Source organism: Myodes glareolus, chromosome 7, assembly GCF_982192425.1.
Source record: "Myodes glareolus chromosome 7, mMyoGla1.1, whole genome shotgun sequence".
Lineage (NCBI taxonomy): Eukaryota > Metazoa > Chordata > Mammalia > Rodentia > Cricetidae > Myodes > Myodes glareolus.
This window is the reverse complement of record NC_142032.1, coordinates 77513360-77655447: the sequence shown is the minus strand read 5'-3', so window position 1 is coordinate 77655447 and position 142088 is coordinate 77513360. Positions and strand designations below refer to the sequence as shown.

Genomic DNA, 142088 nt, shown 5'->3' with positions numbered 1-142088 from the left:
AGACATGCAGGCAGGCAAGACACCGATGCACATAAAATAAAAAGAAAGAAATCATTTAAAAAAAGATACATAGGGTTATTCCAATATTTTTTTTTTTTATATCTGTTGAGGTTTGGTTTGTTACCGAGTGTGTGGTCATGACAACTCTTATAAGGAAAGCGTTTGACTGCGGCTGGTTTACAGATTTAGAGGTTTAGAACATTATTGTCATGCTGGGAAACACGGCAGCATGCAGACAGACATGGTGCTGGAGAAGGAGCTGAGATTTTACATCTGGATTTGCAGGAAACAAGAAGAGAGAAACACTGGGCCTGGCTTGAGCATTTGAAACTCCAAAGCCCACCCCCCATTGATACATTCCCTCCAGCAAGACCATACCTCTTTATTTTGAGTGAGGTAACCCAGACACAGAAAGACAATTATCACATGTACTCCCTCATAGGTGGTTTTTAAACATAAAACAAAGAAAGCCAGCCTACAAACCACAATCCCAGAGAACTTAGACAACAATGTGGATACTAAGAGACTTACATAGATATAATCTACATGGGAAGTAGAAAGTATAAAAAGACAGGATCTCCTGAGTAAATTTGGAGCGTGGGGACCTTGGGGGAGGGTTGAAGAGGAGAGGGGAGAGGCAGGGAGGGGAGCAGAGAAAAATGTAGAGCTCAATAAATATCAATTAAAAAAAAAAGAAAAAAAGACCACACCTCTTAATGCCACTTCCTAAGCATTCAAATATGAGTCTATGGGGGCCATTCTTATTCAGACCACCGCAGGTCCATAGGGGAATTCAAGCATTTCAGTATAACCCAGCACATAAACATTTTATTATGACCGTGGATCCTTGTGTCTAGAACTAGGCCTGAGATACCTTGGGCCTTCTCTGAAGATTCAGTTGGAGATAACAGCCCATATGGGATTGAACTCACTGTTCAGTCACTAGTCTGGTGATCAACAATGGCTCAGTTGGGTCTTCAGCTAGACTGTGGCCTTCTCATGCTGTCTCTGGGTGTGCCATTTTGAACTTTTTTGGTATCCCAACAGCTAAGTTTCAAGGACTACTGAGTGTAAGATAATTTCCTTCTCTACAGTGCTGGGAAGCAAATTCAGGGGCTTTTATAGTGTGGTGTTAATCTCAGTGGCAAGAGTAAGACCACTCCCACAGTTTAAAGCCAAATTTGAAGCGAGCTTTAACTGAATGCTGGCCAGGTAGCTGAGCTCTGGCCAGGTCCATAACCCGCTTCCTGGGAAATGATCCAGAATCAAGAATGGCAAGGGCTTAAGGAGGAAAACCCATAATTCATTGCATTTCCCATCAGGGCCAATCAGAGGCAAGCATACATCCTGACAATATTTCCGGCCTACGTAGCTCCTGCCCCCATGTAATCCAGTGCAGACGGGTCAAACAAACTTGTTCAGGGGAGTGAAAACAGCTTGTCATTGCCCATAAGCAACAGCTCCAGCATTCCAGGAACGGTCTGTCCTTGGACTAGGGCTTGCAGAGCAGAGGCATTTTTGTTTCATGGATCTCTTAAGCATAGTAATGAAAACGTAAAATGTAACTTTGGCCCTCACAGTGACACAGCACAGTCCTCTGCCAAGCCAGCTGCCATCTTCCTAAGATGGCCAGGTCTGCTTGCCTAAGACATCACAGGCAGGCTTTTTTTTGACTATTGCAGTTCTCTTCTAGCAGGAGGGAGGGAATGGTCATGGGAGCCTCACCTGAGTATCCAGCCAGTCTTTCTTCCTAGTTGTACCTGTCCCCGGGGGTCTCAGGGAGGAGCTAGAGTATACAGGCCGGGAAAGACTAGAGGAAAGGGGCTCCATCTGTGTGACAATGGAGAAATCATCATCCATGCCGACTACAGACCTTCCAGAAGAGGCTGCTATAGGGTCCATACTCCTGCCTATAACCCTTCTCCCAGCACTCTGTAGAAATCTAATAAACTCACTGATTCCCCAGAGGGAACTTTGGTTGGTGGATTGAATGTTGTTTTGTTATTGGGACAATAGAAGAGTGTGTGTGTGTGTGTGGGGGGGGTTGTTCATATTTGCTCCTCCCCACCATGGAGAAAACTCTCCCAAGACACATCCTGGGGCAATGACCTCTGAGCCACATCCCAATCCTTGGAGCTTCACTACTGTTGCGTGTATATGCAGGTATGTATACATGTCTGTGTGTGTGTGTGTTTGTATGGAGGTCAGAGGTTGGTGTCTGGCGTCTTGCTCAACTGTTCTCTGCTTTATATTATTATTATTATTATTATTATTATTATCATCCCTACTGTTTTGAGCTACAGTTAACCCTGGCTGGCCTGTAACTCACAGATACCCACTTACCTCTACCTCTTCAGTGCTGGACTTAAAGGCATGTACCACCTTTTCTACCTTAATTTTTCTTTTCTTTTTTCCCCCAAGACAGGGTTCTTATGTGTAACAGCCTGTCTGTCCTGGAACTCTCTGTAAACCAGACTGGCCTCAAAGTCACAGAGATCCACCTGCTTCTGTCTCCTGAGTGCTGGGATCAATGGTGTGTGTCACCCACCTGGTTTCTTCACCTTAAATTTTGAAACAAGGTCTGTGTAGCCCAGGCTGCCCTTGAATTCCTGAATCTCCTGTTTCTACCTCCTACGTGCTGGGAATACGTCATGACAAGAAATGACACGGGACATTAGGGATGAGAGCTGGCACTTAACTTTATTTGGGCAGAGGGTTACATTTATGAGATTCTGCATAAATATGACCTTGAGGTAGGGGTCCATCTTCTCCACTTCCAACTGTCTGCCTGTGTGCAGCTCCTACGGATGCCTGGGCACTTGCTGGAGGCTGATTCGTGAGTGGCTGCCTAGCAACCTTCACCCAGAGGGAATAAAGTCGGTCTTATTTGCCTGCAGCTCCTTGAAATCTTTCAGTCTCTCAAACTCCTGGAACCCCCCCCTCCTTCCCTGGCATCAGAGCTTGGACGGCATAGGGGGCCCATTAGGAAAAGCTGTTCCTCCTGCCTGTGTGCAAATCTAACATTCCAGACTACCAGATGGGCAGGCCAGGGCTGTGGCTCCACCTTGAGCCATTCCAATGAGGTAGGAGGAATAATTATCCCTCTAATGATATAATGTAGCTTTTCTTCCCAGAATTCCCACCCCAAGGGAAGCTTCTTACAAAGCTAAGCAACATCAGGAATGGGATGTTCTTTTAAATTTCTCAGAAAAATGTCACTTTTCCTTTTCTCCCTTCTATCTCTTTCGCTAAGAGGTAGATTTTCTTCTTTTTAATCATTCCTGTGTGTGTGCAGGTATTGTCTTATCACGCGGGGCCTTAAAGGCTGGAAGATGGCACTGGAGCCGCTCCAGTTGGAGTGACAGATTGTGAGCACCAGGCGGTGCTGGGAACCTGCTCTGGCCCCTATAAGAGCAGTGTGCACTTTTGGGCTGAGCCATTCTCTTAGTCCCTCTGCCTCTGCTCTCAGCCTGCTCTCCCTACAACTTGGGCTTCTCTCCTCCCCACTCTGCAGCTACTTGGCTTCTGGGCCTCACCTCCATGCCTAACTCAAAGAATTGGTTCTCTCTCTTCCTCTTTTCCACCTCCCTCCCTCAAGCAGTTGGCCAAGAGATTTGATTTTTACAGTGTCTGCCCTGGGGCTTTTCTTTTAGTCGCTAATAAAATTGTCCTAGAGCTTCCTTTTGAGCTTGTTCTTAAATTCCTTTTATTAATGAGACTAAGAACTCCAAGAGGGAAACCCCAGTTTTCCTGGTAATAAGAGGCAGCACTGGTGGGACTCCCCAAAATTTCCAGTAACAATGGGAGTTAAAGGCCAGCCTGGGCTACCTGAGATCCTGTCTCAAACAAAACAAAACAGAAACAAAAAAGGAAGCGACGGTCTATAAACCTGACTTGGTGGCACAAATCTGCAATTCCAGCGGAGGCACGGAGAGTTAAGGGCTAACCTGGGCTACATGGTAATACCCTGGAGAAAGGGGATGGTGGAGAAGAGATAGAAAGAGGAAGAGGAAAAAGAAGGACGGCACAGAGCTCCTGAAGCCCTTGAGCTGTCTGCCGGGCCAGAGGAACAGAAGATAGTGTTCTTTTCTCGCCTTTTTCAGGCATAGCTGCATTTATGCTCTTAAGATGACGTCTGAGAATGGGACAGGCAACCAACCCAAATTAGAGGTTTTAGCTCTTGCCTCCCCGCAACATCCCTGTACCTCCCCCGCCCCAGGGAAAGGGACCGGAAGTTGAGTTAATCTTTAAAGGCAAAAAAGCTGATCTGTGAGGTGGAACTGACTTTAAACACCTAAAAGGAGACACCCAGCAAGGTGACCTGTGGGAGGGCTCAGGAAGGTGACATTCAGAAGGGTCTTTACCTCCTCATCAGCTCCCCTGTGCTCTGGCTCTTTCGGAGTGGTGACCTTTGTCTAAACTACTCCACAGAAGCAGGTGTGTCCCTGAGTTTTGTGAACTCTTTTGGCAAAGGACTGAGCCCAAGGAGAAGGCTCTGGGAAGCCTGAATTTGTGTGACCGCTGTTACTGCGAGGTGGCAGGCCCTGATGGCACAGGGACTAAAAATGAGGGCATGCTGTGTACCATACACAAGGTGACGAGGCCCCTGAGGGAACTTCAGCGCTGGAGTAGAAGGAACTGGCACAGACCAAAAGAGGTGGACAAGCTGCTCACTTAGCAAAGACAATAACAGACTTCGACTTTCTTGACTGAACTAAAGCAGCCGTCCACTGGTCAGGGGCTCAGTTTTGAAAGTAAAGGTATTTTTCCTTCCTCTGCACAATCATTCTGACCTTGGGGCAGGCTAGTGGCAGTTTACCCCAGAACTGTTGAGTTCCTTTTGTTGTTAATGTCATTATTATTATTATTAATTATTATTATTTTGAGGTAGGGCTTCATGAATTCCTGGCTGGCCTTGAACTCACTATGTAGCTAGATGACCCTGAACTTCTGACTCTCGAGTTTCCATCTCTGGTTTCTGAGATGCTCAGAATAGAGCCCAGGCCCTTGAGCACACTAGGCAAACCCTCTACCAGCCGAGCGACATCAGCTCCCTTCTTTGACTGTTTAATAGAGCTTCCCTGTATAGTCCTGGCTGGTCTTAAACTTAAAGCAATCTTTCTGCCACTGTCTCTTGGGTGGTGAGAATACATTCATGCACCACCATGGCTAGCATTCACTTCGGTCTCATAATATTTATTCAGGCTGGCCTTAGACTTGACTATATAGCCAAGACTGGCTTTGAGTTCTTGATCCTCTGGTCTCTACCTCCCCAGGGCTGAGATCACAGGCCACCATACCTGGCTTGACGTCAGCCTCTTCCATGAACATTTCGTCCTCGGGGTTTGGCTTGGGGCTAAGGGGAAGGCTGAGGGACTGTACATTCTTCCGCTGCACAGCTGCTGAGAAAGCTCAGGAGTAGGGAAGAAGAAATGATTTAATGGGAAATAGGCCAAGTTCACCTATGTTATAATTGGTCTTGGACTAAACAGTTCTCCTGTAAGCAACATGTTTCTATGCAGAGCAGAGGGGACCCTAAAGTGTGAGGCAGAGAAAGGGACAAGAACAATGTTAAGAAGAGAATTGCCACACTGCTTATCTCATTTGTGAGGTCCATCTGTAGCCTCGAGTGATCCCGACGCTACCAGCAAAAACAGCCTTCAAGTTTCCATAAGAAACCCAAGCCACTGTGGTCCTAGCCCGCAGGTCAGAGACGCCAAAGCTAACAGGAGTCAGTAATGTGTTGCCTAGTGCTGTGACCGCCAACATTAGTGACTTTTAGGTCAACTAAGAGAACACAAAGGCTGGGAGTAGAGCTCAGTCGTGTGACCCATAGCATGTGCCAAAGGCCTGGGTTCAAGTCCCACTACCACAGACACGCATGTGTACGTGCATGTGTACATGCATACACACACACACCACACACATCCACTCACAGAAGTTTTGTGGGTTTTGTTCTGACGGACTGTTCAAAATCTGAGTTGATTTTGGGGGGTTTACCAAGGGCATTTTATGGGACAAAGTTTTTCCTCACTAACAATTCCCCTCTTGTCTCTGTCATCTGCACAGCTATCTCTAACTCTAATTTTAGCTTGGACATATTACAAGGGGCTTCTCTACTCCACAAGAACGCTGCCCTGATGGCCCAGTCTAAGGTCTTGTGACAAAGCTGTTGGAGAGTACAAAGAGGAAGGCAGATCACACGCCACGCTCTCATTGCTCTGGGCTCCAAGCTCACTTGCCTTGTGCCCTCTTGTGGTAGCCCCGGACCCGTCTCCATGGGTCAGAAGTGCAGAAGGCCTAGGCTTCAGCTTGATTTCTATGGTGATGGCAGTCCTCTAGGACTGGGTCTCTATCCTGTGGAGTCTGCACTAAATTCATATAATAACAACATCAGATTAAATCACAGGCCCACAGATGTCCCCAGAGAAGCGCAGAATCAAGTGGTGTCATATTCCACTGCAAGGCTATTCTCCCAGTCCTTGTTTCCTCTTAGTTGACCTAAAAAATCACTAATTTTGGAGGTCACACAACTAAAAATACATTACTGACGATATAGAGAAAACCAGTGAATGGCAGCAGGGGCACCCTCCACTTCATTTAATGGGTGCAGATGCTCCCCAATACATGGCGGGTACATGCCTTCATGAGCCCTCTGTAAGCTGGAGATATAAATAGGAAATGCAGACATTGGGGGTATTATTGTTTGCCTGCAGCATTAGCACATGGGAACTTGAAGCTGGGGATCCCAAGTTCCTGGCCAGCCTGGGCTACCCTGTAGAACCTTGTGCACTGGTTACTTTATTGTCACCTGGGAAGAGTGAACTCAGAGATCAGATTGGCTTAGGGACATGTCTGAGGGTCACTTTCTTGATTGCTAATTGATGTGGGGGTAGGAGGGTCCAGCTTACCGTGAGTGCATCCCTAGGCAACTGGGTACAGGCTATCTCAGGTGACTTCGGGACTGAAGGACTGAGCTCGGTGGCTGAAAGCACACACTACTATTGCGGATGACCCAGGGCCCATACCAGGCTGCTCATGACCCCCTTTAATCCCAGCTGCAGGGGTCCAGCTTCATCACCTGCACCGATGTGCACACTGCCATATTCACATATCCATTTTTTTTATTTTTAATGATTTATTTAACTTTTTTTATGTGCATTGGTGTGAAGGTGTCAGATCTTGTAGAACTGCATTTTCAGACAGTTGCGAGCTGCCATGTGGGTGCTGGGAATTGAACCCGGGTCCTCTGGAAGAGCAGTCAGTGCTCTTAATTGCTGAGCCATCTCTCCAGCCCCACATATCCACGTTTAAAAAAGAATTTTAGACAAAGAAGAAAGTAAGCTGGCTGGGCATGAGCCAGAGGGGAAAAGAAGTAAACCCCACCCCTCCATGGTTCCTGCCGGTTCCTGCTTGGGTTCCTGAGCTGGCTGACTTCCCTCAGTGGTGGACTGTGACCCGCTTGTGTTCCTGAGCTGGCTGACTTCCCTCAGTGGTGAACTGTGACCCACAAGATGAAGAACCCGCCCTATGTTGCTCGTGGTCGTAGAGCTCCTAACAACAACAGAAGAAAACTGTAAATAATGAATCGGTTAATATTTTTAAAAGAACTAGAGAGTTGGCTCAGTAGTTAAGAACATTTGCTGCTCTTCCAGAGGACCCTGGTTCAAGTCCCCGCATCCACCAGGCAGCTCAAAATCATCTATAACTGCAGTTCCAGGTGATCTTCTGGCCTCAGTGGGCACTGCATACACGTGTGCCCAAACATACATGTAGGCAGAGATCCATCCACGTAAACATAAAAACAAACACTTAAAAATATATAATAAAATAAGTCCAGTGAGATGGTCCCAAAGGTGAAAACACTTACTGCCAAGCCCAAGGAGCTGAGCTGAATTGATTTCTGTCTCCCACAGTTTGCCCTCTGACTTGCACATGCATATTGTAATACACATAACTTCTCCACACATCAGATAGATAGATAGATAGATAGATAGATAGATAGATAGATAGATAGATGATGGATGGATGGATGGATGGATGGATGGACGGACGGACAGACAGATAGATGGATTAAAGTAATTTTTAAAAGTTTAAAATGCGGAGTTAGGGATGTGACTCAGTTGGCAGCATGTTTGCACAGCATGCATGAAGCCCTAGGTTTGATCTCTTTGTCTAATAAAATGGGGATCAGTGATGTGCCTTTTGGGGTGTAAGGGAGACAGGGTTTCTCTACATAGCCCTGGTTGTCCTAGAACTTACTATATAGACCAAGCCAATCTTGAACTCACAGAGCTCTGCCCGTCCCTGCTTCCCGGGTGCTGGGATTAAAGGTGTGTGCCCCATGCTGGGCCAGTGGTGTTCACTTGTAATGCCAGCATTCAAAAGGTGGAAGATCAGAAGTCCAAGCTCGGCACAGCAAGATGGCTCAGTAAGCAAAAGGCATCTGCCAGGCAATCTTGGCAACCCTAGCTGGTCCCCAGATCCGTCATATAGGTCAAATGAGAGAAGTGACTCCACAAAGTTGTCCTCTGACCACACACATGTGGCACCCAGGCCTCCCCTCCCCTAATACTAATAATAAAGTAGTTCAAGGTCATTCTCAACTAAATAGCAAGTTCATAGCCTGGGCTACAAGAAACTGTCTTGAAACAAAACAAAGAAGTCTTTATTTTGAATGTGTGTGACTTTTACACTACTGTAAAGTGGATGGAAAATTGGTTGAGGCCAGGTATGCCTTTTTTTTTTTTAAGACAGGATCTCACCACGTAGCTCTGACTATAGTGGAACTCATTATGCAGACCAAACTGACCTTGAACTCAGAGATCCACCTACCTCTGCTTCCTGAGTGCAGGAATGCCACCACGTCCCACAAGTGGCCAGGCACATCTTTAATACCAGGGACCATGCAATGAGACCTTCTACTGTGAGTTGGAGGCCACCCATCCATGACGACACCACGCATGTTTGTCATGTGTTGTCAGCACTCCACACCCAGAGTGCACGAACGTGACTTTCAGTCATTGCAGGAAAACATAAGCTCTCTCTCTCTCTCTCTCTCTCTCTCTCTCTCTCTCTCTCTCTCTTCAAAGGCAGAGTCTCACACTGTGGAGCCCTGGCTAGCTGGAACTCAACTCAAGATCTGCCTGCTTCTTCCTCCTGAGTGCTGGGATTAAAGACAGGAACCACCATGCCCAGTTTAGATAAACTTCTTAAAGAAGATAATTTTGAAGTTACGTTTTATTTGTGTGTTTTGTGTTTTGAGACTGCAATCCTCTTGCCTCAGTCTCCCAAGGGTTGGGATCACAATTTTAAGCCACCATACTTGGCCAGAGTTAATTTGTGCTTATGATTCTTCACTATGGTTCCTATTTAGGATGCTTACAGTTTCCTTTTTAAATGCATTTGAGTAAAAAAGGTAAAGGGGTGATTTTTTTCGATGCTAAGTAAATATAATACAGCACGAGTGTCCCGTGGGGCGGAACTGGAAGGAACAGTGTGAGAGATGACACTGGGGAAGCCCTGAGGCACCCAACATAGTGGTGGCTACAGCTATGACTCTGACTAGCATTATCTTCAAGAAGTACTAGTTGAAAATTAACTTTGAGTCATCCTGAAATTTAAATATATATATGTATATATGAATGCATGTATATATATATAAAATGTATTGTGAACTGACTTTTGAGAAAGGGTTGGTTATAGAAAAACTAAAAGGGAAAAATTAGTGAGTTTCTCAATTCTCTGCAAGGGGCTGGGAATCCTTTCAGTTATAGAAATCTCAGAGAAGTTTCTGGAAGGCCCTGAAGGGAAAGAGGTCAGTGATTTCTCTAGTTCTAATGAGGAATCCCCAAAATTGGGGGAATAGACATTATATGCAACCAGAAGAAGGGGTAAAAAGAAGGGGTGGGGAAGAGGGACACTCTACTCAGGGTCCTCCCTGATCTAGGATATCTGAGGTTTCAAGAACTGCCGTAACAGTTCCTCGGACAGCCTTGAAAGGCCTCCCAGACAGACACTGTGCCAGGGCAAGGGAGGCAGAGGGCTCCCAGCCAGAGCCAAGAGCAAGGGAGATGTGTGTGTCTCCCGAGAAGCAGGCACTAAAAGGCCCCAAAGCTAGGACTGGCTGGGAACAAGGCATTTCTGACCTTCATTTTCTCCTTGACAGAATGGACATTGCTCTCACCTTTTGATGGGTGAGGAGACCTATCCTTAAATCTACAATCTAGGGTCTCTCGTTGTCAGGACTCTGTTTCTTTTTCTTGTATTTATTTATTATGTATACAGTGTTCTGCCTGCATGACAGATGAGGACACTAGATCTCATTACAGATGGTTGTGAGCCACCATGTGGTTGATGGGAATTGAACTCAGGACCTCTGGAAGAGCAACCAGTGCTATTGACCTCTGAGCCATCTCTCCAACCCCGACTCTGTGTTTCTTAAGCATACCATAAAAAGGAAAAAGGTCAAGGGTTAGAAGTCGGATAGACGTGAGCTCATAGTCTCATGCCCCACCAGTTGAAGTTGCTTGACTCTTAAGTGAATTATGAAGTACAGTATAATGTAGTATGCACTTCCAAAGCGAAGTTGGAATTCTCTGAGCCTTGGATTTCCGTTTGGAAATATGCTCTGGTAACATGCTCTACTATAAGGATTATGTGGAGGACTCCTGTAAAGTCCAGTCCAGTGCAGACTGCCTTCTCAGCATGCAGCCCTGCCTTTGATGTCCAGAAGAAAATAAACCCCACAAACAAACAAATGAGCAAGACCTGTTCCAGGGCAGCAGCCTGAAACATGGGAGCTGTTGCTATAGTTTCTGAAGCCGACATCCAGATAGACATATGCTGCTGCCAGCATGCTGCCCAGAAGGGCTGCCATGAACTGTGCTCTTCTGGAGCTGCGGTAGCACCATTGGCTCGTCCTGGTGAAATGACAGGCAGCTAGCAAGTGATAAAATAGTGAGAGATCTGGGCTAGGCATGGTGGCACATGCTTTTCATCCCAGCACTGGACAGAGCCAGGGACAGGTAGATCTCTATGAATTCAAGGCCTGACTGGGCTACATAATTCCAGCACAGTCAAGACTATTAAAAAAAAAACAAAAACCAGGTTGTCACGATGGAGCCCTGGTTGGTCTGGAACCCACAAGCTCTGCCTGTCTCTGTCTTCTGAGTGCTGGGAATAAAGATGTATGCCACCACACCCAGCAAGCCCAGAAGGTTTTGTTTTTAGTTTTTTAATGTTCCCAGCTACAGATTCCAGGAGAGACTGTGTTGTTGGACTCAGAAGGTGACTGAATATGGTTCCTGAGAATTAGAACTGGGTCCCAGCCTGCTATCATGTCATTGAGTCAGCAGGTACCCTAGCCCCTGGCCCTACCTAACTGCAATGGCTTCCAAGCTCCACAAGTAGGCTTTCTGTGGAGGAGTCAAAGGCCAGGCCAGGGCTGGAGCTAGGGCTCTTTCCTCCCACTTCAGCTGGAACTGGGTGTAAGCTATGCTTCTTACTCATCCCTTTCAGTATTCTTCCTCTTCTTCCTCTAACAAACTCCTCCTTCACCCAAGCTCGGGTTAGCGCATGGCTGGGCAGCTGAGTACGGCCTTCCTGGCTTCTCTTCAAGTTGGGATCCACGTGTGACTAAATTATGAGCTCACTGGATGTCCCACTTTCAAATGGTGCCCTTAAAAATGAATAGGGAGAGTGGGAGTCATGGTATACGTGGCATCCCAGCACTCGGGGAGTCGAGGCTGGAGGACCGCTCGAGTCCAGGAGATTGAGATCAGCCTGAGAAACAGAGATCCTCTGACTCAGAAAGCAGAAAAAAAGAAAGTGCTGTGTGGCTTTTTCTAATCTCTTTCCTGCCTGCCTTTCCATAGGCTGAGGTGCAGATGTGAGCTCAGGGGCTGGAGCGGCTATGATTTGGGACTTCAGAGTAGAAATGGCAGAACAGTAAGCTAAAAGCAGCAGGCCCTGATCAACAGAGCTGCCATCTGCAATTTAGGAAGCTATCATGTGTGAGAGAAGAACTTTCTGCCTTGTTTATCCGAGCGTCACTGCAGCTGCCCAAACTCAGGCCTCCCTCAACTACACCCTCGGTTCCGACCATCTTCTCCTTTGCTCCACTCTCTCCTGGAACTCTGGTCCCAAGGCTCCCAAGAACCACCTCCCCAGTTAACCCAGCACCCTGTCCTGGAATTTCTTACTTGGGTTTGAGCCCTTGGTCGCTGAAAACAAATCCTCCCCATGGTTTTTTGTTTGTTTATTTTCATTTTTTGGTTTGTTTTGGAGACAAGCTCTCTTTGTGTAGCCCTGTTTGTCCTGGGACTCTCTCTGTAGACCAGGCTGGCCTCGAATGGAGAGATTCATCTCCTTCTGCCTCCCCCACGTTGGGATTAAAGGTGTGCCACCAGCACCCAGCCGGTCCTCCCATGTTTTAAACTCCGGTTGTTTATTTTTTCATTTTGCAAATGGTATTAATAGTAACATTCTCTTTAAAAAGCAGTTTTATATAAATATGGCCTCATCCTGTTCAGGAATGTGAAAGGGCTGACTACAGTTCGTCTCTGGGGTAGCACTGCAAAGAAATAAAGCAATTTCCCCAGAAGAGACCACAGAAATAGGCACCCAAAAACATCTGCATACATTACAGAAGGGCAACCACATCAGGAACCTGCTTGCAGTCTCCAGTCCTGCATAGTGTGGAATCTGCCATTCTAATAATACTCCCGAGAGAGACGCTCCACGGGCACAGTCAGACACAACAAGGACAGTCCGAAACACGGGCACAGTCAGACACAACAAGGACAGTCCGAAACATGGGCACAGTCAGACACAACAAGGACAGTCCGAAACACGGGCACAGTCAGACACAACAAGGACAGTCCGAAACACAGGAAGGCTGTCACTGCTGCACTGTTTATTGTTGCTGCCTCTGGGGGCATCTGGTTTCTCTCATTTCTTTTTAGGGGTGCTAGCTCCCCCAAACTTCCCCTGCTTTTTACTCCTATCTTGCTCTTTTGCTGGGTCTGGAAGGTCTCTTTTTGGTGGCCTCTCTCCAGAACCTCACTTAGGTGGGAAGGAGTCAAGCAGGCCTCAGTCCTGCCAGTGTCTCCAAATTTCTCCAAGGTCCTGTATCCATTGCTGGGTGTAGTTGTCCTGTATCCATTGCTGGGTGTAATGTCCACGGTCTGGCCTCATCTGTGAGGAGGGAAAGCAGGTGGTGGAAGGGGCAGAGACCTAGGTTTGAATTCTGGCTTTCCTACTCTGTAACCCCAGAGAAGTACTTGACTCTGTCGAGCTTCAGTTTCCCTTTCTGTAAGCCAAATTTCCTTACAATTAGAAAGGCCCTATGGGAAATTTTCCCCAACACTGGTCACTAGGGAACTCAAATATGGGTCTCGTTTTATTCTCACTGTAGATGACACACTATCATTCTTTTTCACTTATTAGTATGTGAATGTGCACGCATATGTGTGCGCACACGTGTATTCTCATGCACTTGGGGCACTGTGAGCATGTGGAGGTCAGGATGTTGAGGGCGTGGTCCTTGTACTCAGAGAGAAGCACTAAGAGAACCACAAATGTCAATCATGCCGGGGTGTCTCCTCGATGGAGAAGATAAAATCAAATTTCTGCATCCCATCCGGAAAGCTGAGAGTGGATTTTGTTAATGACCTGGTGATCCTTTTGCTACCCGTGGAGGCAGACCAACCGCACCCTCCTTTTGCTATAGAGGCAGACCTCACCTCCCTAGAATGATTATTTTGGACTCTTTCCTCCCTGGTCCATCCCATCCTTACAGGAGAAGTCACATGTACTTTATGGCCTCTGATCGCTATCAGTCAAAGACCACACTAGATTCTAGGCCTTTTAGCTACAGAACCCACCCTCGTAGCCACGTGTACTTTGTAGAGGGTCTCTATGTAGTCACACCTTATGCTTTATTGTGTACCTGGACCTGGACTGGTTATTGCCTGGAAACCTTTTCCCAAGCTGTTTTAAATATGCTGACAGGGAACCCGCCTGGCATTAGGCTGATGAAGTCAGTCTGTACTGGGTTCTCATTCTCATCTCTTCTCGGCTTCACTTCCCTGTACGGCACCTGCAGGGTCCCCCTAAGAGGACAACTTCCAGTTGATTCTCTCCCCTTTCATCATGTGGGTTCCGGATATCGAGCACAGGGGGCCAGGCTGGGCTGCAAGTTGAGCCATCTCACCAACCCAGGGGCTACTCTTGGTTCCCCACTTCCCACTCAGTTACACACTTCGGCCTGTCGCCTTAAGCAAATCTGGCTCTCTGGCTGTCGACTCCTCACCTCCAGCACTGCCTCAGCGCCAGGCCTTTTTCCTTTCAGAATTCTGGAACTTGGTCAGCAGCTTCCTCTCGTGTCCGCCAGGGCTCGGGCGGTTGGTGTGGGCAGCAGCTTCTCTCTTGGTACGACCTTTCCGAGCTCCCCCGACTGGTAGAGCAGGAGGTGGATGGGACATGGGCAGAGGAGAAGTGTAAGGGTCAGAGAACAAAGGACCAGAGCATAGGGGTAGGAAGGGCAGACCAGCCAGAGGGCGGTGGTCACCATGTAAGTTTGGGGCGTCTACGCCTGCTAATGGTTTCCTCACACGCAGAATGGAAGATGCCCGGATGTGAGTTCTCGGGGCTGAGGAAGACAGAACTCAGTAGATGAGGCTAGAATGGGGTTACTTTGGGGTAGGGAATAGGTTAGTTAGTGGGGGCAATCTGGGAAAGAAACTCCAAATCCGAGGAGGAGGACGAGAAGTCAGAGAGCTTCCGGGTGGCCTTACCGACGTAAGAGTGGATTAGGCTGTAATGGTCGCACTCGTCCAGGATGTCATCTTCCTCCTCTGGGTCTCGGGGTGGCCGGGAAGGGCTGGCTGTCGGTGGCAAGGTGGCCGCCATGCCTGGTCTGCTTTCTCCGAAGTCTTGCCTGTGCTGTGTTTTCCAGCTGTCTGCCCTCTCTCAGTTCCTTCGCCCTCACTTATGAAGTTGCCTCCTCCTCAGACCACAGACTGGCTCCCGCCCTCCAAGTCCTGTCTGATGCAATCTGGCCCTTTCCCAGAACTGGGCCCATAGACACCAATCCTGGGCAGAGACACTCCTTCCCCCCTCCTCCTCCCTCACAGGGCTCACCCAGGCCCAGCTGTGTTTTTCCACAGGGAAGACTCCTGCCTTTGCGGGAGGAGGGCGCAGATAGGATCTGGGCACAAACAGTCTTTGGGGTGTTAGCCAGGGAGAGCGGAAGGCTCAGATGGACCACTTCACATCATTTCACCCTCAGACACAAGCCCTGCCAGGGCCTGGGTCATGGCCACACATTGCCCCTCATGCACACCACTAGTTTGGTGGCAGCCTGCAAATTTAAAAAGGAGAGAGGAGGGACCACTGCCATGCTTCACACCAGGTCAGCAGTTCCTATCCTGTCACACCCAAGGCTTCTATTGTTATGGAAAGTCCCTGTACTTCAATAGAGTCCCTAGGGATGTCCCCCTCATCCGAGGAGATGGAAGCTAGTTAGCTGGTAGAGACAACAAATACCCCGGGTTCAACACTCTGACCCCGATCCACCTACCTTGGCTCTTCTTTCTGAAAGCGTCCTGCTATCTAGCCCAATCTGACCCTTGAACTTGCAATTCTCCTGCCTCAGCATCCCAAATACTGAGATTACAAACTCAACAAGTCAATCAAGATCCAGTGTCTGCTGTGTGACCTTGGACATGTCCCTTGCCCTCCCTGATTGCTTCAGTTTTCGCCTGTTAGCAGAGGGTAACCCTGTCAAGCTTGGTTGGCGAGAGGCACCAGCGGCACAATGTCTGGAAAGGTCCCTGCGACAGCTGTGAACAGCGTAAGTGTCAGTCACAATTTCCCATGGTTTCCCGGACAGTGCCCTCAATGTGACCAAAAGAAGAATGGAAGAAGAGGAATTCAGATAAAATAACATATTGTGGGCTGGCAAGACAACTCAGTAGGTGAGGCACTGACGACAAACAGGATGGCCTGAGTCCAGGAGTTCTCGGTGTCAGGAGCAAACAAACCCCCACAGATTGTCCCCTGACCTTCACACACCTGTACACATACATACACAATATATAAATGTGGCTTTTCAGTTTTAAATAAAATAATATCCTGGTATGGAAGGCATAATGAAATAAACAGGCATTTGGGCCTCCCTCCCTTTATTTTAGGCAGTCTACTTAGCTGTGGCTGGTTTAGAACTTGTTCTGTAGGCCAGCCTGGTGTTGAACTTACTGGTCTCTGCCTCCTGAGTGTTGGGGTCAAAGATGTGCATCACCAAATCCAGCCAGTATGAATTTAAGTATGAGTTAAATATTAATTTTTTTTCAGTCCACACTGGCCTTCACTGTGTTAGGATTACACACAGGCAGGTGCCAACATGCCAAACTTAGAACGTTGTTTGTCATTTTAAAGACCAGATCTCATGATGCTGCTCAGGTGGAAGTCAATGTCCTGGGTTGAAATGATCCTCTTGCACCAGCTTTCTGGGCAGCAGTGACTAATAGTGTACACACACCAGCACGCCAGGTCTTAAGAATGAACTCGACAGGAATTAGTATTAATTTTAAGTTCAAATAAGAAATATGGCTGGGTGGTGGTGGCACACACCTTTATTCCCAGCACTTGGGAGGCAGAGGCAGGTGGATTTCTGTGAGTTTGAGGCCAGCCTGGTCTACAAGAGCTAGTTCCAGGATAGGCTCCAAAAACTACAGAGAAACCCTGTCTAGAAAAACCCAAAAAAAAAAAATAAATAAAAATATGTGAAGCCAGGCAGTGGTGGCACACACCTTTAATCCCAGCACTTAGGAAACAGAGGCAGGCAGATCTCTGAGTTCAAGGCCAGTCTGGTCTACAGAGTGAGTTCCAGGATAGTCAGCCAGATATACACAGAGAAAGCCTGTCTTAAAAACCAAAAGAAGAAAAGGAATATTGAAATGAAGTTTTTAACTTTTTTTTTATTGAAAAAAGTAAATTTCAGATTGAAAAGATGACCCCGCAGTTAAGAACATTGACTGCTCTTCCAGAGGACTCAGGTTCAATTCCCAGTATCTACGTGGCAACTCACAACTGTCTGTGACTCCAGTTCCAGTATCTCTGACACCCTCACGTAGACAGAACATGCAGGCAAGACACCAATGCATATAAAAAATTAAAAAAACGTTTTCATACAATGTATTCTCATTAAGGTTTCCTTCCCCAACTCCCAGATCCTCCCCACCCACAAAACTCTTCACTCTCTCTCTCTTTAGGGAACAACAACCAGGTAACAGAACAATAATAGTAATAATAACAATGATATGAGAAACACGATGCAAACGTTTAGAAGGAGGACACGACTGCCCCTAGGTAATGGTAGGGTTTATTGTAGATACGAGGAAGACAGCTAGAGAGGGAGACAGCCAGAGGCATCTGGAAGGGTCCAGAGTGAATGTGGCCTGCAGACTGAAAGGGGCCTTGTGGGAGAAATGGGGAGAGGGAGGGAGGAAGTGAAGAGAGACAGGAGAGTTGGGCTAAGGGAGGAGCCTCAGACCAAGTGGCCAAGAGGCAAAAAGAGTACCTGGGAACCCGAGATCAAGCAGTAAAGAGGCAAAGGGACCAGTGTAGCCAGAATGGCTGGGTTATATAGGAATTAGAGAAACCGGGGGAAGGAAAGCCAGACCGGGGCTGGAGAAGTTAGGGTAGGGCACAGGGTGTGCCAGCCAGGTACTGGCAATGCTGAAAAGACTGGGCATGGCATCTGCTTTGATATGTGTGGTGTGTGTGTGTGTGGGGGGGTGAGACCTAACAAAATACACATAAAAAATTCATAAAAACACAAATCAGAAACTGTAATATGCAAGCAAAAGGCCAGTGAGACAAAAGAAAAATGTCCAAACAAAACAATATGAGACAAAAAGTGTACAAAAATACCCTGTGTTGGCCATCCACTGCTGGACATGCCCCCCACCCCCTTAACTGTGGTTAACAGAACCAGTGAGGCCATATTGGAGAAGACTAATTTTCCTTTGCGGGCAGATGTCAGTTTGGTTAGGGGTGGGAACCTATGCCCACTTTCCTCTCTCAGAGCTGGGATCCCATCTGGTTTGAACCTGGGCAGGCCCCTAGGCATGCTGCCAGTCTCTGAGTTCATATGTGGATCAGTTCATATGTGTCCAAAAGACATTGTTTCCTTGGTGTCTTCCACGCCCTCTGGCTCGTACAATCTTTCCACCTCCTCTTCCGTATGGTTCCCCAGCCCTGAGGGGAAGGGAATTTCCTTGATGGAAGGAGCTGAACCCTGTGAGTCATATGTTAGCCCAGAAAGGGTGCCCACATCAGTTCTCTCTGTGTTCCCGTCTCAGGGCAGGAGCTGGCCAGACAAAACATTCCACGTCTCAAAACAAAACAAAACTGGATTCCAATGAAACCAAACCCTCTTAGACCAGACAGACACCATTGTTCTGCCGGATCCCACAGGCTGTGAGCCTCCTAGTTGAGCTTCCATCTCGGTATTACCTGAATCCTTCCCACAAGCCTGCTACAGGACCAGTTTCTGCTGGCTGCTCCCTCACCCGGACAACAAAACCCAGTTTCTGTTCTCCGGATTCCAATGCCGTGTGCGTGGACTGAAGAGACGGTATGAGGATGAGAGCACGGGCACAAGTGAGAAGACCTGAGTCAGGGTCCCAGCACCCTGGTAAAAGTCAGGCTTGGTAGTGTGTTTACCTGTGACCACAGCACTGTGGAGAGTCAATGATGGAGATCGTAAGACTGCTGGGGTTCACTGCTTGCCAGCCTAGCTCCAAGCTCAGTGACAGACCCTGTTTCAAGGGAATAAGGCGTCCTCTGTCACCTCTCTGTCCTCTCTCTCTCTCTCTCTCTTTCTCTCTCTCTCTCTCTCTCTCTCTCTCTCTCTCTCACACACACACACACACACACACACACACACACACACACTCACACACATACACTCTCTCTCACACACACAGCGGTGCGAACTTACACCACAGTCACGCATAAATATATACATAATCACACGGATGGATGGATAGATAGACAGGTAGATGGATGGATGGATGGATGGAGAGAGAAAGAGAGAAAGAGAGGAAAGATAGAGTAAAACAAAGCATAAACCTAGGATATAAAAGTAAGAACAGACTGGGTGGTGGTGGCCCATGCCTTTTATCCCAGCACTCGGGAGGCAGGTGGATCTCTGTGAGTTTGAGTCCAGCCTGGTCTACAGAGTGAGTTCCAGGACAGTCAGGGTTACACACAGAGAAACCCTGTCTAGAAAAACAAAACAAAGCAAAACAAAAAGTAAGAACAGAAGGTTGCTTGAGCCAGAGAAGCACAGGTCTAGTTACAGACCTCAGGATGAGAGGAAGAGAATGATGTTAGGTAGCCTGGCCCCGGTAGGATGATGAGAAATTTGTTACTCGGGAGACGAGGGCAGGAGGATGGCAAGTTCAGGGCCTGTTTAAGCTACGGAGTGAGTTCAAGTCTAGCCTGGGAAACTTGGTGAGACTGTCTCAAGATGAAAAGTCAAAAGAAGACGAGGAATGGAATTCAAGAGCAGAGAATTTGTCTAGCATGTTTAAGGCTCTGGGTCCAATTCCCAGCGTGGAAACCAACAAAAGAAACACAAGTAAAGAAAACATTGAACAAAGCTGCTGGGCGTGATGGTGGGAAACCCCAGCATTTGGAGGCTGGAACAGCAGGATTTCAAAGTCAAGGCTCTGAGAAACTTGATTTTTTTTTCTATGTAAGGTGGCTAGCCTGCCAAGGCGCAGTATTCCATAGATTCCCCCAACACACACACACACACGTTGCAAAACATTTGTGAAAATCTTTTAATCTTTCTGATGTAACTCCTTCTGCAAAGGTCCCCTGTATCCCAGATAACACAGAGCATTCCTCCACGCTTTTATTCCATCTGTGCTTGATCGTAAATTAGCCAGTAGTGATCAGGAGGGTAAGTTCCTACCAATTCCTACCAATGGGATGAAACTAAATCACCCCTTGTGTTAGAATAAAACATATGTGAATGTGTCCCACTGTGCTTGCTAGCCTGGTTCAGAGCATGACATATTCTTTCTATCAAAGGAAATTACCTTGCTAGTTTATGTTTGCTTTGTTTGTGTATCTCTTCGTGTGACACTGGGATTATTCTTTTCCAACAATGCCAACCTGTGCTTCACAGTGATACCATCTCCCCTAAATCAACATTAAAACAAAGCACACAATAGGCAAAGAAACAACTGGAGCTAACGCATCAAGACCAAGGTGCAGAAAATGGTGTTCTTTGGACCTGCGGGGCTTTATCACCATGACAGCAAAATAATTCCTCTACTGTGACATGGGTTAGAGTCAGGTTGTAGGGAAAGATATTGTAAATAAGATTACTAGTATCCTGAATGTCCAGCAAGACAGCAGTAAGGGCAGGACGTGGGACACACAGACACACATCTGTCCTGCCTTTCTTTTCCTTCCCTTTTATTGAACCCAGATCCTTGCACGGAGTTCTACCAACTGAGATATACCCCGAGCCCTTACTTTTCTTCTGTGTCTCTTCCCCTCCTCATACCATCCTACCATGCCCTCCGGAGAGCTAAGAAGTCCTGTGAGGGGCATTCCTAGCCCTGTTGAGAGGCAGATGTTACATTCCTTCACATCTGCCACCAGCCTGTTGGTGACTTGTCAGTGTTCTTGGGCTCCTGGGCAGTTGGTGAAGGATGTGTACTGTCACCTGAAGAGCCATCCTCCTGCAGTGCAGAATTTTCCAAAGACGCACAAAGTTCTCCCTGCCTCGTCACCACACACCGTGATAGCTGTCAGTGTCTTAGCTTCAGTTTGCCCCTGTGTAAATCCAGGATGATGAGAACACCTGCAAGTGGAGGACAGGGCTTAGCCCAGGGTCAACATGTGACATCCTGTTATTTCCTTATTCCCCAAAGAAGGAAGCTGGAGGCTCTAGGAGTGTCTGTTTCAAGGGCACAGTGCTGTGACTGATTAAGGCCTCCGACCTAGCACAGACCCCAGCAGGGCGAACAGTGGCACGGGTTTGCACTGTGTGTGTGTGCAGCCACTGCCAGTTCCTTCCCTCCGCACGCTCTTCCTTCCCAGGCATTTGTGTCTTCTCTGGACCAGGTCTTGTACCGAGCGGGTGGAGAACCTCATGTGCCTTTTGAAAGCTCTGTGCCTTGGGGAGATGGCTCTTCAGCACAGCAGTGTGCATCCGTGTCCTGAGTACCACACATATACCAGTCACGATGACGCGCCTGTAACCAGAGCTCACAGGAGGCTGAAGCAGGAGGGTCTCAAGTTCAAGACCAGTCAGGGTCACACAGCAAGGCCCTGTCAAAAATAAAAAATAAATAACAGACCAAAGCAAGCCCAAAGGACAGGAGCACTACACACACCAACGGCTACCATTCATGTTGTCACCCTGACCTGAGCACTACACACACACCAATGGCTACCATTCATGTTGTCACCCTCAGCACCACACACACCAACGGCTACCATTCATGTTGTCACCCTGACCTGAGCACTACACACACACCAATGGCTACCATTCATGTTGTCACCCTCAGCAGCACACACACCAACGGCTACCATTCATGTCACCCTGACCTGAGCACTACACACACACCAATGGCTACCATTCATGCTGTCACCCTGCTCTATTTTACTCTCTTCCCAGCATCCACTTAACGTTTGATGTGGGAGTCCACTCTGTGTGCTGTGATTACCATTAATGAATAAAAAGACTGCATGGCCCATTAGCTCTAGCTTCTTATTGGCTAACTCTTACATATTAATTTAACCTATCTCCATTAATCTGTGTATCAGCAGGTGACAGTGGCTTACCGGCAAAATTTCGGCATGTCTGACTCTGGCTGTGGCTCCATGGCGTCCCTCTGAATCTCCCTTCTTCCTCCCAGCATTCAGCCTAGCTTTCCCTGCCTACCTAAGTGGTGCTCTGCTATAGGTCCAAAGCAGTTTCTTTATTCATTAATGGTAATCACAGCACACAGAGGGAACTCCACATTAACAAAAGTATCTTGCCAAGCATGGTGGCACACACCTTTAATCCCAACACTCAGGAGGCAGAGGACTGCAGATCTTTGAGTTCAAGGCCTGGTCTACAGAGCTAGTTTCAGGACAGCCAGGGCCACACAGAGAAAAACAAAATAAAGTATCTTTCCACTTCTTTAATTTTTCATCATTTGTCTCTACTAGAATCAAACTATTGATTATTTAATCAGTGTTTAAAGCAGAAGGCTCTGACCGCAGCTGCCTGTATCTAACATTTAGGCTGGGCAGTGGTGGCAAAGGTCTTTAATCCCCAGCACTCAGGAAGCAGAGGCAGGTGGATCTCTGTGAGTTCTAGGAGAGCCTGGTCTACAAAGAGAGTTCCAGGCCAGTCAGAACTACACAGAATAACCCTGCCTTGAAGAACCAAAAACAAAATTTTGTTCCACCCCTTATTGAGCTGTAGGATGTCAGATAAGCTATTTAACCTCTCTCTGTCTTTGTTTACTCATTTGTAGACCATACTGGGGTCTTTGTGAGCATTAAAAGGACAATTCTTGGGGTTCATGATCTAGCTCACCAGGTAAAAGTATTTGCTGTCAGGCATGAGAACCTGAATTCAATTCCCAAGACCCACATGGTGGAAGGAGAGAACCAACTCCCATAGATCATCCTCTGAGCTAATACAAGTTCTGGGGAGTACTTGTGTGCTTCTCTCTGTTTCTCTGTCTCCCTCTCTCTCACACACACACACACACACACACACACACACACACACACACACTTCAAAGGGAGCAGAATTCTTAGCCTGGTGCTGTGGTGCATGCCTGTAATCCCAGCTGTTTGGGAAACTGAGGAAGGTAGATCACAAGTTTGAGGCCAGCCGAGAAGACATAGCAAGATGTCATCTCCTCCTTTCCAAATTATTCTTTCTCTCTCTTTTGTTTTGAGACAGGGTCAGGGTCTCACTTTGCAGCCCTGGCTGGCCTGGAATTCACTGTGTAGACCAAGCTGGTGTCAGACCTGAGAAAAACCATTTCCATGACTGTCTGATTAGAGCAAACTTTATTCAGAGGGCCACGTGGGACTGGTCAGAAGGCTGCCTCACCTAGTTGGGGTTTCAGAGAGCAGCCTCTCACTGACTTTTGGGGTCCCTTTTATGGGGAACAGTTAGGACTGATAGGAAACAGATGTTGAGATAATGGGCCGTTAGCACCTGGATAAAGAGTGAGAGATTCAGGCTCAAGGCTGCCTGTAGGGTAGATAAGCGTTATAGTGAATAGCTGTTGGGATAATTGGCTGTTAGAAAGGAGGCAATAAAAATAAGGTGCAAGAATCCTTGTTGAGGAAGGGTGGTCAGCAAGGTGTCTAGGAAGACACATTTTTGTAAGGCAAAAGGGCGATCATACATCACAGGTTCGGGAGTTAGCCAGGCAAATGGGGTGGGTGGGCATGCATCATGGGGTCATGAGGTTTGCAGAACACATTAGACTAAAGAAACAGAAACCTACACTCGGGAGGCAGAGACAGATGAGTCTCTGTGAGTTTGAAGCCAACCTGGCCTACAAAACTAGTTCCAGGACAGCCAGGGCTACACAAAGAAACCCTGTCTCGGAAAAACAAAACAAAACACACACACACAACTTTTTCTTGTGAGATATAGAGATTTAGTAATATACATATATATTTATATATATGTTTGTATATGTATATATGTTTATATATATGTTTATACATACATATGTTTATATATGTATATGTTTATATATATAAAACAATGTGGTTCCTGTTTAGTTTCACACTGGTCTTAGTCACAGGGATCCTCGCCTCCTGAGTGAAGGGTTAATGACCCAAAACAAAGAGCCTCAGGTGAGCTGAGAAACTGCACTGAGCACCCTGACAGGTTCAGCCACTTGACCAGAAAGTCGTGGCTCCTAAGAACCTCAGCCGGTATTTACAACCTTGAGATTGCAAGAAACCAAGCCACAGAGGGAGTTTTCCAACCCCACAGGTTCCCTTTTCTGCCCCATAATCCCTCAAGCCTCCTGCACCTCAGAGTCTCTTTTCGGTGGAGAGATTGTCTGCCTCTGTGAGGTTCGTCTCCCCCTTCCTTTTAATTTTTACATCACCTCATCAATCCTGATCTAACAATGAGTATTGGCATTAAAGGGGTTCACCCCAGACTTTGCTTTAATGGGGATGGGGGTTTGGGTAAGACAGGTTTTCTCTGCACAGCTCTGGAACTCACTGCGAAGAGCAGGCTGGCCTTGTGCTCACAGAGATCCAGTTCTACCTCCATAGTGCTGGGGCTTACTGTGTAGCACAGGTTAACCCAGAACTCATGGTCCTGCTGCCTCCTCAGTGCTAGGGTTCCAGGTGTCACTGCAACCAGCTAAGACTCCATCTTAATTAAAAATAGGAAGGCCCTTATTAGCACAGTGCCTTGAAGATCGTAGTTACTCTCTAGGGCGGGCATCTTGCCCATCCTCCTCACCTCGAACACCCAGTTCAGCAAATGACAACCCAAATAAATACACAAACTTTGATGCGCTCAGCCAATATTGTGTATCCAGTTCCTGGATGCTCTGCCCTGAAGCATCAGAGCCATCTAGCCTGACCTCACAGAGGACCACAAAGGACCTCTTAAACACTGGGGAAAGCTGAGTGAAGGAACAGGAACCTGAGAAGAGGACTTATGGAAAAATCTAGAACTCCACTCCCATCAGAGGGCCCTCAAAAGTGACTCTTTGGAAAATCGAGAGATAAGTTTACACCTCCTGTGGCCTCCAGGAATGTATATAGTCAGCCACGAGGAATTCTTTTGTTCTGTTAGGGGGAAATTGCTCTTTAGCCTTCATTATGCCTTTGTAACTTTCCAGGAGGTTGCCAGGAACACCTAGTATAACCCAGTAATTACAGCTTGTGCCTGGTCCATAGGACCCTCACACCTAGGGCTGCATTGGGAGTTTCTCTTGGTTCTGTGATCTCATTTTGAGTATTAACGAATGCTGGCTTTCACTTAGGGAATTCTGGTAAGATCCTGGAATGCGCACACCTCCCTCATACTCTGGCACTACCTGCAGAGTTTCTCCTACAGCAAGTAAAGAAGTTAGTAAAGAGGTGGGGGCAGGGCTGGAGATGCAGTTTACTTGGATTGCCCAGCATTCCTGAAACTCTGAGTTCTATGCATCCCCCCACCGACACCCCACAGTTCATAAGCTGGGTATGGTGATACACACCTGTAACCCCAGATCAGAAGTTCAAGCGTACCCTAGCTATTTTCACTAAAAGTCCTTCCTAAGAGATGGAAACAGAAAGTCTGCTCCTCCTAAGTTCCCAACAGCTAATTAAGGCATGAATCTGCCAAAGTTTACCCCAGGAAACCACTGAGCTTTGTGGCTAGGTGTTCCTTCCCCTACAGTGCCCAGCAGAGACGAGTTTTCCCTCCTTGATGCTCCCCAGCCTTTCCACTCTCGACTCTTCCCAGGCCTTGTGCATTTCAGTTGCATACAACAGCTGACAGGGTCACCTGAATGCACGGGTCAGGGTCTCATGACCCTCCTCACCCCTCCATGAGGAGGCATAAACAGTCAAGAAGCCCCTCTAGGATAATTCTTTTACAAGTGGGTGCAGTAGAACTCCCCAAGATGGCGCAGTTGCTTGGCTGGGAGGACAGTCACTCACAACAGTTACATAATAAGTTCCAGTCCAGCCTGGGCTACGTGACAAACAAACCTGTTCCAAACAAACAAAACGGGTAAGACCATTTGCATGACATTTGTTGTAATAAAGGCTTTGAGTTATACATGATTTTAGCATAATGTGGGTGTCATACATTTTTCCTGGTAACTAAAAAAGATAATGGACAAATAAAACAACACAATAGAAGACTGTAGAATAAAAAATTCGACTCTTGGATATAACCCCAGATACTAGCAATCACAACTCCCTTTTCAGCTTTTTAAGAAAGATTTACTTATTGTATTTTAAGTGTTTGAATGTTTTGTTTGAATGTAGTCTGTGTCTTGTGCACCCTGATTGTGGGCAGTTGTGAGCCACCACGTCGGTGCTAGAATCAAACCTGGATCCTCTGTAAGAATAAGAGTTCTTAGCGACTGAGCCATCTCTCCAGTCCTCAAGGCCTCATTTGACAGATTAAACAAATCAAATCCCATTTAACAGAAGAAGAAAGTAAGGACCAGGGCTGCGGGTGGAGTTCAGGGCTAGAGTATGTCCTTAGCCTGTGAGAAGACCAGGGGTCAATGCCTAGACCTGCAAGACAAGACGACAGAAAAAGAAAGAAAGAAGAGAGACAGGCATTCTGTATCACAGGAATGTTTAGGCATGGGTTGTATGCAAGACCCTTGCTTGCTGCTGTGGATACGAAACAACAACCAAAAATGTGCAACACTCAGTACCTTGTACTCGAGGAGCCCTAGACTGAATGAAACTGTGCCCAATGAGGATGATCAGACAGCATAGTGAGTAATGGGAGAAAAACAGGCTGGTTGAAGGCCACGAGAAAAGGATAGTTGGAAATCAACTGGACTAGGACATCCCAGACATGTGTCCCAGGAAGTAAAGGAGGTGAATTTAGCTGATCAAAGGAGTCCTGGCATAGGAAACTCCAGTCCTGGACTCCGAGGAAAGAACCTGGTCCCAGTTCGGGAATGCTCTAATATGGTTACTTGGCCTGCCAAGTTCACCATAGTGGCACTCCCCTGTAATCCCCGTACTCAGGAAGCTGGGGCAAGAAGATCCTGAATTCAAGGTCAGTCTGGGCAACCTAGCAAGATCTTGTCTCAGAATAAATAGATAGACAGACAGGTAGATAGGTAGATAACACAAAACCAAAACAGACTGAGCGTGGTGACACACGCCGTGTCACGTGGTGACACACGCCGTGTCACGTGGTGGCACACGCCGTGTCACGTGGTGGCACACGCCGTGTCACGTGGTGACACACTCTACTCAGGAGGTAGAGTCAGGCAAATCTCTGTGAGTTTGAGGCCAGCCAGGGATACTTTTTAAAAAACAAAAAAACAAGTAAAAACAAATAAAAACCAGGCCAGCACGTTGGCTCAGCAGGTAAGTGGTGGCCACAAAGTCCAACAACCTGAGTTCTACCCTCAGGACACATAGTAAGGGGAGGGCAAGGACCAGGTTGTCTTCTGTCTTCCACATGTTGTGTGCTGTGACGTGAGGGTTCCCCCACTTCACATACCCTCACAAAATAAATAAACCAGTAACCACTACCATACAAAAGCACCACCTCTGTCTGCCTGCAGACAAGGGTGTGGTGATCAGGACAGCCATCAGTGCGTGTGGTTTGTACTAACACAGGGGTAGGTATGAAGATTCCAAACCCCTCATTTTAAATGTCCTTTTTTTTTTTTTTTAGAGAGGTAGTTATTTAATAGTATAGACTTACTTGAGCTAAAAGTTTTTGTATTCATCAGGTGTGTTAGCTCTAGAAGGGAACGCTGTGGCTAGGTGGTGGAACACTGTGGTCAGGTGGTGGAAACAGCCATCCCGTGACAGCCAATAAAGAGGCTGCTGTTTACAGAGAACTTAACTTTGTTTGATTTTGAAACAGGATATTTCTAGGTTGCCCAGGTTGGCCTTGAGTCTCCAGACTCAGGTGATTCTCTTGGCTCAGCCTCCACGGTAACTGGCTTTGCAGGCACGTGTCACCACACATCCGGCAAGAGTTTAAGTCTGATCTATATCAGTCTGCGGCCTCTGTCAGTTCTCAACAGCATCACTATGAGATATGCTCTTCACCAGGGCAAACAGCACCCTTAGACCTTAATGTATTATTGTATTTTGTATATATCTGCGCAGTCATAAAAAATAGGTTGGGCGGTGGTGGCACATGCTTTTAATCCCAGCACTTGGGAGGCAGAGGCAGAGGCAGAGGCAGAGGCAGGTGGAGTTTGAGGCCAACCTGGTCTACAAGGTCTGGTCACACCCACCACTGACATCTCATCCTGTCAGGAGATCGGACAAGGTGTTGGACTATGTGAGATCTCTTTCAGGGAGACAACTCACCCCTCTAGCTGGGCTCCTTTCTTTTTCCCAGCATGATATTACTGGAGGAAATTTCCATGTCTTCAGGGTCCATTGTTTCAATAGTCTAAGAGAGGGTTTGAGAGATACAAGAGTCTGCTAGGTGTATCTTGTCTGCCAGGACAGTTACATAAACACTGAGACCAAAATGGTGGAAGAGGCTTCCTGCTGTCCACAGAGCCCTGTAGTTCTCCTACACGTTGCTCTCTGGCTCCCTTCCCAGGAATCGTGAGGTGGGGCTCCCTTCTAGGGCCTTCACGAGACCTCCCCAATAAACTACCGTTCTAATGAGGGTCCTCGTAGGACTCTTAGATGCCTGTAATTTTCACAGCTTCCTCCCCCCAACCCCCCCACCCGCTGCTCTAAACCACCCATGGGCCCTTCATGAGGTCCACCCTGTAATGCTTCAAATAAAATGCTGCAGTCCCCCCCCCTCCCAGGAGCGCAGCAGAAATGCTGCAGGTCCCTGAATGGCAGCAGTGGGCAGCAGGCCATGAGATCATGCTGCAGGTCCCTGAGCAGCAGCAGGCAGCGGGCGGGCAGTGGGTCCCCAGACCATGATGGGCCACGAAGGCAGCTGGGTCCCAGGCAAGAAGTCACGTGGTGGGTAAGAGACTGAGCCATGCAGAGTGAAGTTGGATATTTATTTAGTGGGTTATGAAAGGAAGGGGAGGGAAGAAAGAGAGGCACAGAGAGAGAGAGAGAGAGACAGAGAGACAGAGAGGGGGGAGCAGAGAAGGGGGAAAGGGGAGAAGTTGGGAGAAGAGAGAGACAGAAGTTGCTTCTTTGAGAGAGATGGAAAGGGAGGGACTCAAGCTGGAAGCTATAGATCAGCTTGCCTGGGTGGTTGGGGTGGGCGTAGCTTGTCTCTTAAAGAGACAGGACAGACCATTACATTCCCATCTCTTTTATAATAAAAAGGTGGGAGGTTAGGCACAACAGGTTAAAGGAATTGGGGTGGCAGATTATCAAGACTGCTTTCTACTTATTTGTGGGCTTTGTCTTGTGGGGGAACCTGAGAAAGCTGGGTGATGGTCACATCCTGGGGTAGCTGGTCTCTTTGTTCCTGTCCAGAGTTTGTGGTATGGAACTATCTGGTGTCTCTTATACCTGTTTAAGGTATTGGCAGAACAGAGGACAAAGTTAAGTTTAGGAAAATTTTTCTTTTTCTTTTCTTCTTCTTCTTCTTCTTCTTTTTTTTTTTTTTGAGACAGGGTTTCTCTGTAGCTTTGGAGCCTGTCCTGGAACTAGCTCTTGTAGGCCAGGTTGGCCTCAAACTCACAGAGATCCGCTTGCCTCTGCCTCCTTGAGTGCTGGGATTAAAGGCATGTGCCACTACCGCCTGGCTTGCAGGTACGTTCTTGAGTTTCTACCCCAAGTTACATTTTCTGGTCAATTAGGTGGGTTTTATAGAGTCAGAAGATGCAGTTTTGGGTTATGTTTAGATTTTAGATTACACTTTCTGGGCTGAGAAATACAGCTCTTACGTAGGCAGAGTTTTTTGTAAGGATTGCTGGCTCCCCAAAGAACAATATGGAGACTTATTAATTATGGATGCTCAGCCAATAGCTTAGGCTTATTACTAGCTAGCTCTTACAACTTAAATTAACCCATATTTCTTATCTGCGTTCTATCACATGGCTCAGTACCGTTCTTTAACACGGCATGTTCATCTTTTCTCAGAGTCTCCTCTTGACTCCACCTGCTGTGAAATAATCCTTCTGCACACTGTGAATATGTATTACGCTTAGGGGTTAATAAATAAGCTGATTGGCCTATAGTAAGGCAGGAGAAAGTTAGGTGGGACAATCAACTGAGGATACTGGGATAAAGAAGGGCAGAATCAGGGAAGGATGCCAGCTAGCTGCCGAGGAAGCAGGGTATGTAGAAAATGAGGTAACAAGCCATGAGCCACGTGGCAAAGGATAGATAAGAGATACAGGTTAGTTTCAGTGTAAGAGTTAGCTAGCAGCAAGCCCTAACTATCGGCAAAACATTTGTAAGTAATATTAAGCCTTTAAGTGATTATTTGGGAACTGGTGGGCAGGAGAGAAACATCCGATTACACCATCCTTCTTTCTCCCAGCATTCCCTCACTCTGACTCTCCGGCCTAACCTCTTTCTGCCTAGCTGTTGGCCAGTTAGCTCTTTATTAAACCAACGAGAGCAACACATCTTCACAGTGTACGAAAGGATTATTCTACACACACACCCTTTCTCTGAGAAAGGATCTCTCCATTATGTAGCCATGGTTATCCTGAGACTCACTATGTAGACCAGGCTGGCCCCAAATTCACAGAACTCTGCTCTCCTTTGTTTGTAGAGTGCTAAATTTAAATGCATGTACTGCCATGCCAGCCTGAAGCTGCCTTCCAAACAGCTATCCTTCCCTTTTGGCCTTCTGCATGCTGAAATTACAGTCCCGGGCCACCATGCCCCATCTTGGAGGGGATTTAAATGCTCAGTTCCGGAACAAGAGGCATGTGGGTAGCATGGCATTGTAATTTTTGGTAAAGGTTTCTTGGCAAGGATAACAATCCAAGTTTAATTACTAACTGCCCCGTTAACAAGGTGAGCCAGCAACATTGCCAGGCTGCAATTCTGGAGGCTAGGGCTGTCCAGGGCAGCCCTGAGGAACCTGCCCCCTCACCCAGGAGTCCAGCCACACTGCCCTCAGAGGGTGATCCTGAGCCCAGCATCACCCAACACTTCCAGCACGCTTCCACAGATGGCCTGTCTGTTTTTGACACAATCTTGATTTGTAGCACAGGCTGTCTCAAACTCTGATCTTCCTGTCTTAGCCTCCAGTGTGCTGGAAGTGATCACAGGCCTGTGCCACCATACCTGGCTTTGTAATGTTTTGTGTTGTTTTGGCAAGAAAATTTATTTTATTTACTGAGCGCGAAAAGGAGACACAGTGAACCACACACCAAACTCTCTACCGTGGGTGTCGCTTAGACTGGGGTTGTGGAGAAGTTTATTTTTCCATTGTATGTTGTGGATTTCAGACTTTGTCACAGTGTATAAATTATAAGTAGACGTAAAGCAATTGCCGTGAGTTCCTGTGTTTCACTCCTTTCTTCCGTCCTTGGATTCCATGCATAATCTGCCACCTTCTGGTTATAATGTGGCCTTTGTGTGCACGCCAGGATCAAAACTCATTAAGTTAAAATCAGTCTCCTCTACCTGCCTGCCAAGGGAGGGCCATATTTGGAGAGAAAGCCTTTTGTTTCCATCAAATGAGTGTTGGGTGGATATGATCAGGGAGAAACTGAGAGAGACGCCTTCAGCAGCCAAGGAGAAGAAAGGGGGGGGCAGGGGGACGCTGTGAGCTATGCTTTTGGGGTGGGACTCAGCAACAGAAAGAGCCCTGTAAAGGGTGACTTGGGAAGCTGGGCCCTGGAACTTCTCAGTGTCGTTCAGTAAAGATCTCTAATTCCCCCACCCCCACAGTGCTAAGGACTGAACACAGGTCATTACATTCTGCTTCTGAGCCTCAACCCTTTGAGTCAGAATGCTGCTGTGGAGCTCGCGCTAACCTGGAATTTTCTATGTAACCGGAATTGGTCACAAACTCACAGTCCTTGTGACTTTGCTTCCCAGGTGCTGGATCACAGCCTGGGCTGCCATGCCTGCCTTCCCTCTGATGTTTCTCCTTGGAGAAGAATTTGAAACTAATATTCTGTGACCATGAGATTAAAGGTGAGAGCACGGGGACCCCGATTTCCTCCCACGCTGAGTCTTTTCTGGGAGAAGAGAATATTCTGGTCAGCAGTCCTCTTCTCCCCAGATGACTCGTGGACTCTTTGGGGGCTGCATCGCTGGGAATCTACCTGAGAAATCGGTGATAGAATCCGATTGCTGGCCCTCCAGAGGTGAGGACCAAAGTCTGTGGCGGTCTCCCCACCAAAAAACTGCCTGCCACAGTCTTCTCAGACAAGAATTGGCACCTTTATTTGCTCTTTTATTTAAGAAAAAAAAATTTTTTTCAAGGCTAAGCAATGGTGGCACACACCTTTAATCCCAGAACCTGGGGGATTGGGGGTAAAGGCAGGCGGATCTCTGTGAGTTTGAGGCCAGCCTGGTCTACAGAGCTATTACACAGAGAAACTCTGTTTCAAAAAACCAAAACCAACCAACCAAACAAACAAACAAAAATCAACCCAACAACAACAACAAAAAAAAACCCAAATTTTTTGACACAGTGTTTTACTATGTACACCAAGCTGGCCTCCAACTCAAAGACTCGCCTGCTTCTGGCCCCCTAGTGCCTGGCTTACTTAAGAAATACTTACATTAAATGCCAACCTGAGAACACAGAAAGGAACCTAGCCTTCATGGAGTTTAATATCCAAGGAATAAAAAGACAGGGCACACATGAATCAAATGCCAATGCCATACCTGTTGGATTGAGGACGTAGTTTAGTGGTAGAGAATTTGCCTAGTGCGCCCAAGGCCCTGGGTTTGATTCCCAGAAGTACATGCATACCACCACCACCACCACCACTTCCTCCATCACCTAAACTTGTGACTTTTGGGTTACTCTCACAGTGGCAGAGATCTACACAATGTCGTGAGAGACTGGAAGAGAGGGTGACCCAGGCAAGAAGATTCACAGTGACTACAAGTCATGGAGGTAAAGAAGGGAGAGAAAGGGCTGGAAAGACGCCTCAGCAATTAAAAGTATTGGCTGTTTTTCCAAAGGACCTGGATTGGGTTCCCATGGGTTCCCAGCACCCATGTGGTGTTTCAAGACTCTCTGTAATTCCAGTTCCAGAGGCTCCAAAGCCCTCTTCTGGCCTCTGTGGACGCTACACAACTCTGTACAAGTGTGCATACAAACACTCGTGTACTTAAAATAAAAATAAATAAATCTTAGAAAAAGTAGGAGGGAAAGAGGGAGAAGGGGAGGAGCATAGAAGAGGAGGGAGGGAGAGGAATGTTCTTTGAGCCTTTACGGTGACCCTGAGGGAAGGGAGCAATGGATGATTCCCAAGCAGGAAATAGGTATACCAGGACTTGCACACGTTTGCATTGTAGAAAGACTAATCTGGTCTGAGCAGACTCTCAAGAGACTATTTAAGAGGGTATTCTCTCTTAATAGTGAATATACATTCTTTTGTGTGTGTGTGTGTGTGTGTGTGTGTGTGTGTGTGTGTGTGTTTTGTTTTTGTTTTTTGAGACAGGGTTTCTCTGTAGCTTTGGAGTCTGTCCTGGAACTAGCTCTTGTAGACCAGGCTGGCCTTGAACTCACAAAGGTCCGCCTGCCTCTGCCTCCCAAGTGCTGGAATTAAAGGCGTGCATCACTACTGCCCACAGCCTGGCTTGAATATACATTCTTGAGAAACCTTCACACAAGCCACAAGGGAACAGGCATGAGGTGGTATATCATGACAGTGTATGTGATTGCCAATGATTGGATGCAACTAGAGATCCATCATCAGGGGTCCAAACAACTTCAAAATGTTGGATGTTTAAACTAAGCTCGGTGACACAGGCCTATAGCACCTGCATTCAGGAGGCTGAAGCAGAAAGAGTGCGAATTCAAAGCCAGCCTTTACGACATAGCTCATCTGCCTCAAACATAAGGAAGAGACTGATGACACACTTGTTCTAAGTCACAAAGTAGACCTGGGGGCTGGAGAGATGCCTCAGTGCTTAAGAGTGCTGGCTGTTCTTCAGACAGCCCAGGTTTGGTTCCAGTACCCAGATGGTGGTTCACAGTCATATGTAACTCCAATTCCATAGGATCAGACAGCTTCTTCTGACCTCTGTAGGCACCATACATGACATACAAAAAGGCAAAATACCTATACATATAAAATAAAATTTTTAAGTTAAAATTTAAAATGCAGACACAACGACAAGTCTTAGAAACAAAACAAATGGAAAAACAAATAAGGAGGCCAGGTGCAGCGAAGCACTAAAGAGGCACTCAGAGGCAAAGGTGGATCTCTGTGAGTCTGAAGTCAGCCTGGTCTACATATCTGACTCCAGGATAGTCTGGACTACATAGAGAGACCATGTAACAGACACACAAACAGGCTAATGCAGGGGTATGGCTCCTCCATACCCTACCCCAAGGTCCCAGCTATTCAGGAGCCTGAAGCAGGAGGATGGTTCTAGTCCTGGAGCTCAGTGCCTGCCTTACTGAATCAGAAACAGATTCTCACTTGTATCAGTGAGATGGCGCTGAAGGTAGAAGCACTTGTTGCCAAGCCTGCTGACCTAGATTCAATCCCAGCACCCTCCTGTGATCTCAGCACAGCTGTCTGGCTGTGACTGACACATGCCCACACAGGGCCCTAATAAAATACAATGTAGCTTAAACATGCACAAAGAGAAAACAGTAACTGGGATTAGAACAATAGGAAGCTTTTTTGTTTATTTTTAGACTGGGTCTCTTGTAGCCCAGACTGTTCTGGAATTCCCTATGTTGCTGAAAGGGTCCTTAAATTTCTGATCTTCATGCATCCCCTACCCAAGCACCAGACTACAGACCTGTTCCATCACACCCTATTTACCCATCTGGGAATCAAACCTGAAGTCTTGCACCTGCTATGCAGGTACTCTACCAACTGAACGACAGCCCTTGTCTGCACGTGTTAGGAGGCCTTTTTGAAACAAGGTTTCGCTATGTAGCCCCGGCTCGTACAGAACTTTGGAATTCACTATGTACTAAGGCTAGCCTTAAATTGGGGGTTTGTAGTTGTAGGTTTTGGGAGGGGTGGGGGGGTTCTTTTTTTCTTTTTTTGGTTTTTTGAGACAGGGTTTCTCTGTGTAACCCTGGCTGCTCTGGAATTCATTCTGTACACCAGGCTGGCCTCTGGAATTCAGAGATCCACTTGCCTTTGCCTCCCAAATGTAGAGATTAAAAGCATGCATTATCACCTCTCAGCTCAAACTGGGGATCTTAAATGAGTTTTGTGTTATATTTTTGTTTGGTGTATATTGTGCATGTAAGCATTCGAGTGCCACAGTCTGTGTGGTGGATGCCTTCTTCTTCTTCTCTTCCTCCTTCTCCTCCTCCTTCCCCTCTCCCTCCCCCTCCTCCTCCTCCTTCTCCTTCTTCTTCTAGACAAGGTTTCTCTGTAACCTTGGTGCCTGTCCTGGAACTAGCTCTTGTAGTGCGGGCTGGCCTCGAACTCACAGATATCCGCCTGCCTCTGCCTCCCGAGTGCTGGGAATAAAGACGTGCGCCACCACTGCCCGACGATGCCATCTTCTTTTAATTAAAAAAAAAAACAAAAAACTTTTTTTTTTTTTAAAGACAGGGTCTTAACTAAGTGGTCTTGACTGGCTTCGACCTGCTTGCCTCTGCCTTCCAAGTTGAGGGATTAAAGGCGTGTGCCACCATTCCTGGCCATAATTAAAATTTTATTACATTTATTTATTTATTTATTTATTTATTTATTTATTTATTTATTGTGCGTGTATATATGCATGAATGCATGCATGCATAAATGCACTTCTGCCATGATGTGAGTATGGAGGTCAGAGGACAGCTTGGGGGACTTGGCCCCTCCTTCCACCAGAGGGTTCTAGAAATTGAACTGTTGTCAGGCTTAGTGACAAGTGCCTTTACCCGCTGAGCCATCTTGGCATTGCTCAGAAGCTTGACTCAGACTCCTTAGTGTTGGGATTAGAGGCATTTGCTACCACATCAGGCTAAAACAATAGGGAAACTCTCCAGACTATTTCTGTTGTTTAAGGAGGAGGTGGGCCAGCCTTTGGTAAGTTCCTTGTTCCTCTAAGCCTTGGGAACCTGAACCTCGTTTCACCCTACAGGTAAAATGGAATCTGAAGTCAAAATGGCAGTACTTAGGACAAGGCATTTTTGCCTTCTCCCTTCAGCACAATAAGGCGTATGGAAAGCAATAAAAAAAAAAAAAACCAAAAAAAACTAACACATGTAGAAAATCAGGAGTTAAAGACAAAATTTAAAAGCCAACTGTAATAGTTAATGCTGTCAGCCTGATAGGATCTAGAATCACTTAAGAGATGGGCCTCTGGACACGTCTATGGGAAGACCCATCTTGATCTTGGGCAGAACTGTGGGCAGGATCTTGAACTCCATAGTAAGTTCTGGGTAGGGATCCCAGACTGAGCACTGGCAAGCATCACTGCTCCATTGTTTGTTTTTGTTTTTCTAGACAGGGTTTCACTGTGTAGCCTGGCTGTCCCAGAACTATAGTGTGAACCAGGCTGGCCTTGAAATCAGATATTCACTTGCCTCTGCCTCCTGAGGAGCTGGCATTAAAAGCATGTGCCACCACACCTGGCTGCATCTTTGCTTTTTTTTTTTTTTTTTTTTTAATGTACATCAGTGTTTTGCCTGAGCTGCCATGTGGGTGCTGGGATTTGAACCTGGGTTCTCTGGGAGAGCAGTCAATGCTCTTAACTGAAGAACCAAACTTCCTCCATTTTGTTCTCCACCTCCATCTTGTGTCTTGCATAAACTATTTCCCGTAAAACATGTTAGTCCGCAGAAATGGCTAGCGGCAAAAGTAACAGGGTAGCCATCTGGAAAGTACGAAAACCACAGAATGTCCCCACCCAAAGGCCAGCCGATAAGAAAACTTGACAAGCAACAGGCAAAGTTCGAAAGTAAAATTTCTGAAAAGTCCCTAGACACGAGCCAATCAGGACTGAACCCGACACCCCAAACCTGGCTAATGTAACTTTTCTGTTTTTTGCCTCTAAATAATGCCTGCTCTCTAGAAGGGCAAGCTCCTCTTGCTGCTGCTGCACTGATAAGGTCCAGGCCTGCTTGTAATATGCACCCAATGAACCTTGCTTTGCATTTTGATGAGTCAGTTTCCCTAGTGGCCTTTTGGGGTCCCCACAGACTGGGCATAACATTATCCTCTGAGCTGTCTCTCCAGCTCCAGTCATGGTGGTACACGCCGGTAGGATTTGCTGAAGGCAGAGGCAGGAGGATCGCTAGGTCGAGGCCAGCCTGAGCATCTCTGCTTCTTCACTATAGATTTCTGTGACTTCCCAACTTGATGGACTGCATCCTGAATTGTAAGCAAAGGTTAATGACTCAAATGCCTCAGGGGAGCTGAGAACTTCTTGGCAGGAAAGTTGATAGGCTAATAACATCTGCAAGCAGTTGGGAGCCAGTGAACTCCTAAGAAGGTCAACACACTGACCTTGAGACTTTGTGGGGGGGGATTTGAATATGAAATCTTCTACTACACAAGTTCTAAATGCCCCAACCCACTGAACTTCTGTACAGTCTCCACTTCCAAGACAGGTGGCTGTCCTTCATTGTCCTCATTAAAGACAATCTTCTGTTGAGGTAGGTCTCTTGCTTTTATTTTCCACGTTACCTTGATCAATCCTGATCAAACACTAAACCCAAACAAACCTTTCTGTTGTGGAATAATCTTTTTTGTGCACTGTGAAGATGTGTCTTTGCCAAGGTACCCTCTGATTGGATTAATAAAGAGCTGAATGGTCAATAGCTAGACAGGAAGAGGTTAGGTGGGACTTCCGGGCAGAAAGAAAAGAAGAGGAAATGAATCTAGGTGGGGGAGTCGCCAGAGGAGATGAAGCGGACACACAGGAGGAGAGGTGAAAACCATGAGTCATGTAACAGTACAAAAATTAATAAAAATGGGTTAATTTAAGTTATAAGAGGTAGTATAAACAAGCCCAAGTTAAGTTAATAATGTCTCTGTGACATTTTTTTGTGAGCTGGCAATCCAAAGAAAAATCGGTCTACATCTTTCTTCCTTACATTGCCTTTTTACAGGTATTTGAGCAACAGGAAAAGTAATGGAGAGCACAATTGTGAACCCTAAATGTCTTACAGCGAGCCATTATGTCCATATTTGACTTTCAGAAGGGATAGTTGCTGTGACCTTAACAAACAGAAAATTTGTAGCAGGGCCTGGTGCAGTAAATCTGCAATCCCGGCAGCTGGGAGGCAGAGGCAGCAGAATCAGGGGTGCAAACCCCATCTGCCTCTAAAAACAAAACAGGGAGGTGACAGAGACAGGTGGATCTCTGTGACTTTGAGGTCAGCCTGGTCTACAGATCATGTTCTAGGCCAATTAAGGCTACAAAGTGAAATACTGTCTATATCAACAACAAAAACTAAACAATAAAAAATTGTAGAGTTCTTTTGTTTGTTTGAGACAATGTATCCTGTTTTTCTATGTAATCCCACATGTCCTGGAGTTCCCTGCAGAGGAAGAGGTTAGCCTCAGACTCACAGAGATTCTCCTGCCTCTGCCTCCCAAATGATGGGGGGGTTCACTACCACACCTTATTGGGAAATTCTTCATGATATAATTTTTCCAAAATTAAGGATGCATAACTGAGCCAGAATGGGTGGCAGAGCTCAGGGTTGGTGCTGGAGAGATGGCTCAGCAGTTAAGAGCACTTGTTGCTCTTGCAAAGAACCCCAGTTCAGTTTCCAGCACCCATGAGGTGGCTGACAGCTGTCTGCAACTCTAGTTTGAGAGGATCTAATACCCTCTTCTGGCCTCCTCTAGTACTACATGGAATGCATACATATATTTGAACAAAACAATGATATATAGAAAATAAAAACAAATCTTTTTTATTACATGGGAGTTTTATTGAGATAAAGGGAGTGGGGGGAGGGAAGAGAGAACGAGAGAGAGAGATACAGAGAAAAAGAAGAAGAGGAAGAAGAGGCAAGGACCAGCCTGCCTCTTCAGAAGAGGAGTGGGAAAAGAGAAAAACAAGTCTTTTAGAAACAAAATAGAAAGTAGTTTTTTTAATTTGTGTTTTTAATGGTTTTTTAAAGATTCATTTTGCGCATGAATATTTTGCCTGCATGTATGTATGTATGTGCACTGCATGTGTGTACAGTTTCCACAGAGGTCAGCCGAGAGTGGCCGATTCCCAGAACTGGAACTATGAATGTGAGCCAACATGTGTTTGCCAGGAGTGGTAGTGAGCGCCACAAGAAGTGCTCTTGTGGCTAAGCATTCTCTGAGCCCTGGTTTGGAGACAGGGTTTTGTTACCTAACCATAGCTAGCCTAAACTCACCATGTAAACCAGGCAAGCCTTGAAGTTGTAGGCAATCCTTCTGAATTGTTTCTGCCTGTGGCATACGAGGGTTATAGGAGGGCACTGCCGTGTCTAGTGTTCTTGTTTGCTTTTGCTGCTGTGATAAAACATTTTAAAGAAAAACAACTTAGAGGGAGAAAGGGTTTATTTGTCTCTTTAATGTGACAGTATGTTTTTTCCCCTGAGACTGGGTTTCTCTGTTTAACCCTGGCTGTCCCAGAACCGGCTCTATAGACCAGGCTGGGGCCTCTGCCTCCTGAATGCTAGGAATAAAGGTGTGAGTCACCACTGCCTGGCTTGTTTGCTTTCTTTCTTTCTTTCTCTCTCTCTCTTTCTTTCTTTCTTTCTTTCTTTCTTTCTTTCTTTCTTTCTCTTTTAATTTCTTTTTCTTTTTTGAGACGAGGTCTCACTGTCTAGTCCAACTAGCCTCTAATTCACAGACATCCACCTGTCTCTGCCTTCCATTTGCTGTCAGTTAGTTTTATTATATTGGCCGAGACCAGCTTCCCAGGGAGTGGTGACACCTATAGTGGGCTGGGCCCTCCTACATAGATTAGCAATCAAGACAATTTCTCAAAGACACGGCCAAGCAATTTCTGACTGGGGAATCCCTCAGCTGAGACGACCTTCTCATGTGACTCCAGGCAGTCAAGCTGATTGTTAAAACTAACCAGGACACCTGACTAGACACAGGTTCAACAAAAGAAAATATTCTTTTTTAAAACTTTAAAAATTATGTGTCTCTGTGGGGGTGAAGACGCAGGGCGATCGGTAATGAAAAGTCCCCAAACTATCTTACAAAAGATACAGCTTTAATAAAACAGAAGGAAAAACTTACACAGAGTCCCACCCGTCTGGAACGCTGGATCCAGGCCAAGTCAAGGGGGGGGCTTTCACCAGGTTTATAGGTAAACTTTTGCCTTAGGGCAACACACCCCACAAACAGGATGTGATTGGCTGAACTCCCCTATCATGGGGGTATGTGTACATGAGTGCAGGTGCAGAGGAAGACAGAGCAGCAGATACCCTTGGGGCTGGCATTGCAGGCCGTTATAAGCCATCAGTGTGGACACAGGGAGCTGAACGTGGGTTCTTTGCAAAAGCATATGTGTTCTTAATTGCTGGGCATTTCCCCAGCCTCATAATTTTTCTTGATTTTCTTTGTTAGTCTGGGGACTGGAATAGCTTCAGTGTTTAATGTCCCTAATAGAAAAAAATCTGAGAGCTTTCTGTGTGCTGGGTACAGTGCTGCATACTGGGGATGCCTAAATGAACAAAACTGATGATCTTGTCCTTACAAAGTCTGAAAGTCTATCAGAGAATAACAGTACGTAATTAGAGACTTTAAAAGACTTATTTCTATCAGAGAATAACACTACATAATACTTTAAAGGACTTATTTCATCTGAACGGTGGTGGAACAGGCCTTTAATCTGAGTACTCGACTTGGGAGGTAGAGCCAGGACGATCTCAGTGAGTTCGAGGCCAGCCTGGTTTCTAGAGCAAGTTCCAGGACAGCCAGGACTATTTCACAGAGAAACCTTGTCTCGAAAAATGAAACGAAACTGCCAGAGTCCAGCTCCAGCAGGGTTCAGGTCCCAAAGAGGTGACGTGGAGCTGGCGAGGGAAGGAGACTGGCAGGATCTGAGGGTGAGTCACGATGGCTGCCGGTTTACTGAAAATGGGCTACACTTTCTATCCTCTCCAGTTACATTATAGTTTGAGCACAGCCAACGCTGAAAGCCAGCGATGGTTCTGGGGTGAAAGAGGTCATCAAGGCCATTGCAGCAAACAAGACGCTAAACGCCTATTGGCCTCATCCCATCAGGGTTTTTCCTGAAGCAAAAAGCAGTGAGTTTAGCAAGAATCTAAATGACTTTTGTCCTCTAAGTTTCAGTAACCCCACCAGACACCCTATCACACTTCCTCCTGCACAGTCTCAGCCTTTGTGATCAGGAGATGTCAGACATGTAGGCTTGAGAAACAAACCTGTAAGAGCAACCTTTATTCCTCAAGCGACACGATGCAGCATTTGTACCGTGTAGCACAGCAAGCATTGAGCTGTGTCCTAATTGCATTCCTTTGTGCCTTAGTCTTATAATATGGCTTGGTTTCCCTCATAAGCTCCCAAAAGGGAAGGTCCTGACACACTACTCTTTCTTCACTATACTATACCATTCTGATTCCTTCAATGTGCGCTCCTATATATGGCAGAGGGGAATCAAGCCAGTCTAATTTTGTAACAAAATCTTTTCTCCATGGGGTGTACCGAATCTTGCCATACATTCAGTAAGCCACTAATAGTGGGCACTATCCTATACTTATTAACCGAACCCTTGCCCTAAACAGCCTCAGGCTCTGTATCTGCATCCACTGTTCCTCTCGATTGTGTGTTTCTCATCTCTGGGACCAGGTATGCCCAGTTAATAAATCTTTAACTTCTCTATTCTTGTTGTAATCAGGGGGCAAAATGGGTAGTCTTGTGTGGGAAGTAGGCAGAGTTATCATGCTATATAGTTCCATGGTGGCAGTGATTTGTCTGTTTAAAGAGACTACCATTGTCTGCATTCATACCCTTCACCAAAGCTCACACAAAGTTTCCCAAAGGAACGGGCATAAGGAAACTCCCATAACACATAGTGAGAATCATTAAAAATGAAAGTAAATGAGCTGGATAGATGGCTTAGTGGTAAAGAGCTCTGGTCACTCTTTCAGAGGACCCAGGTTCAATTCCCAGCACCCACAGGGCAGCTCACAGTTGTCTGTAACTCCAGTTCCAGGGGATCTGACAGCCTCACATATGCAGGCAAAGCACCAATGAACATTAAAAAAAAATCTAGAAAGTAAAAGGGTGCTGGAAAGCTATGGTTTGCAATGTCGAAATGCTAGAACTTCGTCAAGGAGCAGTGGTTGCCATGAAGTCCACAAGACAAAATAAAACAAAACAGCTTTAGCCTGGCAATGGCCATGCACACCTTTAATCCCAGCACCTAGGAGGCAGAGGCAGGCAGATCTCTGAGTTTGAGAGCAACCCTGCACTACACAGTGAGTTCCAGGATAGCCAGGGACATACAGAGTAACTTTGCCTCAAACCAAAGCAAATTTATTCTCTCTCTCTCTCTCTCTCTCTCTCTCTCTCTCTCTCTCTCTCTGTGTGTGTGTGTGTGTGTGTGTGCAAATCCCTTGGAGACCAGAAGAGGGCATCAGACCCCTTGGAACTGGTTGGAACTGGAATTACAGGCAGTTGTGAGTTACCCGAAGTGGGTGCTGGAATTTTTCTTTCTTTCTTTTTTTTTTGAAATAATCTTATTTTACGTACCATTCCCAGTTCTCTCTCTTTCTCTTTCTCCTGCTACCTCCACCTTCTCCCCACTCCGCCCCCTTCCATGTCTCAGAGAGGGGAGGCCTCTCACGGTGAGTCAACAATGTCACATCACTTGAGGCAGGACCAAGGTCCTCGCCACTTGTATCTAAACTGAGCAAGGTATCCCTCCATAGGGAATGGACTCCAAAGAGCCAGTTCATGCACTAGGTATAAAATATTGGTTCCACTGCTAGTGGCCCCACAAACTGCCCAAGTCACACAACTGTCACCCACATTCAGAGGACCTAGTTCAGTCCTATGCCAGTTCCCCAGCTGTCAGCTCAGAGTCGGTGAGCTCCCACTTGCTCAGGTCAATTGTTTCTGCGGGTTTCCCATCGTGGCCTTGGCCCCTTTGCTTATATTATCATTCCTCCCTCTCTATGGTTGGACTCCAGGAGTTGGCCACAGCTCTTAGCTGTGAATCTCTGCATCTGCTTCCATCAAATACTGATGAAGGTTCTATGATGACAATTAATGTAGTCATCAATGTGATTACAGGGGAAAGGCAGTTAAGGTACCCTCTCTACTATTGCATGGTAGCAATACCACTCTTGGGCATGTACCCAAAGGGTGGTCAATCATACCCAAGGACATTTGAACAACCATGTTCATAGCAGCATTATTTGTAATAGTCAGAACCTGGAAACAACCTAGATGTGCCTCAACCGAAGAATGGATAAACTAAATGCCGCATATTTACACAACGGAGTATTATTCAGTGCAAAATATAACATCTTGAAATTTGCAGGCAATTGGATGGAACTAGGAAAAAAACCATCCTGAGTGAGGTAACCCAGACACAGAAAGACAAACACTGTGGTATGTACTTATATGTTAATTTTGGACATAAAGGAAAGGATAACCAGCCTATAGGCTACAACCTCAGAGAGGACAGGAAACAAGAAGAACCCAAAGAGAAACATACATGGACCCCTCTGGGAAGGAGAAGTAGACAAGGTCTCCTTAGTAAATTGGCAGCATGGGTGGAGGGGAGAGGGTAGAAGGAGAACGGTAAGGGGAGAAGGGGAGCAGGGTGCTAAAATTCTAATTCTGGTCCTCATGATTGAGCAGTGAGTGCACTTAACCACCAAACCATCTTGACTTTTTAGGGGTTATGTACAAAATACAAAATACTAGGAAAGGTACTTGGAGTGGGTGCAGTCCTGAGGATTGAAACCAGGACCATGCTAAGGCCACGAGATAGGCTTCCAAAGAATACTTTTATTTTTTATTTTATTTTATTTTGTTTTTTGAGACAGGGTTTATCAGTAGCTTTGGAGCCTAGCTCTTGTAGACCAGGCCGGCCTTGAACTCACAGAGATCCGCTTGCAACTGTCTCCTGAGTGCTGGGATTAAAGGCGAGTGCCATCACCACCCAGCCCCAAAAGAATACCTTTATAGCTAAATATTTCATGACCACATTCTTTATTTCCTGGGAAGATTCTGTAAAAATGTAACTCCTGAACCTAGACTGCTTATTTGCAATTTAAAAATATTTTTGGATAAATTTTAGATTCACAACAAAATTTAGCTTAAAGTTCAGAGTCCTCATTTGCCTCCTGGGGGGCTCTTCTTTCCCTCTTCCTAACAATTTGATATTTTTGTTTTCTTCTGGTGCTGAGGGTCTGGTTCTGTCACCTCCCACATGCTAGGCAAGGTTCCATACATGCTTTTCGGTTCTCTTGATTTATGTGAAAGCCTTCAGGGGAGTATCAAAGACACGGAAAACAAACAAGCACTGTGATTTATTAAATCATGATTAAATAGTTTAGGGCACAGGTGTCAAAATAAAAACTACATTTCCCAGAGTGCAATGTATCACGTCACAGAGAAGTATCGGGCATGCGCAAAGGAGTCCTCCGCGCTCGACCGCGCTCATAAGAGAAACAGCGTGTGTGGTTCTTGACGTGCCGCGAACCTTCGAACACAAGTGCCATAGTACCCTGTGAGGAAGCGTTCCAGCGGCCCTCCTGTTCCCGCCATCGCAGTCACCACCGCGACGTGCTGTTTCGCCCCAGACTCGGTAGGTGGGACGGGACCATGGCAAGACACTTCCGAGCAGCGCGGGAACGAAGGGCCAGCGTTCCTGCCTGGCGCCCGGCTCGCCGAGGCGGCTTCGGAGCTGACGCGCAAGCGCTCTGGACGGGGAAGGGGGCGGGGTTGTGGGGGGGGCCTGCTCCCCGGCTCCCTGGGTCTGCGCGTGCGCCCTGTGTCCCCGGTGAAGTGGGACGGCGCTGGAGCTGACTAGCCTTGGGGCGGGCACCTGATGAGGTCCTCGGCCTGAGAGTGTCGCCCACCCACCCACCCCCGACACCGGCACTTTTTACTGCTCGCTCAAAAGCTCGTTGGTTTTTGAGACGCTCTCACTCAGCCCGGCCTTGACCTCGCGATCGTGCGCCCCCAGCTCCAAGTGCTGAGATTATGGACTTGAGCCACATATTCCCTAAATGTGCACATTTACACAACAGTAACTTAGCCACCCTCCTGCTCACTCACCTGTCAGCTCACTCGTGCAGCCTAGGGCGGCGGCTTCTACTCATTAGCTTCTTCTTCCAAGTCTCTATTCGGCTCTCTCCAGAGAAGCCCTGCCTCATGTCATTCCAGAGAAACAGCTCTAACAAGGCCACCTTGACATCTGGGTTGCCTAGCTCAGTGATGAAGACTTGGTAACACCTTCTTGCCCCATTTCTTTAGCTTTAATGGTTGTACCATCGAAATATGTAAACCGGACATCTTGCCTTTCTTTCTGTTCACACCCCGGGCTTTATCTATTTCACACTTTAAGTATAAAGGACATTTATTTTGGTGCTAACTCTCGTTCCTATCTTTGTTTGTTTTTGTTTTTCGATACAGGGTTCCTATATAACAGCCCTCTCGGTCCTGGAACTCGCTTTGTAGGCTGGCCTCGAACTCACAGAGATCTGCCTGCCTCTCCTCCCAAGCGCTGGGATTAAAGGCATGCACCACCATTGCTCGGCTTTCATTTCTACCTTTTAAAAGTCTTTAGTGTGTGTGTGAAGGCAGTCATGTTCATGCCATGGCATTGTGTGGAGCTCAAAGGAAGCGTGGTTCTCTCCTTCCACCATGTGGAACTCAGGTTGCCAGGCTTGGTACAAGCACCTGCGTCTGCTGGGCTATCTCACTGGCCCCTTTCCTCAGTATTCTGTTGTGTTCGAATCCTCTGGGAAAGCCCAAAGACTTAGACTCAATTCAAATTTAGATTAAATGAGTTTATTCCTACTACTGGCAGAAGGACAACAACCTTAGAACCACGTGCCAGAGGGGCTAAAGGGTTTATAAAGGTGGATGGATATGAAAGGTGTACATTATAGTCATCTATGTAATCCATAACTGGGCAAGAAAATTTGCAACCTTCAGTTGTTTCCCTTTCCCGTTGTATGGTAATAAAAAGACCACTTCATCCCAATCCCAGAGCAATAAGCAAGTTTACCCAAGCAGAAGGCAGGAGCACCATTATCTTATTCTTATCTCACCAGCAGGCCTCTGGGATCTCACAGGCATCACAGAAAAAGGTAAAGGGCCCGTAAGGGATGCCTAGCACCATATTCACTTTCTTTGGCTGTCACAGGGACGCTGTGTGTAAATTATTAGAGGTCTGGGTGCTCTGGGGGTAGTGGCAGTAGTTGACTGGGGTAGAGCAGGCAAAAACACATTGCCTTCAGGTTAGTGCTGGCTGTCACATCCCCCAACAATTCTACCTTGAATTCAAGATTTAGGTTTATTTGTGCATTTTTATTATTAATTAAAATATTTTTGAAAGGTTTTTATGGCTCGATAAACATCTCCACCGACGCAATAATCCAAATCAGACCAAATCAAACCGAATTAGAAAAAGCCGAGGTTTAATGGATACCAGCGCTCCCCAGTGGCCTTCCAGCCCCCCAGGGATGGAGACAGGAAGGAAGACCAGAACAGAGAGGGGAAAGGAGAACTGGAAAGACCACGTTCATTCTCTGGGGGGCAGTTTAAGTAACCTGTGGGAGTGGTCTTGACCCTCTCTGGGGAGGCTTTTCTTGGAGGTGGAGTCTGGACTGAGGTAACTCCCAGAGGAGGGGCCTGGAATGGTAAGCTCCACCCAAACATTCCAGACTCCCCAGCTCATGGATGCCAGGGGCTGGGTGAAGCCTCCAACCAAACAATTTTATGTATTTTTTAATTTATTATTTTGAGGCTGGTCTCCCTATGCAGCTCTACCTGTCCATGAACTCATTATATAGACCAGGCTGGCCTGTAACTCACAGAGATCTGCTCGCCTCTGCCTTCCCAGTGCTGGGGTTAAAGTCATGGGCTGCTACTATGCCTGGCAACACTTTATTTTTTTATATACTTATTTATTTATTTATTGTGTATTCAGTGTTCTGCCGGCATGTATCCCTGCAGGCCAGAAGAGGGCACCAAATCTCATTACAGATGGTTGTGAGCACGTGTGGTTGCTGGGAATTGAACTCGGGACCTTTGGAAGAGCAGGCAAAGCTCTTAACCACTGAGCCATCTCTCCAGCCCAACACTTTATTTTTTAAAGATTATTTTTATTTTATGGATTTGAGTATTTTGCCTGCTGTATGTTTATATATCACATGCAGAGACCACATGAGGTTATTGGAGCTCCTGAAACTGGAATGTGGTTATTAGGAATTGAACCTGCGTCTCTAGATGAACAACCAGTGCTTTTGACCATTGAGCCATGCTCTAGCTCATCATCATCATCATCATCATTTTGAGACGGGGTCTTTGAACTCATGATGATCCCCCTGTCTTGGTCTCATGAGGGCTGCAGATTGTTCTGTTTAGCTCTAGCATCTTCTCTCCTCTTGAATGTCTAATAGACGTTTTAAATGTGGCCCAAACTGAAATTTTAGTTTTATCCTCACGTGCTCATACTTTTCACTAGCGTTCCCGTTCCTCCAGATACTCAGGCTAGGAACTTGGGAGATGTTTGTGGTTTCCCCACTCTTCCCATCATTGTGTTAGAACATAGTTATTCTTGAGGCTTTGGGGGTAGAATTTCTCAGCGCCTAATTGTATGCTGTCATTTTGTACTCTGACTTCTCCGTTTGCATAGTTTCCTTTCTGTTGCAGTGATAAGCACCCTGACAAAAACGGGCTTGGAAGAGAAGGGTTTGTTTGGCTGACCACTCTGGATTGTAGGCCATCACTGTGGGGCAGCAGATAGTCCCAGCTGCAGTCAAGAGCAGAGAGGTGAACTCAGAGTGTCTGCTCGTATTCAGGCCTCTCTCTTCACTTACGCAGTCCAGGACCTAAACCCAGGGAACGATGCCACCAAGAAAGGGTGGTTTTCCCATCTCAGTTAACACAATCGAGATAATCTCTCACAGGCAACCTGATCTAGACATTGAGAATCTTTTCCCAAGTGACTTAGATGTCAAGTTAATACTAATAATCATTCCATGTTTATCTTCTCTTGTGCTGATTTCACCATAAGAATAAATTCACGGAGCAAATGCTCACATAGTGATGGAAATGCCTTCTAAGAAATGCACTGTTAGCTGATTTTGTCCTATGACCATTACAGAATGTTCTTAGACAACCCTAGATTGTGTAGCTTACTACATACCTGTTATTCCTAGGCTACACTTATACATAGTGTGTTACTATAGCAAATAATATAGGTAATTTTCATAAAATGAAAAGTATTTGTGTTTCTACACAGAAAAGGTTCAATAAAAATACTAGGTGAGGACCAGTAAAATGACTCAGATGGTGAAGGCTCTTGTCACTAAGCCTGACAGCCTGCGTTGACCCACATGGTAGGAAGAAAACCAGTACACACTGTGGCACGTGTTCCCACACACAATAAATAAATATTTGATAAAAAGTAGTGAGGCGATGGAAGTTTTGAGCTTATAATCTTATAAATATTTTTAAGCATTATCTTTTTTGTTTGTTTTTTGGAATAGGGTTTCTATGTGTAAGAGCCTTGGCTGTCCTAGAACTCCCTCTGTAGACCAGGCTGGCCTCTAACTCACGGATATCCTCCTGCCTCTGCCTCCTGAGTGCTAGGATTAAAGGCGTCTGCCCCCATACCTGGCAAATATAATAAATATTATAATCTTATATTAAGATTATATTAGTAATACTAGATATTCAAGAGGAGATATAATGCTAGAGCTGACTATACAAACCTGCATTATAATCTTATGAGACCGCTGTCGCAAGTTTGGTTTGTTGTTGGGTGCTGGCATTGTTTGACATGTGACTGTATTTGTTTAATATCCATTCTGCATTGCTTTTCTTTGCCTACTACGTATCCTTCATGTCTTCTGTGGAGTTATGAAGGGGCAGCACTTCTACATATGTGGGAAATACAGAGTCTTTTGGAAGATGTTGGTGTTTACCAGCTTTTTCTGGAGATGGAGAACTTGAATAGCTTAGCTTCAAACCGTTGCAGTGTTCTAAGCTGAACGACTGCTCTAAAGGGTGTTCAGGACTCAGCTCTGTGCAGCCATCTGGTCTGAAAGCACTGTGTGCCAAGGCCTATGCGGATCAGAAAGACAACTAGAGTAGCACTCCTGTATTCTCAAAGTTTGTGATCTGGTAGGAGAGCTGTCAGTGAAACAGCTCGTCATACGCATGAATGACAAGTACAAGAATAGAAGTTTGTTCAGGAGGCTGAGGAATTTAGTGCCAAATTGGGCACAGTGAGACCCTACCTCAGAAACAAGTAAACTGGGCATGGTGGCACACACTTTTAATCCCAGCACTTTCAGGGCAAATCTCTGGGAGTTCCAAGTTAGCCAGATCTGCATAGTAAGTTCCAGAACTAAGCAACAATAATAAAAACAACAAAACAAGAATAACATTTATATGCAGGCCTTAGGAACTTTGCAGAAGTTTTGATTGGCCATGGCCATGACCTGGGGTAAATAGAAGAGCTTGTGGCTGTCTGTGAGCAGTGTTGTTTGTAGTGGTATAGTATTTGTATTTTAACGAATAAATCTTGCCTGAAGACCAGAGGCAAAGCTAAAACCACTAGAGGCCTGGTAATAGTGACACAAACAATTAATCCCAGGATTTGGGAGACAGAGGCAGATGGATCTCTGTGAGTTCAAGGCCACTGTGGGCTATACAAGATCAATACAGAAACAAATAGAGGTAGGTGGTGGTGGCCTGCACCTTTAATCCCAGTACTAGGGAGTCATAATCCTTTAATCTCAGCACTAGAGGGAATATAAAACGGGAGGAGAGAGACTTAGTCTGCTTAGTCTACAGTTGCCCACCCTTGGTAGAGTATGACTTCTCTAATGGCTTGGCTGCCTTGCTTTTCTGGTTTTGAGCTTGAACCCCAATTTCTGTCTCTGGGTTTTTATTGTTCACGCTACAATTGTTCTTTCCTACTTTCTTATATAAACATCATGTTCTTGGTGTGAAAATAATTGATAAACTCTACGTGTAGAAGGTTTTTTGTTCTTATTAGATTTTGGTTTTTCAGGACAGGGTTTCTCTGCATAGCCCTGTTTGTCCTGGAACTCATTCTGTAGACCAAGCTGGCTTTGAACTTGGAGGTCCACCTACCTGTGCCTCCCGAGTGCTAGGATTAAAAGCATTCACTACCACACCATCATTGCCCTGCTAAAAGTTCATTTTGACAACTGTAATTAAACCCTGAAAGGTGAATAAATTAGAGTGACCTAAAAAGGAAGAAAAGGATACTTTAGAGGTGCTTCAGACAGACAGAAGAAATAGGGGAAAATGTGTGCTTGTTTGGTAGAGAGGGCCTGGATTCACTGTGGTTGTGTCCTCGGATAGTGTGGGTTCAGTAGGAGAGGTCAGATGAATCTGTAGTTTTAGTACCAACTTTCTGAAGCTAAAAGTGGAGACAGAGGACCCTCCCCCCCTATTTCTAGATGTCTGTATTAAAATTCTTACAAAGGTTTTAAATTGGATCATCTTTGTTTAAAAAAAAATACCAAATTGGTTTCATTAAAATTTGTGACCACAACCTATCAAGTAGAAGGTAGTTTGGTGAGCATTTACCATTGTGAGTTAGATGTGGATGATCATAAGGGTTGCTTGTACATTCAGGCTTAGGTTGTAGTTTAAAAAAAAAAAGGTTTTGAACCCTATCTTTGCCACTTCCTACTTGTGGACCTTGGTAATTTATTTCTTCAGATCCAGTTTCCCACAGGTAGTAAATGAACAGTCCTTTGCAGGGTTATCAGGGAAATGCCCTACAGGAAAGTAGTTGGCACGTGGTACTGCTTATAGTAAGGAACTGCTGTTATTTCCCTGTTAGGTTTTATAGAGAACCAGTAGATGCAGCTTAGAGATACATGAAAGAGTGTGTTAGCCTGGTTGAGTCAACTGAGAAGTCTGGTGGTCTGCCATCTACAAGCTGGAGGCCCAAGAAAACCCCAGTGGATCCAGTCTAAGCCCAAAGCCTGACAACTGCAGTTTGGATAATCACCACTTCTGGGAACATCCTCACAAGCACCCCCAGAAATAATGTTATTAACTGTAGTATGTCAGCGTAATTAACCATTATGTTTTCTTATCTGGAACTCAAACCAAGGCCTTGGACAGGACCTCTTCCCCCACCCCCACTCCCACCCCAAGACAGGGTTTCTCTATGTAGCTCTGACTATCCTGTAACTCTGTAGACCAGGCTGATCTTAAGCTCACAGAGATCCTGCTTCTGATTACCTAATGCTGGATTTAAAGGCACCTGCTGCCACCACCCAGCAGCCCTGTGTTCTTTTCAGGGCTACATTGACCATGGGCATGCTAGTGGTGTCCTCTATAACCAGAGTGACAGATGATCAAGTAGCAGTTTACAGGAGAAAAAAATGTTTCTTCCATGATTTCCTTTCCTGTGGAAAATGCTGAATTGCAGCAAAACTTGAACTTAGAGGAAGAGCTGGAATCTGCAGCCTGGTAACCAAACCCCAGTTTTACTGGTGTTCTTGAGTTACTGCCATAACTTCTCACTTTCAGCAGCAGGGAACTGTGCCTTCCCAGGGTCTTCCCCCTTAACTCACCCTTCCACCCTGAACCTTCTTTCTGGTATGTCTTGGGGCATTTTCCTCTCTTCTTTTTTCTCACTCAGCAGGTAGCCTTTTCCCCACTAGTTCCTAAGGCTTTTGCAGCAGCCTGGAGGTTGGTTGTTCTTACATTTATCCCAGTCATCTCTATTATAAGCTCCTGATTCACTACATCCTATGATTCTAGATAATACAAGAATTTTTTTTTTTTAAACCAGAGTCTTACCAACCATTTTTACAACCTACTCTCTCCTGAATGACCTGGAACTCGCTTTGTAGACCAGGCTGGCCTCAAACACAGAAATCTGCCTATCTCTTCCTCCAGAGTACTGGAATTAAAGGAACTGCCACCATGCCTAGCATAACTGGACTTTTTTTCTTCCAAGATTTATTTATATGTATAAGTGTTTTCCCTTAATGTATGTAAGTGCATCGTGTAGATATCTGGTACCCTTGGAGTCCAGAAGAGGATGTCTGATCTCTTGGAATTAGTGTTACAGTTGTGAGCCATCATGTGGGTACTGGAACTGACCCAGTTCCTCTGCAAAAGCAGCAAATGCTCTTAACTGCTGAGCTATCTCTCTAGCTCCATACTAGACTTTTTATACTTTTTGAAATTTGGATTTTGGAAATGGTCTGATTTGGACAGGGTCTCATTATTTAATAGCCCCAGTTAAGTCTTGTGCTCGAGTCACTCAGGCCCCGCCTCTGGTGTGTTGGAATTATGCTCACACCATCATGGCTCGTTATTCTTTCTTTCTCTTTTTTGGGGGTAGGGGACATTGCAGGGTTCCACTATGCTCTGACTATTCTGTGGCTCAGTATGTAAATCAGGTTGGACTTGAACTCACAGAAATCTACTTATTCTTGCATCCAAAGTGCTAGGTTAAGGTGTTTGCCACTATACCCAGCTCTTTTTCTTCTTTATATGAAAATGAATAGTTCTGTGGTGCTGCAGATTCTGTGGTGTTGTTGGGGCTAGAGAAGTGGATCAGCAGTTAGAAACACTTGTTCTTATAGAGGACTGGGGTTCTGTTCCCAGAACTCACATGGCAGCTAACTGCTGTCTTTAATTCCCATTCTAGGGACTCTGACACCTCATCTGACCACTGAAGGCTCCTTCATGCTTGTGGCACACATACATATACTCAAGCACACTTAAATTAACATTAAAAAATAATGTGCTGGGCATTGTCGCACACGCCTTTAATCCCAGCACTCAGTAGGCAGAGGCAGGTGGACCTCTGTAACTGGAGGCTGTGCTTTTGTTTCCTGGCTGCCCAGTCCTGAGTAATAATCACACAGAAGCTTTTATTATTAAATACAAACTGTTTGGCCTATTATCTCAGGTGTATTATTAACTAGCTCTTAAAACTTAAATTAGCCCATTTCTGTTATTCTGTATTTTACCATGAGACTCGTGACTTGTTACCTCACATCTTCTCCAGCAACTGCTTGTGTCTCTCTCGACTCTGCCTTCTTTCTCTTTCTGACTCTGAATTTCTCACCTAGCTATATTCTACCCTGCCATAAGCCAAAGCAGTTTCTTTATTAACCAATGGTAATAAAACTTATTCACAGAATACAGAGGGATAATCCAAAGGGTTCAATAATTCCATTCCTGTGAATAAGCCTAGAAAATGAAAATATATGTCAACACGAAAACTTGTGTAAGCTGTGTCGTGTGCACACCATAATACTGACTCCATGGGTGCTGAGCTAGATGGTTACTTCATCTCAAAGGTTTTAAGGCCCACAAACATAATAAAGATCTTATTTGAGAAAACAGGCTAGTGAGTGTCACATCTGTAATCCCAGCACTTGGAAGGCTGAGGCAGAGCTGTGCATTTAAGTCCATTCTGACTTCGTAGTGTGGCAGATGTTTTGGGGTCCCTTAAGTCTTGTCTTCTTGAAGGATGAATTCAATCTCTGTCCTTACTTGAGCAAACTAACACATCTTTTGGCACATGGTATGCACATTGATCTAGCAAATGCCTTTTTCTCAGTCCTGTCCATAAGCAATTTACTTTCAGTTGGCAAGGCCAGCAGTATATCTCAGCACTTTTACCTCAGAGATTTATTTCCAGCCCTATTATCATAACTTAGAGGGGCTCTTGCTCATCTGTTCCTTCTCCAACTTATTACATTGATGTACTATATTGATGATATTTGCTGATTAGAACAGGCAATAGCAACCGCTTAGGACTCATTGGTAACCCATATGTGCAATCAGAGGATGGGAAATAAATCTAATCAAAATTCAAGGGCCTTCCACCTTAGTGAAATTCTTAGGAGTCCAATGGTGTGAGGCATGCAGAGACATTCCTTCCCAGGTGAAGGGTAAGTTATTGCACTTGGCCCCTCCTGTCACCAGGGAAACAGCACAGTGTTTAGTGGGCTGTTTAGATTCTGGAGACAGCACATTCCCCACTTGAGTGTGTGACTTTGGCCCATATACCAAGTGACTTGGAAAGCTGCTAGCTTTGAGTGGGGCCTGGAACATTCAATCAAAAGGCAGTTTAAGCAGAAGTTTATTTAGCAAAGGAGAACTTTGTTGTGTGATGTTTTATTCTTTTTGATTTTTGAGGGGCCTACCACCTGGCTCCCAAATAAATCACACATGGAGGCTTATTCTTAGTTATGAATGCCCGGCCTTTGCTTGGCTTGTTTCTAGCCAGCTCTTCTTAGCTTGTATTATCCTGTCTACCTTTTGGCTCTGGACTTTTCTCGTTCTCTTAATTTCTGTAAATCTTACTCTTACTCCATGATTGCTGTGTGGCTGGGTGGTTGGCCCCTGAAGTCCTCCTCCCCTTGTTCTCTCATTGCTTGCTCCTTTCTCTATTTGTACTCTGCCTGCCAGCCCCGCCTATTCTTGCTCCTGCTATTGGCTGTTGAGCTCTTTATTAGACCATCAGGTGTTTTAGACAAGCACAGTAATACAGCTTCACAGAGTTAAACAAATGCATCATAAACAAAAACAATACATCTTAAAATAATTTTCTACAACAGAACTTAGTAAACTAAACAGCACCCCAAAGAGAGATTGAAGTGGACGCTAAGGCAGGAAACAGACTAATGGATTTGTTCTGGAGATTTTAAAGGGTTTTATGTGTTAGAGAATCCAGGCCCTTTGACTCTAAGCAGAAAATGCAATTAAGCGTTGTCCTGCCCAGTCTTTGTTCCTACCAGGAGCAGGGCAGAAGCAGCCCAGCTTCCTAAGGCCCAGGTGTGAGGCAACTTGAATTATAATTGCTTATTGATCAGCTCTATCCTTGCTATTTCCTACCCTGTAGGAAACTTTTAATTTAGCTTCCTTGGTGCTTCTAGCCTAACATTCCTTTTAATTCTAAGGTTTGTTTTTACCGTATCAGTAACAAAACTGTATTTTCTTTTCTACACAAGTTTTCATAGATTCATTATTTACAGTAGCCAAAAAGTGAGCACAAATCAAATGTCCATCAGTTGACAAACTGATAGAATGTTGTATATCAAATAATAGAATATTATTCAGGAGTACAAAGAGGTTAAGTATAATGTAGGTGTGTAGGGTCTGAGGAAATGCTGAAGGAAGACCCCCAAACTCATAGTATGTAAGAACAAAGAGTGTCTATTAATATTGCAGCATGCATGTAGGGTCCTTCACTTGTACAAAATGGCATAACCCTGAGAGGAGCATGCAGGTTTCTTTTAAGCACAGCTAACAGAGTTTCAGGAGCGGCTAAGTCATTCCAATTGACTTAATTGGTTAAGCACGCAGCAGTTACATTAGTATACTTTTATTTGGCTGAGGTTTAGTTTTATCATTTTTGGACATACTTGCACAAGCTTGAGCAAGTTCGGGTGTGACTCAGAAGGGCCTACAGGATTTGTCCTGAGGCCTCATCCTTGAATGCAAGGGCATTATGGACAAATGACCCTTTGTGGAGAGACAACTGTCCTGCCCTTCTCAGAGAACTGAAACCTAAACTCAGTTGTGAGACTGGCAGAGCTTAATGTCTTCATTTCCCCTTAAGCTTGGCTCCATCTTGAATCCTTAAGATGGGTCAAGAGTTTGATACTGGGATTTTAGCATCATCAGCTTAATGGTACTCAGACAGGAATTATAATTTAGTTAAGACATCAATGATATAAAAGCCATTAGCAATTAGCAGAAGTAGAAGGGCCAAAAGCCTGTGATGGTTGGCTTAGTTTCTTTTGTAGAAGGAACCTGGAAATGAGAATGGGGACCAGTTATTTTATCTTAGTTCCCATTTTTGTATTTTTTTAGTACAGCTAAATTATAATCCTGAATGATTTACATAGAAATAATTTTTTAAAGTCGTGTAATACCTCTTTGGTTCTGTATAAAGAAATCCAAGTGCCTAAACATATTGTACAACTATTTTAGTTAATGAATCTACTAGTTGACAGATCTGGACTGTAAGTGGGTGTTCTGTCCTGACCACCCAAATAACTGACTCAGAAGTTGAATATGAATTATAAATGCTCAGTTAATAGCTCAGGCTTACTGCTAACTAGCTCTTATATTTTAAGTTAACCCATATTCCTTATTTACACTTTACCATGTGGTGGTACCTTTATTAACATGGCACATTCATCTTCTGCATCTGGTTGGTATCTCCTGACTCTGCCCTTCTCCTTCCCAGCATCCTTAGTTTGTTTGCCCTACCTATACATCCTACATGGCTACTGGCCAGTCATTATTTTATAAAACCAGTTGAGTGACAAGTCTTTACAGTGTACAAGAGGATTATTCCAATTTCAAAGCCAGCTTTAATTGAACTTGTATTTTTTAAAAAAAGAACATTATATGCATTATATGTCTGTAGAGAACAGTAGAAACAAACATTTGGGAAGATTTGTGAAATTTTATCCCATTGGAAATGTGATATACCAATAGGCTAATTTACTGTTTTTCTTGGGACATTATCTCTAGATGATTTGTCTTTTTTTTTCAGGTGTCTCACTTGTCAGTGGTTTTCAGATTCCTTAAATGGATGCCTTCATTCTCCTGAAAAGACAAAAACAAAACCCTGCCAAAACCCCAACTTTGGAGCATTTCCTTTTTGTCAAGTTATATCTGATCAAATGAAAAGCATTTGTTAGTCTTATAAATTAGTTTATATTGAATGATCACACTGTTTGATGAACTATCACTTCTTGTAATCAAGAGGTCTCTCTTGTTTGAATCTAATCTTTATAATATTTGCTTTATAGTTTCTTCTGAAATTTTTGTTTTATCTTCTAAAGTTGTTCTATCAGTATCATTCTTTTACAGTAGACATTAGGTCCTTTAATTGCTCTGGGGAGAAGCTTCCCCCATGATGACAGGGAATGATTGAACCGAATTTGACATGGGGGCCCCCAAGGCGTTTCCCAGTGGCAAAGGGTTATCTCTTATTGATCTACATTGATCCAGTGTTGAATTTTGCTGTACCTTCTGCATACTCAGAAGGCAAGAGCCTTCTGTTTTGATTATTCCTAGAAGAAACATTGTTTCTAGGAAAGCCCTGCCTTCAACCCCTTTTCAAGTGACCTTGTTTACCACAAGTAAAACACCTGACATCATGAGTTTTCTTAAAGTTTCTAGAAATCACCTGTCCTATCTAATTATCGTCATGGTTATTATATTCAGTATTACTGTATCTTGGATCTAGTCCTTTATGGGTGCTGATCTTGCCTTTAAAGCCTAATTATCCTTTTGCATTGTGAATTACCATTTTCAAAAGCCCAAGATTCATTTAATGTTTGTCTAGCAGCTGGATTTGGTATCATCATGTTTACAGCTGACATCAGTCTTTGTAAAAAAAAAAATCAGTGAAGGTTTCTCTTAGGCCCTGTATAACTATAGTAAATGACTCAGTTCTCTTTCTGACTTCTTCATTTCTGTCTCAAACATTCAAAACTGCTGCACAGCATAGAGCCAAGGTGTGATCATCATATAGAGCCTGTCTTTGTGCATCAGCATAATCATCCTCTCCAAGAAGTTGGTCTTGGGAAACTTCAAAGCCTCTAGCCCTACTTTGTTGTTCAATGGTTCTAGCCTCAACCTTCCACCAGCTCCTCCACTGCAATTGAGGACCAGATTCCAATAGTGCTGTAACCAAGTCTTTCTGGTCTTGTGGGATAATTCTATTACTAATTGACCATTAATTTAACATCTGATTCACAAAAGGTGAATGCATACCATCTGAGACTATTGCTTCTTTAAATCTCCTCAAATCTAGCATTTCCACAGGAATCCCGTCAGCTCTTACATAGCTTTGGGGATATCTGTCATTTGGCAGTTGTTCCTGTAAGGTTACTAGATAAATTAGGGTTGGTTGTTTGATAGCCTTGGGCTGTTGCTCTCTAATTTTATAATGTAATGCTGAGGTTGGTTCTCCTTTAATTTCTCTGTCTTTGTCTGATTATCTCTACTATCTGTTTTAGTAAGCTTTTCTAAGGCCTGTAACTTATCAGTCAAAATGGCATTATTTCTCTAGTAACTATTTCTAAGGCCTGTATCTTGGCACTCATCAACCCGCTTGGCACTCATATCAACTAACCTTGTTTTAGGGATAAAACAAGAATTATCAAACCAATAATATATAATTGATATTGTATAAATCCCAGCTAAGTTAATTATCCCCTCATTAATTGTTCCATTTTTAAACCATCCATTGTGGAATCATACAGAGACCTAACTCCCTCCATAATAATAGTGTTTTCCATTTTTAAAAATAATTTATTTGTTTTTATTTTATGTGCATTGGTGTTTTGCTTGTGTGTCTGTCTGTGTGAGGACGACAGATCTTGGACAGTTGTGAGCTGCCATGTGGATGTTGGGTATCAAACCTGGGTCCTTTGGAAAAGCAGTCAGTGCTCTTAACTGCTGAGCCATCTTTCCAGCCCCATGTTTTCCATTTTTCTAATGTGTGGAATAAACAATTTTTTTAACTAATTCCCCCCTTTAAGAATTTCCACTTGTTCCACGAGATCTGCTAGTGATTGCAGTGCGGTGTGAGGCTGGCTGCTGCTGCACAGCACGTCTGAGTAGAGAGCACAGTCGTGCACAGCCTGGCTGAGGACAGCTGCAGCTGCTCACATGTAGCTGCGAGCTCTGCCTGGTGCCAGATGAAATGTCAATCTAATTAATTTATCAATAAAAAATCGGGAGTCAGCCGGGTGGTGGTGGTGTACACCTTTAATTCCAATACTCAGGGAGGCAAAGGCAAGCAAATCTCTGTGAGTTCAAGGCCAGCCTGGTCTACAGAGTGAGTTCCAGGACAGGCTCTAAAGCTACACAGAAATTCTGTCAAAAGGGGGGGGTTGCTGGAGAGATGGCTCAGAGGTTAAGAGCATTGCCTATTCTTCCAAAGGTCCTGAGTTCAATTCCCAGCAACCACATGGTGGCTCATGGCCATCTGTAATGAGATCTTGTGCCCTCTTCTGGCCAGCAAGCATACAGACAGACAGAACACTGTTTATTTATTACATAATAAATAAATAAATTTTTTTTTAAAAAAAAAAAAGGAAAGAAAATCAGGAGTCACGTATTAGGGTAAAAACCTGAAAGTTCAGAGAAGCAGGTGAGCCACCACAGTCACTTCTGATTCTGCCATACCTCCATCCGAAAGGGGGCCGAGATCTTCTCGCAGCCCCACCTTATAACTTCCTGTTTCTTCTCTGTACAGTTCTCCACACCTCTGTGATTAACTAGTGATTAGTTCTGCCCTCTGACCCTAAGCAAACTTTATTAGAACACAAACAAAATATCACACAACACTGGGCCCATTTTTCTGGTATGTCAATGGGAATTATAGATAGCCATTTTGTCCCCAATGTCAGGAAGTTTCCTTTTGACTTAGCATTTCAGTTTATTAAGGGCAGGGGTCAAAGGATAACAACGTATTTTTTTTTTTTTCTGTAACTACTTCCAGCTGAAACTGGTGTGTTGTCATCAGGGCCCAGGGAGGCTGGAAGGCTAGTCAAAAGCTGGGCAATAGAGCATTCAGCAGAAGCATGTGGTTATCTAGCTCAGCTGTAGAGACAGGAAACAATCACATTGCCTGGGTGGGTCCACCTCAGCTTTCAGACGTCCAGGGCTCGTTGTCATTTGGAGCAGATTGTAGTCAGCAGTCGGTGTTTGGTATGTTTGCCAGCCGAGTGGAGACTTGCTGAGACAAATATAGACTAGGGACAGAAGTTAATTTTTGAACTTAAAGGAAATATGTTTATAGGCTTAATTAAGGAAGTCTACAAGAGCCCGAAATAAAGGATAACAAATATTTATTTGGGAGAAAACGCGTAATAAAAGTAGAGAGCCACCGCAGTTCTGTGCTCTGTGAGCACTGGGAGCTGCAAACAGAACTTAGAGCACGAGCCAAGAGTGAGCACACTTTCTGTCTGCACTGTCAGTCCACACATAGTACCTCAGACCTTGCCCTCATGGGCTGGTACCCAAAGGCTATTGGCTGAGTGAATTCCCACAACACTTCCTCTTTTGTCTGAAAAAGAGGATTCTAAACGTAATCCAAAACTATGTACAATAAGAACAAATATCAAGTATTGTTCAGGAGAAAAAAGGCAAAGACATACAAAAAAATAGAACTACAACCAGCATGAACAACATCAAACAAAAAAACACATGCTAAATGTCCAGTTTAAGGTAGTTAGCAAATAACAGAGATTATTTCAATAGTTGTCCTATCCTGAAGAGTCTAATACTAAAAATGTCTTAACTTAAGTTATGAGAGGAATGTAGCTATGGCCATCTAGTTTTCAACCCCATTAAGGACCTGAGAAGGAAATTAATATTACCTGAGTAAGCAGAAAGTGCAAGCAAGTGACTTCCAAAAAGTGCAAGAAATGACAGAGACAGCTGGCTAACTGAACAATCACCCAAAGCCTCTTTTGCAATGACAAACCGTTTTCAGAGGCAGGAAAATTTGAAACACTATCTTACCCTGACTTGGCGAGGTTCAGCAGTCACTTTGCTTATATCTTGCTTGTCTAGTCTGAACACTGTGCATATTGTCAGTAGTCGAGGCAAGGGCAGTTCTTTGTGCAAAGGCCAGTTTTGCCAAGAAGACAAGCTCTAACTGGAGTGTCTTTGATGCTCAGCATTCTCTTGGGAATAGATCGTGCTGCCAGGAACATTGTGTCTCACATCAACAGGAACCTGTGTTATTTAAATGCCATATTCTACAGTTCTCTGAAGTGTTTGAAGATTACCTATCTATGTGGAGTACATCTTTGTGTATCTAGAGAACCTGACAAACATAACTAAAAATATGACAAACATGAGTGACTATTAACCTGTAATTTTTTTTTTTTTTTGAGGCAGAGTTTCTCTGTAGCTTTGGAGCCTGTCCTGGAACTAGCTCTTGTAGACCAGGCTGGCCTCGAACTCACAGAGATCCATCTGCCTCTGTCTCCCAAGTGCTGGGATTAAAGGTGTGCGCCATCACTGCCCAGCTAACCTGTAATTTTTAATACCTATATAGCGTAAAGACTAAATCTTCACATTATAAAAAATAAATGTGTAGCAGTAAGGACAAATGACCTCGAATTGTAACAATATATAAATTTCTTGATGAGAGGTAGAAAGTATAGTGCAATATGATAAAAATATGCTAAAATTGCATCAATATACAAAATATCTTAAACAGAGGTAGAAACATACATACCAACAGTATGACAGAATATCTTTACATTTGTGTACAAATACTGTAAACAGAAATAGGAGCATACTCAATATAACATATAATTTGAATTTGTATCAACATACAAATTATCTTAGATAGGAATACACAGATAATTTTGCATATGTATCAATATACAAGAGTCTATACTAATGTAAATTGTCTATAACAAATAGTTCACAAGTACATACACTGATCTACCTATTATCCCATCCCATCCATTCCCCCCCTTTTTTTTCCAAAAAAAAAAAAAAGATTCCTGATCCTTCTTCATATTCTACTCCCAACCCTATACAACTTAGAACCAACCCCTAACAGATGACAATTATCTATAACCCTGAGATGACAAGATCTGTTGGGAGAGGGAGCGCTGTTTTCTAGAATTACTTTTAGCTGTTAAGGGGTGATGATATATCTACAGGATCCTGTAAAAACTAAAATGATGGTTAAGTCTCAAGAGTGGTGTCTGTAGTATTTGTAGGCAGTCTCTGAGTTGGGGGTAGAGTTTTACTGAAGTTCTTATTTGAAGTTCTGGCCAGAGTATTAAAAGAAGGTGTACCATCTCGGCTAGCCAAGTTGGAATCATCTTGAGCAGTTTGTAGCCCCAAACCAATCTTTGAGTAGTGTTTATTGGCTCAATGACATCATATGAGCCAGGTGGAATAATTATTATGAGGCCCCATCTTCTTTCTTGAGATTTTAGAGATTATTATAGGAAAAATTATTGTCTACTTTAGAGAACTTAGACATTATTAATATCAAAACAGAAAGTTTGAATTTTGATAAACATTTATCCAAGGAAAGATACCAGAGACAAAAATAGGTATGGGGAGTAGAATTTTTGAAAGCTGAGTTTTGATAACTTTAGTCACGAGATTTTTATTTTCCTTCTGTCTCACACCAGACAACTCTTCTGATGTAAAACAGAAACTCTGAATTTTTCTTTTAACAATATGTTTAGATTTAGAGAAGGAGAGAACCAAGTCCAACTTCGAATTTTAAGTGAGTCATGACTACCACTATACTGAGAAGTAAGGAGATAAGTATGTTTAGGCAGTGAGATTTTACCCTGCAGAGAATATTGGTATCATAAGTCAGATTCTTCTTTACTTGGTGATTCTTTCTGGATAGCTATCTTTTCTTCTTTAGGTGTCTAGATGTCCAAGGTCTCTTGACTTCTTGAAGATGGGTATTTTCTATTTTCCTGCAAAGGCAAGAACAGAATCCTGCCCCAACCCGTGTGAGGTTTCCTTACAGCTTGTAGGATTGTCACCTCAGTGGATGAGCTGTCATTTCTCTTTACCAAGAGAGTTCTCCTTTTCCAACCAAATCTTGGTTAATTTTGATGGTATCATAGCTTTTCTTCTGTGGAAACGAGCAAAACTCCTTCCCTAATGTAGCACATCTCCTGGTTTCCATTCTGAAGTCAACATATCCTTGAAGTACACTGGCTGATTTAATTCAGAAGTTTTTTTCTATTGTCCAGTGTCTCTCTGCGGCTGTTGTTCCTTTCTCATTAGCATTAAGAAAATTCAGGTTTAATAAGGCATTATGTAGTCTATCTTTGGGGGTCTTGGTTCCCCCCACCTGTTTATTAAGCATTTCTTTTAAGGTGTGATTAGATCTCAATGTCCGCTTGTCCTGTAGGATTATGTGGTATACCTGTAATATGCTTTATGATACAGTATTCAAAAAACTGTTTCATCTTGCCAGAGATACATGCTGGAGCACTGTCAGTTTTAATTTGTGCAGGTATACCCATGATCGCCATAACGTCTAACAGGTGTGTAATTGCATCAGCCCTTTTAGAAATCAAATCAGTTGCCCATTAAAATCCTGAAAACGTGCCTATTGTATGATGTACATATTTTAATCTTCCAAATTCTGAAAAATGAAATACATCTATTTGCCAAATTTCATTTCTTGCATACTTTTAGGGATGTTTCCTGCAGGTAAAAGAGTTTGGTTATAGAAGGAGCAAGTAGGACAATTTTTTATGATTTCCTTAACTTGATGCCACAAGAAATCCTTTTTTAAAACTTTACTATTGACATGATATTTTTTATGAAATTCTGAGACCTCCAATACACTTCCTATCGATAACAGATCAATTCTATCATTACTTTCTGCTAGAAGCCCTTGCAGACCCGTATGGAATCTTTTTATTCTTAGATATTATTTGGAAGGTGTGAAGATTGCCTTCTAGGAAGGATGTTCTATCTGCTAGCTTGTCATGACTCTTTGACAAATTATGACTGTCAATTTCATTAGTATAAGTCCTTTCAGCTAATCTCTCAGTACTATTCTGTAAGGTTTCATAACCCATTGACATGGGGTGAGTTTTGCCTGTCAAATTATGACTACCATTTTCAATGGTATGAATCCTTTCAGCTCACCTCTCATTACCAGTCTATAAAGTCTGCATCACTTCCTTAAGTTTATCATTGTTTGCTCTGTTATCAAGCCATTTCTTTAAGGATATAATATGAAGTATCAAACTAATAGCAGCTATCGCTAAAAAATGTATATGTCCCAGGTACGTCGTATACCACTTCTAGTATTCCATCCATAGTAGAAACTGTAATGTTTTTAAATTCCTTAATGGTGATAGTATCCGCAATTATCTTGGACGTGGTTTACAAATTGAAAAAAATAATTAATCTAATATTAAGTTATCATATAACTTATCCCTGTTGAAATCCTCAGAAAACTGCCGTAGGTGTAATAATCTTGATTGACCGGTAGGTTTAGCTGGTGTTCGATCGGCTGGTTCAGTTGGCTGCTGAGAGTCTAAGGTGTAATAACGATGTTGGCCAGCAGGTGTCGCAGTTGCACTGCCAAAAGTTCCAGCCTAAAACCCAAACTGAACAGATTTTTGTTAAAGACAAAGGGGAAAAAAGCAGCACCCACCGTGCGCTGAAGGACTGCCAGACGCTGTTCAGGACAGCCATGTAGTGGGAGTGGGAGTGGAGCCCTGAGCTGTGCAGGTGCGGACAGCCAGCGGAGCCGAGCAGAGCTGTGGGGTGATGAGTGGATGGAGGGGAGGAATCTAAGCCAGGCACAGGAAGCTGGAAGCACTAGTTTTTCTCCCAAACCTAGGTGGCTAAGTTTGGATTGTGGGCATGCTGAGCACAGAAATGCAGGCTTGATTAAGGAAATCCACAAGAGCCCGAAATAAAGGATAACAAATATTTATTTAAGGAAACTCACGATAAAGGTAGAGAGTCACTGTGATAGTCTACTCTGTGGGCATTGGAAGCTGCGAATAAAACTCAGAGCACCAGCCAAGAGAGTGAGCAAGCTTCATGTCTGCACTATCAGTTCACACGTACGTAGTACCTCAGACCTCGCCCTCATGGACTGGTACCCAAATTGGCTGAGTGAATTCCCACAACAGATGTTGTTACATTTGGAACTTTCAGGCCCATAGTCCTAGTAAGATAGAATTAGGGTCCCCTGAAGGAACAGCCAGTGCTCTTAACTGCTGAGTCGTCTCTCTAGCCCTAACATGGATTCCTGGTCTCTGTGTTCTGTTTCATTAGTCTAGATGTTTTCCCTAGTACTACTATGCCATCTCAATTACCATTTGGGTACCTGTCCTGGGCTTTTTTTTTTATGGTTTTTGTTTGTTTTTTTTTTTATCAACTTGATACAAGCTAGAGTCATCTGGGAAGAAGAAAACTCAATTGAGAATATACTTCCATAATATTAGCCTGTGGGCAAACCTGTAGGGCATTTTCTTAATTAGTGATTAATGTAGGAGGACCCAGCCTATTGTGGGTAGTGCCAGGCCTAGGCAGATAGCCCTGGAATGTATAAAGAAGCAGGCCGAGCAAGCCATGGGAACTAAGCTAGTAAGAGGCCTCCATGGCCTCTGCTTCAGTTCCTGCCTTTAATTAAGTTCCTGGTCTGACTTCTCTTCATGGTGGACTGTAAGCTGAAATAAACCTTTTCTTCCTTAAGTTGTTTTTGTTTGTTTGTTTTTTTGTTTTGTTTTGGAATTTTGAGACAGGGTTTCTCTGTGTAGTTTTGGAGCCTGTCCTAGAACTCACTCTCACAGAGATCCACCTTCCTCTGCCTCCTAAATTGGGCTGGGATTAAAGGTGTGTTTTGCCAACCCCTGGCTCCTAAGTTGTTTTTGATGAGCCTATTTTTTAGCACAGCAATAGAAACCCTAACTAATGGGGTTGGAGAGATGGTGCGGCAATTAAGAGCACCTGCTGCTCTTCTGGAGTTCCTGAGTTCAATTCCCAACAGCCACATGGTGGCTCACAACCGTCTGTAGTGGGAACTGATGCCCTCTTCTGGTATGCAGGTGTACATGCATACATACATGCAGATAGAGCACTCATGCTTAGAAGGAAGGAAAAAAGGAAAGAAGGAGGGAGGGAAGGAGATAAAAAAGGAACCGTAACTAAGACAAATTGGTATTAGGAGTGGAGTATTGCTGTGAAAGACCTAAGTATATGTTTTCAGGAGGACTGTAGACTTAGGTACTTTGGGCTGGAAAAGCCACTGGGTGCTTATAGCTAATGGGCTGTTGTGTGGAGCTTGGGAGATAAGGAGAACTGGAGAAGTGCAAGTGATGGAGGCCTGGCTTGTGCCGTGTGACAGTCCTTCAAAGACGTTCAGGATAGTTTGTGCAATATATTTGAATTAAGACTCTAAGGTCAGCTGGAGCTGAAGAATCAACTGTGGTAATAAGAGCCCAGCCTGCTAAATGGGGACAATCAGTGCTGGTTAGCTGGAGTTGAGAAGTAAACAATGATTAATAAGAGATTAGCGTCAGAAACTGTGGTCCAGAGACAGCCACGGTTGCATCTCAAGCGATAATGTGTAAGAGTCTTCCCAGCGTGGCTGGGAAGCCATGTGGAAGCCATTTATGTTAGCCATGTGGCTAACATAAATAAGGATAATGGGGTAATATATGTTATAAGAGTTAACAAAAAGCCTGACCTAATGAGCCAATCAGCATTATAACTTATAGAGATCTCTATATGGTTGATTTTCCTTGGGGTATGCCAGCTCTGGGGTACCGGACGGGACGGAAACCCCAACAAGCTGGCCCACATACTACATAGCGTTTCTGGTTTTGGTAGCATGAGAGCTTCAGGATTTGAAGGGATCCTGGAGAGCAGCTGAGTGCAGCCTTAGTTGTAGTGGAAACTCTGGGATTGAAGGGGTCTTGGAGAGCGGCTGAGGCTTCGCACTGTGTGGCAGGGGCAGGGATCCTGAAGAGAGCCCAGGAGAGGCTATTGGTGAAGGTGTAGCCCAGCTGCAGTGGAGACACCAGCATATTTGGAGGTGCCATGATCGTGGGATGATTGGCAAAGACAGCAGCAGCTATGGGGCTGTCTGAGCCTTTGAAACAACTTGTGTTCTGTGAATGGCAGGACTGGAGGTCCTGATTGGAGCTGATTGGAACCCTGCTGGGACAGATACAGCATAGGGACAGAAGTTAAAGTTTCGGGGAAATTTTTATCTTGGGTGTACATTTGTAACTTCCAGGCCCACAGTCCTGGTAGTTGCGGGTGTAGAAGTAGTCCCAAGACAGGAGTGGAGCATGGGATGAGGGGACCAGAAAACTGCAGCCTTGGGAGGAGGAACGGGTTTGTTAAACTGATAAAGCCACAGTTAGCCGTCAGCATCGTCATATCTGAGAAGTTAGAGCAAGAAGTTAATTCAAATGGCTTCTATATCAATTGAAAGACTTACTAGCTACCTGAATGATTAACCTATGCTCCTCTGGTGATCTCAATGGCTTTGTTGGGGTCAGAAGTAGTTGGTGTTCAGCTGTCACACAGGACAACATTACATTTTCAGCCTTCAGCTGCCAGACCCAGAAGGTCTCGGATTTTCCTGTGGAGGAGGGACTTGGAAAAACTTTACTTTACTTTAGCAAGGCAGAATAGAGTTCCCAACCCGACAGTGTTCAGTCTGTGCAGAGTCCTGGCGGTGGGTGAGGCCTAGAGTTAGTGCTGCCACAGTCTGGGTGGAGTCCTATCTCCTTTGGAGACCAAAGGTTCCACTGCTAGGAACTAGCATTTCTTTGTGTCACAGGAAGCTTTTTTAATTAAACAGTTGAAATACCATATTCAGCAGATCTCTGAAGAGTTAGAGGCCCATTATCTATTAACACATGTCGTACAGCTCATGAGTTTCCTCTTGTTTCTCGTGCCATCTTTTAAGAGCTTTCTTATTTTTCATATGCCATCTGTTCTGACCTTAGATGTCAACACACTATCTTGTCCACATCAAATGAAGCAATCTCAGCTGTGGAAATCATGCAGGTTAATCTACAAAAAACTATATAATTGCACGAACCCATAAAGCACTATAATTGCATTGTATTTTTACAATGTATTTTATTCGAATAGGCTTCATCTTCAAGTTCCTGGCACTTTTAGAAATGTCCTCTCTCAGGAAAAGGAGGGAAAACAAACAAACAAACAAACAAACAAACCGATGCCCTTCCACAAGTATTTAATGATAACTCATCAGAAATTCCTAGTGAGATCGAAGATGCGGATGACAGGGAAATTATTAGACCTGTAAGGAAGCACAAAGTAGAAGTGCTTCCAAGAGATTTCGACACTGACCAAGCTCTGATAATTATTGGTCTGAAATTGACACAATATCATGCTTACAGATGTTTGAAGGGTCACTACATTTGTGGCTCTGTACCCTCTGTGACTAATCTCTTTTCTGATGATGAATTTAATCTCTTTTTTGGTGATGAATTGTTTGAGATGTGCAAAGAGCTGTCCAAACATCATGATTAAAGTGCAGTGAAATCAAGAATACTACAGAAGTACATCAAGAATTCCTTGACCTAATTATTCTGGTAGGTCAAACAAGAAAAGATAGCTTGAAAGACTATTGGTGAACAGATCCTTTGATATGTACCCCTATATTTCCACAGTGAGTTGCAATAGATTTGAGCAAATATCATTCTGGCATCTCAATGATAAAGCCAAAATAGAAAGTCACTTGGGGAGACTTACAAGATTCAACCTTTACTGGATTATTTCCTGCATAAATTTTGAACAATATACAAACCAAAGCAATGGTTGTCTTTGAATGAGGGAATGATTCTATGAAGAGAAAGTTTAAAGTTCTCCACATGCAACCCAGCAAAAATAATAAAATGCGGTTTACTAATTGGGATGGTGTGTGAGAGTGACCCTGGATGTGTCTGCAGTCTGGGGATGACGGTGTAGAAGAGTGACCCCGGGTGTGTCTGCAGTCTGGGGATGATGGTGTGTGAGAGTGACCCCGGGTGTGTCTGCAGTCTGGGGATGACGGTGTGTGAGAGTGACCCCGGGTGTGTCTGCCATGTGGAGATCTGTAACATGATGGGCCGGTTTATTGGAGTTTCTGTCTCGCCCTATACCCCACAGCCAGCAAGCCCCAAAGAAAATCACACAGAGATCTCCATAAGATTATAAACTGATTGGCCCATTAGCTCAGGCTTCTTGCTAAGTTTTATAACTTATGTTAGCCATTTATTCTAGTCTATGTTAGCCACATGACTCAGTATCTTTTTCAGCAGGGCAGGTCATATCCTGCTTCTTCAGTAGTCTGGGCAGGAGTACGGGGAATGGGCTTCCTCCTTCCTAGCATTCTCCTGTTCTCATTGCCCTGCCTCTACTTCCTGTCTGGTTGATCCACCTATACTTCCTGCCTGCATTTCCAATCAGCATAAATTCCAATCGGCATTTATCAAAATATGATTGACAACTCTCCCGCACCAGAGATCTGCACTGCTGAAGGAAAAGAATGACAAGAAACTGCTTTGAGTCCTTGGACCCCATCTTGGCATAGGGCACCATATTTACCAGAATAATTCTTACAATGCTGCATCTACTGCTGAATTACAGCTACAGAACAAAACTAGAGTCTCTGGGACTATTAGTCTCCCTAATAGAGGCTTACCACCATATTTGAAAATGAAAACATGAAGAAAGGTGACATAGTATTTTCCAGAAAAGGTGATATTCTTCTCTTAGCATGGAAAGACAAGTGTATTGTCCAGATAATATCAGTGATCCATGACACTTCTATTCCACAACAGGAAGAGGAAAAAAAATAGGAGAGAATATTCCTGCATCAAGGAACACATGCCCACACGAAAGGCATTGACCGTGCAGATCATTTCCTTTCATGCTGTTCCATTCTAAAGAAAACAACGAAATGGGGGGGGGGTGCTGTACTTATAAACTGCGAACTTTTCAGTTCATTTAGAGTGTATAGTGTCCTCAATCCACAAACAAAAATGAAGTATAAGCAGTTTCTATTATCCGTGGTGAGAGACTGGGTAACAGATGACAGGCTCTCCGAAACCAGATACAGCCCTTCCTCTGGGGGTGCAAAGAGAGCACCTCGAAAAGATCCACCCAAAAGGTGGTCAGGTGATATGAAATAGCATGAACCTACATGTATTCCAGTCAGTGGAAAGCAAACATTTCCTGTGAGAGCCTGCAAAGGTTGTGCCAACCGTGGTTGTCCTAGGATGTATAAGGAAGCAGCTGGCAATCTCGTAACCATCATTGGTTCACGGCCTCTGTGTTAGTTCCTGCCCTGTCTGCCCTTCATCATGGTGTGTAAGCTGAAATAAAGCTTCTCCTCCCCAGATTGCTTCTGATGCTTTTGTGGTGTTTTATCACAGCGGGGGGAACCCTTACTAAGGTAGTTCCACACCACCTCTGATGATTGGTTTTGTGCTAGACTTTGTAATTATGAAACATTGGTCCTTCAAATTTGCTTAAATTTTCAAGATGATTTTACATCCTGTGAGTTTTTCGTGTGAATTTTAGGATGTTTGTTAATTGCTGAAAAGCCGGATGGATTTTGATTAAGATTGCATTGAGTCCTGTAGATCAGCAGGGGAGTGTTGCTGTCGGAACAATATTCTGTCTTCTCATCCATGAAAATGAAATCTAATAGTCCTCCTCCTCCCCATTTATATATGAGTGTATGTAACATGTGTGAGTGGTGAATGCATACCACGGTGTGCATGTAGAAGACAGAGGACAGTCTTTGCGTGTTTACCTTTCCACTTTAAGACAGGGTCTCCTTGTGGTGATATAAAGCAAGTGGTGCTGGCCCATTCTGTGCTATGGATGAGGTTCCCCTGTCCAATCTTTCCCTTCCTGTAGGTGTGCTAGAATTTCAGGCACTTCTACTACTGCCTCCAGCTTTTCCATGAGTTCTGGGGATGTAAACTCAAGTCAGTACACCTGTGCAGCAAGTAGTTTTCCCCCTGAGCTGTCTCCCCCGTCCTTACTTAGTTCTTTTGATTTATTGTTAGTTTCGGTGGCACAAGGGATCAAGCCTTGCCAGGAATGTTGGCACATAATCTCAGTACTCAGGAGGCAGAGCAGGAAGATCACAAGTTCAAGAACATTGTAGACCACATCATGAGTTCTAGTTGAATCTAGCTACATAGCATAACCCTGTCTCAAAAAGGGGAGAGAGACTGGAGCAATGTCTCAGCAGAAGAACACTCATTGCTTTTACAGAGGACCCACTTTCATTTCCCAGTACCTACATGATGGCTAACAACCATTTGTAACTCCAGTTCTAAGAGATCCAGTGCTCTCTTTCTGGCATCTGTCTTAATCAGGCACACACATGGTTCATAGATGGGCAAACACCATATACATAAAATAAGATAATTTTTAATTAAAAACAAAGAAACACAGGAACCCAGGACTTTGAACATGCCTGACAAGCACTGTACCACAGAATTATATCTAGTCCTGAATAGCCATATTTGTTTTACAATTGCAGAGTGGCATTCAGATAATAAACCAATTTAATGTAAATTGTATCACAGTTGAAGATAACTGTCTCCTCAGGGTAGTGATGGTACACACTTTTAATCCTGGCTTCTGGAGGCAGAGGCAGGCAGATCTCTGTGAGTTCTTGGACAGCCAGAGCTACACAGTGAAATCCTGTCTTGAAAATCAAAACAAACAAACAAACAAACAAACAAAAGAACTGTCCCTATATAAAGCTGAGCAACTGATGTATACCAAGAAGAACTTGCTTCAATTCCTATGCCAGTTCACAGTCTTACCAGGAAAGATGAATGGCTCTTGAAAATACCTCCAGGACAGTGTTATCTAAAGCCAACATACATGCTAATTCCCCAAAAGAGACTCTACACACCCTTCCATCCTAATTGTTGTGGGGGTTTTAATTTTTAACTTTTTGAGACAGGGTCTCATATAGCCCAGCTAGCCTTACACTCTTGATGTTCTTGCCTCTGCCTCCCAAGTACTTGGATTGCAGGTATGTGTCACCATACCCTGCTTTGTAGTTTTGTTTTCTTTGAGAATGGGTTGTGTCCAGGAATATTAAATGAGTTACAGACCAAAAAAATCCAGTTTACCTTTGTCTCCATATTCCTTTGTGTCATCCTCTTTTTCTTGATCTTTTTAGCCTTGAGAACTATTTTTCTTTGAAAATTTTAGAGATTTATTTATTTATTTTTATGTGTATGAGCATTTTTCCTGTATGTAAGTGGACAATATACATACCTGATGCCCTCAGAGGTCAGAAGAGGTCATCAAGTGTAAGCATTGCAGCTCGTAAGGAAAGAGATCCTGCCATCTGAAGCCAGGGAATACTGAGTGTTACAACTCGAGTGAAGAGTGCTCTGGCGTCTGGGAGCCAGGGAATAGCACAGACCACAGTAAGTGTAGCAGCTTACAGCCCTGCTCTAGGGAATGTATGTAACAATGTAACAAGTCTGTTCCTGCAGGAGAGGGCTTCCCCAGCAAAGTTGTTACAGCTCAGCTCTGGTGCTTCAGAAAGGAACAACTCTGCTCTGCTAGGAAAGGCTCCCCCAGCCAAAGTGTTACAGCCCCACTCTTCTCCGTCTATGGCTTCCCCAGCAAAGCTGAAGTTGTAACAACTTGGAGCTACTTGTTCAAGAGATTTCTTGGGAGGGAAGAACCAGGAGAGTGGCTGCCTCTGCCAGGGTGGAGCCGCCAACTGACAGGTGTAAGGCTTCTTAGGGGCGGAGTTTTCCCAGGGATAAGAGGAATTGGTTAGATTTTCCTGCTCAGGGATTGGTTAGTTTAGTTGGTCAGGGACAGAGAGAGCTGATTTCAGAACCAAACTGTGTTTGGCCTTTTTAAGTTTTTTGGCTCTAGTTTTGGGGCCAGGGCATATTTCTTTCACTGGCTCTATTCAAGGGCCGCAGTGTGTTTCTTTGATCCTAGTTTTAGAGTCAATTTATTTCTTTGGTTCTGGGTTCAAGGTTAAAGTATCAAATTATTTCTTTCACTGGCTCTGGTTTCGAGGCCAATTTCTTTGGTTGGCCCTTTCCCCTACAATCAGATCCCCTGCAACTGGACTTAGAGATGGTTGAGTCACCATGTAAATGGTGGTAACCAAACCTAGGTCTTCTGCAAGGACAGCCAGTGCTCATCTCTCCAGCACCCTACACACACACACACACACACACACACACACACACACATCTTTTTTACATAAGGTTTTCCTATATATAGCCCAGTAGGCAGCAGTGTGCCTCTATTATTCTTTGAGCTCAACATCTCTTTTTTCAAAAGGTTGCTTGTCACCTACAGTGGGTTGTTCCGCTGCTCACTCTCTGTAACCCCACCAATGCCTAGGAAGATGTTCTTCTGTGTGTTTTTCACAGACTCACAAGGGGGCTCCTCTGATACCAGGTCATTTCTTGTGGTAAACCTTGTCTTTTGTCTCTATCCCACATGGCCTTCTACCGTTCTGGGCCCTTCTTAGAAAATGCTTAGACATGCCTGGTTATATTCCACTGGGTGCCTTTATGCAAAGAATGGACATGAGACGTTTGTCCCTTGCCTCCTTAGGATCTCCATTGTGCATCCCTTTGCTCATCAGGATTGTGTCACGTTAAAGCCTTTTTCACCCTCAGGATTGGCTGTAGGGCCTGTGCACACTAGACAAGCACTCCAGCACTGAGCTACCAGTACTTGTTTTGTTTCTTTTTTTGAAATAATTTTTTTTTTTTATGTAGCTTAGTCTGGCCTGGAACATGGAATTTTCCCTGTCCTTCCTGAGTAGGTAGAATTGCAGGTACCTACCACCATGCCTGGCACCAGAACAACCCTTCTAAGAAAACAGTATTCTACAAAATTCCAGCACCCATCCAAAAAAAAATTTTATTTTAGATATATCTATCTTCAACTAGTCATAACTTTCTTTTTACCTTTTATTGTCATTTTTATTTTTTCTAATTACTTTTTGTTATGCAAAAACATTTTATTATAATATATTTAAGTTACTTTGGGAAAGATTTTTTTTTTAGTAATTTCTCTTTCTAGTAAGAAAGTAATGTCCATTTGACTTGGAAATCATCTTCATATAATGTCTTATTTAAAGTAGAGTGTGGTGGTGCTTGTCCATCACTCTGAAGGCAAAGGCGAAAGCTTTCGAGTTTAAGGCCAGCAGTCACTTGCTACATCACTCCAGTCTCTGCCTCTGTGGTTATCGTCCTTTTGTGTGTGTTTGTCTCTTATAAGGACACAGTCACTCCAGGTTAAGGTCTTGTCTTACTTCTGACTTCCATCTGCAAAGACCCTGTTTTCAAATACATCCTTAACATGCGCCAAAGATTAGGACTTCACGTTTCAGAAATACAGCCCAACCCACAGCAGACAGTGACGGCTTTCCCTCCTTTCTTCCCTCTGACCAGATGTCCCTCACAGGCCCATTCCATGGCCCTCGTTTCTGCTGATTCCCGAATTGCAGAGCTTCTCACAGAGCTCCATCAGCTGATCAAGCAAACCCAGGTAAGAGCGAAGTAAAACACGGGCTATGGCGCGAAGCTGTGTAGAGGTGAGGTCATGTTCAGAGAGACCACTGTGAGCTAAGATGCTGGAAAAGAGGCGGCAGGAGGGAATCTTGTGTCTGACTGCCATTCCTTTTGGGTTTTCTGTCAAGTACATGATCTCAGGGTTCTTTTTGTTTAACAGCGGTCTGAAAGACAGATCACATCCAACACAAAGCTCCCACTGAAGGCATACAATTTAGTGATTGTTTTAGAAATTTAGTTGTACAGTCGTCACCACGGTCAGTTCTAGACCTGTACCCATTAGCCATCATTCCTCTTCCTCCATCCCCAAACTCCAAAAAATCACAGATGTTCTTATGAGGCAAGACAGTCGAAGGACTTAGAGTTAGCTTCCAGGATCTGGTCAAAGGCCAAAGCACTTTAAAATGTGTGGGGTTGAGACAACCCAGGCCTGCTGAGTTAACCCTCTGCTGCCCATGGCCACATATTTCTGGGCTGCAGATAGGTTGAAAACAAAACCAGTCACCTTGCCTCAGTCCAGATGTGTTACATCCTGGAGTCTGCCACCTTCCTTTAGGTAATTCTTATTAGTGTTGACACAGCATAGATCGCTCTGTTAGCTGGTTCAGGAGCAGCCCTAGTGTTTCACTGCATTACAAGTGCCCTGGAGGTCCGTGAGACTCACCTAAGTATGCCCATGGGCTGCAGCAGTGAGGGCTTGTCTTGCGTCTTCTCTGGCCTCTATCTGTTCAAAGTACCTAACCTGCTCTGCTGAATCAGTGTTTAAACCCTTTCTTTCCCCATGATGGATGATTTTAGAATTACCTGGCATTTTTGCTGGTCCTGCCTGACTCTAGAGGCCCTCACCATTTCTACATTTCCATTCTTGGCCTTTTTCCTGTAAGAGACCTTAGGTTGATCATCTTAATTCTAATTAACAAATAGTTTTCCTCTGAATGCAACTCCTCATTCGTCAGGAATCTGTCTCATCCCACAAGGCACAGGCCACCATCTGCCGATCCCCGAGCCTTTCTGTCTGTGGGCCAGCGTTTACTTGGCCACTCGTGTTGCAGATGTATAATGATGGCCTAGATGCAGTGAAGTTTCATACCAGAAAATGTGCAGTGCCCCATTCTAGAACTAAGAGGTGACAGTCACATGCACATTTGCTCGTTCTGCGTGTAGTACCTAGGAACTGGATCTGGCAGATGACAGACTTGTTTTTATTTTATGATGATGATGAGTGCCTGCTTGCTTGGTGCCCTAGAGGCCAGAAGAGTTTGTCAGATCCCCTGGAACTCTAGTTACAGACAACTGTGGGCTGCCATATGGGTGCTAGGACTAGAACCTGGGTCTTCTGGAATAGCAGCCAGTGCGCTAACTGCTGAGCCATATCTTCATCCCCATAGTGCTGTGAATCTCATTTCTCCTGCGTATTAAAATAGCTTTTCTTTCATTTACAAATAAAGCATGGTGTGTGTTTGTGTCTGTGGCATGCGGAGGCATGTTGAACGTGCCATTGCTCTATTTTGTCCATTATTGCCTTTTCAGACATCTGCTCAGTGAAGTGTGTGTGTGTGTGTGTGTGTGTGTGTGTGTGTGTGTGTGTGTTGTGTGTGTGTGAGTTTTGTTTTGTTTTATTTTGTTTTTGAGATAGGATCTCTCTATGTAGTCTTGGCTGGCCTGGAACTTCCTATGTAAAGTAGGCTGACCTAGAACTCATAGAGGCCTATTTGCCTCTGCCTCCTGAGTGCTGGGTTTAAAGTCATATGCCACCATGTCTGGCTTATTGATGTTTATAGCCACACACTGGCTATTCTGCTGGACCATGTGGTCCAGTGAGCCAAGAGGGAGCAATTCCCAGAAACTCCTCTCTAGAACATTCTCTTTGTAGTTAGTATACCCTGAAAAATAAGAATCATAAAACATTGGCGCATATTTGCTAAGTGAAAGATCACAGTAAGTTATATGCTTTATACTTCATTCCAGCTGTTTAACAAAGTCCAGAAAAGACAAAGCTAGAGACAGTACAAGGGTGTTATTGTCAGAGCCTTGGGAGACTTGGGGTGGGCTGAAAGGATCGGAGCAGCATAGGGTGTGTTTAGATAGAACTCTTGGGAATGATACTGTAAGGATAGGTGTGTAATGAATCATCTGTCAAAAGGCACAGACGGGGAGGTATAACATAGAGGGAGCCTTTTGTTAGGGCGAGGGTCTACCTCATGGCCTCTTGACCTCATCCTTACAGGAAGAGCGTTCGAGGAGTGAACACAACTTGGTGAACATCCAGAAAACCCACGAGCGGATGCAGACTGAGAACAAGAGTGAGTAACTGAGGGCAGGAGAGAAAGGAGGTGGGAAGGGCTGAGATCAGGAACATGGCCTTACTGTGTCTTCAGAGGGATTTTTGCTTGTATCTGCATGTTCCAGTTGTTCTTTGGCTGAATGACCTAAAGTGGCAGGGACTTGCACCAAAAGACCTCAGAGTCTCTCAGCTCAGCACTAGAAAAGCAGCCTTGAATTCACCTTACCTTAGAGTTCATGGGCACGGGGATTTTCTGAAGCAGAGTCACCCATGGCTTCTGAATATTCTCCAAGGCAGGTCACCCCCTGTGCCTGGTGCTTTCTAACTCAGAATAGCTTTGGACAGTTCTTGCTTCTCCTTGGTTCTCTGCGCCTGCCATGCTATTGACAGGTGGCAGGTTAGAAAGTGCTTTCCGAGAATGGTGGTGGCATCTTTACCATATGGAAATGTGACCCTGATGAACAGACAGGGAGTACTTTCTTAACTACTCCCTGTAAATGCACATGTATATGTATGTGTGCAGAAGAAGCCAACTTCATGTTTTGTTCCTTGGACACCAATTCTTTTCTTTTCTTTTCTTTTTTTTTTTTTTTTAAGATGTTCCACTATATATAACAGCCCTGGCTGTTATGGAACTCAGTGTTTAAGCCAGGCTGCTCATGCCTGATTTTTTTTTTTATTTAAAAAAAAAAAAACGAAACACTTGGGTTCTGGTGATAGAGTTTGGTTTCTAAGTACTTTCCAAGGCAAGTACTTTCCCTTCTGAGCCATCTTACTAACCCCTTGGGAGCGTGTTTGAACTCATAAAACTAAGAACCCAGGCCCTGGCCTTGAGCCTCTTCAGGCTGATTCTGGTGTCCTGGACTCAGGGTTGCGTGTTGCCACCTCCTTTTGCTCACGCCCCCTCATGCTTGTGTTTATAGTTTCCCCTTATTACCGGACAAAGCTGCGTGGTCTCTACACAACCGCCAAGGCCGATGCAGAGGCTGAGTGCAAGTGAGTACTGTACAGAGCTGCCCGGGCTCTGCCTCCCTCTCCCACTGCTTGGCCCTTCCCAAGCCCTTCCCTTCTTGCATATTGCTCTATAGATGGCAGTAAAGCAGTGTCATACCCTGCTGACCGTTTCCTAGTGTGTGAACTGAAGTCGATTCAGCCAAAACTCCCTTGCCTTGTCGTTAAAATATAGGTAATAACTCTACTGGATTGTGAACATACCGTGAGTTATGAGGAGAGAAGGCCAGATTCTATAACCCTGACCTCCCCTGCCATGGGAATATGCTGACTGTTGCAGCCTGTGATGGGAACAGGGACCACTGTATGGCAATGCTGTGCCTGTGATGGGAACAGGGACCACTGTGTGGCACTGCTGAGCCCCTGTTACCATTCTAAGTACTTTGTTAGTTTTTTTCTTTTTTTGAAATGGAGTTGCACAGTGTTGCTCTGCTTCCCATGTAACTCACTACATAGACCAGGCTGGCCTCCAGCTCACAGAGATTGGCCTGCCTTTGCCTCCCTAGTACTGGGATTAAAGATGTGTTCCACCATACCTGGCCCAAATACTTCGTCTGTGTTAATTTACTTCACTTGATCCTCAAAGCAGTCCTTTGATGTAGTTTTTAGGATTGTCCCAATTTACTGTTAAGGAAACAGACTCATAGAGGGAAAATAAAATCTGCCAAAACTCGTACAGCTAGTAAATGGGGAAGTCTGGTTCCTAAGGCAGAAGTCCAGTTAGTACTCTGCTAGGTGCTGACAGAGCTCTGCTTATTTTAAATGAACACATCTCACAGGGTTCTGACAGAAGTCACAGTTAATGTGCCATTATGTGTAGCCAGATCTCTTCACTTTTTAATGCAAGTTATAGGCAGAAAGTTAGTCATCCTAATCAGTTTTAGTTTGCTCTTTTTAGTAATGGCTGCGTGTTTAGGCCCCTAAGGAGCCAGCTGTAGGGTAAGGACAAGAGTAGCCTGTGTGGCTCAGAAGCAGGGGAGGGGAGTTCACAAGGGCTCGAGTACCACAGGCCTCACCCTAGAGGCCTTGGGGAACAATAAATCCTCAGAGTTGTAGTGAAAAAGAAGAGTTGGAGAAAGATTCAAAGCCACCTAGAGACCAAGGCCACAGTGCTGGTGGAACTGCGGGAGCAGTGGGAGAACAGAGAGCAGAGCCAGGGCAAGAGCAGCCATGTTTCGGGATCTGTTTAGGGAAAGAGATTCTGCCAAAGAAGGGAGGTTCAAGATGGCAAAGTTTCTAGTTGGATGGAGGGCTCTGGCATGGCTCCCCATGTGAGGTTGGGGCACAGTGGTGGTGCACTCCTTTAATCCCAGCGCTCAGGAGGCGGAGGCAGGCGGATCTCTGTGAGTCTGAGGCCAGCCTGGTCTACAGAGTGAGTTCCAGAACAAGCTCCAAAGCTACAGAGAAACCCTGTCTCGAAAACCAAAAAAGAAAATGGGGGAAAACCCAGAAGGCTCTGTGTGTTTATTTTTCTTATTTTTTCCTTTTGTAGTGTTAGGGATGAGACCCAGAGCCTTGTGTGTGATAGGCAAGCTCAGTACCACTGAGTTACACCCCAAATCTTCATTTGAGAGTAAAAAGCAAACTGCCCTTTCTGTCCTAACCGCTGGCAGAGGGAAGACTCTAAAGAGTTCGGTACAGAATGGCTCTAGGACAACCTACCCAGCATTCGACACTTAGAAGCCTGTTAGGCAAACATGGCCTGCTCTGAAGTCCTTTGCTAATTCAGATTTTTGTCACCCTGTAAACACCCAACCAGACCTTCCCAACACAGCAGCTGGGAGAGAGAAAGCAAGCAAGAGAGATGAAGCTACTCCATCTAGGTCAGACAAACCCATGCCTCTGGGTGTTACTGAACTCATCTGGATGATAAGTAATAAACACCATAGTGGTTCTTATATATCGCATAAATTAGGATAGCGGCTCAGATATAAAACTGTGACCCAGAGAGCTTATTCACATTTCATCATGGAAGAGGCCCTGTTCTAGTGCAGATCTCCACTGTGCAAATGTCTCCAGTTTTCTGTAATCTGGGTCAGTTTTTAATCTCTCTTTGGTTTGTGACTTGACCTTTTGAAGGCTGTAGGTTAGTTATTCTATAGTAGGACCTCTCCTGGGTGTATTTAGTTCCTCCTGGCTTCTAGATTCAGGTTTGAGACTTGGGGCATTGGTAACACCGTGGTAGCCTTCTATTGGAAGGCCCAAGATACTGTGTCTCATGACTTGATGTGATATCTCCCAGGTTCTGTTTTCTGCTGTGTAATTAGCAAATGTCTTATGGGGAGATGCTTTGTGACTGTTTGAAAATCCCATTTCACGTCACCAGTTAGCTTGAGTATCCCTTTATGTTTTTCTTCTGAAGCCTTGGACTGGGTTCTTGTTGGGTTTTGTTGTTGCTGTTTCTTTTGATGCAGACTGCAATTTTGGATGTAGTACATAAAACTCTGAACTCCAACCAGGCCCAGCAGCAATGTCAGCCTTTCACAGTACCTTTGGCCTCCTGACTATCATTCTTTGTCTGCTTTCTGGGTGCCTCCCTGTCTGAGTCCCAGCACTCCCAAGCTAAAGCGTTTCTGCAGGTTTGCTATGGAAACAGGATAGAATGACCCCCAGTGGAGTTGTTTCTGCTGATTAAGGGTGAAGCCTTCTCTGGGAGACTTGGAGAACCTGTATAGTGATATCCAGTGCTGGCCTGCTTGCCAGCTCGAACCATCTGTAAATTGACTTCTGGAGGTTCAGGCTACAGGATTACACAGGAGTGGGAATGGCTTGAGTCTTACAGGAGCAAGTTCCTATAACCTGGGGCTCTTCTGAGCGTGCCTGGTGTCTCTAGGTTCTGCTTCTCCTTCTGCTACCTGGAACAGCCCTGGAGCTTCACAGTTATTTACCCTACTGTAATAAAACTCCCAGAAGAAAGACTTAAGGACAGAATGGTTTACTTTAGCTTCCTGCTTTGAGAGGGTTGTCTGTCATGGAAGGAAAGGATGGCAGCAGGAGCATGAGGCTGCTGGTTACACTGCATTGTACTGAGAAAGCAGAGGGCTCAGGCCAGAGACAGAAGGTCTGCCCTTCACCAGCCACTTCCCTTAGCAAGGCCCCACCTCCTAAAGGATCCACAACTCTACAAAAAGCTACGCCAACTAAGGACCACCTGCTCAAACACATGAGTCTATAAGGGACGTGGCATGCTCAAATCTGAACTTCCATTCCTGTCACCTCAGGACTGGGTCAGAACTTTGGTGGGGTTTCTACAGAGTTGGACAAGGCCGTATCAGTAACCTCTCAGAGCCCTGCTTTCTCAAGAGGTTGTCCTGACACTTTCTGCTACATTGCTCCTTATGCTTTTAGTTGAAAAACAGAGTCGAGGATGTCAGTCAGTGGTAGAGCAGTTGCTTAGCTTTCGCGTGGCCCTGGGTTCCATCCTTAGCACTGAAAAAAATTGACAATCATTGGTTAGTTAACTTTCTGAGCCCTGTCATTGGTGAATCCCACTGTGAGTATCACAGCATTGTCACAAAGTTAGATGCATTGACACTCACTGTGGCTTCTTGCACAATAAAGACATCCGTGAACATGAAACGTATGATGTCGCTGCCAGTGTCACATGTATTTTGTCAAAAGTATAATTTAGTAAATTTTTATTTGTTTTGTTTTGGTTTGGTTTTTTGAGACAGAGTTTCTCTGTGTAGCCTTGACTATTCTGGAACTCTGTAGACCAGGCTGATCTCGAACTGGAGATCCACCTCCTTCTGCTTTCCAAGTGCTGGGATTAAAGGCGTGTACCACAACTACCCAGCTAAATTTTGCTTGTTTGTTTGTGGTTTTTTTTGTATTTCTGTATTTTATGTATATGAGTGTTTTATCTGCATATACATCTGCATGAGCCACCATGTGGGTGCTGGGAACTGAACTCAGATCTCTAGAAGAGCTATAGAAGTGCTCTTAACCACTAAGTCAACTCGCCAGCCTCAGTAATTTCTAAATCAGTGGCATAGTCATTACTATAATCAAGTGTGATTGAGTGTAAATGATTGTATGTGCCCTGCTTGTATGTGACTGTCAGTGCAGAGAATGTAATATGTTGCCCTATGACATTAAGCTGGCACTGGTGCCAAGAGGTGTTAATTATCTTGTGGGGCCACTGTCATAGGATTGGGACATATACAGACCTGTTAACTCAGATTTCTGGGGTAGTATCTATTTCTATTTAGGGTCTGTAGTTTATTTTATTCTTTGTTTTTATTAGTATTTTGTGTGTACATGTGGTATGTATATGCTATGCAGTATGTACATATATCGCATGTGAATGGGCATGTATGTGGGTGAAAGTGCATGTGTAGGCTACTCGTTGATTTTGGACATCTTACTTTATTATTGCCCCCCTTAATTTTTGAGACAGGGTCCCTCACTGAATCAGAAACTGATGAATTTGGCCAGGCTGTTTGGCCAGTGAGCTCCCGGGATCTTACTGTCTCCACAGTAACCCAGCACTGGGATTGCAGGCGCCATGTCTGGCTCTCAGATGGGTGCTAGGAGTCTAACTCAGACCCAAAGTTTGCAAAACAGGTCCTTAATTCACTGGGCCGTCTCTAGAGCCTCTCCTTTTGTGTTTGAAGCAAGGTCTCACTCTAGCCCAGGCAGACCTGGCGCTCATTGTGTAGCTAAGATAGCATCAAACTCACTACAGGATTGTTGCAGCCTCCTATGTGCTAAGATTACAGGTGTCAGCCACCACACCCAACGGATCTGGAGTTTTCAGCATAGACTTGGTCCGGGGTGCCCAAATTGCCAAGAAGCCTATGCTGAGTGCCTCACCCAGCACCCTTTTCTCCCTTCCCTGCCTAGCATCCTCCGCAAAGCGCTGGATAAGATAGCTGAGATCAAGTCTCTGTTGGAAGAGAGGCGGATTGGTGAGTGGGAAAAAATGCAGGGCATTTCTTAACCAGGCAAGGTAGAGGGTTGGGGAAAGCAGTTATGACCCTGACAGGCGGGGAGCATGGGACATAAGTTGGTAGAGTCACCCGACAGCTATCTGAGACAGACTCAGAGGCAGAGAGTTTGCCTAGGTCTCTGCCCAGACCCAGGTAATTGTGCCCCACCCCTCACACTGCCCTTGCTCACTTTAGCCGGGGCTGGTCATCTCTCTCCTTTCTACCACTGCTCCCTCTGTGGCATGCTTTGGTGAACACATTTGAAGCTGGCTTAGTCCCCGGCCTTATAGGTCTCCTTGGGTGCCATTGCTTTGGTTTCTTGGCTTCTGTCTTGCCCCAGACGCAACTCTTTTACCCCTAGTGTGATCATGGTACCATTTTTGTCTGTTTTCAATTGAAGAGTGTGATGAGCCATGGCTGATGAGGCCAAGAATTCACACTAGATAATTTGTGCAGCGTTTGCTGAAATTGCAAACACTAGTAGAAAGGAGATCACCTAAGTATCTCACTCCAGGAATTTTCATTGACCCAGCACGTTTACATATCCAGTACCCTGGTGAGGAAACAGAATATAGCCTGCATCCTAGGAACCTCCTTTTTAGTTCCTCTCCATGATGGTAGCCACTGTCCTGACATCTCACCCATCTGAGAGTTAGGCCTGGCTGTTCCCAACCTTAGATATCTGTTAAGAAGGGGCGTGGATGGTTTGGGGATCCTGGTATAAAGTGCTCCAGCTCAGAGCAGTCGCTGGGGTGTGACTGGGTCAGGCACCATTCACAAGGCCTCAGGGCTTCCCTTGCTTCCCACAGCGGCCAAGATCGCAGGTCTCTACAATGACTCGGAGCCCCCACGGAAGACCATGCGCAGAGGGGTCCTGATGACACTGCTGCAGCAGTCAGCCATGACCCTGCCCCTCTGGATCGGGAAGCCTGGTGACAAGTGAGGGCAGGAACTAGCCAGAGAGGGCTGGTGTCAGGGGGCCAGACTAACAGGCTTTCTCTCACAGGCCCCCACCCCTCTGTGGAGCCATTCCAGCCTCAGGGGACTATGTGGCCAAACCTGGAGACAAGGTGGCTGCTAGAGTGAAGGCTGTGGACGGGGACGAGCAGTGGATCCTGGCTGAAGTAGTCAGTTACAGCCACGCTACCAACAAGTGAGTGTGTGCCCGGCTGCGTGCTCACCACGCCAGCTTCTGCAGCCCAGGGGGCACTGGCTGGTGCTCCCTCCAGCTTCTGAGTCTCTTCCTCCTCTCTGCTGCTTCCTCCTGGATGCAGACTGTGTCCTTTGTTCCAGCACTGTTTCCCTTTGGTTTGCCCACAGGTATGAGGTAGACGACATTGATGAAGAAGGCAAAGAGTGAGTGTCCAGGTGGGGCGCAGTAGAATCACCAGGCTTCTGGGAGAAGCCTCCCTGGTCACGGCCTGTATTTTCCCCCAGGAGACACACCCTGAGTCGGCGGCGCATCATCCCACTGCCCCAGTGGAAAGCTAACCCTGAGACAGACCCTGAGGCCTTGTTTCAGAAGGAGCAGCTGGTTCTGGCCCTATATCCCCAGACCACCTGCTTCTACCGTGCACTGATCCACACCCCCCCACAGCGGGTAAGGAGCCACCGTGGAAGGCCTTTGACACCAGAACCTTAAGGGTTGGTCCCATCTTTCTTCAGGATGCCTGCTTGCTGCCTTGTAGTCTTTATCTCCTGAACTTCCTGGTAACACCAGGAAGAGAGTAGAGAGGAAGGCGGAGAGGCGGGGAGATGCAGCTGGGGCTCTGGGCAAGGAGAGGCTGCCCTGGCCTAGAAGTATCTTGACCAGCCCTTCCTGTGTGTGCCCTACAGCCTCAGGATGACTACTCAGTCCTGTTTGAAGACACCTCCTATGCAGATGGCTACTCCCCTCCTCTCAATGTGGCCCAGAGGTACGTGGTGGCTTGTAAGGAGCCCAAGAAAAAGTGAAGCTGGATGGCAGGCTTGAGTCTCATGGGAAAAGGCAACAAAGGAGTTCCTGTAATCAAATAAATACTCTTCCCTCTCACCATGTCTCTTGGGCCTCACTGCTTCAGACCCTCTTGCCCTCCTCTATCAGACACATGGGATTGATGGCCGCAGGAGGGAGAAGGCCCAGTCAGCTCCCAGTGGCATTTATTCTTTCAGGTAAAATACAGTTTTTGTCTTCTTCTCTTGCGTGTTTGGGTTCCTTTCAGTGCGCGGATGGATTGCTTTCCTGACACATGTTGATAAAACGCTCGTCATTCATATACGTCCCCAGTCCTAGTCATTCTATTAGCTCAGATTTCCTGTAGGCATACAACATGGATGCATCATATTTCTTTCTTGAGGTTATAATGGGTTATGTCAGCTTACACTCATTCCCAGTATAGCCATATCCACTTACAGATTGCAACGGAATTTGAGATTGCAGCCTCTCATCATCTTAGCGTAGTGGGCATCAAAGCGCTCATTCTGAGCTACAGTAAAGGTGTTTTTCCAGTCCCCAGTGGTACCTGAAGAGGGAGAGAGGAAGAGAGACTGAAGAGTCACAGCCACAGGACCCATGGGACTGCAGGTTTTATTGGCTGCGTCTGACCTCCCTTCCCCAAATCCTCCAAATGTCCATCCAGGCTACTACCTACCTTTCCTCATGAAAGGAGAAACATCATGGTCCATGACTGCAGAGGGGAGAGTGGTGTAGTTAGTCATGGGGTTCTCCTTCATTTTCTTGAAGGAGGTGTGGTGAACAATGAGATCCACGGTCTCTTCAGGCAAAGAGCGCCCCAAAAACTCTAGGACCTTCTTGATCTCCCTTTTTGGATTCTGAAGCATAGAGATGATCTCTGGGTGTTCATTGGAATAAGGTTGGGAGATCACCCACAGGGAGTGGGCCACATCTACCAAGGAATTCTCAGCCCTCACCCCTTGACTGTGAGCCTCTTGCCCTGATGCAGAGTAGGCAGCTTCCTACCCTGCCATCTTGGCACGATCTCTGTGGGTTCCCTCTGGAAGAGGACAGGGACAGACTTTGATCTCTGGTGTCCAGACTTGGCACATGGAGCAGGGAGAAGCAAGAGCAGCAAACCACCAGATCAATAATGGCACATGACTGACACCTGCTCCAAGATAAGGGCTGTGCAGCGCCCTCTGATGAGCTGTGCTGAGGTCCTAGCCAGGAGGTAGGATGGGAGGTGCTGGTCTGGGGTGGGGCTGGGTTAGGGATGGGGCTCGGGGCCAGGACAGGGCCGGTGAGCGATGTTCCTGCCTGTGACACAGAAGGAAGTGGCAGCAGGCAGTCTCACCTCCTTCAGGTCTTCATAGAAGAGATAGAGAACAGGGTGAGAGCGTGTCAGCTCCCACCACTCCTTCACGTGCTGGTACCACGACCCATAAGACACTGGGGAAGGGAATGGGACACAGATATGCCTTGTCAGCTCCAGCTGTGCCCTCAACTCCAGCCCCCTCCATGCTGCAGACTCAGGTTCACCTTTCCCCTCCATGAAGTTCTCCAGGAAGCTGTCCCAGGTGCCTGGATCAGGGTGCACCTTGGCCATGTTGTAGAAGTTATAATAGGAGACGGCCACGTCCTTTGCATTTCTGGCAATGTAGATCACCTGCAGGGGGCAGACAGTCCCTAGTTCTGGTTCCTCCTGCTTTCCTATTACCCTGCACAGGATCCAGTGAGATGCTGTGCTTTCTAGCACTTGGGAACTCTCAGCATTTCTTTTGGGGATGGCAGAAAAGAAAATAGGACTAGAAGCTGACTTGTTGAGATATGGTAGGGGTACCATTGACCTAAGATTACACCTTTGATGCCAAAGTCCTGGCTATTCTGTGAACTACATCTTATCTGACTCCATTATTGTCAGCACATCCACATAGTAGGTTAGAGTTCCACAAGCCCCTTCATCTATGTCCCGTGAGTACCTGGACTTTGCATCTCTAGTTTACACTGAAGAAGTCCATTTTCCTTGTTATCTGAACCCTGCCAGAGTGACAGCCAGAGATCTTCCGTACAAGATGAAACAGGGCTTAAGTAGCCCCATGAGTTCCAGCAGAGCAAACCAAAGCTAGAATGACCCCAGGGGCCCCTTGTGTCCTCGCACCTTACCTCCCCTTTCCTCCCTCCTTCTGTCCCTTCCTTTCTTTTTCCCTGTGTTTTTGTAAGAGGGTCAGATACAGCTCAGACTGGTCTTGAACTTGCCGTGTAGCAAACACTGGCCCTAAACTCCTGGTCCTTCTGCCTCTACTTCCCAAATGCTGGAAGGTGCTACCATAACTGGGGTTTTGTTGTTTGTGTTTTACCTTGGTCTTCTGATCCAGCAGACTCTGGGGGAGCAAGGACAGGGGCAGATGTGTCTTAAGGAGCCGTGGGCCTGGTGTCTCTGCCAAAGATTCAAGACCTGCAGTTGATCAGAGAAGTTTGTTAAGCTGAGGCTTGTTCCTACCTCTCTCCACTTCTGTCTAGCACCCTGATGCTCTTACCTGAGGGAATTCCCGGGCATCCAAACTCAAGGAAGGGCACCCGGGCATAGATAGGGGCCCGGAGACACTTTTCTAGCTCGCCTCCCTGGTAGATCATATCCAGGATCTCACTCATCCAGGTAGTACCTGGAAAGAAGGGAATACAGAGTCTGGACCTGCTTGCCAAAATGAGGTCTATAGGACATTAGGGGATCCCCTGCTTACCAGACTTTGGGTATGTGCTGATAAGCAAGTCATCAGACCAGGGAGTGAAGTTCTGCAATGGCCCAAGTGCCTCCGCAAAGTATTTGATGAGTGGAATACCCTTCACGTACACCAGTGGTGGACGGGTGATATCCTCAATCAACTCCATGTTGCATCAACTGCATTGAGAACAGTGAAACTCACTTTTTTCTAACAAGTTCACAATACTGCAGGTTCTTGATATAAGACTGGGATCCTGGTCGGGAGGTGGTGGTGCATGCCTTTAATCCCAGCACTCAGGAGGCAAAGGCCAGCGGATCTCTGTGAGTTCAAGGCCAGCCTGGTCTACAAGAGCTAGTTCCAGGACGGGCTCCAAAGCTACAGAGAAACCCTATCTCAAATCCCCGCCCCCTAAAAAGATTGCGATCCTGTCACTGGGTGGTGGTGGCGTACACCTTTAATCCCTGCACTCAGAAGGCAGAGGCAGGTGGTTCTCTGAGTTTGAGGCTAGCCTGGTCTACAGAGTGAGTTCCAGGACAGGTTCCAACACATCCCAGAGAAACCCTGTCTTGAAAAAAAAAATAAGATTGAGCTCCTGAGGCTCAGAAGTCAGCTCACCGAGCGGGCAGGGAAACCTGGGATCACAGGCAAGTATAAGTCCAGAGAAAGTCACTTCTGTGGCTACGTCACTGCTCACCTGCAAACCTTCTGTGTCCCTGGGTCCTAAGCATAGTCCAGACATTAAAGCACTCTGAGGTAGAACCAAAACAGTGCTTCGCATTTTTGGATAGATACCAGCATGTACTGTGGACACTTGGGGAACCAATCTGTGTCTCTTACACTTTCTGGTGCAGCTGGATGGTCAGCCTATGGGGTATGGTGCCTCTCCCCACTTTTCCTCCTTCAGAAACGCCCCAAACCATCTAAATCTGATACCCTATTTTGCTTTGAGACAAGCATAACCAGTTTAGCTACTAAGCTTGTTGCAGGCTGGGGAGAGATTTTCTATGTAAAAGGATTCTAAAACCAGCCAGGGAAGAGAGGGGAATCTCAGACAAGCTACATTTGCCCTTCTGAGGTGGGGTATGCGTGGGGAATGTAGAGCGGTTAGAGGCCCAGGCAGGGTCAAATAGACTAATGAAGATGGAGCAACTAGTTGGCCCTTGAATATTGGAACCTGTTGCTGGGCAGGACTATGAGGGCCACCCCACCCTGCCACTCACCTGGTTCTGAGCTCTGAGCCTCACCTCCCCGGTGCACAGTGGTAGGGTAGGGATCTCTGTGTGTGTGTTGCAATGTGGGGAATGCACAATTGGTCTTTGAGCTGAATATTTTGTAGGACCCAAGTGGGAGGGAGTGGAAGCAGTGCTAGGACTGGCTGTCCTCCCACAAAACGGGCAGAGGGGGGTGGAGATGGGGCGGAACCCTGTAACCCCCACTGTGGACTGTGGGTTTAGCCTGGAGAAACAAGAGAGGAAAAAACAAACCAGAAGGTTGAAAGGAAAGTTAGTGTTATTTTGCATTGTTTCTGGCTCCTTCCTCTTTAAACTTCAGGGTAGATCAACAGACAATTGACACAGTCTAACAAAGGAAGAGAGGTGGCAAGATGAGGGCAAAGCTATTCACATTCCTGCTGGTTCCAAGCCAATCTTGAGGACATCTTCGATTCAGATCTGAGCAACCACAGCAATACCATAGTTGTAGGTGTGCTTAGGGAAATTCCAGAATGATTAGAGGGAGCAGGGTCAGTGACCTGGAGGTGCAGCAAAGTAGGGAAAGCTGTTGAGAGGAAAGATCTGGAATCTAAAGACCTTGCACGTGCCCTGTCTCATGGCTGCTGAGCTAGCTCACCCAGTACTTACTAATGGCTGGTGAAGAACAGTCCCCAGAAGGGTTATCCTCTGAACTTGCAAACAGCTCTGCAGACAGAAAAAGGTTGCAGCTGGGAGAGTTATAAGGCGCCAGGAACTGGAAGAACCTCACCCTCTTGATCTTTGTCTTCTGTTGGGATGAAGATGCAGCAGCAAGCTGCACTGGAGCTGCACAGGCTCTCTGCATCACAGGTTTACATCTGCTGACCGTTGCAGAGTTGCAGTCTCAGAGGAGAGCTGTGGCAAGCAGGCAACAGGACCCTCCAGGAACGACTTAATTTCCATTTCTTTCTGGGCAGTGGTGGCACAGGCCTTTAATCATAGCACTTGGGAGGCAGAAGCAGGTGGATCTCTGTAGGTTCGAGGTCAGCCTGGTCTACAGAGTGAGTTACTGGACAGGCTCAAAAAGCTACAAAGAGCCAGGCCATGGTGGTGCAGGCCTTTAATCCCAGCACTCGGGAGGCAGAGGCAGGTGAATCCCTGTGAGTTTGAGGCCATCCTGGTCTACAAGAGCTAGTTCCAGGACAGCTAGGACTGTTACACAGGGAAACCCTGCCTCAAAAAACAAAAAACAAAACAAACAAACAAAAAAAGCTACAGAGAAAGCCTATTTTAAAAAAACAAAAAACAAAAAAAAGAGTTCCATTTCCCTAGGGAAAAGTATAAACTGATGACATGACAAGAATAAATTGGTGACATGTCTGCTCCAAGGTGTGAAGGGGGGAAGGTTTTATTGTAGATGAGGGAAAGTAGAGCAGAGGCGTGTGCAAGAGTCCAGAGAGAAAGAAGGAAGCTGACCATGGCCAGCAGACTTGACATGGCCTTGGGGATGGGGGTAGGGCAGCAGGAGAGGACAGAGAGCGTGCATAGCGGAAACAGCAAGGTTATGAGGACAACATGAAGCTGAGGGGGAGCTGGTGAGCTTGGGAAGTTTAGGGTAGGGGTTGGGGTGAGAAGACTCAGGGTGCCAACAGGGACTCTGAAAAGTGTACTGCATACTTGTACTTGTGTACAGGCCATGCTGCGGTGTGCTATTGGTGGCCATCTATCCCTTCTGCCAATGATAAGGAAACAGCTCCTTTGGTAGAAGGGAACCGTTTCTCAGGTTCCTGAGAAATTCGGCTTTGGATCAAACTTTGGACCTGACAGAGACATGATCTCACACTGTAGCTTATGCGGACCAGGAATTCACAGTGAATACAGGATGACCTTGAACTTGTGGCAGTTCTCCTGCCCCAGCCTCCCAATGCTAGGATTCCAGGTGTGAGCCACCACACCAGTCTCATCAGGGAAGGTCTGTGCTTAGAATGAAGAAGGATAACTGTCAGAGCTCTGAGAACACAAGAGACTCGTGTCCCGGGAGAGAGACCAGCGCCTGTGCGCCCTCCTAGCTTCTGGACCCTCCCGTCTCTAGACAAGCTGTAGAGCATTTCTCAGTTTTGAGAAAACTGTAGATTCATTTCTTTATATATTATCTCTTTTTTTTTCTTGTGGGTTGGCATTTGGATCTATTGTCAGACCTTAGAGGCATGGGATCCACTAACAGGAACCTATAGAGAGGGGTCCCCTAACAGAACTTGGCACCTATAGAGGGGGGGATCCACTCTCAGAACCTGGCATCTATAGAGGGGGGGAATCTACTCTCACAACCTGGCATCTGTCTGGAGAGGGTCACTTAACAGAATATAGCATCTATGGAGGGACAGTGTTTAGTTACAACTCGAGCCTTAGCAGTCCCAACATTTTGCTGGGAGGTTACTGACTCTGGAAAGTTTCTTTGCCAGTGTTTTTGCTGCCAGTGCTCAGGGAGGAATAGAAGATTGACGATCCAAAAGGAGGTCTGTGTAGGGCCCGGGTCTACCCTTGCTCCTGGGGTACGCAAACTGAGGGGGTAACACAGAATCGGGTGTTACAGGTCTGGGCCAGCAAGATGGCTCAGAGGATAAGGTGCTTGCTGCCAAGCCTGATGATCTGAGTTCAATCCCCAGGAACTTTACAGTGAAAGGAGAGAACTAACTCTTACAAGTTGTCTTCTGACCTCCACATGACATAAATGTATATGTGAATACACATACACACACAACATGTGTGTTGTGTTTGTATTTTTTATTGTTGTTTTTGTTTGAATTTAGTCTCTCCTAACCCAGAACAAGCTTAAACCTTAAATCGAGCTGTAGCATTTTGTATGCTAGTACTCTTGTGTGACAAGGCAAAGCTGAGGAGCCCACCCTGGCGGTGTGCGTACTTAGAGGTGTGTACCCTGGTTTCGTCCACCCTGGCAGTCTGCATACTTAGAAGTGTGTACCCTGGTTCCGTCCATCCTGGCGGTGTGCGTACTTAGAGGTGTGTGCCCTGGTTCCGTCCACCCTGGCAGTGTGCATACTTAGAGGTGTGTACCCTGGGTCTGTCTTGGAGGAGGTATATTGCTTGGGACTAAGATACTTTGGGGGCCTAAAAACAGTAAATACACAAGTCAATTGTCAAAGGGTTTTCTGTAAAAGACTAGTCTCAACGAAATCTGTACGTTCCAAGGTAGGAACATGAGGATTAGAATTATTAAGCAAAAGAACAGAGATATAAGATAAATAAAAGACAGAAACACAGAACAGCGTTGGGACATTCAGTGAATTCTGAACCCGCCTTGTTTATCTTCCACATGCTTATATACTTCACTCCAAAGTTGGGGGGGGGGGGGATGCAGCAAACTTCATTAACATAATATAAAGAATTCTCCAACCTTTGTTCCAGGTGGACCTGATCCACCTCTATACCCAAAATACTAATTAACTGCACCCTAAGTCAGAATCCTCTGTTTTTAGCCACATCTGTTGTCAATAACTTTGAAAGAGCAACAATAAGTTAAAACTCTCTGACCTCCAGTCTTAGTGGAACAGGCTGACATCTGTGGGTCCTCACAATTCCTCCCTTTTATTTTATCCAATAAAGCCTGTGCTTTTGCTACAGAACAGATGACTGTGCCTGCCTTGGGGGTTCTTTTCCCATTTTCCAGATTTACCCGTGGTCAGCACATATCTTGGGTGCCTGGGCGAGAAAAAGATTTCTTCATCGCTGGCTACCAGCCTCCATGAATAAAGGATTAAAGGAGAAAGCAGCTCTGGGCGCTGTGCATCTTAAGCCAACTTTCTGTCAAAAGAGTTAATCATACGCAAGCAGACAATGCTTTGCGATATACATGGTCCTATGGCTGCAATATCATATGACCAGAGGCAGGACGGCCGTTTTAAATTGGTCTGGGATACCTTTTACAGTTTTCAGCTACAATCAAAATCCAGATTTGTGTTATTAAACATATCAAATCTAAGGACTCACTGGGAATGTCAAAATTCTCATAGACAAGCTCTGACCTTTTCTAATCAGTAGCTTCTTCATAGTGAACTGAAGCAGTTACAAACTTTAACCAGTCAATACCATAATTCTAGTGTAGAAATTAACAATAAACACAGTCTGTCAAACCACAATTCTCTTAAATCCATCCCAATAAAGACAAGACAAGGTTTCTGTGATGTGTGAGCGGGAGCTGAGTTTTTTTCTCTCCTAGAGTCCAGCTGCATTGCAGCTTCTGTTCCAGAGAGAAGTCGGAACTGTCAGCAAAGAGGGGCTTCAGTCACTGTTTGCCTCCATAATAGTGTTCCATTGCTTTAACAAGTCTTTTCCCCAGAGGACAAAATTTTCTGAACTCTCAGTTCTCAGGTCCTTTATTTCAATAGCAGATTGAATACCATACTGGTAAAAATGAGTTCTGTGTCCCAAGACATAGCATGTTTAATCTGTCAAACATTCATTCAGCCTTCCTGGACCAACTCCAAAGTAAACAGGGCTCACTAAGGTTTGGAAGTTCGTGCAGTAAGGAGGTCCACCAAGAAGCTGGGGACCGCCACCCATCACAATGATCTTCCTTCACTGTAGCATACTGTTATAAGGGAGTCAAGAACACAGATTCAGGAACCTCTGGAGGAGCACCAGTTGCTATGATGTCATCAGGGCTGGCATCTTTCTGCTGTGTATATCAGACTAAACGTTCTGGAAACCATCTGGCTTCATTATCTTCATGCGAAAAACACAGATTTGCGTTCAACCCCATATAAACACAAGGTTGGGTTCTTTCCTTAATCCAGTGCAAGGGTCTTTTTCACCTTGCTTTAGCAAAGGTCACCTTGGTACTGCCATGCTAAAATCTGTCCCTGACACATTGCTTGCAGGCATCCATATTTCAATATATTTAAAGTTAAAAGAACATGATTTAAGGCATTGTGTGGCGACTGAGGGTATAATTCCTATTTTTATCTTTTGAAGTTGTAATTTCAAAGAGCCATGGACACACTCCACAATTCCTTGTCCTTGAGGATTATAAGGAATGCCAATTTTATGTTTGATGTTCCATTGGGAATAAAATTCCTAAATTGCTTTACTAATATATTTAGACCCATTGTCTATCTTTATAATTTTATGGGTTCCCTTATAGGAAAAGCGCTTTGAGCAGTATGTTATCACATGCTTAGTGGCTTCTACAGTTTGTGCAGAGGCCATTAGGAAACCTGAACATGTATCGATTTTCACATGCACATACCTTAGTTTGCCAAATTCTGCAATATAAGTAGTGTCCATTTGCCATAAATGATTAAGTAATCAATGAATTACTCCCAAAGAGGTACAGGTAAATATTGTGGGCATGTATCACATTGCTTATCAATCTTGTGAGCAAGTTCTCGTTAATCCAATTTGTTTACTTAAACTCTTATTTTGATGATGTAAACTGTGTGATCGTTGAGCAAGCTCAACTTGAGATAAAGCCATCAACTTTGTAAACTTATTGATTTAAGCCTTATCTTCAGCCAATGGGCCAGGAAGATTTGGATGTGCTCTGATGTGACCCACAAGGCATGGCAATTTCGCTGACGAATGAAATCTTGAATTTGCTGGAACAGCATTTTAACTTGTTTATTGCTAGTCCCGATGCATGAACAGTTTCCAGTATCTGAAGAACTTTAAACATGTAATGGCAGTCAGTATATAAATGAAGTGCATTATTTGCAGAAAGCTGGAATACCACAACAACAGCTCACAGCTCAGCTCTTTGAGTTGAGGCCGGTTTGGTTCACACTCCATGTCCTTTACCACCACCAACACAGCTGCTCTTCCGCTGGAAGAAACATCTGTAAAAATTATCATGGGCTCCTTTAAGGGATCTTTCACTTCAACTTTAGGAAAAATAGAGCAATATAACTGTGTGAATGGCAGCAATGGATGAGATGGGAAAAGATTATTAATTGGCCTTCAATTTGAGCAAATGCAATTGCCCAAGATTCACTGTTTTGAAATAACCGATCAATCTGTTCCTTAGTCTAAGGAACACTGATCACAGTAGGTTCCCTGCCAGACTATTTCCTAGATCCCATCCTGCTCCTCTGTATTAAACAAGCTACTGCTTCAAAATGAGGGTTAATACCTTGACTGGTGAAATGGGAAGGTGTATTCATATAAGCCATAATACCGCTGTGGACGTAAGTTTTGTAGGTGATATGTGTGCTTGCCAAGGTTGGCCATAATGAGTATAATGTACCTGCTGTTTCTGTATTGCATGTTCCAGCTGTGTCAGTACTTGTGTGGCAGCTTCTGTAAGCTGTCTGGTGGAACTTGGGTCATTGCTCCCCTTAAGAATTTCATTTAGTGGTCAAGGTCTCCCATAGGGAATTTTAAATGAGGTCTCAGCCACTGGATATCTCCTAACAATCTCTGAAAATCAGTCAGAGTCTGATGTTATCCTTCCTGATTTCCAATTCTGAGGCTTAATTTCTTTAGGGTATAGCATATGACCTATATGAAAGTCGGATGCCTTTTACACTTGTTGCCTGGAACAACAAGTAACCCTGCATGGGTAAGACTCTGCTGAAGCTATTTATAGGTCTCAAGTAAAGCTCCTTCATTCTTGTGGGCAGGCAGGATGTCATTCATAGAATGGACAACATATACTTGTGGGAATTGGTCTCCAACAAATTGTATAGCCTGAGCCACAAATTTCTGGCCCAACATAACACTGTTTGCCATACTCTGAGGCAAGACGCTCCGTTGATATCTTTTCTTTGGCTCTTTCAGATTAACTGATGGACTACCAGATGCAAATCTTTGACAGTCTTGTGGTGCCAAAGGGGTGGCATAAAAATGGTCGTTTATATCTAAAATAACCTTACAGGTGTCTTTTGGTATAGCTGTAGGAGAAGGCAACCCAGGCTGTTTGACAGTCTTGTGGTGCCAAAGGGATGGCATAAAAATGGTCGTTTAAATCTAAAATAACCTTACAGGTGTCTTTTGGTATAGCTGTAGGAGAAGGCAACCCAGGCTGTAAAGCCCCAATTGTCTGCATGGTTGCATTAGCCTTTCTTACATCTTGTATTGGAATCTACTTCCCTGATTTCTTTTTACTCACAAAAATAGGAGAATTCCATGGGAAATTGGGAGGTATGATGTGACCATTATTAGGCTTTCCCTGTACTAACCACTGGGCATCTTGTCATTTTTCTTCTGTTAGAGGCCACTGATTTGCCCATACAGGCTCATTAGTTTTCCAGAGATTTGGGTCTGTGTTGAGTGCAGGCTTTTCTGTGACCTCTCCTAAAAAATACCCTAGTCCTGCTCTGGGAGGCCTTTCGCCCGGGTATGATAGAATCAGTTCTTCCCTCATTCTCTTATCAAGACCTTGATTGGTTAACAATCCTTGCTAAAACATCTGATTAGCAATAACTGTGTTGGGGCCATATAAATGTGTTCCCATTTGGATAAAAATGTCACAGCCCTACAAATTTACAAGTAAATGAGACCCGTGTATGGCTGAAAATTGCCTTCATGACCCTCTCCATCTCTCCAGGGAAGCTCATTATCACTTTGTTCAGGATTTTAAGTTAGCCCATTTATAAACAAAGTGAGTTTTGATTACTGTGGACCTATGACTTGTAGCCAGCCAATAGGCATCAGATGAGCCAAATCCAGCCTTTGCTCTCTTACCTCCCTTAACTCGGTTTCTAGTTTGCACTGTTGGGTAGTTAAATGAATTGTGCAAGCCTCTATCCTGTCTGTACCACGGAAACTCCATTAAGTGAGTCATAACCTTGATTTCTCCTTCAAAACCAGTGTCAATTACTGCAGGAGCCACAGGGGTCCCTAGCCCAGTGGTGCTATTTCTCCCCGATAATAAATCCTAAACATCTCTGTACTTGATGCTGTTGTACCTGAGTGTAGTGCTATTTCATTTGTATTTTAACAAATAAAGATTGCCTGAAGATCAGAGAGTAAAACAGCCTCACTGGTCAGCCTTACAGACCAGGCAGTGATGACACACACCTTTAATCCCAGTAGCCATACTAGTCTCCATAGAAACAAGGTGGTAATGGCACATGCCTTTAACACCAGCCCTAGAGAGGAATAAAAGATGGAGGAGATAACTCTCAGACACAGTCTCATTCTGAGTTTCTTGGAGGCAAAATGGCTTTTTCAGACTGAGGTAGAAATAAGAACCATTGGCTGTCTGTTTTGCTTTTCTGACCTTTAGGTTGAACCCCAATATCAGTCTCTGGGTTTTTATTAATTGGGGTACACCTGGAGCTCCCTCTCCTTTAAAATGTCTCTAAGTAATTGTACAGACAGTTGATATTCTATCCCATATTTATAATTATGTGCAAATGTTTTACTCCTGATAGCCCATTCCCTACCTTTCTTCCTTTATCATCTGTTACTGTCTGTTACTGAGGCTCAGTTCTCATTACCTCTACACTTCGCAGAGTCCCTCACAGTTTCTCCGGTCCCTCTCACCACACATCCCTGGGTTATCTGTCATGCATCCTAAGCCACAGGTGGCACTACCATTTGTGGGAGACCAGCCTCCATGAAATTTGTCCGTTCCCGGGAAAGAGTGTGAAGATTAGAATTATTAAGCAAAAGGAACAGAGATATAAGAGAAATAAGAGACAGAAACACAAAACAGCACCAGGAGGGATATTCAGTGAATACTGAATCTGCGTTATTTTCCACTTCACTCCAAAAAGGGACCGGCGGGGGTGGGGGGGTGTAGATGCAGCAGCAGACTCATTAACATGATATAAGGAATAGACTTGAATTTTCTGGCCTTTGTTTCAGATGGAGCAGATCCACCTCTATACCCAAAATACTAATTAACCACACCCTAAGTCAGAATCCCTTATTTGTAGCTACAGCTGTTGTCAACAACTTTGAAAAAGCAAAAGTTATCGGAAGCCCCAAGTGTTGCACAGTAAATGTGCAGCTGACAGATTCGTAAAGGTAGAGCCACAGTGTACAACTTATGGGGAACCACATTTTGCGTAGTCTGTCAATTATCAGTACTATAAAATCTTGTGAAATCATGGTGCTTCTCTCTTCGAAATGGGATTCATTTCCAAAACACCTCAGCAGTGTAACTTCTGCAGGGGCAATGGAATGACCTTGCTCCATTTCTCTCCCCATCCCCCACCTCCCATACACCCCCTGAGGCCTTAGAGGGATAACATTCATTCTTTGTTCTAATAGTCAAATTTACATAGAGATAATCCCACAAAATTACCTGCTTACAGACCACATAGAAATTTCTATAGAAGACAGGCACTGAGCAGGAAGGCAGCATGCCCCACCTTTGCTAACAAACAAATCCGTGTGTCCCCAAAAGTGGTTACCACAAAAAAGATTAAGTGAGGAGAGTGGGTGGATCCAGGATTCAGGGCCGTCTGGTAACTTTATCTAATGGTTTGGAATGTCAGGTATCTCCCCTTGAATGTTGGTTCTTCCCGGGTGGTGGTGATACCCGTTCAGGAGTGCTGCTGCTTTATCAGGTCTACCTGCCCTTGCTGTGATTTCGATATGCATATAATCATTGTCTTTGCCTATGGAATTTTCCAACTATAACTGTAAAAACTAGACACTTCATGGAGATCACCCCTTCACTTCACTTTTTTCCCCTTGCCCAAAAAATAAAGAATATTACAGAGGTAACATGCTTGAATTAATTTTTTTCTTGGGCGGTGGTCAGGAACCCTGTGGTTCCTCCTGCAACCAGGCATTGCCTCAGGGTAAATTACTGAGACTCAGGCCTCTCATTAAATTTATTGAGGGCTGAGTTCTACTCTGGCAGGTGATAATGGTTGGAAATAAAGAACTTCCTTTGGGTGGCCTGTCCATACTTAGTTTACCATGGCTGGCCCCCACACACCCAAGAATAGGCCATTCAAAGGAAATTCCTAACATTTCCAACCGCTGTAGATAGGACCACCTGCCAGAACACACTCACCAGGACACCCCTAGACAAATGTCAGCCAATCAGGGGTCCTAAAACCTCAGAAACCCCTCACCCCCACAATTACTACTATTGAAAAACTCCCGGAGTTGGGAGACTCTCACTCAAGTCTTGGAATAACACGACCCCCCCCCCCCCCCAAGAACTCAGGAGAGACCGTCCTTGCTGTAATCACAGGAGGTTTATTGACAGGAACCAGCATGCTGGCACCGAGACTCATATCCCACGCAGGGGTAGAGGGGTTCAACCCCGAGTAGCTGGGAGAAGGGGTATTTAAGGGAAGAAACCACAACCCAAAGGGGTAAGGAGGGCGTCATTGGAAGATTTCAAAAATACCAGTGATAATCACAAGGGGTTAACTCCCCATTTCTCAAGATTGTTCTCAAGATTATAATCTAACTTTGTGGTCAGCCAGTTCCTGGAACAAAGTCACTGAACCGGCCAACCTAGATTTTTGGCTCTACTCTTCCTGCTAGGGGGTCTGGATTTATCCTGGTCTTTCACTATAAAACCCTACTCTAATTGAGCTCGGTGCTTTCCATTTATTCTAATACATTGGACATGCGGAAAGACCAAGTTTGCAAACTTGCTTGAAATAAAGGCTCTTTGCTTTAACATACGGGACTCGGTCTCCTTGTTGGCTTTTGCGGGGACTTTGCGGGTTTGGGCATAACAGGTGGCTGTAGAAGGAGTTGTGGCTTAGAGGAAGGCTGGACAGATTCAGTGAGAAGCTTGACAGTTGGCAGCCCCGCCCTCTTTAGAAGTAAGGTAACTGAATATTGCAGGAAATGAAACAGCAAAACATAAAATAAATGCAGGAGAAAGTTTCCTGCTTCCTAACATGCTTCTCTTATCTCCTTGTTTGCTTTGGCTATAGATTCTAATTTTTCTTTTCTATACCACCTTCTTTTATTTCATTCATCTCTTGTTTCTGTCTTTACCCTATTTTTTATTGTATTTTGAGACCCTCTCCATTATGTAGTCCTGGCTGTCCTGGAACTAGATGTGTAGTGCAGGGTGATCTCAGACTCAGAGATCTCCCTACCTCTACCCCCTGAGTGCTGGAATTAAAGCATACACCACCATGCCCAGATCTGTCTTTTTAGCAGTTTATTTTCTGTAGTGATTGGTGGTACCATAGTTGACTTAAGCAGATTTAAAGTGCTTTCCTTTTTCCCCAGAGACAGGGTTTCTCTGTGTAGTAGCCCTGGATGCCCTGGAATTCACTCTGTAGACTAGGCTGGTCTCGAACTCAGAGAGATTCACCTGCTTCTGCCTCCCGGGTGCTGGGATTAAAGGCTTGGGCTACATTGCCCAGGTTAAGTGCATTTCCACATCTGGTTTGACTTGCTGTTGTTGGTTGGTTGTTCAACTGTTACGTTTTTTCTAAGAAATACTAGAGATTGAGTCCTCAGATGGAGGGCACATCTGTCCAACAGACTTAGATCAGAACAAAGAAACATGAAAAATAAGGTAGCATGGTCCCTCTAAAGACACATAACACCTCCACTGCCAGATCCAAGACACTGAAACTGGTAAAATGTTGGAGGAAGAATTCAGAAGTCGAGTAGAGCAATGGCTGAATGGTTAAGAGCACTTGCTATTCTTCTAGAGGACACGAGTTCAATTCCCAGCACCCACATCACAGCTCAGGAGAGCTAATGCTTCTTTCTGTGGACACCTGCATTCATGTGCAGACACACATTTCTACACATAATTGTTTTTAACCTTAAACTACACACACACACACACATATAATTAAAATTTAAATTTAATTAAAAAGTTAAGAATTAGGGCTGGAGAGATGGCTCAGAGGTTAAGAGCATTGCCTGCTCTTCCAAAGGTCCTGAGTTCAATTCCCAGCAACCACATGGTGGCTCACAACCATATGTAATGGGGTTTCCTCTTCTAGCATGAAGGCATACATACAGACAGAATATTGTATACATAATATTTAAATAAATAAATATTTTTTTAAAAAAGTTAAGAATTAAAACTTTAAGAATTAAAAAAATTAAGCTGGGAGTGGTGGCTATATAGTGTGTTTAAAAAAGAATTTAGTTGTAATGACTTCAAAGAATACACAAACAGACAAAGTCAGAAAATAATTCAGGATGTGAACAAAGTTAGCAACATGGATACAAAACTCAGCATGGCATGTTTTGGATGAAAAACATAATATTAGAATTGAAAAAATGGACAAATCAAATAAAAACAGTAGGAAGTACTGCCAGGTAACAGATTAAAGATAAGAGAGACTAATCAGGGATGGAAGGCCAGGCCAAAGGAATACTATAGCTAGATAGCAGTGAAGAACAAAATACATGTGCATAACCACAGCCTACAAGAACCTTGGGATACGGTAGAAACTAAACCTGACAGTTTCCTGTTGCATGCCTTTAATTCCCCAGAGACTGTGGCAGAACGAATACATAGAGTGATTCTATTCCAAATAAATCTTACAGAAATTGAATTCTAGTTGAAATAAATGTTCCCTACTATTCTAAGATGTGATTGGAATCAGTGTACCCTGTGGTGGAGGGAGTAAAGGAGCACCATGTATGGACTTCTCAAAATAAAAAGTAGAAAATCTAGTCACTAAAATTTTGGTAGAAAATTTCTGAAATATAAGGGAAAAAGTGGACACCTAGCCCAAGAGATATTTAGAACTTCAAACAGACATGGCCAGAGGAGAACCTCTTCATGACTCATAGTAGTCAAGATACCCAAACTAGAAAACAAACAATATTAAATGGGAGAAGAGAACTGGGGGGGGGGGGTGACACACACCTTTAATCCCAGAACTTGGGAGGCAGAGGACAGGAGGATCTCTGTGAGTCTGAGGTCAACCTGGTCTACAGAGTGAGTTCCAGGACAGGCACCAAAGCTACACAGAGAAACCCTGTCTCAAAAAAAAGAAACAAAAAGGTACAAGATAAAAAAATGCCAACTCACAAAGGCAAATGCATCAGAATAACATCAGACCTCTCATTCAAAACTATAAAAGCTATGAAAGAACGGAATGATAAATTTCAAGTCATGAAGGTAAATAACTGCCCACCAGTTCCCGTGTCCAGCAAAGTTCTCTTCATAATTAGTGGAGAAGTAGACATTTTAAGTGAAGTAAAAATTAAAGCAATTACTGAACATTAAGTCAGTACTGCGGAAGCCAGTGTCCATCATAAGAGCACAGGAAAACAGAGCAGGCACGAGAGGAACCGTCCTAGTTTCCGCTACTGGGAGAAACACCATGGCCACAAGCAACTTGGGGAGGAAGGGCTTTATTGGGCTCACACTTTCAGGTCATAACTTACCACTAAGGAGATTTGGGGAAGGAATTCAAGCAGTAGCAGTAGCAGAAGCCATGGAAGAGTGCTGCTTACCAACTTGCTCACTGTAGGAGCCAACCATGATAAGCTAAATATGAACAGATCACCCAAAGAAAGTTCTTTACTTCCAACCATTATCACCTGCCTGAGTAGGACTCAGCCATCAATAAGTTTAATGGAGGCCCAAGACTCAGTAGTTTACCCCGAAGCAATACCTGGTTGCAGGAAGGACCTTAAAATAAGATTACCCAAGCACCACCCAAGAACAGACCATCCAAATGAAATGCCTAACGTTCCAACAACTGCTGTAGATAGGATCACCTGCCAGCACACACTCAACAGGGCACCCCTAGACAAATACCAGCAGATCAGGGGCCTCACCCCCACCTCTACTACTATAAAAACCCAACTCTAACTGAGCTCGGCCTCTCCGTTTATTCCAATACATTGGACATGCAAAGAGACCGAGTTTGCAGGCTTACATAAAATAAAAGCTCTTTGCTTTTACATAAGGGACCCTGTCTTCTTGTTGACTTTTGGGGGAATTCGTGGATTTGGGCATAACATTTGGGGGCTCATCCCGGGTCCCCCAAGCCCACTGGGACTACCACCCGTAGAGCCTTCAACTGGCCGGTAAGTTTTCTGTGTTTTGTTTCATGTCTCATGTCTCATGTCTGTGTCTCATGTCTCATGTCTTTCTGTAAGCGGACCCAGGAACCATAAGAACCTGTAGATGATCTAGGCGGGAGGCGGGGTGTCTGGAGGAGACGTCCCCAGGTCCCTTCTGCAGAGGGTGGTTCCCTCTGGTTAAACATGCGGGTAGGGGTCTCAATTCTGCGGAGAGACACGCAGGTGGCAGCAGTCTTAGCTCAGTAGAGGGGTGGGGCACGCCTGCAAAACAGCTTGAAGCTATTGTCTTTGGTTTGGTTTGGCGCCATTGTCCTGTGTATCTGTGTGTTGTTGTGTTTTTGTCCTGACTTAGCCTGACGCTGAAGATACGGGACAGGCTCAAATCATGATTTCTTTGACTTTGATATTGTGATCACTCACAGGACTTTAGAGATAGGGCCATAAGCATAGGTGTATATTTTCCTAAAAGGGATAAGACGAATCACCTCTACTCTGGGCCTTAAACATTTCATGAAAAGGAGTCAGCCTTGGCCCTGAACTCGAGGCTGTGGGACAGCATGCTTGTGTGGATGGGTGGATAGGCTGTGCAGCCTTGTTGTTACAATGTAGCAAGACTGTCAGCCACAGTTGTAGGGGGCAGATGTACCCCATTAGGATTTCAAACACTGAACAGAGATTTTGGGGTTAATTGCTATGGCTGGAGAGGTTAACAACACACACACATACACACACACACACACACACACACACACACACACACCCGCATGCTGCATACCACCCTGCTCCTTTCCTTGCTGGTGGCTGAGTTCCTTCTACCTGCCCTGGGGCTGTGTGCCTCAACTTCTGGTCAAACCTGACCAAGGTTTGGTTACACGGGTCAAGAACTCTGGCAAGGGGCTGGAGAGATGACTCAGTGGTTGTTCTTTCAGAGGTCCTGAGTTCAATTCCCAGAACCCACATGGTGGCTCACAGCCATCTGTAATGAGATCTGGCACCCTCTTCTGGTCTGTAGGTATATATGCAGACAGAACCCTGTATACGTAATAAATGAATAAATCTTTAAAAAAAAAAAAGAACTCTGGCTATAGGTGTTGCTTCATTGGCCATGTTATGACACTATAGCCAGACTTTCCTCCACCAGAGCTGCTTTGATCATTCAGATCCGATGTGTTATAAATATCTGTCATCATTTATAGGGGCTGGTTACAAATTATTATTGGTTAATATATGAAAATAAACTATTGTTGGTCTCAAATGTTTCACGCTGGTACAGGATGTTATGTGGTGTAAATTTAAAAGTTTTTTGTTTATAGTATATGCATGGTTCTGTTCTTGTTTAAAATATTGTAGCCATACAATATGTCATACACCACTGAGGAAAACCACAAAAAAGGACTTCAGTAAGAGTTTTTATGTTGCCTTAAAAAGTTATAAAAGGTCAAAGCATTAAAAATATTAACTAATGGTTTTAAAATGTATTTCCTTGTTCTAGGTCTATTCAGACTTAAAAATGTATGTTTAGGCTCCTTGTCTTTGCTAACTTTGTTAGGTTTAAGCTATTTGAATAAACTGAGTCATAAATTCTTGTACTGATACTAAGAGGTTTGAACCTCCTCTTCTGGGGAAAGAATGTTATTTCTGTGTCAATCACTCTGGGGTGATTAGAGATTCAATGGCCTTGTTAATGATAGAGAACAGAATGCTCACACAAAAACTGGATGGTATGAATACTTGTTCAACTGGTCTCCTTACTTTCAGCTCTAACGGGCACCTAAGGATCTTGCTTCTTCTTATCAACAGACTTGATGACTTTTGTTCGAGAACTGGTCAATACTGTTCGACTGATGGTATTAAGGTCCCAGTATCACCCCTTGAGCCCCTGGACAGATAGGACCCATGATTGAGTCCTGTCACCGGTACTTGTGAAGGGGGAAAAAATGTAGGGTTCAGGGCAGCTTTTCCAGGTCAACTTGGTATACACCTGCCAAGATGGGTTCTATAGATCAGCAGGAAGGTAGACGTGAGTCTCAGTTTGCCCTAGGGCAATGCTAGCTCTTAGACTCCCTCCTGTTCCCATTTCACCCTGGGACCTGTTCCTTGCCTTTGCAGGAGACAGCCTTAACAGCTAGATATAAGCTTGGTCTGTGTTTACCCTCGAAATGACTAATTCAGTTTCTTTATTAGCTTTAATTCGAAATTATCATGGAATGTAGAGTTCTAGTCTTGTGAAAGCTGCTAATTTATTATAGACTGTTAGAAAATACAAAACAGTCAGTCATCTTTAAAGTACTGATATGACTAGTTACAGGAATAAGCCTTATTTAGTTCCCTGTATATATTTCCAAAGTCAAACTTAAAACAAGTAATGACAAACAAAGACATACCTAGGCAGCCCTCATACTTCAGAGATCTGCAGAAAATGGTATTTAAAATAATGATTTAAAAGCTTATTATAATAGAGACTCCGAGATCCTAGCAGAAACCCAAGGTCTCCAAAGAAGATTATGGGACACCATGATGTCTCCACCTGGATTATGATGATGCTGACCATTGGGCAAGGTGCCCCATTGCAACACCTGCTGCCAGGAACTGGCCCAGACTGTGGACAAACAGCAGAACACTAGAGAATTGATTGCACTACTTTTGCCTAGACAAAATGAGGTCAGTCTTTTTGATGTCCCTTTTCCATAGGAAAAATATTCACCATGTGGGCCTAGCTAAGACTGTAAGACTTCTTTTCTGGATACCTCTGCCTCCAATGCTATGGAGACCTGGGTGTGCCTAACTGTATATGGACTCTGGTCCCTGTCGTTTTTAATAGAATCAGAAACTATTTGGTTGTAACATGAGGGTGTGCTGGTTGGGGTTTCTGTCCCTCCCAGTCCCACAGATGTTTTGTCCCAGAGAAAATCACACAAAGAGTCTACATTAGGTTATAAACTGATTGGCCCATTAGCTCGGGCTTCATATTAGCTCGGGCTTCATATTAGCTCTTATATCTTATATTAACCCATTCTTCTTATCTATGTTAGCCACTTGGCTCAGTAACTTTTTCAGCAGGGCAGGTCACAACCTGCTTCCTTGGTGTCTGGACAGGACTGGGGAAAGAGCTTCCTTCTTCCCAGAATACCCCTGTTCTTATTACCCCATTCTCTACTTCCTGACTGGTTGCTGGCCAATCAGCGTTTTTTTAAAACATAATTGACAGAATGCAGAATTGTCCCACACCATTTGGTCTATACAAAGATATACTTTATTTATCCTTCTGAGATCTCTGATAGCATTAATAGCTACCCCACCCCTGCACATCCCCACCCCTCCATGCACACTGTCACACCTCCACCCCTGCACACCCGCACCACCCACACACACACCCCACATATCCCCACCCTGCCTCAGCCACAAAGGTGATGTTCTGGAGTCCAGGATCCTCATTCAGGTCTCACAGAAGCCTGCTCTGAGTGTGAGCATGAGTGTGAGGGGAGTCAGGTGTAGCTCGCTCAGAGCCCTGCCACAGAGGCAGATTTGCTCTCCAACTCTCAGAGAGGCATCACAATCTCTTTTTGGTTTTGGTTTTGTTTTTGCTTTTTTGACATGGGGTTTCTCTGTGTAATGAAAACAATGACCACTGTGTGGCACTGCTGTGCCTGTGATGGGAACAGGGACCACTGTGTGGCACTGCTGTGCCTGTGATGGGAACAGGGACCACTGTGTGGCACTGCTGTGCCTGTGATGGGAACAATGACCACTGTGTGGCACTGCTGAGCTCCTGTGATGGGAACAGGGACCACTGTGTGGCACTGCTGTGCTCCTGTTACCATTCTAAGTACTTTGTTAGTTTATTTATTTATGTATGTATTTATTTATTTATTTATTTATTTATTTATTGAAACAGAGTCACACAGTGTTGCTCTGCTTGCCCTGTACTCACTACATAGACCAGGCTGGCCTCCAGCTCACAGAGATTGGCCTGCCTTTGCCTCCCTAGTACTGGGATTAAAGATGTGTTCCACCATACCTGGCCCAAATACTTCGTCTGTGTTAATTTACTTCACTTGATCCTCAAAGCAGTCCTTTGATGTAGTTTTTAGGATTGTCCCAATTTACTGTTAAGGAAACAGACTCATAGAGGGAAAATAAAATCTGCCAAAACTCGTACAGCTAGTAAATGGGGAAGTCTGGTTCCTAGGCAGAAGTCCAGTTAGTACTCTGCTAGGTGCTGACAGAGCTCTGCTTATTTTAAATGAACACATCTCACAGGGTTCTGACAGAAGTCACAGTTAATGTGCCATTATGTGTAGCCAGATCTCTTCACTTTTTAATGCAAGTTATAGGCAGAAAGTTAATCATCCTAATCAGTTTTAGTTTGCTCTTTTTAGTAATGGCTGCGTGTTTAGGCCCCTAAGGAGCCAGCTGTAGGGTAAGGACAAGAGTAGCCTGTGTGGCTCAGAAGCAGGGGAGGGGAGTTCACAAGGGCCTGAGAACCACAGGCCTCACCCTAGAGGCCTTGGGGAACAATAAATCCTCAGAGTTGTAGTGAAAAGAAGAGTTGGAGAAAGATTCAAAGTCACCTAGAGACCAAGGCCACAGTGCTGGTGGAGCTGCAGGAGCAGTGGGAGAACAGAGAGCAGAGCCAGGGCAAGAGCAGCCATGTTTCGGGATCTGTTTAGGGAAAGAGATTCTGCCAAAGAAGGGAGGTTCAAGATGGCAAAGTTTCTAATTGGATGGAGGGCTCTGGCATGGCTCCCCATGTGAGGTTGGGGCACAGTGGTGGTGCACTCCTTTAATCCCAGCGCTCAGGAGGCGGAGGCAGGCGGATCTCTGTGAGTCTGAGGCCAGCCTGGTCTACAGAGTGAGTTCCAGAACAAGCTCCAAAGCTACAGAGAAACCCTGTCTCGAAAACCAAAAAAGAAAATGGGGAAAACCCAGAAGGCTCTGTGTGTTTATTTTTCTTATTTTTTCCTTTTGTAGTGTTAGGGATGAGACCCAGAGCCTTGTGTGTGATAGGCAAGCTCAGTACCACTGAGTTACACCCCAAATCTTCATTTGAGAGTAAAAAGCAAACTGCCCTTTCTGTCCTAACCGCTGGCAGAGGGAAGACTCTAAAGAGTTCGGTACAGAATGGCTCTAGCTCGACCTACCCAGCATTCGGCACTTAGAAGTATCAGCGAATCAATCCCACACCAGTTATGTTTTAAGGGGTTATTTATTTTGGGGGTAAAACTTACATACACCATAAACTGTCAGGAAGGGAGCCTAGTCGCTGGAGCAGGAGCCGGGAGCAGGAGCTGGGACCAAGAGCCGGAACCAAGAGGGCCTGATCCGGATCTGCTTCTCTTTTTAAAAGAGAAATATACCACGCCCCAGTGGGCTGGTATTTCAGCAGCTATTGGCTGACGGAGCGGAAGTTGCTCCCCGCTGCACTGTGGGCTCGTATTTCAGCGACTATTGGTTGAGGCAGCGGAAGTTACTCCCACAACACCTCCCCCTTTTGTTTAAGTAAGAGAGTTCTAAGCCTACTACGAAATTATATACAGTAAGTACAAACCTACACAATTATATACAATAAATACAAATATCCTATTCTAAGTAGCTTAAGTCTTGTATAAGAAATAACTTGGCCACGTCATGAAAGGAAAGTAACTACGTTTATATAATCTTCAATCCCATCAAAGATCTGAGAAGGGAAATAATGTTACCTAAGTAATTAGGAAGTGCAATCAAACTTCCAGAACATGTAACAAATCACAGAGACAACTGGCTACCTGGGCAAACACCCAAAATCACGTTTGCAGCGTTGAAGCAACCAACTTTGGCTAAGGCCTAACGTAACTGACATACCATTTTCAAAGGCAAGGAACTTTTCAAAACTATCTTATCCTGTCTTGGCAGGATATGACAGTCTTGTTTTATCCATTTACGGATACTCTGTAACTCTGTCAGTAGTTGAGGTATGGGCATTTCTTTACCCAAAGGCCAGTTCTGCCAAGAAGAAAGGCTCCAGGTGGAGTGTCTTTGGTGTTCAACATTCTCTCGGGAATAGATCAGTGTTGCCAGGAGTGATTGTGTCTCCCTACCACAGAACTCTGAGTTAGATTAAAGGCCATTTTCTACAGCTCTTTGAAGAGGTTGAAGATTATATATCTATACTGAATATAATCTCTATGTATCTAAAGAACCTGATTAGTCTAATTGTAAATGACAAACTTAGATGACTATTGATCTATATTATTCTCAATATCTATCTAACTTAAAGACTGAAATAGTAAACAACTGTGCAATAAATGGGGACAATATGACCTCCAAATATAAACAATGTGCAAGTATACATTGCAATATGGTAAATATATATATCAATACATAAACAATATATAAGTATCTTAATCAGAGGTAGAAGTGTACAATGCGATATGGTAAAATATACATATATCAATACAATATATATATGTCAATACATAAAAATGTTTTAAACAGAGGTAGAAGCATGCATGCATAAAATAGTCAACATAATTTAACTTTGTATCAATATATAAGAATCAATACCAATATATTTGTCTAAAAACAATAACTCACAAGTACAAAGCTATTATCCCATAATCCAATTATCCCTCTTTTTTTTTTTAAGGATTCCTGCGCTTATAAAATTCCTCCCCCAACCCTCAACCCTATACTAATTATAACCAACCCCTAAATGATGTCCCTAAACCCAAGGACAAACTTTACTGGGAGAGAGGACGTCGTTCTCTAGAATTACTTCCAGCTGTCATGGGGGTGATGTTCTTTCTGGGGGATCCTGTGAAAGCAAAATGATGGTTAAATTTCAAGATCAATGTCTTTTAAAATTGCAAATAGTCTCTGAGTATTTTGTGGAGGACTGGCCAGAATGTTGTACAAGATGTGCATCATTTCAGCTAACCACGTTGGAATCGTCTTGTGCAGCTGGTACCCAAAACAGGTCTTGTAGTAGCGCTATCAGTATCATGATGTCATATCAACCAGGTGGAATTGTTGTTATGGGGCCCCATCTTCTTCCTGGAAACTTCAAATGTCACTGCAGGAAAAACTTATTGTTCATTGTGGAAAACGTAAACATTAATCATATATATTAATCATATATTAATATCATATATTATATTATTATAGTAATATATAATCATATATTAATCATATAGACATATACAGACATACATATATTCAATAAAAGACATGATAGATATATTTAATGAGAGGTATGATAGATATGAAGAAAAGTAAAGATGTTTTCTAAACTCATATTCCTTTCTGTCCCATATCATGGCTCTTGACATGAGATGGAAACTCCAGAAACTCTGGGTTTTTCTTTTAACAACAGGCTTGGAATTAGAGAGGGACTGAGCCAGAGTCCAACTCTAAAACCAGCTCTATAAATTTAGAAATATGATTTAGTATATTTTACTTACAGAACCTATTCAGTTTTCTTGATAGTCCTTATTGGGCCATTATTTTCCATCTGTCAGTATTCAGATATCCAGGGTCCCTTGAACTTTTCAAAAATCAGTGTTTTCCTGTGGAGATAAGAACAGAACCCTGCCCCCATTCTATATGTTTTTCTTACCAATTGTATGAATATCATCATTGTGGATGAGCTGTCATTTCTCCTTTCCAAGAGGTTTCTCCTCTTCAAATCGAATCTTTATTAATTTTGATGGTATCCACAATTTTTCTTCTCCTGTGGAAACAAGAGCAAAACCCCTTCCCCAACGTAGCACATCTCCTGGCCTCCATTGAGAGGTCAGCACGTCTTTGAAATAAACAGGTTGGTTTAGTTCAGAAGTTTTTTCCATTATCCAATGCCTCTCTGCTGCTGTTGTTCCTTTCTCATTAGCATTAAGAAAATTCAAGGTTAATAAAGCATTATGCAATCTATTTCTGTGGGTATCTTTCGTCCCTTTCTGTTTGTTTAGCATATCCTTTATAGTACGATTTGATCTTTCTATAACTGCTTGACCTGTAGGATTGTATGGTATACCTGTAACATGCTTAATATTATAATAAGCAAAAAAATCGTTTCATTTTCTTAGATACATAAGCTGGACCATTATCTGTTTTTATTTGTGCAGGTATACCCATAATGGCCATAACTTCTAATAAATGTGTGATTACTGAGTCAGCTTTTTCTGAGCTTAAAGCAGTTGCCCACTGAAAGCCTGAATAAGTGTCAATGGTGTGATGTACATATTTTAATTTGCCAAATTCTAGAAAGTGAAACACATCCATCTGCCAAATTTCATTCCTTTTAATACCCTTTGGATTAGTCCCTGCAGACAATGGTGTTTGGTTATAAAAAGAGCAAGTAGGGCATTTCTTTACAATCTCCTTAGCTTGTTGCCATGTAATAGAAAACTCTTTTTTCAAGCCTTTGCTATTGACATGATGTTTTTTATGAAATTCAGATGCCTCCAGCACACTACCAATCAATAATTGATCAATATCTGCATTACCTTGTGCTAGAGGACCTGGCAGACCTGTATGGGATCAGATATGTGTTATATACATAGGGCAGAGCCTGTTTCTGATCATGTCTTGTACCTGGATAAACAATGAGGTCAGTTCTGTATCATCAGGTATAAATTCAGCAGTTTCAATATGCAAAATAACTCTTTCTGCATATTGTGAGTCAGTAATTATATTAAGAGGTTCTTTAAAATCCCTAAGCACCATAAGGATGGCATATAATTCTGCCTTCTGGACAGAATCATAAGGACTTTGTTCCACTTTACTCATTTCTTCTGATTTGTAACCTGCTTTCCCTGATTTATTAGCATCGGTATAAAATGTATGGGCTCCGGTTATTGGAGCATCATGGACAATTCGAGGGAGGATCCAAGAAGTTCTCTTTATAAAGTTAAGTCTCTTGCTTTTTGGGTAATTGTTATTGATTTCTCCCAAAAAATTAGCACAAGCTCTTTGTCATGGTTCATTGTCTTCCCACAACTTTTTTATCTCATCAGCAGTGAAAGGCACTATAATTTCTGCTGGGTCTATACCTGCTAATTGACGAAGTCTCAATTTTCCTTTTATAATCAATTCAGAGACTTTTTCCACATAAGTTTTTAATTTTTTACTTGGTTTGTGTGGTAAAAAGATCCATTCTAAAATAGTATCTTCCCTCTGCATTAAAATTCCTGTAGGAGAAATTCTGGAAGGCAATATAACTAGAATGCAACTAAGATTTGGATCCACCCTATCTACATGTGTCTCCTGTAATTTTTCCTCAACCATCATCAATTCCTTTTCTGCTTCAGCTGTTAACTCTCTGGGACTATTCAAATCTTTGTCACCATCTAAGGTTTTGTTTAAATGAATTATTAGATCAGGTGTTATCCCAACAGCTGGTCGTAGACTGGAAATGTCTCCTAATAATCTCGTAACCGGTCTCTCCTGATTTGTGCCTTTTGAGTCTTAATTCTTTGTAAGCCTATTTTATAACCTAAATAATTAACAGAATCTCCTCTCTGAATTTTTTCAGGAGCAATTTGCAATCCCCATTTAGGTAATACTAGTTTTACTTCTTCAAACAGCCTTTCTAAGGTATCTTTGTTTTGATCAGATATCAGGATATCATCCATATAGTGGTATATTATGGACTTAGGAAATTGTTTGCGTATAATTTTCAATGGTTGGCTTACAAAATATTGGCACAGGGTGGGAGAGTTCAACATTCCCTGTGGGAGGACGGTCCACTGGTACCTCCTTGCAGGCTGAGAGTTATTATAGGTAGGCACTGTGAAGGCAAACTTTTCTCTATCTTTTTCTTGTAATGGTATAGTGAAGAAACAATCTTTCAGATCAATAACTATAAGAGGCCATCCCTTTGGTAACAAGGAGGGCAGAGGAATTCCAGATTGTAGAGGGCCCATAGGTTGAATAACTTTGTTGATAGCTCTAAGATCTGTCACCATTCTCCATTTACCAGATTTTTTCTTAACAACAAACACAGGAGAGTTCCAAGGGCTGGTAGATTCTTCTATATGTCCAGCATCTAATTGCTCTTGTACCAGCTGTTCTAAAGCCTGTAACTTTTCCTCAGCTAAAGGCCACTGTTTAGTCCATATTGGTTTCTCAGTCAACCATTGTAGAGGCATGGCTGTTGGTACCTCTGAAGGGCCATCAATTGTGTTGTGTTCTTGTATAGCTCTAATGGCTGGTTTCCGCCATCTGTAATATCTTGTAATATTGTCCTCAGAAATATAGGCTCTGGAAGCAGCAGGAATGTTAATTTGGGTATTCCATTGCTGCAATAGGTCACGGCCCCATAAATTCACTGCAATATTTGCTACATATGGCCTTAGTTTTCCTATTTGTCCGTCTGGACCTATACAATTGACCCATCTCGTGCTTTGTCTTACTCGAGATAGGGTTCCAATTCCTAAGAACTGAATATCTACCTCCTGAAGAGGCCAATGCGGATGCCAAGACTCTGGAGTAATGATACTTACATTCGCACCTGTGTCCAGTAAGCCAGTAATAAGTTTGCCATTTACACACACTCTTAGCTGTGGTCTTTGTTCATTTATAGAAGTCTGCCAGAATATTCATTTACTTTGTCCTCTTAGATTTCTTGATTCATTCACCACATTTAACTCATCCTTCAGGCCATTATTGCTTTTAACAGCAGGCATGGGGCATTCTAATTTCCCTGAAAAGGCATGTTCTCTGCAGTGATCAGAAATGACTGGACCACATTTGCCATGGGGGCCTTCGAGAGGCCCCCTATTGAGTTTCCCGATGGCAACGGGTTGCCCTGTTTATCTCTTGTTGACCTACACTCATTCGTCCAATGCCTGCCCTTTCCACATCTCCTACATAAACCTGAAGGCTGAGTCCTCCTATTCCTGTTATTCCTAGAAGAGGCATTATTCCTGGACTTCCATTGTCTGCAGTCCCTTTTCATGTGTCCCATTTTGCCACAATGAAAGCATTTTGTAATCTGATATCTCCTTTTACCTTTGGAAATTGCTTCTTGTACCCATGTTTCATTGCCATAATCAAATGTATCAACATTCATTGTATGTAAAACCCATTCATCCAAAGGCGCTGATCTGAGCTTTAAAGGCCCCAGGATCCTTTTGAATTCTACATTGGCATTCTCATATGCCAAAGACTCAATTACTATATTTCTTGCTTCTGGATCAGGTATCCCTATTTGTACAGCCTTAGTTAGTCATTGCAAAAAGTCACTAAAGGGTTCTCTCTGACCCTGTTTGACCCTGACATACGATTCTACTCTCTGACCTGAGTCTTGAACCCTGTCCCAGGCCCTTAGAGCTGCTGTAGCACATATGGATAAAATGTTTTCATCATAAAGAGCTTGTTCCTGAGGATCAGAGTAAGGTCCTTCCCCTAGAATTTGATCTAGAGAAACCTCAATTCCTTTCGCTGATTCTTGTTGTTGTAAAAGTCTGGCCTCTTGTTTGAATAGGCATTTGAAATGCCATAAAGGTCCGTTCTCGAGGACAGCTGATGTGAGCTGGTTCCAATCTTGAGGAGTGGCCCTGTTGCTCAGAGCCCAGGATTTTAACATCTCCCTAACAAAGGATGAATGTAGTCCATAATTCACAATTGCTTGTTTAAATTCTTTCAGATCATTCATACGTATAGGCTCCCATGTATGTTCTTTAATGACCTTAGGGGTTTTGGAGCCAGTTATCTTTTCTGATGTTATTACTGGAAAGGCAGGTATAACTCTATGTAGACTGAGAGTTTTTTGAGGTAAAGGTTGCCTTTCTACCTTTTGCTCCTGTTCATCAGAGTCTATGATTTCCTCAATCTTATTAAATCTGCTCACCATTGCCTTCTGTAAGTCCTGAATCTCCTGTCCAGTATTATGCTCCAAAGCCTTCATTAACGATTCTAAGGCATGGAGCTTGTCCGTCAGAGACACTATTTCCTCCTTGGACACAATCGCCTTCATTGATAATTCCAAGGCGTGGAACTTGTCCGTTAGAGATACGATATCCTCCTTGGACATAATCCTCATGGCATGTACTGTGCCTTCTTGTATGGAAATCCTGTCAATTAATCTATCATACCCTTTTGATAAAGTCCGATTTTCACATTCAATGGTTATAATCCTCTCAGCTAATGTTTCAGCACTTACAGTCATGGACTGGAGGTTATGAGTCATTTTGGTTGTCCCTTCCTCCAGAGCAGTGAAGCTCCCTTCTAAAGAAGCAATATCAGACTGTACCTTCTTGATATTTTGGTCAGTCGACCGAGTCATATCAAACAAAGATCTAGTCTCCTCCTTGAAATCTCCAAACTCTGATCTAGTTTCTTCCTTGAAATCTCCAAACTCTTTTTTGAGGAGGTTGGTATCAGTCTGAATTGTTCTTAAGGTTTTAATCTCTGTCCTCAGCATTGTAGATTCAGTCTGTAAGGACTGTATCTTTCTTATAAAATAGCCAAACACCAGAAAAGCAACAGATCCCAGGAATAACAAAGTAAGAGGAATATCTGAGACATCCTTCAGAATATCCTCCATAGCGCAACTGAAAAAACCATTGAACTTTTGGATAGTAATATTTTCTGACATTTTCAATCAAAGGAAATTGTACTTGTATGTATGTATGTATGTATTTATTTTCAACCGAAAAGAAAAATCTTACCTGTAATGACCGTTGCCTGCCAGTAGGAGGTGGGGCGCACCTGAATCCACATGGCAGTGGTGTTGATTGAGGAAGTAAACTCTAGAATATATACACTCAAATCCAGAGGTTAAATCCACAGATCACAAAAGGTCAGAGAGCTTCTAGTGGCCAATAAACAAGGCAATAAACAAGGCCCTGCTGCTCTGTTCAACCCAATGCAGAGGGTCGTGACACAGCCACTGCGCTGTTGCTAAAGAGGCCTAGTGCTTTGGGCCCCGTGTCCCTGTGCTGGGATTAAGGGTCAAGCTGCTTGCAGCACTCCTAATCAGTTATGGCGGATGGCAGGGGTTTCAAACAGCTTGCTGGAACTTCAAAGGGAGCTTGCGCTGTGAGCTCTTTGACTCACGTTGCAAGGAAAAATTTAAAAATCCGTGCTGAACAGGGCAAAGTAAGCCGGCAGAGACTGTCCAGACCTGTGTATCCTGGGAGGCCGAGCTGGGGGTGGGGGGGTGGGGCGGTTCTTAAACCAAACGTTGGGCGTCAATTATCAGCGAATCAATCCCACACCAGTTATGTTTTAAGGGGTTATTTATTTGGGGGGTAAAACTTACATACACCATAAACTGTCAGGAAGGGAGCCTAGTCGCTAGAGCAGGAGCTGGAGCAGGAGCCGGGAGCGGGAGCCAGGAGCAGGAGCCGGGACCAAGCACCGGAACCAAGAGCCGGAACCAAGAGGGCCTGATCCGGATCTGCTTCTCTTTTTAAAAGAGAAATATACCATGCCCCAGTGGGCTGGTATTTCAGCAGCTATTGGCTGACGGAGCGGAAGTTGCTCCCCGCTGCACTGTGGGCTCGTATTTCAGCGACTATTGGTTGAGGCAGCGGAAGTTACTCCCACAACATAGAAGCCTGTTAGGCAAACATGGCCTGCTCTGAAGTCCTTTGCTAATTCAGATTTTTGTCACCCTGTAAACACCCAACCAGACCTTCCCAACACAGTAGCTGGGAGAGAGAAAGCAAGCAAGAGAGATGAAGCTACTCCATCTAGGTCAGACAAACCCATGCCTCTGGGTGTTACTAAACTCGTCTGGATGATAAGTAATAAACACCATAGTGGTTCTTATATATCACATAAATTAGGATAGTGGCTCAGATATAAAACTGTGACCCAGAGAGCTTATTCACATTTCATCATGGAAGAGGCCCTGTTCTAGTGCAGATCTCCACTGTGCAAATGTCTCCAGTTTTCTGTCATCTGGGTCAGTTTTTAATCTCTCTTTGATTTGTGACTTGACCTTTTGAAGGCTGTAGGTTAGTTATTCTATAGTAGGACCTCTCCTGGGTGCATTTAGTGCTTCCTGGCTTCTAGATTCAGGTTTGAGACTTGGGGCATTGGTAACACCGTGGTAGCCTTCTATTGGAAGGCCCAAGATACTGTGTCTCATGACTTGATGTGATATCTCCCAGGTTCTGTTTTCTGCTGTGTAATTAGCAAATGTCTTATGGGGAGATGCTTTGTGACTGTTTGAAAATCCCATTTCACGTCACCAGTTAGCTTGAGTATCCCTTTATGTTTTTCTTCTGAAGCCTTGGACTGGGTTCTTGTTGGGTTTTGTTGTTGCTGTTTCTTTTGATGCAGACTGCAATTTTGGATGTAGTACATAAAACTCTGAACTCCAACCAGGCCCAGCAGCAATGTCAACCTTTCACAGTACCTTTGGCCTCCTGACTATCATTCTTTGTCTGCTTTCTGGGTGCCTCCCTGTCTGAGTCCCAGCACTCCCAAGCTAAAGCGTTTCTGCAGGTTTGCTATGGAAACAGGATAGAATGACCCCCAGTGGAGTTGTTTCTGCTGATTAAGGGTGAAGCCTTCTCTGGGAGACTTGGAGAACCTGTAGAGTGATATCCAGTGCCAGCCTGCTTGCCAGCTCGAACCATCTGTAAATTGACTTCTGGAGGTTCAGGCTACAGGATTACACAGGAGTGGGAATGGCTTGAGTCTTACAGAAGCAAGTTCCTGTAACCTGGGGCTCTTCTGAGCGTGCCTGGTGTCTCTAGGTTCTGCTTCTCCTTCTGCTACGTGGAGCAGCCCTGGAGCTTCACTGTTATTTACCCTATTGTAATAACACTCCCAGAAGAAAGACTTAAGGACAGAATGGTTTACTTTAGCTTCCTGCTTTGAGAGGGTTGTCTGTCATGGAAGGAAAGGATGGCAGCAGGAGCGTGAGGCTGCTGGTTACACTGCATCGTTCTGAGGAAGCAGAGAGCTCAGGCCAGAGCCAGAAGGTCTGCCCCTCACCAGCCACTTCCTTTAGCAAGGCCCCACCTCCTAAAGGATCCACAACTCTACAAAAAGCTACGCCAACTAAGGACCACCTGCTCAAACACATGAGTCTATAAGGGACATGGCATGCTCAAATCTGAACTTCCACTCCTGTCACCTCAGGACTGGGTCAGAACTTTGGTGGGGTTTCTACAGAGTTGGACAAGGCCGTATCAGTAACCTCTCAGAGCCCTGCTTTCTCAAGAGGTTATCCTGACACTTTCTGCTACATTGCTCCTTATGCTTTTAGTTGAAAAACAGAGTCGAGGATGTCAGTCAGTGGTAGAGCAGTTGCCTAGCTTTCGCGTGGCCCTGGGTTCCATCCTTAGCACTGAAAGAATTGACAATCATTGGTTAGTTAACTTTCTGAGCCCTGTCATTGGTGAATCCCACTGTGAGTATCACAGCATTGTCACAAAGTTAGATGCATTGACACTCACTGTGGCTTCTTGCACAATAAAGACATCCGTGAACATGAAACGTATGATGTCGCTGCCAGTGTCACATGTATTTTGTCAAAAGTATAATTTAGTAAATGTTTATTTGTTTTGTTTTGGTTTGGTTTTTTGAGGCAGGGTTTCTCTGTGTAGCCTTGACTATTCTGGAACTCTGTAGACCAGGCTGATCTCGAACTGGAGATCCACCTCCTTCTGCTTTCCAAGTGCTGGGATTAAAGGCGTGTACCACAACTACCCAGCTAAATTTTACTTGTTTGTTTGTGTTTTTTGTATTTATGTATTTTATGTATATAGTGTTTTATCTGCATATACATCTGCATGAGCCACCATGTAGGTGCTGGGAACTGAACTCAGATCTCTAGAAGAGCTAGAAGTGCTCTTAACCACTAAGTCAACTCTCTAGCCTCAGTAATTTCTAAATCAGTGGCATAGTCATTACTATAATCAAGTGTGATTGAGTGTAAATGATTGTATGTGCCCTGCTTGTATGTGACTGTCAGTGCAGAGAATGTAATATGTTGCCCTATGACATTAAGCTGGCACTGGTGCCAAGAGGTGTTAATTATCTTGTGGGGCCACTGTCATAGGATTGGGACATATACAGACCTGTTAACTCAGATTTCTGGGGTAGTATCTATTTCTATTTAGGGTCTGTAGTTTATTTTATTCTTTGTTTTTATTAGTATTTTGTGTGTACATGTGGTATGTATATGCTATGCAGTATGTACATATATCGCATGTGAATGGGCATGTATGTGGGTGAAAGTGCATGTGTAGGCTACTCGTTGATTTTGGACATCTTACTTTATTATTTCCCCCCTTAATTTTTGAGACAGGGTCCCTCACTGAATCAGAAACTGATGAATTTGGCCAGGCTGTTTGGCCAGTGAGCTCCCGGGATCTTACTGTCTCCACAGTAACCCAGCACTGGGATTGTAGGCGCCATGTCTGGCTCTCAGATGGGTGCTAGGAGTCTAACTCAGACCCAAAGTTTGCAAAACAGGTCCTTAATTCACTGGGCAGTCTCTAGAGCCTCTCCTTTTGTGTTTGAAGCAAGGTCTCACTCTAGCCCAGGCAGACCTGGCGCTCATTGTGTAGCTAAGATAGCATCAAACTCACTACAGGATTGCTGTAGCCTCCTATGTGCTAAGATAACAGGTGTCAGCCACCACACCCAACGGATCTGGAGTTTTCAGCATAGACTTGGTCCGGGGAGCCCAAATTGCCAAGAAGCCTATGCTGAGTGCCTCAACCAGCACCCTTTTCTCCCTTCCCTGCCTAGCATCCTCCGCAAAGTGCTGGATAAGATAGCTGAGATCAAGTCTCTGTTGGAAGAGAGGCAGATTGGTGAGTGGGAAAAAATGCAGGGCATTTCTTAACCAGGCAAGGTAGAGGGTTGGGGAAAGCAGTTATGACCCTGACAGGTGGAGAGCATGGGACATAAGTTGGTAGAGTCACCTGACAGCTATCTGAGACAGACTCAGAGGCAGAGAGTTTGCCTAGGTCTCTGCCCAGACCCAGGTAATTGTGCCCCACCCCTCACACTGCCCTTGCTCACTTTAGCCGGGGCTGGTCATCTCTCTCCTTTCTACCACTGCTCCCTCTGTGGCATGCTTTGGTGAACACATTAGAAGCTGGCTTAGTCCCCGGCCTTATAGGTCTCCTTGGGTGCCATTGCTTTGGTTTCTTGGCTTCTGTCTTGCCCCAGACGCAACTCTTTTACCCCTTAGTGTGATCATGGTACCATTTTTGTCAGTTTTCAATTGAAGAGTGTGATGAGCCATGGCTGATGAGGCCAAGAATTCACACTAGGTAATTTGTGCAGCGTTTGCTGAAATTGCAAACACTAGTAGAAAGGAGATCACCTAAGTATCTCACTCCAGGAATTTCCATTGACCCAGCACGTTTACATATCCAGTACCCTGGTGAGGAAACAGAATATAGCCTGCATCCTAGGAACCTCCTTTTTAGTTCCTCTCCATGATGGTAGCCACTGTCCTGACATCTCACCCATCTGAGAGTTAGGCCTGGCTGTTCCCAACCTTAGATATCTGTTAAGAAGGGGCGTGGATGGTTTGGGGATCCTGGTATAAAGTGCTCCAGCTCAGAGCAGTCGCTGGGGTGTGACTGGGTCAGGCACCATTCACAAGGCCTCAGGGCTTCCCTTGCTTCCCACAGCGGCCAAGATCGCAGGTCTCTACAATGACTCGGAGCCCCCACGGAAGACCATGCGCAGAGGGGTCCTGATGACACTGCTGCAGCAGTCAGCCATGACCCTGCCCCTCTGGATCGGGAAGCCTGGTGACAAGTGAGGGCAGGAACTAGCCAGAGAGGGCTGGTGTCAGGGGGCCAGACTAACAGGCTTTCTCTCACAGGCCCCCACCCCTCTGTGGAGCCATTCCAGCCTCAGGGGACTATGTGGCCAAACCTGGAGACAAGGTGGCTGCTAGAGTGAAGGCTGTGGACGGGGACGAGCAGTGGATCCTGGCTGAAGTAGTCAGTTACAGCCACGCTACCAACAAGTGAGTGTGTGCCCGGCTGCGTGCTCACCACGCCAGCTTCTGCAGCCCAGGGGGCACTGGCTGGTGCTCCCTCCAGCTTCTGAGTCTCTTCCTCCTCTCTGCTGCTTCCTCCTGGATGCAGACTGTGTCCTTTGTTCCAGCACTGTTTCCCTTTGGTTTGCCCACAGGTATGAGGTAGACGACATTGATGAAGAAGGCAAAGAGTGAGTGTCCAGGTGGGGCGCAGTAGAATCACCAGGCTTCTGGGAGAAGCCTCCCTGGTCACGGCCTGTATTTTCCCCCAGGAGACACACCCTGAGTCGGCGGCGCATCATCCCACTGCCCCAGTGGAAAGCTAACCCTGAGACAGACCCTGAGGCCTTGTTTCAGAAGGAGCAGCTGGTTCTGGCCCTATATCCCCAGACCACCTGCTTCTACCGTGCACTGATCCACACCCCCCCACAGCGGGTAAGGAGCCACCGTGGAAGGCCTTTGACACCAGAACCTTAAGGGTTGGTCCCATCTTTCTTCAGGATGCCTGCTTGCTGCCTTGTAGTCTTTATCTCCTGAACTTCCTGGTAACACCAGGAAGAGAGTAGAGAGGAAGGCGGAGAGGCGGGGAGATGCAGCTGGGGCTCTGGGCAAGGAGAGGCTGCCCTGGCCTAGAAGTATCTTGACCAGCCCTTCCTGTGTGTGCCCTACAGCCTCAGGATGACTACTCAGTCCTGTTTGAAGACACCTCCTATGCAGATGGCTACTCCCCTCCTCTCAATGTGGCCCAGAGGTACGTGGTGGCTTGTAAGGAGCCCAAGAAAAAGTGAAGCTGGATGGCAGGCTTGAGTCTCATGGGAAAAGGCAACAAAGGAGTTCCTGTAATCAAATAAATACTCTTCCCTCTCACCATGTCTCTTGGGCCTCACTGCTTCAGACCCTCTTGCCCTCCTCTATCAGACACATGAGATTGATGGCCGCAGGAGGGAGAAGGCCCAGTCAGCTCCCAGTGGCATTTATTCTTTCAGGTAAAATACAGTTTTTGTCTTCTTCTCTTGCGTGTTTGGGTTCCTTTCAGTGTGCGGATGGATTGCTTTCCTGACACATGTTGATAAAACGCTCGTCATTCATATACGTCCCAGTCCTAGTCATTCTATTAGCTCAGATTTCCTGTAGGCATACAACATGAATGCATCATATTTCTTTCTTGAGGTTATAATGGGTTATGTCAGCTTATACTCATTCCCAGTTTAGCCATATCCATTTACAGATTGCAACGGAATTTGAGATTGCAACCTCTCATCATCTTAGCGAAGTGGGCATCAAAGCGCTCATTCTGAGCTACAGTAAAGGTGTTTTTCCAGTCCCCAGTGGTACCTGAAGAGGGAAAGAAGAGAGACTGAAGAGTCACAGCCACAGGACCCATGAGACTGCAGGTTTTATTGGCTGCGTCTGACCTCCCTTCCCCAAATCCTCCAAATGTCCATCCAGGCTACTACCTACCTTTCCTCATGAAAGGAGAAACATCGTGGTCCATGACTGCAGAGGGGAGAGTGGTGTAGTTAGTCATGGGGTTCTCCTTCATTTTCTTGAAGGAGGTGTTGTGAACAATGAGATCCACGGTCTCTTCAGGCAAAGAGCGCCCCAAAAACTCTAGGACCTTCTTGATCTCCCTTTTTGGATTCTGAAGCATAGAGATGATCTCTGGGTGTTCATTGGAATAAGGTTGGGAGATCACCCACAGGGAGTGGACCACTTCTACCAAGGAATTCTCAGCCCTCACCCCTTGACTGTGAGCCTCTTGCCCTGATGCAGAGTAGGCAGCTTCCTACCCTGCCATCTTGGCACGATCTCTGTGGGTTCCCTCTGGAAGAGGACAGGGACAGACTTTGATCTCTGGTGTCCAGACTTGGCACATGGAGCAGGGAGAAGCAAGAGCAGCAAACCACCAGATCAATAATGGCACATGACTGACACCTGCTCCAAGATAAGGGCTGTGCAGCGCCCTCTGATGAGCTGTGCTGAGGTCCTAGCCAGGAGGTAGGATGGGAGGTGCTGGTCTGGGGTGGGGCTGGGTTAGGGATGGGGCTCGGGGCCAGGACAGGGCCGGTGAGCGATGTTCCTGCCTGTGACACAGAAGGAAGTGGCAGCAGGCAGTCTCACCTCCTTCAGGTCTTCATAGAAGAGATAGAGAACAGGGTGAGAGCGTGTCAGCTCCCACCACTCCTTCACGTGCTGGTACCACGACCCATAAGACACTGGGGAAGGGAATGGGACACAGATATGCCTTGTCAGCTCCAGCTGTGCCCTCAACTCCAGCCCCCTCCATGCTGCAGACTCAGGTTCACCTTTCCCCTCCATGAAGTTCTCCAGGAAGCTGTCCCAGGTGCCTGGATCAGGGTGCACCTTGGCCATGTTGTAGAAGTTATAATAGGAGACGGCCACGTCCTTTGCATTTCTGGCAATGTAGATCACCTGCAGGGGGCAGACAGTCCCTAGTTCTGGTTCCTCCTGCTTTCCTATTACCCTGCACAGGATCCAGTGAGATGCTGTGCTTTCTAGCACTTGGGAACTCTCAGCATTTCTTTTGGGGATGGCAGAAAAGAAAATAGGACTAGAAGCTGACTTGTTGAGATATGGTAGGGGTACCATTGACCTAAGATTACACCTTTGATGCCAAAGTCCTGGCTATTCTGTGAACTACATCTTATCTGACTCCATTATTGTCAGCACATCCACATAGTAGGTTAGAGTTCCACAAGCCCCTTCATCTATGTCCCGTGAGTACCTGGACTTTGCATCTCTAGTTTACACTGAAGAAGTCCATTTTCCTTGTTATCTGAACCCTGCCAGAGTGACAGCCAGAGATCTTCCGTACAAGATGAAACAGGGCTTAAGTAGCCCCATGAGTTCCAGCAGAGCAAACCAAAGCTAGAATGACCCCAGGGGCCCCTTGTGTCCTCGCACCTTACCTCCCCTTTCCTCCCTCCTTCTGTCCCTTCCTTTCTTTTTCCCTGTGTTTTTGTAAGAGGGTCAGATACAGCTCAGACTGGTCTTGAACTTGCCGTGTAGCAAACACTGGCCCTAAACTCCTGGTCCTTCTGCCTCTACTTCCCAAATGCTGGAAGGTGCTACCATAACTGGGGTTTTGTTGTTTGTGTTTTACCTTGGTCTTCTGATCCAGCAGACTCTGGGGGAGCAAGGACAGGGGCAGATGTGTCTTAAGGAGCCGTGGGCCTGGTGTCTCTGCCAAAGATTCAAGACCTGCAGTTGATCAGAGAAGTTTGTTAAGCTGAGGCTTGTTCCTACCTCTCTCCACTTCTGTCTAGCACCCTGATGCTCTTACCTGAGGGAATTCCCGGGCATCCAAACTCAAGGAAGGGCACCCGGGCATAGATAGGGGCCCGGAGACACTTTTCTAGCTCGCCTCCCTGGTAGATCATATCCAGGATCTCACTCATCCAGGTAGTACCTGGAAAGAAGGGAATACAGAGTCTGGACCTGCTTGCCAAAATGAGGTCTATAGGACATTAGGGGATCCCCTGCTTACCAGACTTTGGGTATGTGCTGATAAGCAAGTCATCAGACCAGGGAGTGAAGTTCTGCAATGGCCCAAGTGCCTCCGCAAAGTATTTGATGAGTGGAATACCCTTCACGTACACCAGTGGTGGACGGGTGATATCCTCAATCAACTCCATGTTGCATCAACTGCATTGAGAACAGTGAAACTCACTTTTTTCTAACAAGTTCACAATACTGCAGGTTCTTGCTATAAGATTGGGATCCTGGTCGTGAGGTGGTGGTGCATGCCTTTAATCCCAGCACTCAGAAGACAGAGGCAGGTGGTTCTCTGAGTTTGAGGCTCGCCTGGTCTACAGAGTGAGTTCCAGGACAGGCTCCAAAACATCCCAGAGAAACCCTGTCTTGAAAAAAAAAATAAGATTGGGCTCCTGAGGCTCAGAAGTCAGCTCACCGAGCGGGCAGGGAAACCTGGGATCACAGGCAAGTATAAGTCCAGAGAAAGTCACTTCTGTGGCTACGTCACTGCTCACCTGCAAACCTTCTGTGTCCCTGGGTCCTAAGCATAGTCCAGACATTAAAGCACTCTGAGGTAGAACCAAAACAGTGCTTCGCATTTTTGGATAGATACCAGCATGTACTGAGGACACTTGGGGAACCAGCTCTGTGTCTCTTACACTTTCTGGTGCAGCTGGATGGTCAGCCTATGGGGTATGGTGCCTCTCCCCACTTTTCCTCCTTCAGAAATGCCCCAAACCATCTAAATCTGATATCCTATTTTGCTCTGAGACAAGCATAACCAGTTTAGCTACTAAGCTTGTTGCAGGCTGGGGAGAGATTTTCTATGTAAAAGGATTCTAAAACCAGCCAGGGAAGAGAGGGGAATCTCAGACAAGCTACATTTGCCCTTCTGAGGTGGGGTATGCGTGGGGAATGTAGAGCGGTTAGAGGCCCAGGCAGGGTCAAATAGACTAATGAAGATGGAGCAACTAGTTGGCCCTTGAATATTGGAACCTGTAGCTGGGCAGGACTATGAGGGCCACCGCACCCTGCCACTCACCTGGTTCTGAGCTCTGAGCCTCACCTCCCCGGTGCACAGTGGTAGGGATCTCTGTGTGGGTGTTGCAATGTGGGGAATGCACAATTGGTCATTGAGCTGAATATTTTGTAGGACCCAAGTGGGAGGGAGTGGAAGCAGTGCTAGGACTGGCTGTCTTCCCACAAAATGGGCGGAGGGGGGTGGAGATGGGGCGGAACCCTGTAACCCCCACTGTGGACTGTGGGTTTAGCCTGGAGAAACAAGAGAGGAAAAAACAAACCAGAAGGTTGAAAGGAAAGTTAGTGTTATTTTGCATTGTTTCTGGCTCCTTCCTCTTTAAACTTCAGGGTAGATCAACAGACAGTTGACACAGTCTAACAAAGGAAGGGAGGTGGCAAGATGAGGGCAAAGCTATTCACATTCCTGCTGGTTCCAAGCCAATCTTGAGGACATCTTCGATTCAGATCTGAGCAACCACAGCAATACCATAGTTGTAGGTGTGCTCAGGGAAATTCCAGAATGATTAGAGGGAGCAGGGTCAGTGACCTGGAGGTGCAGCAAAGGGAAGGCTGTTGAGAGGAAAGTCCTGGAATCTAAAGACCCTGCAGAGTGCCCTGCTCATGGCTGCTGAGCTAGCTCACCCAGTACTTACTAATGGCTGGTGAAGAACAGTCCCCAGAAGGGTTATCCTCTGAACTTGCAAACAGCTCTGCAGAGAGTGAAAGGTTGCAGCTGGGAGAGTTATAAGGCCCCAGGAACTGGAAGAACCTCACCCTCTTTATCTTTGTCTTCTGTTGGGATGAAGATGCAGCAGCAAGCTGCACTGGAGCTGCACAGGCTCTCTGCATCACAGGTTTACATCTGCTGACCGTTGCAGCGTTGTATTTTCAGAGGAGAGCTGTGGCAAGCAGGCAACAGGACCCTCCAGGAACGACTTAATTTCCATTTCTTTCTGGGCAGTGGTGGCACAGGCCTTTAATCGTAGCACTTGGGAGGCAGAAGCAGGTGGATCTCTGTAGGTTCGAGGTCAGCCTGGTCTACAGAGTGAGTTACTGGACAGGCTCAAAAAGCTACAGAGAGCCAGGCCATGGTGGTGCAGGCCTTTAATCCCAGCACTCGGAAGGCAGAGGCAGGTGAATCCCTGTGAGTTCGAGGCCATCCTGGTCTACAAGAGCTTTTTCCAGGACAGCTAGGACTGTTACACAGGGAAACCCTGCCTCAAAAAACAAAAAACAAAACAAACAAACAAAAAAAGCTACAGAGAAAGCCTATTTTAAAAAAACAAAAAAAAAGAGTTCCATTTCCCTAGGGAAAAGTATAAACTGATGACATGACAAGTATAAATTGGTGACATGTCTGCTCCAAGGTGTGAAGGGGGGAAGGTTTTATTGTAGATGAGGGAAAGTAGCGCAGAGGCGTGTGCAAGAGTCCAGAGAGAAAGAAGGAAGCTGACCGTGGCCAGCAGAATTGACGTGGCCTTGGGGGGTGAGAAGAGTCAGGGTGCCAGCAGGGACTCTGAAACGTGCACGGCGTACTTGTACTTGTGTACAGGCCATGCTGCGGTGTGCTATTGGTGGCCATCTGTCCCTTCTGCCAATGATAAGGAAACAGCTCCTTTGGTAGAAGGGAACCGTTTTTCAGGTTCCTGAGAAATTCGGCTTTGGATCAAACTTTGGACCTGACAGAGACATGATCTCACACTGTAGCTTATGCGGACCAGGAATTCACAGTGAAAACAGGATGACCTTGAACTTGTGGCAGTTCTCCTGCCCCAGCCTCCCAATGCTAGGATTCCAGGTGTGAGCCACCACACCAGTCTCATCAGGGAAGGTCTGTGTTTAGAATGAAGATGGATAACTGCCAGAGCTCTGAGAACACAAGAGATTCGCGTCCCGGGAGAGAGACCAGCGCCTGTGCGCCCTCCTAGCTTCTGGACCCTCCCTTCTCTAGACAAGCTGTAGAGCATTTCTCAGTTTTGAGAAAACTGTAGGTTCATTTCTTTATATATTATCTCTTTATTTTGTCTTGTGGGTTGGCATTTGGATCTGTTGTCAGGCCTTAGAGGCATGGGATCCACTAACAGGAACCTATAGAGAGGGGTCCCCTAACAGAACTTGGCACCTATAGAGGGGGGGATCCACTCTCAGAACCTGGCATCTATAGAGGGGGGATCCACTCTAACAACCTGGCATCTGTCTGGAGAGGGTCACTTAACAGAATATAGCATCTATGGAGGGACAGTGTTTAGTTACAACTAGGGCCGTAGCAGTCTCAATATTTTGCTGGCAGGTTACTGACTCTGGAAAGTTTCTTTGCCAGTGCTTTTGCTGCCAGTGCTCAGGGAGGAATAGAAGATTGACGATCCAAAAGGAGGTCTGTGTAGGGCCCGGGTCTACCCTTGCTCCTGGGGTACGCAAACTGAGGGGGTAACACAGAATCGGGTGTTATACAGGTCTGGGCCAGCAAGATGGCTCAGAGGATAAGGTGCTTGCTGCCAAGCCTGATGATCTGAGTTCAATCCCCAGGAACTTTACAGTGAAAGGAGAGTGCTAACTCCTACAAGTTGTCTTCTGACCTCCACATGACATAAATGTATATGTGAATACACATACACACACAACATGTGTGTTGTGTTTGTATTTTTTATTGTTGTTTTTGTTTGAATTTAGTCTCTCCTAACCCAGAACAAGCTTAAACCTTAAATCGAGCTGTAGCATTTTGTATGCTAGTAGTCTTGTGTGACAAGGCAAAGCTGAGGAGCCCACCCTGGCGGTGTGCGTACTTAGAGGTGTGTACCCTGGTTCCGTCCACCCTGGCAGTCTGCATACTTAGAAGTGTGTACCCTGGTTCTGTCCATCCTGGCGGTGTGCATACTTAGAGGTGTGTACCCTGGTTCTGTCCATCCTGGCGGTGTGCATACTTAGAGGTGTGTACCCTGGGTCCGTCTTGGAGGAGGTATATTGCTTGGGACTAAGATACTTTGGGGGCCTAAAAACAGTAAATACACAAGTCAATTGTCAAAGGGTTTTCTGTAAAAGACTAGTCTCAACGAAATCTGTACGTTCCAAGGTAGGAACATGAGGATTAGAATTATTAAGCAAAAGAACAGAGATATAAGATAAATAAAAGACAGAAACACAGAACAGCGTTGGGACATTCAGTGAATTCTGAACCCGCCTTGTTTATCTTCCACATGCTTATATACTTCACTCCAAAGGTGGGGGGGGGATGCAGCAAACTTCATTAACATAATATAAAGAATTCTCCAACCTTTGTTCCAGGTGGACCTGATCCACCTCTATACCCAAAATACTAATTAACTGCACCCTAAGTCAGAATCCTCTGTTTTTAGCCACATCTGTTGTCAATAACTTTGAAAGAGCAACAATAAGTTAAAACTCTCTGACCTCCAGTCTTAGTGGAACAGGCTGACATCTGTGGGTCCTCACAATCCCTCCCTTTTATTTTATCCAATAAAGCCTGTGCTTTTGCTACAGAACAGATGACTGTGCCTGCCTTGGGGGTTCTTTTCTCATTTTCCAGATTTACCCATGGTCAGCACATATCTTGGGTGCCTGGGCGAGAAAAAGATTTCTTCATCGCTGGCTACCAGCCTTCATGAATAAAGGATTAAAGGAGAAAGCAGCTCTGGGCGCTGTGCATCTTAAGCCAACTTTCTGTCAAAAGAGTTAATCATACGCAAGCAGACAATGCTTTGCGATATACATGGTCCTATGGCTGCAATATCGTATGACCAGAGGCAGGACTGCCATTTTAAATTGGTCTAGGATGCATTTTACACTTTTCAGCTACAATCAAAATCCAAATTTGTCTTATTAAACATATCAAATCTAAGGACTCATTGGCAATGTCAAAATTCTTATAGACAAGCTCTGACCTTTTCTAATCAGTAGCTTCTTCATAGTGAACTGAAGCAGTTACAAACATTAGCCAGTCAGTACCATAATTCTAGTATAGAAATTTAACAATAAACACAGTTTGTCAAACCACAATTCTCTTAAATCCATCCCAATCAAAAGACAAGAAAAGGTTTCTGTGATGTGTGAGCTGAGTCTTTTATCTCCTAGAGTCCAGCTGCATTGCTGCTTCAGTGTCAGAGAGATTTTGGAACTGTCAGCAAAGAGGGGCTTCAGTCACTGTTTGCCTCCATAATAACATTCCATTGCTTTAACAAGTCTCTTTTCCCCAGAGGAGAAAATTTTCTGAACTCTCAGTTCTCAGGTCCTTTATTTCAATAGCAGATTGAATACCATACTGGCAAAAATGAGTTCTGTGTCCCAAGACATAGCATGTTTAATCTGTCAAACATTCATTTGGACCAGCTCCAAAGTAAACAGTGCTCACTAAGGTCTGGAAGTTTGTGCAGTAAGGAGGTCCACCAAGAAGCTGGGGACCGCCACCCATCACAACGATCTTCCTTCACTGTAGCATACTGTTATAAGGGAGTCAAGAACACAGATTCAGGAATCTCTGTGGGGGCACCAGTGACTACGATGTCATCACGGCTGGCATCCTTCTGCTGTGTATATCAGACTAAATGTTCTGGTAACCATCTTGCTTCGTTATCCTCCTGTGAAAAACACAGATTTGCGTTCAACCCCATATTAACACAAGATTGGGTTCTTTCCATAATCTAGTGCAAAGGTCTTTTTCATCTTGCTTTAGCAAAGGTCACCTTGGTACTGCCATGCTAAAATCTGTCCCTGACACATTGCTTGCGGGCATCCATATTTCAATATATTTAAAGTTAAAAGAACATGATTTAAGGCATTGTGTGGCGACTGAGGGTATAATTCCTATTTTTATCTTTTGAAGTTGTAATTTCAAAGAGCCATGGACACACTCCACAATTCCTTGTCCTTGAGGATTATAAGGAATGCCAATTATATGTTTGATGTTCCATTGAGAATAAAATTCCTAAATTGCTTTACTATTGTATTTAGACCCATTGTCTATCTTTATAATTTTAGGGGTTGCCTTATTGGAAAAGCACTTTAAGCAATATGTTATCACATGCTTAGTGGCTTCTACAGTTTTTGCAGAGGCCATGAGGAAACCTGAACATGTATCGATTGTCACATGCACATATCTTAGTTTGCTAAATTCTGCAATATGAGTAATGTCCATTTGCCATAAATGATTAAGAAGCTGACCTCAATGAATTACTCCCAAAGAGGTACAGGTAAATATTGTGGGCATGTATCACATTGCTTATCAATCTTGTGAGCAAGTTCTCGTTAATCCAATTTGTTTACTTAAACTCTTATTTTGATGATGTAAACTGTGTGATCGTTGAGCAAACTGAACTTGAGATAAAGCCATCAACTTTGTAAACTTATTGGCTTAAGCATTACCTTCAGCCAATGGACCAGGAAGATTTGGATGTGCTCTGATATGACCCACAAAGCATGGCAATTTCACTGACGAATGAAATCTTGAATTTGCTGGAACAGCATTTTAACTTGCTTATTGCTAGTCCCGATGCATGAACAGTTTCCAGTATCTGAAGAGCTTTAAAAATGTAATGGCAGTCAGTATATAAATCAAGTGCATTATTTGCAGAAAGCTGGAATACCACAACAACAGCTCACAGCTCAGCTCTTTGAATTGAGGCCGGTTTGGTTCACACTCCATGTCCTTTACCACCACCAACACAGTTGCTCTTCCACTGGAAGAAAATCTGTAAAAATTATCATAGGCTCCTTTAAGGGATCTTTCACTTCAACTTTAGGGAAAATAGAGCAATATAACTGTGTGAATGGCAGCAACGGATGAGATGGGAAAAGATTATTAATTTGGCCTTCAATTTGAGCAAATGCAATTGCCCAAGATTCACTGTTTTGAAATAACCGATCATTCTGTTCCTTAGTCTAAGGAACCTTGATCACAGTAGGTTCCCTGCCAGACTATTTCCTAGATCCCATCCTGCTCCTCTGTATTAAACAAACTACTGCTTCAAAATGAGGGTTAATACCTTGACTGGTGAAATGGGAAGGTGTATTCATATAAGCCATAATACTGCTGTGGGCGTAAGTTTTGTAAGTGATATGTGTGCTTGCCAAGGTTGGCCATAATGAGTATAATGTACCTGCTGTTTCTGTATTGCATGTTCCAGCTGTGCCAGTACTTGTGTGGCAGCTTCTGTAAGCTGTCTGGTGGAACTTGGGTCATTGCTCCCCTTAAGAATTTCATTTAGTGGTCAAGGTCTCCCATAGGGAATTTTAAATGAGGTCTCAGCCACTGGATATCTCCTAACAATCTCTGAAAAGCAGTTAGAGTCTGATGTTATCCTTCCTGATTTCCAACTTCCGAGGCTTAATTTCTTTAGGATATAGCATATGACCTATATGAAAGTTGGATGCCTTTTACACTTGTTGCCTGGAACAACAAGTAACCCTGCATGGGTAAGACTCTCCTGAAGCAATTTTTAGGTCTCAAGTAAAGCTCCTTCATTCTTATGGACAGGCAGGATGTCATCCATAGAATGGACAACATATACTTGTGGGAATTGGTCTCCAACAAATTATATAGCCTGAGTCACAAATTTCTGGCCCAACATAACACTGTTTGCCATACTCTGAGGCAAGACACTCCGTTGATATCTTTTCTTTGGCTCTTTCAGATTAATTGATGGACTACCAGATGCAAATCTTTGACAGTCTTGTGGTGCCAAAGGGATGGCATAAAAATGGTCGTTTAAATCTAAAATAACCTTACAGGTGTCTTTTGGTATAGCTGTAGAAGGCAACCCAGGCTGTAAAGACCCAATTGTCTGCATGGTTGCATTAGCCTTTCTTACATCTTGTATTGGAATCTACTTTCCTGATTTCTTTTTACTCACAAAAATAGGAGAATTCCATGGAAAATTGGGAGGTATGATGTGACCATTATTAGGCTTTCCCTGTACTAACCACTGGGCATCTTGTCATTTTTCTTCTGTTAGAGACCACTGATTTGCCCATACAGGCTCATCAGTTTTTCAGAGAATTGGGTCTGCATTGAGTGCAGGCTTTTCTGTGACCTCTTCTAAAAAGTGCCCTGGTCCTGCCCTGGGAGGCCTTTTGCCAGGTATAATAGAATCAGTCCTTCCCTCATTCTCTTGTCGAGACCTTGATTGGTTAACAATCCTTGCTAAAACATCTGATTAGCAATAACTGTGTTGGGGCCTTATAAATGTGTTCCCATTTGGATAAAAATGTCACAACCTTACAAATTTACAGGTAAATGAGACCAGTGTATGGCTGAAAATTGCCTTCATGACCCTCTCCATCTCTCCAGGGAAGCTCATTATCACTTTGTTCAGGATTTTAAGTTAGCCCAATTATAAACAAAACAAGTGAGTTTTGATTACTGTGGACCTATGACTTGTAGCCAGCCAATAGGCATCAGATGAGCCAAATCCAGCCTTTGCTCTCTTACCTCCCTTAACTCGGTTTCTAGTTTGCACTGTTGGGTAGTTAAATGAATTGTGCAAGCCTCTATCCTGTCTGTACCACGGAAATGCCATTAAGTGAGTCATAACCTTGATTTCTCCTTCAAAACCAGTGTCAATTACTGCAGGAGCCACAGGGGTTCCTAGCCCAATGGTGCTACTTCTCCCCGATAATAAATCCTAAACATTTCTGTACTTGATGCTGTTGTACCTGAGTGTAGTGCTATTTCATTTGTATTTTAACAAATAAAGATTGCCTGAAGATCAGAGAGTAAAACAGCCTCACTGGTCAGCCTTACAGACCAGGCAGTGATGACACACACCTTTAATCCCAGTAGCCATACTAGTCGTCATAGAAACAAGGTGGTATTGGTGTATGCCTTTAATCCCAACCCTAGAGAGGAATATAAAATGGAGGAGATCGCTCTCAGACTGTCTCATTCTGAGATCCCTGGAGGCAGGATAACTCTTTATGACTAAGGTTGAGATAAGAACCATTGGCTGTCTGTTTTGCTTTTCTGACCTTCAGGTTGAACTCCAATATCAGTCTCTGAGTTTTTATTAATTGGGGTACACCTGAGCTCCCCTGTCCTTTAAAATATATCTAAGCAACTGTTATTCTATCCCATATTTATAATTATATGCAAATGTTTTACTCCTAATATCCCATCCCCAGTCTTTCTTTATCATCTGTTATTGTCTGTTACTGAGGCTCAGTTCTCATTACCTCTGCACTTCGCAGAGTCCCTCACAGTTTCTCCTGTCCCTCTGGCCACACATCCCTGGGTTATCTGTCATGCATCCTAAGCCACACGAGGAACCCATCTACTGAAGACCAGTCTTGATGAAATTTGTTCATTCCAGGGAAGGAGTGTGAGGATTAGAATTATTAAGCAAAAGGAACAGAGATATAAGAGAACTAAGAGGCAGAAACACAAAACAGCACTAGGAGGGATATTCAGTGAATACTGAATCTGCGTTGTTTATTTTCCACACGCTTATATACTTCACTCCAAAGGGGGAAGGATGCAGCAGATTCATTCACATAATATATAAGGAATAGACTTGAATTTTCTGGCCTTTGTTCCAGGTGGAGCGGACCCACCTCTAAACCCAAAATACTAATTAACCACACCCTAAGTCAGAATCTCTTATTTGTAGCTACATCTGTTATCAACAACTTTGAAAAAGCAAAAGTTATCAGAAGCCCCAAGTATTGCACAGTAAATGTGCAGCTGACAGATTCATAAAGGCAGAGCCACAAGTGGACAACTTATGGGGACCACACTTTGCAGTCTGTCATCGTCTGTTAGGAATTTTCCTAGCGCTAGGTCTCTGCCATCACAAAAATCCCAATCAAGCCAAATCACAACAAGCCAAATTTAAAAATATCCATGTTTAATGGGATTCCTGCGCTCTTGGGTGGCCCCTGAGAGGAAACCTCGGGAAGCTGCAAATGCGACCACCACTAGGGGTAGAGGAAAGAGACCACATGGGAACTTTCTGGGGAAGCAGTTTAAATAGACTGAGGGTGGGGGGGTCAAGATTTTGGTGGGCTGTCTTGACACTTCTCTGGGAAGGAGTCAATGTTTGGCTGGCACAGAGAGGGGGCCTCCAAAGATGGAGGCCAGAGACTGGGACTTGGGACTACATTGTCAATTCTATAAAATCTTGTGAAATCGTGATATTTCTCTCTTTGAAATGGGATTCATTCCCAAGACACCTCAGCAGTGTAACTTTTCCTGCAGGGGCAATGGAATGACTTTGATCCATTCCTCCCCACACACCATGAGGCCTCAGAGGGATAACATTCACTCTTAGCGTTCTAACAGTCAAGTTTACATAGAGATAATCCCACAAAATTACCTGCTAACAGACCACATAGAAATTTCTAAAGAAGACAGGCACTGAGCAGGAATGTAGCGGCAGCATGCCCCCACCTTTGCTAATAAACAAGTTCGGGCGTCCCCAAAGCTGGTTCTCACAATAGAGGTTGACTGAGGACAGTGGGTGAATCCAGGATTCAGGGACGGCTGGTAACTTTATCTAATGGTTTGGAATGTCAGGTATCTCCCCTTGAACGCTGGTTGTTTCCCGGGTGGTGTTACGGTGATACCCGTTCAGGAGTGCTGCTGTTTTATCAGGTCCACCTGCCCTTGCTGTGATTTCGATATGCATATTATCATTGTCTTGCCTATGGAATTTTCCAACTATAACTGTAAAAACTAGACACCTCATGGAGATCACCCCTTCACTTCACCTTTTTCCCCTTGCCCCAAAAATAAAGACTATGCAGAGATAACATGCTTGAATTAATTTTTTCACCTTCAAATCTTCGCCTGCCATGGACATCCTATTCTGAGTTCTGAGGGGGTACTGAGGCTGTTGCTCAAGGCCCCCAATAAAAAATAAGCTCAAACTCTCTGATCTCCAGTCAAGGTGGAACAGGCTCACATATGTGGGCACCCACAGATCTCCCAAACCTCCGCCCTGGTGGAGGATGGTGTAGGAGCCAGCCATGATAAGCTAAGTATGGGCAGGTCACCAAAGGAAATTCTTTGCTTCCAACCATTGTCACCTGCCAGAGTAGAACTAGCCATCGATAAATTTAAACTGAGTCTCAGTAGTTTACCTTGAAGCAGGACTGCAGGAAAAACCACAAAATGGGATTACCCCAACCTCCACCCTGTTATGCCTAAATCTGCGAAGTCCCCGCAAAAGCCAACAAGAAGACCAAGTACCATATGTAAAAGCAAAGAGCCTTTATTTTATACAAGTTTGCAAACTCGATCTCTCCGCATGTCCAGCGTATTGGAGTCAGAGAGCTTTGAGCTCAATTCGAATTGGGTTTTTATAGTAGTAAAGGTGGGGGTGAGGTATATTTGAGGTTCAGGACCCCTGATTGGCTGACATCTGTCTAGGGGTGTCCTGGTGAGTATGTTTTGGCAGGTGATCCTATCTACAGCTGTTGGAATGTTAGGCATTTCCTTTGAATGGTCTGTTCTTGGGTGGTGCTCAGGTAATCTCAACTTGTCGTTCCTCCTGCAACCAGGCAATGCCTCAGGGGAAACTACTGAGACTCAGACCTCTTATTAAATTTATTGAGGGCAGGTGATAATGGTTGGAAGTAAAGAACTTCCTTTGGGTGGCCTGTCCATACTTAGCTTGTCATGGCTGGCCCCCACACACCCCAGAACCAACCTTCAGCTCCTCCTAAAATCTATCCTGAGATTGAGGAGCCCTTCACCACCCCCTTACCTGCTGCCCCAGATGCCTGATCCTGGTGCTAGCAGCAGAGGGGGGCCTGCAACAGGCACATGAAGTCGGCGTGCTCAGAGTCCTGCACAGGGTCCTGGAGGATCAGATTCAACAGTGGCGTTACCACTGCACGTCTATGGGCCTCTGGTGGACGCACCCCACCTCCAATCCCTCCAGTATTGGCCATTTTCATCTGCTGATCTTTACAGTTGGAAAACTAATCACCCTTCCTTTTCAGAGAATCCCGCCAGCCTGACAGGATTGATGGAGTCTTTGATGTTTTCCCACCAACCTGGGATGACTGTCAGCAGCTTTTACAGGTCCTCTTCACTACTGAAGAGAAAGAGTGGATCCTGTTGGAGGCCCAGAAAAATGTCCCCGGAGCAGATGGAGTACCAAACAATTTTCCAAATGAAATAGATGCCAGGTTTCCCCTTAATGGACCTGATTGGGAATTCAATAGGGCAGCAGGTAGGGAGCGACTGACTGTCTATTGCCGGACTCTTGTGGCAGGTCTCAGAGGGGCCGCAAGACGCCCCACTACTTTAGCCAAGGTAAGAAAGGTTCTTCAAGGGCCAGTTGAACCGCCATCTGTGTTTCTTGAACGTTTAATGGAGACTTACAGGCATTATACTCCCTTTGACCCAACCTCTGAGGGTCAGCAAGCAGCAGTAGCCATGGCCTTCATAGGACAGTCAGCATCAGATATTAAGAAAAAGTTACAATGGTTAGAAGGGTTGCAGGATTTGGTTAAGGAAGCAGAGAAAGTATTTCATAAGTGAGAGAATGAGGAAGAGAAGAGAGAGAGAGAGAGAGAGAGAGAGAGAGAGAGAGAGAGGTGGGAGGCAGAGGAAAGAGAGGACCAGAGGAATCATATACAAGAGAGAAATTTGACTAGAATTTTGGCCGCAGTGGTAGGAGAGAAAGGAAAGACAGGACCTAGACAGATAGGGAACCTGGGCAGCAGAAGACCAAAGATGAGTGAATATGGACTGAGGCACCCCTTGGACAAAGACCAATGTGCTTATTGCAAAGAAAAAGGGCATTGGGCAAGAGAATGCCCAAAGAAGAAAGGAAGGGCCTCTAAGGTACTGGCTCTAGAAGAAGATGATTAGAGGGGATGGGGCTCAGACCCCCTCCCCGAGCCTAGGGTAACCCTGACTGTGGAGGGGACCCTTTTGAATTTTCTAGTGGACACAAGGACTGAAAATAACCATTGGGGAAGCTAAAGAATACAAAGACTACATTAATTGGAGCAACTGGACAGAAACAATATCCATGGACCACCTTTAGGAACTGTAGATTTGGGGAGAGGACAAGTGACTTATTTCTTCCTGGTTATCCCTGACTGTCCTATGCCTTTATTAGGAAGAGACTTGTTAACAAAGTTGAAGGCCCAGATCAGGTTTACTCGAACCGGGCCAGAGGTGACATGGGAGACTCCCACCTCCATGATATTGGCCCTGAGACTCGAAGAAGAGTATCGACTACATGAGCTCCTGAGTCAGGCAAAGACCTCTGACATGAAGGAATGGTTAGCGACATTTCCTAAGGCTTGGGCAGAGACTGGGGGTATGGGAATGGCAATGAGAGTTCCCCCAGTAGTAGTGGGACTAAAGACCAATACCTCCCCCATAAGAGTACGTCAATACCCGATGAGACGAGAGGCTAGAGAAGGAATTAGACCTCATATCCAGAGGCTTATACAACAAGGTATTTTGGTGCCTTGCCAGTCTCCTTGGAACACTCCCTTGTTGCCTGTCAAAAAGCCTGGCACTAACGACTACAGACTAGTACAAGACCTAAGGGAAGTTAACAAGAGGGTCCAGGACATACACCCTGCTGTCCCCAACCCATACAACCTTCTCAGATAACTCCCACCAGACAGGAAGTGGTATACTGGTGTTCTAGATCTAAAAGACACTTTCTTTTGCCTGAGGTTACATCATTTCAGCCAACCTATTTTTGCATTTGAATGGAGAGACCTGGACACCTGGACCAGACTACCCCAAGGGTTCAAAAATTCCCCACTCTTTTTGATGAGGCCCTCCACCGGGACCTGGCCACCTTCAGAGCTGAAAACCCACAGGTAACCTTGCTTCAGTATATTGACGATTTACTTTTGACAGCAACTACTGAACTTGAGTGCAGACAAGGAACTGAAAAATTACAAACAGAATTAGGTGAGTTGGGGTACCGAGCCTCAGCTAAAAAGGCTCAGCTGTGTCAAACAGAGGTTACTTATTTGGGATATGCCCTCTGAGATAGGAGGCGGTGGCTAATGGAAGCCAGGAAAAAGACTGTAACTCAGGTCCTCACCCCAACTACACCAAGGCAAGTAAGAGAATTCTTGGGCACTGCTGGCTTCTGCAGGCTATGGATACCCAGGTTTGTGACCCTAGCTACCTCATTATACCCCTTAACTAAAGAAGGGGGTGTTTGTGTGGACCCTGGATCAACAGAAAGCCTTTGAAGAAATTAAAAGGGCCCTACTGATGGCCCCAGCCTTAGCCTTGCCTGATCTAATCAAACCTTTTATTCTCTATGTGGATGAGGAGCAGGGGTCACCAGAGGAGTCCTTACTCAGACTTTGGGACCTTGGAAGAGGCCAGTAGCTTACCTACCCAAAAAATTAGACCCTATTGCCAGCAGATGTCTTCTTGCCTGAAAGCTATTGCTGCTGTAGCTCTACTTGTCAAAGATGCTGATAAGCTCACCCTGGGACAACAGACAACTGTAGTGGCACCCTATGCTCTAGAAAGCATCATTCGACAGCCCCCTGACGATGGATGACCGATGCTCGTATAACACATTATCAAAGCCTTTTGTTGACGGATCAAGTAATCTTCACTCCCCCTGCTGTCCTCAATCCCGCTACCCTACTGCCTGAGACTGATGACTCCTCACCTACCCATCCCTGAGCTGACATTCTGGCAGAAGAAGCTGGTACCCGAAATGATCTGAAGGATCAGCCTTGGCCTGGGAGACTGAGCTGGTATATGGATGGCAGCAGAAGTTAAGTGGAAGGCAGGGGCAGCAGTGGTGGACTGGAAGCAAGTGATCTGGGCCAGTAGCTTCTCTGAAGGGACGTTAGCCCAGAAAGCCAAACTTGTGGCTTTGATACAAGCTCTACAGATGGCAGAGGGGAAGTTTATCAACATCTACACTAATAACAGGTATGCTTTTGCCACTGCCCATATACACGGAACAATATACAGACAAAGAGGACTGTTGACATCTGCAGGAAAAGACATAAAAAATAAAGAAGAAATTTTGAGCCTCCTCAAGGGCATACATTTGTCATGGAAGGTAGCCATCATACATTGTCCAGGACACCAAAAAGCTCGAGATGCTATGGCTAAAGGAAATCAGATGTCAGACCTAACAGCTAAACAGGCAGCCCAAGGAGCAATGATCCTGGCAGTCAAAGAGCCTTGTAATAGGAACGGTGGGCCACATTCCTGCCGCCTGGCTCCCAGCTAGTTTACACCCGAAATAATTACATGGAAACTGTATTCATTCAAACACTGCCTGGCCCATTACCTCTGGCCTCTTATTGGCTAACTTTCACATATTGATTCAACCCATTTCTAATAATATGTATGCCACCACCAGGTCGTGGCTTACCAGAAAAGATTCAGCATGTCTGACCTGGCAGCTTCATGGCGGGCAGCCCTCCGACTCTGCTTCTTTCTCCCAGCATTCTGTTCTGTCAACTCTGCCTATCTAAGTTGCTGTCCTATCAAAGGCCGAAGCAGTTTCTTTATTAACCAATGAAAGTAACACATAGACAGATGATCCTCCTCCATCAGAGCCTAAAGATTATTATGATAGCAATGAAACCAACTTTAGATACACCCCTGAGGACTATCAAGTTATGGGCAAATTAGGACTGGTAGAGAACCCCATACAGGGCAATAGAGACAGAAGGGGGAAAACTAGTTCTCCCAGAAAAAGAAGGACACAAGTGTGTTACCAACTTACATTCCCTGATCCACTTGGAGGTCAAGAAACTAAAAGATGTGGTTAGGTCCTCTGACTATTATGCTATGGGACTCTCTGACTTGGCAGAAGCTGCAAGGCCTGTGCTATGACTAATGCAGGACTCTCCATATATACTCCTGGAAAGAGGCTCAGGGACAACTGTCCTGGGGCCTACTGGGAGGTAGATTTTACAAAAATTAAGCCAGCCAGATACTTACTAGTTTTTATAGATACCTTTTCAGGCTGGGTAGAAGCTTTTCCTACCAGGACTGACACGGCCAATGTGATGGCTAAGAAGATCATAGGAGAAATCTTCCCAAGGTTTGGGATACCCAAGGTAATCAGGTCTGATAATGGACCTGCCTTTGTTGCCCAGATAAGTCAGGCACTGACCACCCAACTGGGGATCAGTCAGAAATTACATTGTGCTTACAGACCCCAGAGCTCACGTCAGGTAGAAAGGATGATTAGAACTCAAAAAGAGACCCTGACAAAATTGGCCCTAAAGACTGGCAGGAATGACTGGACAGCCCTCCTTCCCTTTGCCCTGTTCTGGGTTCAGAACACCCCAGGGTGATTTAAACTCACCCCTTATAAGATCCTATGCGGGGGACTGCCACCACTCACTGAGTCGGGTGGAATGTATAATCCTGATGCTATTCTTTCTAGACCTTTATTTGCCCGCCTAAAGGCCCTTGAAGTGGTGAGATGCCAGATCTGGAAACAACTGAAAGAAGTATATAAGGCTGAAGAATCACACGTGCCACATCAGTTCCAAGTAGGAGACGCTGTCTTTGTCCAGTGGCATCAAGTTGGGAATCTTGAGCCTCGTTGGAAAGGGCCATACTTGGTACTCTTAATGACCCCGACAGCGGTGAAGGTTGACAGCATCTCTGCCTGGATCCATGCCTCCCACGTGAGCTGAGCTCCTGAACTACCCAAAGATGAATGGAAAGTGGAAAAAAGTATGGATTCTTTTAAGCTGCGCCTATATTGTAGACATAATTCAGGTGAAGGGTAATAATCCTCATGCCCTCTCAGCAGCTCACCTGGCAGCTTATAAACTCAATCATGGGCACCATTATAAACAGCACACAGCAGGTCGCTTCCCTGGGGATGTGGTGGCCTCCCCTCCACTTTTGCTTCAGTCAAATTAATTCTGCAGTAAGAAGCACCCCGCCCCCAACCTGGCTCGCAGTGACGGGTTCTACAGTTGCCCCAGGTCTGGGAAAGGCCCACACTGTGAAGGGCCCCAGGATTTCTTTTGCAGGAGTTGGGATTGTGTCACTTCGAATGACGGAGACTGGAAATGGGCTACGTCATCTACTGGAGATGAGTTGGCATTTTCCTTTGCCAACTCAGGAGCTGGTAAACACTAGATGATGGAATTGTATAAAGGCGAGCCATGCACCCCTACTGACCTAGACTATATAAAAGTACAGTTCACTGAAAAGGGGAAAACGACAGACTTTTCTCGGTGGCAAAAAGGAATGATCTGGGGCATTGTATTTTATGAACATGGAGGTGGAATAGGATCACGCCTTCTTGTCTGCCTAAAAATAGAAAGTCCCCCAGGCCAACCAGTAGGGCCCAACCAGAAACTGCCTGATCAAGGGCTCCCAGCCCCCATGCTGCCTCCTAAGGAGACTCATGTTCCTCCAAAGACTTCCACACCTAACCCCTTGCTAGAATCGATCTCTACTCCTTTGGCCTTGCCTCCCACAGGACAGAAACTGTTAAATTTAATACAAGGAGCATTCTCCATGTTAAATGGATCTAACCCTAACTTGACGGAGTTATGTTATTCATTATGAAGGAATTGCAATATCTGGGGTTTTTAACAACACCGCCAGTCTGGATGCTTGTGTTTGGGGGACTAATCATAGGCTGACTCTTACTGAGGTTACAGGTATAGGGACACGCCTGGGAAATCCACCAGCTGCCTACAAATGTTTGTGTAATGAGACTCTTAAGAGCCCTAAGACTCCTGATACCAGGTACTTGGTTCCTGATTTAGATAAATGGTGGGCTTGTAGTACAGGCCTTACACCTTGCATGTTGACATCAGATTTTTAAAAAATATTTATTTATTTATTTATTTATTTATTTATTTATTTATTATGTATGCAACATTCTGTCTGCATGTATGCCTGCTGGTCAGAAGAGGGCACCAGACCTCATTACAGATGGTTGTGAGCCACCATGTGGTTGCTGGGAATTGAATTCAGGACCTTTGGAGGAGCAGGCAATGCTCTTAACCACTGAGCCATCTCTCCAGCCCTTGGCATCGGTTTTTAATGACACCAAAGATTACTGTGTGCTTGTACACTGGTACCCAGGGTCTTTTATCATTCAGCTAACACGCTTGAAGATGAGTTTGACAAGCGCCCAACTCACTTTCGATGAGAACCTATTTCTCTGACACTAGAAGTAATCCTAGGTCTCAGGGTAGCTGCCGGTGTTGGGACAGGTACCGCTGCCCTAATATAGGCCTCTCAATACTTTAATGAATTAAGAATAGCCATGGATGAAGATTTGAGGGCTCTAGAACAATGTATTTCCAAACTCAAAGAGTCATTGACTTCCCTCTCAGAAGTGGTCTTACAGAATAGAAGAAGAATTAGATTTGTTATTCTTAAAAGACGGAGGATTATGCGCTGCTCTCAGAGAGGAATGTTGTTTCTATGTGGATCATTCAGGAGTAATTAAAGACTCCATGAGTAAACTTAGAGAAAGTTTAGACAAAAGACAAAGAGACAGAGAAGCACATCAGGGATGGTTGGAGAGCTGGTTTAATAGATCTCCTTGGATGACTACTCTGATATCTTTCCTTATGGGACCTTTTCTAA

The 142088-nt window shown here is 44.9% G+C and overlaps 5 protein-coding genes across 12 annotated transcripts; 2 read left to right on the top strand and 3 right to left on the bottom strand.

Annotated features, from left to right (window-relative positions):
* Positions 1-12896: 12896 nt before the first annotated feature.
* Nupr1 (nuclear protein 1, transcriptional regulator) lies at positions 12897-15028 on the bottom strand. Its single transcript, XM_048460469.3, has 3 exons — positions 14799-15028; positions 14315-14458; positions 12897-13197 (listed from the first exon to the last, which is right to left on the bottom strand). Exons 1-2 carry the CDS (start codon positions 14911-14913, stop codon positions 14328-14330), a joined length of 246 nt encoding a protein of 81 aa, XP_048316426.2. The 5' UTR covers positions 14914-15028; the 3' UTR covers positions 12897-13197; positions 14315-14327.
* A 29344-nt stretch (positions 15029-44372) lies between these two features.
* LOC125413492 (SAGA-associated factor 29) lies at positions 44373-84314 on the top strand. 2 transcript variants are annotated; one of them, XM_087908450.1, is made up of 10 exons: positions 44373-44547; positions 73937-74033; positions 76284-76359; positions 77264-77336; positions 82197-82261; positions 83092-83221; positions 83289-83435; positions 83603-83638; positions 83720-83926; positions 84119-84314. In XM_087908450.1, the coding sequence occupies exons 2-9, from the start codon at positions 73959-73961 to the stop codon at positions 83922-83924; spliced, it is 807 nt and encodes a 268-aa protein (XP_087764576.1). In that variant the 5' UTR covers positions 44373-44547; positions 73937-73958; the 3' UTR covers positions 83925-83926; positions 84119-84314. The 2 variants fall into 2 exon arrangements, with proteins under 2 accessions (XP_087764576.1, XP_087764575.1); XM_087908449.1 differs by having other exon boundaries at positions 44375-44547; positions 83720-83882.
* Positions 84315-84404: 90 nt separating this feature from the next.
* LOC146893463 (sulfotransferase 1A1) lies at positions 84405-88315 on the bottom strand. 4 transcript variants are annotated; one of them, XM_087908445.1, is made up of 9 exons: positions 88162-88314; positions 86960-87117; positions 86756-86881; positions 86576-86673; positions 85758-85884; positions 85573-85667; positions 84913-85093; positions 84675-84783; positions 84405-84576 (listed from the first exon to the last, which is right to left on the bottom strand). In XM_087908445.1, exons 2-9 carry the CDS (start codon positions 87105-87107, stop codon positions 84555-84557), a joined length of 906 nt encoding a protein of 301 aa, XP_087764571.1. In that variant the 5' UTR covers positions 87108-87117; positions 88162-88314; the 3' UTR covers positions 84405-84554. The 4 variants fall into 4 exon arrangements, with proteins under 4 accessions (XP_087764571.1, XP_087764572.1, XP_087764574.1 ...); XM_087908446.1 differs by lacking the exon at positions 84405-84576 and having other exon boundaries at positions 84671-84783; XM_087908448.1 differs by lacking the exons at positions 84405-84576; positions 84675-84783 and adding an exon at positions 85242-85403 and having other exon boundaries at positions 84919-85113; positions 88162-88315.
* Positions 88316-89706: 1391 nt separating this feature from the next.
* LOC148121473 (SAGA-associated factor 29-like) lies at positions 89707-120895 on the top strand. The gene is made up of 8 exons (XM_087908696.1): positions 89707-89726; positions 101968-102087; positions 118777-118841; positions 119673-119802; positions 119870-120016; positions 120184-120219; positions 120301-120463; positions 120700-120895. The coding sequence occupies exons 1-8, from the start codon at positions 89707-89709 to the stop codon at positions 120814-120816; spliced, it is 798 nt and encodes a 265-aa protein (XP_087764822.1). The 3' UTR covers positions 120817-120895.
* A 90-nt stretch (positions 120896-120985) lies between these two features.
* Positions 120986-124673, bottom strand: LOC148121472 (sulfotransferase 1A1-like). Of its 4 annotated transcripts, none has more exons than XM_087908441.1 (9): positions 124566-124673; positions 123537-123694; positions 123333-123458; positions 123153-123250; positions 122335-122461; positions 122150-122244; positions 121490-121670; positions 121255-121363; positions 120986-121156 (listed from the first exon to the last, which is right to left on the bottom strand). In XM_087908441.1, exons 2-9 carry the CDS (start codon positions 123682-123684, stop codon positions 121135-121137), a joined length of 906 nt encoding a protein of 301 aa, XP_087764567.1. In that variant the 5' UTR covers positions 123685-123694; positions 124566-124673; the 3' UTR covers positions 120986-121134. The 4 variants fall into 4 exon arrangements, with proteins under 4 accessions (XP_087764567.1, XP_087764568.1, XP_087764569.1 ...); XM_087908442.1 differs by lacking the exon at positions 124566-124673 and adding an exon at positions 123960-123983; XM_087908443.1 differs by having other exon boundaries at positions 120986-121363.
* Between the last annotated feature and the right edge of the window lie 17415 nt (positions 124674-142088).

Bases quoted from the DNA above. Each gene is read 5' to 3' on its own strand.
- Nupr1 (XM_048460469.3), bottom strand. From the start codon at position 14,913: ATGGCGGCCACCTTGCCACCGACAGCCAGCCCTTCCCGGCCACCCCGA. The intron at 14,459-14,798 runs GTAAGGCCACCC...CTGCTCTACCAG, and splicing joins CCTAATCCACTCTTACGTCG to TCGGGGGAGCTCGGAAAGGT.
- LOC125413492 (XM_087908449.1), top strand. From the start codon at position 73,959: ATGGCCCTCGTTTCTGCTGATTCCCGAATTGCAGAGCTTCTCACAGAG. The intron at 76,360-77,263 runs GTGAGTAACTGA...TTGTGTTTATAG, and splicing joins GATGCAGACTGAGAACAAGA to TTTCCCCTTATTACCGGACA. The intron at 83,436-83,602 runs GTGAGTGTGTGC...GTTTGCCCACAG, and splicing joins TACAGCCACGCTACCAACAA to GTATGAGGTAGACGACATTG.
- LOC146893463 (XM_087908445.1), bottom strand. From the start codon at position 87,107: ATGGAGTTGATTGAGGATATCACCCGTCCACCACTGGTGTACGTGAAG. The intron at 85,668-85,757 runs GTGAACCTGAGT...TCCCTTCCCCAG, and splicing joins GAACTTCATGGAGGGGAAAG to TGTCTTATGGGTCGTGGTAC. The intron at 84,577-84,674 runs GTAAGTGGATAT...GTATGCCTACAG, and splicing joins CTCAAATTCCGTTGCAATCT to GAAATCTGAGCTAATAGAAT.
- LOC148121473 (XM_087908696.1), top strand. From the start codon at position 89,707: ATGAAGCTGAGGGGGAGCTG. The intron at 102,088-118,776 runs GTAAGTTTTCTG...TTCCCTGCCTAG, and splicing joins GTAGAGCCTTCAACTGGCCG to CATCCTCCGCAAAGTGCTGG. The intron at 119,803-119,869 runs GTGAGGGCAGGA...TTTCTCTCACAG, and splicing joins ATCGGGAAGCCTGGTGACAA to GCCCCCACCCCTCTGTGGAG.
- LOC148121472 (XM_087908441.1), bottom strand. From the start codon at position 123,684: ATGGAGTTGATTGAGGATATCACCCGTCCACCACTGGTGTACGTGAAG. The intron at 123,459-123,536 runs GTAAGCAGGGGA...CCTTCTTTCCAG, and splicing joins CAGCACATACCCAAAGTCTG to GTACTACCTGGATGAGTGAG. The intron at 121,671-122,149 runs GTGAGACTGCCT...TCTATGCTTCAG, and splicing joins TCTATGAAGACCTGAAGGAG to AATCCAAAAAGGGAGATCAA.